Raw genomic sequence first — 144179 nt, 5'->3', positions numbered from 1 at the left:
CAAAGCGGTAACATGCTTAGCGGCATATTGTTCTGAACCTCCTTCAAGACTCAACAAGGTAGAAGTTCCAATGCATTAAATATTGTATGAATCTCTGAAGAAAGCTGGGCCAACCCTCTGTGCATTTCAGCTCTCGCTCCCCATCAGCTCTATTAGGTAATACAGGTGATACATGAGAGTCTTATTTATCTGCCAGGATGGATTTATAATGGATGATAAACACATCCTGCAAATTACAACCAAGTTGAAGAAATCAACGATTAGCCAAGAAAGCATTTATAAGCTGCATCATAAATAACTCAATGGCTTGCGACCATTATCTAATTTTCAAGAAAGTACTAGCGAGCCTCATGTCAAAGCTACGGTTATTAGATACAGGATACTACAACACAGAAACTCTGGTAGTGCACGGCCAGATTGTTAACAAAAGGAGAAATCACTGTCCATGTTAAACGCAGACACTTCCATTTATGCCTGACTCCTTCGAAGGTGCCTCCCCTCCTAATTTTCTTTGTCTTCCCCTTCCCCCACCTTTTAGATCACATCACCATTCAACAGAAGACAGATTTCTCCATCATTTATCCAATATACAGTAATAATTTATGTTTAAATATCAGTGATTGTGTTTTAGGTTTGTTGCTTTCTCTTGGGATTTACCATAATTAGTGGATCCAAGCTATTGATCAAGAGGTCTTTGAATTGGAGCGATTTTGCTGCAACCTTTCTTTAAAATAAGGGTCAAAGGAAGATTTTTCTTCACATATTGATGTAAGTTCATGTTAATAGTATAGTATGGTTCCTTTGGGCACCTAAGTATTTTAGAGCCCTTGGAATGTAATCATCCCGTAGAGCAAGGCTTCCCAAATGATTTTCCAATACAACTCCCAGGTTCGATTCCCGGCTGGGTCACTGTCTGTGCGGAGTCTGCACATCCTCCCCGTGTCTGCGTGGGTTTCCTCCGGGTGCTCCGGTTTCCTCCCACAGTCCAAAGATGTGTGGGTTAGGTGGATTGGCTTTGCTAAATTGCCCTTAATGTCCAAAATTGCCCTTAGTGTTGGGTGGGGTTACTGAGTTATGGGGATAGGGTGGAGGCGTTGACCTTGGGTAGGGGGTAGGGTGCTCTTTCCAAGAGCCGGTGCAGACTCGATGGGCCGAATGGCCTCCTCCTGCACTGTAAATTCTATGTAAAACTCCATTTTAAAACTCGAATATTAATGTGACCCAGATGCCAACAAAAACAAAATTGCAACAAGGGAAGAGGGCATTCAGTCGAGTGCATACCTTCGACATGCTTTCCCACCTCAACATTATTACAATCACGCAGCTCTTTCTTGAGGCTTTTCCCTGGCTGGTTGATGCTCTGTAGCTACAAAGCGGGAAAACATAGATATAATTCAGAGCTTCCACATCACTGAGGATGCTTCAGGCCAATCCACAGCCAACAATCTGCTCTGAAAACCCTGCACACATTTTGATAACTGTGACAAATTTCCCCACAGCAGTTGAGACAATCCACGATGTCCAGACAGATATTCAATTCATTCTCTTCCTCAATATTAACAGACCCTTTCATAAAAATTCCAGGATTTGGATCCGCACCCTCACCAAAATTAAGCAGTTCTTCCTGGAGCTGGCGAGCCCAGTCTACCAGCAGGAAATCTCTCGAAATATGGCCACGGCGGGGAGAAACTCCCCAAGGACAAAACAAACTGGCAAAGTGCTACTGAATATTGGGATGATTCTTGGAGCTGCCAAACATGCCCAAAAGTGGACTTAAACCTTTGTGCACTGCATTGTTTACAAGAAGACTAACAAACAGCAGTGAAAACATTACTCCACCCACCTTCAGCAACAGAGGTAATAAAAAAGCAGAACAGTAACATTCTGTACATAATTATTAAAATTTGACTATTTAAGGTCAACTTATAATACATTATATGAATAACAAAATCTGGGCTTTTAAAATACTTCATGTGCTCACCAGTCCGCAGACACTTATCTCAGCTGCTCCAGCTGATGGACATTGGGCAACAGGCAGCAGAAGAGCAGGTTGAAGGTCTTGATGTCGCTAATGTTGGAGCCTCGGCCATTCCACAGCACTATAGTGATGGGCCGTGGCCCAGAGAGTCCAAAACACAGCAGGAGAGGCATTACCACCGGGTCCATGGTCGAGGGTCAGGCTCTGTGAAATAGACATAGGCAAGAAACAGTGGCTCGGTGAGACCAGGAAAGGAGCATGGGCAAGGGCAGGGCTGGGTCTTGTTTGGGGCTCAGTGCTGGTGAGGGGCACTATCTCAGAGATGGGCGAGCTCACGACCTTTGTTTTCTGGGGTTACAACCCAGAATTTGAGAACCGCTGCAGCAGAAGGATTCTTATTGTTACTTAAGAATATAAAGTTTATTTGAGAAAAAGCCATCAAGACCATTAATCCCATTCCATCCAGTGCCAACAAATAATTATTGTATTATGGACTCCACAGACATCACCTATTCAGTTCCTTAACATTTCTGAGGAGGAAAATTACAGCGTCCACATTTCTAAATCCTTAAATTCTCCTCTCATCAGTCATCAATCCTTGTCCCTTTCGAAGATATTGACTAACCCCAAACAAGTTACCTTTCCTCCGAATCAGGACCACATTTCCACAATCCCGAGGAGGAACTTTTTTGTGACCTTACTTGTAAAATGTAGACCTGTGCCCACTAGACCCGTGTTCATTGCATATGTGGGGGACTAAGACCTCACACTGAATATTTTTAATAAAATATATATAGATATCCTCATGGATATTTCTTAAGTTTTAAAAACTGAACAGAGATCCTTAAAATGGCTGAAACTATGTCTGCCTGTGACCCCAGAACAATATTGTAGTTTCAGGAATCTTACATCTCGCTACCTCGGAGGAGCGTCTAATGTTCACCTGGGACTGTACAGCCCAACTTCAAAGGGAGTTACATCAAAGGCCTGTTATATTGATAACCTTGGCCAGCAAAGATGGAATGTCTATTAAGACAATGACCTCTCAGTCATTCCTTATAATAGCATTTCTGAAGACCAAGCCAAATTCCAGACCTCGGATAACTATCGTTTGTTGAAGGCCTTGTGGTGAGGTAATGTCATGTGATGTAATCCTCGGGCTTGTTGAACAACGTAATGCCTTGCTGAGCTGCATACCTTAGTCTGCTGTTTCCCATCTAAATAGCAGCCACACAGAAAAGGAGTTCTGCCCAGGTTAAACAGGCGGCTTCGGGTGGAAATTCTCTACCATGGCTTACAAGACCGATTCATCAATTCATGCCTATCTCTTAAGTCAACACAACTGGAAAAGGAAACTATACAGCATTAATTATCAACCCGCCGACATCCGTGAAGTAAAACCTCAACGGTCTTTGATTCTGGACACAGGAACCCATGTGAAACAATATTTATTTTCTCAGTGCTCTCTGCACTGTAAATCTCTCCATCCCTCTTCCCTAATTTTTGAGTGCTGTGGCGATGCCGTGACTCTCCTTTCGCATTTTGAATGTGTGCAAATAAACTAACCCTCAAAGTTCATCCCATCGCGACTTTGCTGTGGGACTTTCTGTAGAAAATTGGATCACATCAAAACAGAGGTTGGGAAATATTCCATCGCTTATGAAGAGAGAAACAAATCAAAAATACGGACTGGTGGTGAAATGAGAAATTATCCCTCCTATCCACATCACAATATTTAACACTTGCGAACTTGTACCTTTTATTATTGTACACATCTGTATGTTGTCCGCAAGCAGAGTTCATTTTTCCAATAAAAAGTAAGTACAGCCTTTTCCCTTTTGTGCACAAGTTTCCACATTCCCTAGCACTTTGACTATGTTCCGCCTGGTCACACTTCTGTCTACTCTTTTCAACACATTTAGCAATGCTGCCAAGCTCTCTGACCATAGCTCTAGCATCAGCTTAAATATCGCCATTATTCACCATCTCTCCCCCTCTGGACTAATTTAATGAAGTACAACACAAGTAGGCGACTGCCCCGCACAAATGTTATATTTATGAATTCCTGGCAATAATGGCCTATTCACGCGGGCTGCAATTTTAGAATCGTTGAGCTGTCACGCACTTTCACTGATGCTCTCAAAGGGTTTTATGGATCGGAACTGCTGCAGTGGATTGCAGTAAAGCCCAGGGCATTGTGTTATTCATACAGGCGAATGTTATATTCCTGATTTACTCGAATTAAATGAAAATATTTCAGCAATTCACTCAAAACCATTGCGGTTGACTCCTCTGGGACCTCAGCAAATTCCTAACCAAACGGTTACCAGAATGAAAACAGACATAGTTCTCTCTGTAATCAAGCACCAGAGCCTCAGCCCAGTAGACTAATGCCTGAAACGTGGAAGAAAACGTCAAGAAAATCCTTTTGACTCCCCAAGAGGAAGTCAAAAAGCTGGCAACTACAGACCAGTTAGTATAATGTCAGTGGTGGGGAAGCTTTTAGGGAAGAGAAAATTAACAGCCAACTCGACCAGCATAGACTAACAAAGGGGAGTCCCGCATGGATTTTTCCAGAATAAATCATGTGACTAACTTGATTAATGTTTTGTTGAGGTAACAGTGGATGAGTGTTGATTTATTCTTTCGTGGGATGTGGGTGTCCAGCATTTGTTGCCCATTCCTAATTGCGCTCGAACTTAACTGGCGTGCCAGACCATTGGAGGGGGTGGTCAAGGATCAACCACATTGCTGTGGGTCTGGAGTCGCATGTAGGCCAGACCAGGTATGAATGGCAGACTTCCCTCCCTAAAGGACATGAGTGAGCCAAATGCATTATTAATAGTTGTAAATATTACTGAGCCTAGTTTTTAAACGCCAATTGAACATAATCTCCACCAGCTGCTGTGGCAGGATTTGAACCCGTGACTTCAGAGCATTAGTCTGGTCCTCTGGGTTATCACTACAGCGCCATTGCCCTTGCAGTGTTTTAGAACGTCTCACATGTTAGGCTTGTTCGCAAAACTGGGATTATTGTGGGATAAAAGGTACAGTAGCCGCGGGGTACACAAAATTGGCCAAGGGATAGAAAACAGGGAGTTGTGCTGAATTGATGGTCTGGATTCTCCAGTTCCTCAGCCGCTTGTTTCACAGCCGCTCGCTGTTCACTGGCAGTGATCTTTCCGCCTCTTGTCAATGGGATTTACCGTTGAAACCATCCCATGCTGCCGGGAATCCCACTGGTGGAGCTGTGCTGCTGGGGGGAAACTGAATCCCAACGGCTGGACAATTCCGGCCGATGTTTATTAGACTGGAGGTACTCCTGTAGAACTCCTCTTGTTCAGGAATATCTGTTTTTGATATATGTTAATGATTTAAATTTGAGGGTACAAGGGCATCATTTCATCCTTTGCAAATGACATGAATCATGGAATTATCATCAATAGTGAGGAAGGTAGTAATGGACTTCAAAACGTATCGGGCGAGGGATAGAATGGGTGGCAACAAGTTGGCAGATCAAATTTAATGCAGAGAGGTGTGAGAGGGTGCATTTTGGTTGGTAGAGAGGAGAGACTATCAATACATTTAAAAATGTAGACAGGATCCTGGACTTCATAAATAGAGACAATAGACAGGACCTTTTACCATACCTTTTCAAAGTGTCAGGTTCAGACTGAAATCTGGCGTGCAGCTCTCCAGGAGCACAGAGCAACTTTCTCTCCAGATCTGGAACTTCTCTGCGTTTACGACATCACTCTGGCAGGGAGGTTCCTGATAGAGCTGACACCACAGAGATCCTGGCGCCATCTTAAGAGGATGCCTCGATCCGCACTGGAGTGGAGTGGGCAATGGCATTTAAATTCATTCCAATGCATTAAAATGAGGTACTCGCTTTTTGTGGGCATGAATCTCACAATGTCATCGCCAAGGACCACAAGAAACTTCAGAGAGTCCTGAATACCGTCCAGTCCATCACACAAACCTGCCTCCCATCCACTGTCTCCATTTACACCTCCCGTTGCCTGGGGAAAGCGGGCAGCATAATCAAAGACCCCTCCCACCCGGCTTACTCACTCTTCCAACTTCTTCCATCGGGCAGGAGATACAAAAGTCTGAGTGTGGTGAATGTGATTCACACCGGATTATAATCTGTATATACATGTGTCTGTATTGTAAGTGCAGTTGCACTACCTGTCCTCCAGGAGGAGTAGCTCTGGGAATGCTCGAGTTGTACGGGGCTTCTCCCTTGGCTCTGCCCAGGACTCCTCCCCCGGAAGCTGCTGTATAAAAGATCAGTGCCACATGGTCAGCCGGCCAGTTCACCGAAAGTTCAATGGCTAACCGGCTGGCTCTGTTGTGAGTATATTAAAACCGCTATTCTAATCCTACAAGCGCGTGTCCGTAGAATTGTTGGTTCCAACACTGAGAACACGCACGAACAGACTCAAAGACAGCTTCTTTCCCGCTGTTACCAGACTCCTAAATGACCCTGTTATGGACTGACCTCATTAACACTGCACCCTGTATGCTTCATCCGATGCCAGTGCTTATATAGTTACACTGTATACGTTGTGTTGCCCTATTGTGTATTTTCTTTTATTTCCTGAAAAAATCAAGAAATTTAATCTCTCTGGACAGAATCGCATTTTCCAATTCTCTCTGGATATTCCGCTTTCGTTGCCATTCTGATGACGAACGTGGGCTGAAAATCCCCCCCCCCCCCCCCCCCCCCTCCATAGAATACAAAAGCCAGGAAGTTATGTTAAACCTTTACAAAATGCTGGTTTGAATATTGCGTCCAACTCTGGTCATCTTGTTTGAGGAAGGATGTGAAGGCAAACCATATTTGCTAGGATTATTCCAGTGGATAGACTGGATATGCTAGGATTGATCTCCTTCGAGCCAAGAAAGCCAAGACGAGTTTTGAAAGAGATGTTTAAAACCATGAAGGATTTAGGTGGTGCAAATAAAGTAAACTGTTCCCAATAAATGAAGGGTCGATAACGAGGGGACATGGGTTTAAGGTGATTGACGAAACCGAACACAATATTTAAAAAAACCTTTTTACACAACTAATGATTATGGTTTATGATGTAGTTCCTGATAGGGTGGCGGAGACCCAGATTTACCCATAATCTTCAAAAGAGAATTGGATAAATACCTGAAGAGGGGAAAATTGCAGAGATATGAGGGGTAGGAATTGGGGAGTAGGCCGAACTATTTGAAAGGGTTGGTGCAGTCTCACTGGGTTAATGGTCTCCTCTTCCTCCTGTATTGTACTAAGCTATGATTTCATGATGAGAGTAGCAGAAACACACTACAAAACAAGGAACTCCCAAATAGCCTTTCCCGGAATTAGCGAGTTGCCATGTGCGTGGTGATATCCCATGAAAGCTGGTGGGTTACCAGTAAACCTCATGGGAAAGATGGCCAACATAGTGCCATGAGGCATGATGGTAAAAGAGGCCAACCGTTTTGTGTGTATGCAGAAACTTCAGCTTAAACAGAATGACTTTCAGGGAAACATCTTGCAACTGGACATTTCATAGAACATAGAACAGTACAGCACAGAACAGGCCCTTCGGCCCTCGATGTTGTGCCGAGCAATGATCACCCTACTTAAACCCACGTAACCCGTATACCCGTAACCCAACAATCCCCCAATTAACCTTACACTACGGGCAATTTAGCATGGCCAATCCACCTAACCCGCACATCTTTGGACTGTGGGAGGAAACCGGAGCACCCGGAGGAAACCCACGCACACACGGGGAGGACGTGCAGACTCCACACAGACAGTGACCCAGCCGGGAATCGAACCTGGGACCCTGGAGCTGTGAAGCATTGATGCTAACCACCATGCTACCGTGAGGCCCCGAATTCACTGATAACACTTTGTATTGGAACAGCAAGAACAAGGTACTCTCAAGGATGAATGATGCCAATATATATACTACAGGATTGTTCAACTTAAACCTTATAAAAAGCAGCAGCGATAATCCTGAGATCAACATTCGCAAGACAGGACCCTGAGTTTGAGAACTCACTGCATCCATCCTCCAGAGTAAGCCTGGCTACGTCCTTTCTAGTGGATAGTATTTTTGATAATATAGAACCTCCTACAGTGCAGAAGGAGGTCATTCAGCCCATTGAGTCTGTCCCGACTCTCTGAAAGAGCACCCTACCTCTGTCCACTCCCCTGCAATCCCGTAACCCCACCTAACGTTTTGGACACTAAGAGGCAATTTAGCATGATCAATCCACCTAACCTGTGTGGGAGGAAAGCAGAGCACCCGAAGGAAACCCCACAGACATGGGGAGAAAGTGCAAACTCCACACAGGCAGTCAACTAAGGCTAGAATTGAACCCGGGCCCCTGGCGCTGTGAGGCAGCAGTGCTAGCCATGCTTCATTGTGAAATAGTCAGTCCTTACTTTGGATGCCCCCATTTTAAAGGGACAACATATTGCAAGGAGTCAATTACAGTCAAATGCTTCACTGCTGAATCAACATCGATGTGTATCTCCATGAACTGATTGTCCTTCTGGATATATTGATGCTCACTTGGGGTTCCAAGATCATCCACAATAAGCTGGAATGAACTTCTCTTCAATTAATGCTTGCCATTGTGTTTGATTATCATCATAGATTCGTGGAATCCCTACAGAGCAGAAGGAGGCCATTTGGCCCATCAAGTCGGCACCCATCCTCTGAAAGAGTCCGCTATCCAGGCCGAATCCCCCACAACCCCACCTAGGGGCAATTTAACAGAGCCAATCCACTTAACTTATACATCGCTGGACTGCGGAAGCAAACCGGAACACCCGAAGGAAACCCACGCAGGCTCGGGGACAAAGTGCAAACTTCACGCAGACAGTCACCCGAGGTCAGAATCAAACCCAGGTCCTTGGCGCTGTGAGGCAGCAGTGCTAAGCACTGTGTCACCATGCTGCCCATTATAAATTCATGAAGCATTAGTGTGATCTGAAAATATCATAGCAATCAAATCAAACGATTCTCAGCGGTACTGGCCACTTAAACCGAGTTGAACTTGTTTCCTATAAAGAAGAATTATTTATCGTTTCAAAGGAGTTTTCTGTCTCGAAGATGCAACATACCTATTAAACTTCAGATTGTAGCTCAACCATTGAATGAGATGGCAGGTAGACATTCTGTGGTGATATGATTTGCATAGCTGTCTGCCATTGGTGCAGAACACCGGCTTACCATTGGCCCTGGTCGGTCATGTGCCTCTCAACCGATTGGTTGAGACCAGTCATGTGACAGCTCTCCAATTGGTCGAGTGGCTGAGTTAACCACGCCTCCATACCGAGGTATAAATAGTCGGAATGCCAGGCGGTCGTCCATTTTATTGTAGACAACCGCAGGGCTAAGTTCTAGCTTATTAAAGCCTAACTTTTGTATAGCAATTCGTCTCTCGTGCAATTGATGGCTCATCACATTCAAAATACAGAGTGATCATCGCCAACCTGGCAGCTAAAAAAGCTTCAAATGTAACATCAAAAGGAAGAATTCTTCCCTAAGTGCGATGACTGTGTTCTCAATCCTCTTGTTTACACGTCAATTATCATTTTCCACAAATTTAGGCTAAGTTTTCATTGGACTCTAGACTCTCACTTTATAAGACAAATCAAATACTCTCTCAGATCAACGGAAAATCGTGTTTTGAATGTGTTCAGTCAAACTGGTATGTAGGACATACACCCATCCAAACCAAAATTGGGCGAGTACATCCTGAGGTGCAATCAGGTGACAATTGAACCTCAAAAAAGCAAGATGAATGGATGTTTGACAAAAAGAGAAAGGTCGCATGAGTTGCGTTTAAACATGTTGAGCTTCAGAACACTTGGAAGGTATTGTACAGAGTTGCATTCATATTTTTATGACTGTGTAAAAACTGTGACAACACTGTCTTATCTTCAGCAAGAATCCCTTTGAGCACTGACAACTTGTCAAAATGTCCCCTCCCCCCTTCCCAAAGAGGTGCGAACATGAATTTAAAGCTTATTGAAAAGACTGAACAGAAGGATCAAGGAAGCTTGTTCAATACAAGTATTAGAATGTCATTTTTCAAATACAGTTTTTTGCCCAACCTCCTCCTCCATCTATAGGCCTGTAGATTTGCGTAACAGAGATTCTAATAAAGGGTTCAAAGCATTAAATGGGATATCCCTTGCACCAGGAGGGTAAGGATATTTTCAAGCATTTTTCTGTTTGATAATAGTATCGTTTGGGTGAAAAAGAAGGGATAGAAATCACCTTGAAGACAAAGATGTCCAAGTTCTTCATGGCTTCTCACATCTGGATTTAATGCTCGTTGGAATTATTTATATAAGATATATGGAAAATCACCAATTGATAAATAGTCTTGGCCCTGAGTTAAGAAGCTACATGTTTCATCTACTACATCACACTAAACTGAGGATTAGCCACAATAAAACTGATTAAAAGTTGATCTCCCTGGATATCTACCTTTCAAAGCATCCAGCCACACAGGTTAGACAGAGGCAATTGTACAGAAAATTAGACTTTTATAGAAGAAAAATGAATGGTGTCTTCAGCTGCAATAAAACTAAATTAATGATTTCTTCTGTATTCACTTTATTGAATCTCTTTCTGTGGCATTTACATAGTTATTGAAGTAAGTGCACCATGTTCCATGACCTAAAACAATTACTTTTTACTTTGCTGTCTTTCATATCTTATTTTCAACTTGTTTTCAATCTTGGTATTCCATCAGAGCCGGCTCGTGTCATATTCGACCTTTCCAATCATAACCTGGTAAAATCCAGTGTCCCCCAGTTTTTCATTTGTAAAATATCGGCAACATTGTCAAAATATCAGCAGTTCGATCCTTTAACTACCATTCATCCTGGTGTCCTGTTGTAGTCAAATCATTTGATCAGTTTTATGAACTCAAACCAAAGGACTTACAGAGCTGACTATGATGTGGAGATGCCCGCGTTGGACTGTGGTGGGCACAGTAAGAAGTCTTATTTGGAATTATTAGTATTTGGAATCACTAGCTTTTGGAGTGTAGCTTCTTCATCGGGTGAGTGATGAAGGAGCTGTGCTCCGAAAGCTAATGATTGCAAACAAACCTGTTGGACTTTAACCTGGTATTGTAAGACTTCTTACAGTGCTAACTACAACATTCGTCTGTAGTCTCTCCACCTCGGCGGTCATATTATATTTTAACCATCGGCCAAATAAAAGTCACAAGCATAGAACAGTACAGCACAGAACAGGCCCTTCGGCCCTCAATGTTGTGCCGAGCCATGATCACCCTACTCAAACCCACGCATGCATCCTATACCCTTAACCCAACAACCCCCCCCCTTAACCTTACTTTTTAGGACACTACGGGCAATTTAGCATGGCCAATCGACCTAACCTGCACATCTTTGGACTGTGGGAGGAAACCGGAGCACCCGGAGGAAACCCACGCACACACGGGGAGAACGTGCAGACTCCGCACAGACAGTGACCCAGCCGGGAATCGAACCTGGGACCCTGGAGCTGTGAAGCATTTATGCTAACCACCATGCTACTGTGCTGCCCCTACAGAGAAATCTTCATCTACAGAGAAATCTACCTTAAAAGGCATCACTGTAGAGAAAGTTTCTGCCTGAACTCATTCCAGTTCCAAAAATAAATGAAAAGTTGCAGACTACCTTAAATCGGTCGCGTGACACAGAGTGGAGTAAGGGGAAGAAACAAACGGTTGTAGAGTGGCGGAAGCTGAGAAGCTGTAAAGATGAATTAAAATGAATAGTTTTGAATAGTAAGTAGGTTTCAGCGAGAGACTAAAGCAAAGAGAATGAGAGAATATCTCCACAAGTACATTGTTGCAACATTGATCTTACACATTTGGACAAGCATCAAAACTTCGGGATAAAACAATATATTTTGGATGTCACAATGCAGTGCAGCACATGGATAACAAAAATTTCATACACTTGGATCCAAGCCAAAAGTAATTATCTTGCTCCTAAAAGCTTTTGAAGTCTGACTGGTACAGTCATGCCTGATCCAAAACATAATCGCGGTAGCTATTGGATGTGACCTAGAGGGGCAAGTGTTTCCAGAGTATGCCTGCCTCATGCACCTGCTTTGGTGCATATCGTTTGAGAAGATCAAGAACAAAACTGATATACCCAGACCAATTTTAAGATGAAACAAGCGGAGCTCTCCAGATAATGTCTCCAGCCTTCCATTGTAACCCTAAATATTTAACACAATACAGGAATTCTCCAATTTATGCATAGTGTTCAATCCTAGGTGTTTCACTAAACCTTTCTTGCCTCCATTGGTCTTGCTTAATTTACAGAAGAGCATAGTCATTCTTACTGACCGAACCTTGCAGCCTGGGACCAACATTTACCTGGGTTCAGCACATTGTCCAATGCCATATCGTTCAGCCTTTCAATACATTATCGTTGTAGTGCTTGATCTTAAGCACAGTAAGAAGTCTTACAACACCAGGTTAAAGTCCAACATGTTTGTTTCAAACACGAGCTTTCGGAGCGCAGCTCCTTCCTCGGGTGCTCTGAAAGCTAGTGTTTGAAACAAACATGTTGGACTTTAACCTGGTGTTGTAAGACTTCTTACTGTGCTCACCCCAGTCCAACGCCGGCATCTCCACATCATGATCTTAAGCAATAAGTGATTTTACTTATCCATACAATAATTTATACTTGCATTTTGTTAATCTTTACGTCATTGCATCAGAGTGATGCTAGTACATCTAATCGTAGGAACATATAACTTAAGAGTAGGCCATTTGGCCTTTCGAGTCGGTTCCGCGATTCAATATGATCATGGTTGAGCTAGTTGTGGTCTCAACTTCGCTTCCTGTCTGGCCCCATAACCCTGGACTCTCTTGTCCATCAAAAATCTGCCTAACTGAATGAAAACATTGAATGACCCAATCTCCGCTGCTTTCCTCTCCCTCAACTATTCACTCATGTCTTTATTCATTCATGTAAACCCCTAAAAACCTTGGTCTTTACCTAGAGTCATCTCAGATTGAGCAGCTTCCCGATTTCGTATATCTGATTAGCAGCACTTGTTCAGCAGCGTTCAGTACAGTAACCTACAGGGGCCTCACGGTAGCATGGTGGTTAGCATCAATGCTTCACAGCTCCAGGGTCCCAGGTTCGATTCCCGGCTGGGTCACTGTCTGTGTGGAGTCTGCACGTCCTCCCCGTGTGTGCGTGGGTTTCCTCCGGGTGCTCCGGTTTCCTCCCACAGTCCAAAGATGTGCGGGTTAGGTGGATTGGCCATGCTAAATTGCCCGTAGTGTAAGGTTAATGGGGGGATTGTTGGGATATGGGGATATGGGTATACGGGTTACGTGGGTTTAAGTAGGGTGATCATTGTTCGGCACAACATCGAGGGCCGAAGGGCCTGTTCTGTGCTGTACTGTTCTATGTTCTATGGACAAGTGGGAAATGGCTGGCACTGTCCTTTCACTACTGACCAAAAAGTCCAGTCCAATAAGAAAAATAAAGAGAAAAACTGTGAATGATGGAAAAGTGAAATAAAAACATAGAAAGAAATGCAGAACCGGCTTATCAGCCACTGATAAAGGAAGAGTTATCTTAGGTGGAAAGTTAATGTCAGAATTTTGATTAAAAAGGTCTCTCCAGAAATGGAAACCTTTCCATTTCTTTCTTTACCCCAGACTGACGGAAATGATGTGCGTTCTGTAGAATTTCCCCACCATCCCTATTGCTCAGACAGGGGTGGTGAGCGGTGCTTTGATTTTCTTATCCATCTCAGCTCAGTTGAGCAGTGCACAGGCTTTGGAATACTTACCCATCTTGTTACAGGCAAACCAGCTTCAACTCCAGTGAGTCTGGGGAGAGGGGAATGATCAACGCCACTTAGCAAGTCTCTCCATCTACTGATCCGTGATACCAACAGCAGAAAGGATACTGGAACATGGCCGTAGTATCACTCATATTCTGCCCAATGAAGCCCATCATCAAAGTCAATGTCAACCTTGCATAATGTTTTCTCAATCAGAAGCCAGTTCAAAGTTCCTTGGTCATTGAGGGATAAAATTGTAAAGATATATTTGTAAGACACCATCTCAAACTCAGTCAGAAAGGGACAAATTATCTAAATGAATTAGGACAGATATTATGAAAAACTCCTCGACTCACAGAATAATAATTGTTCAGAACAAACAGCCAGGCATGATAAGAGAGACAAAAATGTTACAGACATTGAAAAAACAGTTAGATGCTATAACGGTAGAGTTAGACTATGAGAGAGAGTAAACTTGGAAGAGCTTAATAGCTTTTCATATTATTCACTATTAACAGCATTCAGACAGGGTAACTGTCTACCTATACTTAGTTAGACCGTCACTAAACTGTCTGAACTATGCAATTAACATGAGCTGATGAATTCTCCATGACAAACATTTTTTGGAATCATTTCATCTACTTTATACCCAAAGAATACTGGGTCACCATTGGCTAGCGATCGATCATGAATGGTATCGCCATACGGCCAGTATGTCATTGCCCAACTGTTACATGCCTTCCCAACTTTTAGTTATTCATTCATGGAATGTGGCATCATCTAGAAGAGCAGCAATAATTTCCCATCACTAATTTCCCTTGAGAAGATGGTACCTGAGCCAACTTCCTGAACCACTGCAATTTTCGTGGTGTAATTACTTGCACAGTGCTGGAAGGTAGAGGGTTCCAGGATGATGAAGGAATGGTGATATATTTCAGAATGGTCCATGACTTGGAAGGAAATTTTCAGATGGTGGTGTTCACAGAATCCCAGAATTTACAGTGCAGAAGGAGGCCATTCGGCCCATCGAGTCTGCACCGGTCCTTGTAAAAAGCATCCCACGCCTTCACCCTAACACAGTAACACCACCTAAACCTTTTGGGCACAAAGGGCAATTTATCATGGTCAATCCACCTAACCTTAATATCTTTAGACTGTGGGAGGAAACTGGAGCACCCGAAGGAAACCCACGCAGATTCTGCACAGACAGTGACCCAAGCCGGGGATCGAACCTGGGATCGAACCTGGGATCCTGGAACTGTGAAGCAGCCGTGCTAACCGTGCTACTGTGGTGTCTATGTTCACATAGACTAGCTGCCCTGTTTTCCTAGGCAGTAGAGGTCATGGATTTGGAAGATTCTGTTGTAGAAGCCTTGGTGAATTTCAGCAGTGTGTCTTTCATATGGTTACACTCTGTAGAGAAGAGGGGGTGAATGTGTAATGTGATGGAGGGCTACTGATTAAGGGGACTGCTTTATCTTGGATGATTTGAGTGTTGTTGGGGCTGTACTTATCCACCCAAGAGGAAGGAATTCCATTACGCACCTGACTTGTGCCTTGTCGACAGTAAACAGGCTTTGGGAAGGCAGGATGCAAGTTTCCTCAATGTGATATTCCAGCTTCTGACCTACTCTGGTAGCCGCATTAATTACATGGCTGGCTCAGTTACGTTTCTGGTCAATAGTGGGTTTCAAGTTAATGATGTTGGAAGATTCAATAATGGCAGTGTCAAATGCCAAGGAAATGTGGCCGGACTGTGTTTTGTTGGAGATAGTCATTGGCTAGACACACATGTGGCACAAATGTTAGTTGCCACTTCTCGAGCCCAAACCCAAATGTTGTTCAGGTCTTGCTGCATGTTGGCATGGACTGTTTCAGTATCTGAGAAGTCATAAATGTTATTGGCCACTGTGCATTCAGGGGCAAACATCCCTATTTCTGATCATATGATGGAGGGAAGGTCACTGATGAAGCAGCTAAAGGTGGTGGGGTCCAGGAAGTTACCCTGAAAAAACTCCACAACAATATTCTGCGGATGGGATGATTGGCCTCCAAAAACCATCTTCCTTTGCAATTGGTATGACCTGAAATCACCCGACATTCCCATTTTATGTTTGAAACACTGTAAGGGGATGTATGCGTGGATATCAAGTGAGAAGACAATTGTTTCAGTGAGCAGTGAATAAATGGAGATTCCCATCCATTACAGCGACTGTCACCCACGGAATAATCATGTGATCTTGTGCCACAATTTAAGGTGATTGTAGACGTTTATCCAGCACATCACCCTCCATGGGGAAACTAGGACCTGTTGAGCAGATCAAGCAATAGTCAGCAAAAGAAAAGCAAAATACTGCAGGTGCTGGAAACCTGAAATAAAAACCGAAAATGTGCAATAAACTCAGCACTTCGGGAAGCGTCTGGAGAGAGAAACAGAGTTAACATTGCGAGTCCGGAAGATTTTGACTCAAAATATTAACTCTACGTCTCTCTGCACAGATGCTGTCAGACCTGCCTCGATTTTCCATCACTTTATGCTTCTATTTCAATCAATAATCAATATGGTTGTAGGATACTTACTGAGACAACCAGGATGAAAAATCTTTTCTTCCTTTATTTTTTCATGGGATGCAAGTGTCACTGATTAAGTCAGTGTTTGTTGCTCAGCCCTTGATACTGGAGTTTGACGTTGAGATAGAGGGTCTGTCATGATCTGTATTGAATGGTGGAGCAGGCTTGAAGGGCCGAATGGCCTATTTCTGCTACTATTTTTATGCTTCTGTGAGAAGGTGGTGGTGAGCGACCTTCTTGAACTGCTGCAGCCCCTCCTGAGTGGGTACACCCACTGTGCTGTTAGGAATAGGCTCATGAATGTCTGGGCTTTGGACATTGCTAGTACCCTCAGAGCTCCAAAATGGCATCTGTGTGCACTCACACACACACATCTGGTGTGATTATCTCCCACACCAGCCAACATGTTGGGGAGAGCATTATAGCCCGTTTAGCTAAAGTCTGCCAACAGCATGTGGGGCAGGCAGAAAATGACCAACCAATGTGCAACATGCATGTGATACCTTTTAGATCTCAACACTGTTACGACCCTGGTTGATGTCTTATTGGACGGGAAGATCCCAGAATGGAACCCTGGCTCAAAATGTGGAGGAACGGAGTCACATAACCGCTAATTATTTTTACCAACAAGGAAAACAACATTTATCCAACATTTAAAAATGTGGATTCTGATACAATACGCCTTTACTCCCCACTTAGTATAACAAATACAACCAGATTTTGAGGTTAACATGGATTACAAAGTACAATTAGCACAAAGTCCTCTTCAAGCACACAAGATGTGTGCACTCTTCTCTTTGAACCCCATGTGAATGCTTGTGGATGTCTCCTCAGAATTCCACCAGATCATTGTCACATGTGACTTTCCAAACTCCACTCCCAAAAATTCACTTTAAAATCTTCTCTCATAATTATGCTTTCCCTCAGTGGTTTGCTTCCGAAATCCAGATTAGGATTTCCAAATTACACTTTTAAACAAAGCTTCCATTCCACTTTTAACAGCAAATCCAGTCCACGATTTCACACTGACCCCATTAAGATTTCTTTGACTTGACTGCTGTGCAAACTGCTCAGAATTGCTTTAATTCCCGATTCCCAGATGGTACTAAAATGACATCAGATGTTTGTTTTATCTTTGAAGGTTACTGTCCCACTTTAAATCTGATTACTGCAATTGTCTCTTTAACTCAGAACACTTTGTTCCTTGATTTCTTCTGAGCCATACCTTGGTCTCTGTTCACTTAACTCCAGACTTCTTGGCCACATCTCTTCATTTCTCTACTTTCCTTAGATTTCTGGCAAATATTTTCTTAACTATTACTTTTCTTCTAGCAAGGCTGAGAGTGATGTTCCCTCTTTAGCTTTCTAAAACCAGATGCTTCTAGCAGAGGTGTGAGAGCTGCCTTCTCTCTCACTACCTTTCTCCAATTACAATCAAGTTAGCTAAACTAAAACATAAACGTTTCTAAATAAACCGCTGCTGGTTTATTTATTCTTCACACCATAGTCCTCTCTAAGCACAACAGAAACATGGGAACTTAACCAAGCCCGACACCTTTGTCCAGCATGAATATAACTATAGGTTTTAACCATCCAGGCACCGAAACATTAAATTAAATCCAAATAAAACTATACCCTTTCTCCAATGTTTACCAATACAAATATTAACCCTTTAAAACTACCTTTATTTGCTGAACAACGCACCAACTCTTCTTTCAAAATCTCACACAACAGCGGGGTGGTTTCCCCTGCCAACAACCCCCCCCCCTTCCCATCCCCCCGCTCCTTTACCAGTATTTAGAGGAATTATCAACCACCTACAGTTTAGTTCTTAGTTGATTTTTTTCCTGCTGATGCAATGACTGTGAGAATTTGTCGCTTTCCATAGCTGTTTCACATTGCAAGCCACGACAGGGAGTGAGTTGGCAGAAGAACCTTTTAAAGAAGCTTTCAAGGCTTTTGCACAAATCTTTTGCTCTCAAATATGGGTTCATCGGTAGGCATTCCCCTTGGAATGCAGCGTGGCTTGACGAATGAACAGAGGTCATACAGAGCAGGACAAGCCACTGGAAGAGGGAGGTGGAAGAGGGGGACAAAATCTCTCAGCTGGAGGCCACTTTCAGGGAACCATTCTCCAATCTGAATGAAATGAAAATTAAATGAAATTAAATGAAAATCGCTTATGGTCACAAGGTTCAAATTAAGTTACTGTGAAAAGCCCTTAGTTGCCACATTCCGGCGCCTGTTCAGGGAGGCTGGTATGGGAATTGAACCGTGCGGCTGGCCTGCCTTGGTCTGCTTTAAAAGCCAGCGATTTAGCCCAGTGTGCTAAACCAGCCCCCGAATCTCAGTGAGGGTCAATTGTAAGATACTTGAACTTCAGTAAGGACATCCTTGCTGAAACATGCCGCCTCGGGCAACAATAGCTACAACCTCAGAGTAGAGGAAGAATTGCATTAGTGCAAAGGTGACTATAACGATGAACTTTTGTGCATCCGATTCCTTTGATACTGGAGCTGGAGATATTTGCAGCATTTGACAGTTCGTTGTGTAAGGGAGGTGAATGGGGCCTCTCTATTCAGTGAGAGCCAACTAAATTTCATTCCTTCTCGCCAGAGACAAGTTGACAGAGTGAGTAGCTTTGCTGACATTGGAGGGGGTCTCTGTGGTGCAGAATGTTATTGGCTTCACTCACAACACTTTGGAGATGCTGCATGTTAAGTCTGCCCTGTACCAGAACCAAACAATATTCTACCCCCTCTCTGTACAACTGATGCATACAGGTGAATGTGCAGTGAATGTGTGGTCTACAGCATACCGCGCAACCTCACCATCATGAGGGAACAGCTCCTGCCAGCAGCCAGCCATTGGGGAGGAGACACATGAAGAGGAAGTGCAGGAGCATGAAGAGGTAGGGAGGAGGCAATCTAGACATCCCATAAAATAGGACCAGGAGTAGGCCTAGACAGCCCATCCTGCCCTTTCTCTCCATGAATGACTAATCTGAGTATGATTCTAGCAACTGTAGCCCCAAACACTCTTTCACCAACAGTGCCACAACTTATCTTCCCTCGGTTAATGACCATCACAGCATCCACATGACCACAATGCCAAAATTAAAACCACCACAAAATAAACGTTCCAAATCAAATTTATAAATTCAATCTTGCCATATCGCCTCGACAAGTTGTCTGTTAACCTTGTGCAACCCTTAGTGCCCGTCTTCCATGTGTCTGTGTCCGGTGCTCCTCGGCAATGCTACCCAAATGGCTGCATCATGGCTGGTGGAAGTCTTCAGTGGAGGAGACTGCCAATGGCCTTGGAGCCAGCTGTCGACTGCACGATCAGGACATTGTCAATGGCAGACTGGTCTGGGTGGCTGACAGGCATGAGGAAAGGGCATGAGCAGAGGGCAGGGGAGGGAGCGTGTATACAGCCTCCCTGAAAATGGATAGCGTCCACGCTCAATGGAACCATTGTCATATTCCACTGGGATGGCACCTCAGCAACCCAAGGACTGATTGATGGACTGCTGTGATACCCTGCAGGCCCCCCTGAGCGTTATATCTCACCTGGTGCTGAGATTGCATGACAGTAACCTGACCTTTCATGATAACAGTATGAGCTGCTGCAACACCCAGACGTGTTACAGTCGAAGCTATGACAATGACCATCAGATGCAGCACCATGGCTGGAAGCACTAGTATTTAAATGGAATCGGCCATCACTACCTTGCTGGAAAGGATCGGCCTCAGGCTCTGTGCAGACCCAGTGGTGCTGGATTCCACTAGACTTTGGCTGCAGGCTTCCTGACATGTTTCCTAATGCACCAAACATTTTTGCGCATATCCATCCGGGTTCCTCTGAATTCTGCCCCACCTAAGTGCTGATCTGAGTCTCTTCAGCAAAGCTTGTGTGTGGCCAAAGTGGCTTACCCTGTATCGTTGCTGTAGTCCATTCAGGCCCAGTGTCTCACCATGTCCAAAGTTGTGCCGGTTAGGTGGATTGGCCACGCTCAATGTCCAAGAATGTATAGGTTAGATTGTGGGGATGGGGCTGGGGAGTGGGCCTGGGTGAGGTGCTCTTTCAGAGGGTCGGTGCAGACTCGATGGGCTGAATGGCCTCCTGCTGCACTGTAGGAAAGCTATGGTTCTATGTACAGATCCTGCTTCAATCTATCCACTAAGATGCACATACAACGCCAGTGTCTGAGAGGGTGACTCTGAGTGTGCAATTGAGGAACCTTGTGTCTTCATCATCATTATCTTCATGCTGTTCCTCGACTGCCTGATCAGGTTGTATCCCTTGGGCATCAGAAAGGAAGAAGGGACGAGGGTAAGATTGTAGAATGGGGGATGAGTGGAAAGTCAGCGGTGCATGTTTACATTACCTGCAGCTTGAAAATCAGAATAGAGCTTGGAAATGGGAGGTGAATGTGAGGAGGCTTAGGATGAGGATATCTCGCTGTTGGCCACAGCTTCTGCAACGGCCATTAAAATAATAGTGAGCATGATATTCTCCATGAGGGTTAGAACAGGCATTTATATAAATCTCGCTCCAGTATCTCGCGCTGCCTTCAGAGGATAAGTCAGAATTATAGGCTCCCGGTCAGTGGGTTTTTAGATGGGGGATTATGAAAGATTCACCAGCCACAGGGACCTCACAGTACTAGGGACCCGGGTTCGATTCCAGCCTTGGGTGACTGCCTGTGTGGAGTTTGCGCCTTCTACCCCTGTCTGCGTGGGTTTCCTCCAGGTGCTGGGGTTTCCTCCCGCAGTCCAAAGATGTGCAGTTATGGGGATAGAGCGGGCTAAATTAAGGTGCCCTTTTGGAGGGTCAGTGCCAATACAATGTGCCAAGTGGCCTCCTTCTGCAATGTAGGGATTCTATGGCACTATGATTTCGTGAGGGGAGTATGTCAGTGAGTGTTATACAACCTACTTAGCTGAAGTGACTGTTGCCATCAAATAGTTGCAGTGTATGCGCGCCAACATTATTAAATTTGCCTCTGCTGCCGACACAGAACTGTTGGATTAACTAGCTCAGTGCATAATGTCAGGCTCTAAAATGGTTTACTGTAGTGTTTTATCCCAGAGAGATCTAGTTTCTATAGAAACATAGAATTTCTACAGTGCAGAAGGAGGTCATTCGGCCCATCAAGCCTGCACCGACCCACTGATAAAGCACCCTACCTGAGCCCACTCTCCTGCCCTATCCTGTAAACCCATAACCCCACCTAACCGACACGACTGCGGGAGGAAACTCATGCACCCGGAGGAAACCCGCGCAGATACGGGGAGAAAGTGCAGACTCCGCACAAAGAGTCAACTGAAGCCGGAATCAAACCCGGGTCCCTGAAGCTGTGAGGCAGCAGTGCTAACCACTGTGCCACCGTGCCACCCCATTCAATTAGTTCCAAGGAACACACTAAACATTTACAACAACCCATTAAAAGTTAATATGTTACTATTATAGAACCTCATCACATCGCTCGAAATAACTCTAAACTAAAAATAACATGATGAGGGGTTATTTGGTAAGTATATGTCGCAAACAATCCCCAATCTGTTCAAAACAAAGTTCCCGGTGCAACAATTCAGTTTAATGGGGGGGGGGGGGGGGGGGGGGGGGGGGCGGGCCCACAGCATCTAACTGAAGTGTCAGTTAATAAAAACATGATGACACCAGCTTTCTTCATTTAATGTAATAATGTGCCCCCAACCCAACTTAAATTACTTCTGACTTTTTTTTCCCACCTGGAAAGCATGTTGGCTGATGAAGTCCACCCCTAATATCCAAATGGAAGAGCAAAATGCCCCTGTTCTGTTCTAAATGACAGCTCCATAGAACATAGAACATAGAACAGTACAGCACAGAACAGGCCCTTCGGCCCTCGATGTTGTGCCGAGCAATGATCACCCTACTCAAACCCACGTATCCACCCTATACCCGTAACCCAATAACCCCCCCCCTTAACCTTGCTTTTTTTTTTAGGACACTACGGGCAATTTAGCATGGCCAATCCACCTAACCCGCACATCTTTGGACTGTGGGAGGAAACCGGAGCACCCGGAAGAAACCCACGCACACACGGGGAGGACGTGCAGACTCCGCACAGACAGTGACCGAGCCGGAATCGAACCTGGGACCCTGGAGCTGTGAAGCATTTATGCTAACCACCATGCTACCGTGCTGCCCTCCAATCGAATACTTCCAATTCACTCATTCTCCACAAATGTATCCCATTCTGACAAAGGCTATGCTGTTAACTGTCATCATCAACTTGCCAATCTTATTGCTTGGGAATCTTATTGCTAGGGAATCCCTCAGGTTGATTTGGTTAACATTCTACGAAGAATTGACTCACTGGCTTGAATTATTGGTGGCCTTTTGGCTAAGATAGTATCCCTACAGTGCAGAAGGAGACCATGTGGTCCATCGAGTCTGCACCAACCCTATCTAGGGGCTTTTCACAGTAACTTCATTGAAGTGTTAATGTAAGCCTACTTGTGACAATAATAAAGATAAAGATAGGCCCAATCCCCCACCCTTTCCCCGTAACCATATAACCCCACCTAATCTTTGGACAAATGGGCAAGGTAGCAAGGCTAATTCACCTTTCCTGCACATCTTTGGATATCAAGGGTAGGATCAAGCCTGAGATCAGGCGTAATGCCTGTTCTTGGTCAGAATCTAGTATGTTTCTTTGACGGGATCATGAATTGGATTCAATTCGCATTTGAATTGGGTTTTTTTTGCAGCAAGCAAGGAGACGGATTAAGGGCTTGCCCTGTCCACTCTGCGCATTGGCCTTGTAACTCTGAGAAAAGATTTTCTTTTCAATCAGCTATACTTGGAGCATAGCGTTCCAGGAACGTGCACCATCGTGCTTTGGTTGACCAGATCTTTGTGCTCCGAATGTTCATTCCTCACTGAAGCTCTGTGATGTCCATATCGACGCCAGCATCAACTCAAATGATGGTTGTCTGCCGCACATCATTGAGAATAATGAAGCATCCCATAAACTCAAGGTAACCATACACAAATAACATGAACTCATTATACACTTAAACAGAAAAGACCGCATTGAAAGAATATTACTTTTTAACACTGTGCATTTGATCTGTGTGATCGGGTGCAGAGTGGGAATCATCTGAAAATTCAGCAGCACAAACTATTCCAATCAAGCCCCACTTGCCACATGTTTGATTGCAAGTCGCACTCCCACAACTTGTACTGTAGCTAGGGTTAGTTTTGCAATCGGGCCATCGTCAGCAAGTGAATTTGTTCCCTCAACCATTTATACCCTGGGACCTGCCCATCAATACCTTGGATCACACATTGGGGTGAGCGACAGATCGGCTTCTAGGAGTTCAGTAAAGTTGCTTTTGAGGCACATAGTTAATAACAGAACTTCATAACTGTTGTACAGTTTAATCAGACTGTTCCATACCATACATCAGGAAGGGGGGGGGGGGGAATCAAACATACTATAAGTTTAATTAAATGCAAATTACTGTGGGTGCTGGAATCTGAAACAAAAACAGAAAATGCTGGACAATCTCAGCAGGCCTGACAGCCACTGTGGAGAGAGAAGGGAGCTAATGTTTTGTCATCCAGTTTAATTATCAAGTTTCTGTTTTTTTTACAAAGGCAGATTCACCACAGTGTTTTGGGAAAGTGAGCAAAATATAAATGATCTCTGAAACGGAGCCAACTTTTTATATGGGTTGCGGATTGTGATGGGAAATATCTCTGCTCTGTAACTTCTTTGCTGCGATTGTCTCTCCTTATTTTTAAAAAAAAGAGGAAACAAACTTGGAGATCGACCTGAATGCACTTCACACAAAGTCCTTGTTCTGGGTTTAATTGCTGTTTCTCCTTCACATTTAATAAATATCTTCTGTCACTGTTGGAGCATCGTCTGGCATCTTTGACTTTGTCCATGTATATGTTTCTGGAACCCACCACTTCACTCACCTGAGGAAGGAGCTGTGCTCCAAAAGCTAGTGATTCGAAACAAACCTGTTGGACTTTAACCTGGTGTTGTCAGACTTCTTACTGTGCTCACCCCAGTCCAACGCCGGCATCTCCACATCACTGTTGGACAAGTGTGAGGGCAGAAATGGCCATCCAGCTGTGTTACCATTCAGTAACACACTGTACTTAACGTTATGAAGAATTGGTTTATCATATGGTCAATGTGACAACTGATGAAACACAGGCATTTAGCAATTTTATTACAAGCAATCAATACTGTACAGAAACAGAAGCATCAACACTGAACTGTGTGTAGGGGTAATGATAAATTAAATTATATGTGTATTCAGCTAATTGACAGAGCAATAACTTGATATCATTTTCTCAACAACAAAAAAACACCTTTCCATTCATATAGATTCTCAGGGTGTTCGAAAACACCCTGCTTCGGGGAGCGATGCCTTCAATCAGTGACATCCACAACTCACAGTGTCCATATCGTCATACTGTTTGAGAACGAAGTTCTCCTCATGGTCAAAATAGAGCAGGTTTATGGAATGCAGTGTGTCCGGGACACAGCACGGGGTGCCCGCTTCTTGGGAAAGTTTCAGTGCATGGACGATAGACTGCACCATGGCGTGATTGGTGGCTTTGAAGCCTTGTCCCAGAGGGAAAGGGCAGGAGCCTTTGCAGTGATAGATGCTGTAGCCCCTTGGGGAAATGATCCAGGTGGACCAGCCCAGCTGCTCGAAGTCCATGTAGAGAGGATGTTTCTGGCAGGGCCTCGCAAGGACAGGGGCAGCTCGGGTTTGCCTGCTCTGTGCCACCCGGCCTGGTGAAAGAATGGCATTTCCAGGGGGCAGTGCTGGAACAAGAGGCATCATCTCCAGTAATATGTCGTCTCCTAAACAAAGAGGAACCATTGGCTTTATTGCACCACTTCCAAATCACACAAAAAACATAGACAAATATACTAGCAGAGCCAGAGACTAACACATTAGGAAGGACTAGAGTCAATATACTTATTTTCCTCATAATGTTTCTCATTATGAACTGTGATTCAGTGTAATTGTGTCTATATATTGTATATGTGTGTGTATATATATATGTATATATATATATAATATATGTGTGTGTGTATATAGTATTATATAGTGAGAGAGAAAATGGTTAATGTTAAGATTTGTGTGTATATATATGTGTGTTTGTGTATGTATATATGTGTGTGTGTGTATATGTGTATGTATGCATATTATATACAGTGAGAGAGAATGTCTAGTGTTTACTTTTGTGTTATGTATATACATATATGTGTGTGTATGTATGTATATGTACAAGTGTGTACATTACATATGGTGAGAGAGAGAATGGCTAATATTAACACAATTATGCATATATGTGTGTGTTTATGTGCATATTATATTCTAGGTATATATGTGTGTATGTTATAAATAGAGAGAATGGCTAATGTTAGCAACATTATATATATATATGTGTGTATATGTATACTATATGTATATATGTGCGCTTATTTTATATCTGACAGAGATAGATATATTTCTGTTTATAAAAAATGGGTTGAAGGGACATAGGGAACAGGTAGAGAAGTAGATTTGAGACCAGTCATGATCTGATTGAATGGCGGAGTAGGCTCGAAGGGTTAAATTACCTCCTTCTGCTCCTAATTCCTATGTTCCCATCTTCTTCTTCTCGGGAAGTTCCTCAGTATCGAGGATGATTTGCTTCCACTCAGGGGAGGTGGGTTCAGGGGTGGCTGTAAATTCCGATCCTGCACCTGCAGATCCTGCCACAGGTTTGGCAGATGGTGTTTGATCAGGTGGCTGGGTGGGATCCTCTGGATTCTGTGCTCTCTTTCCGCTGTCTATGCTTGGCCACGCGTGCCCCACCCTGTGACCCTCGAGGTGATTGGCGTCTTTGCAGATGCTGCTTCTCCAGTTTGTGATTTCTGGGGGAGATGATTCTATGTGTCGGAGGGGTGTTGCATTTATTTAGGGGGCTTCAGGGTATTCTTGTGGCATTTCCTCTGCCCTCCTTGTGATCGTTTGTCATTGTGGAGCTCAGAGTAGAGCACTTGTTTTGGGAGTCTTGTGTCGGGCTTGTGGACAATGTAGCTCTCTTATCATATATATATAATATATATACAAAAATAATATTTTTTTATGCGTATGTGTGTATGTATGTGTGTGTACATATTATATATTGAGAGAGAGAATGGCTAATGTTAACAACATTATGTGTATATGTAGGGATATATTATATTATAGATATATATGTACATAAATTATATATTGTGATGGAGAGAATGGCTAATGTTGCCATTGTGTATATATGTGTATAAATGTATATTTTATATAGTGTGAGAGAGAATGGCTAATATTACCAAAAGTATGCATATATATATGTGTGCGCATGTATATCTATGTATTATATTCTAGGTATATTTATGTGTACAGTACATATGTAAAAGGTAAAGTCGCCATAGTCCCAGATGACCATAGTCTGCTTTTCCCCTGTGAGGGGGGAGAGCTGACTGCTGGTGATTTAACCTGAGAGTCACCACACCTCAGGCGAGGGACAAGGTTGAGAAGGTGGGGCCTTCATGAATGAATAACCTCAGTATATTAGTACATATAAATATATAGTGAGAGAGAATGGCTAAATATAACAACTTTAATCTATATATGTGTATATGTATTATATGTATACATTGTAGGTATAGATGTGTGCACATATTATATGTAGAGAGAGAGAATGGCTAATGTCAACAACTTACATTTATATGAATGTAATTGTATAAATGATATTTTATGTATATATGTCTGTATGTGTGTGTATGTGTGTATATAATATATACAGTCTGAGAGAGAGTATGGCTAATGTTAACAACATTATGTCTATATGTGTATATGTATATTATACGTGTTTGTATATATATGTGTGTGTGTGTATGTCTGAATATATAACATATAGTGTGAGAGAGAATATGGTTAATGTTAACAACATTATGTATATATATGTATATTATAGGTGTGTATATATATGTGTGTCTGTGTGTGTGTGTGTATTACATATAGTGTGAGAGAGAGTATGGCTATTATGTATATTATAGCACATTATGTATATTATAGATGTATATATATATATATGTATGTGTGTGTGTGGTTGTGTGTGAATTTGTTATGTATAGTCTGAGAGAGTATGGCTAATGTTAACAACATTATGTATACATGTGTATATGTATATTATAGATGTATGTATATATGTGTGCGTGCGTATATATTATATATAGTGAGTGAGAGTATGGCTAATGTTAACAACTCTCTGTATTGAATATTTATCCATGCACATTTTACCATTTTAGATGCAAATAGTTGCTTACCGTAAAATGACCACAACTGAATGTTTCTTTTAAAATTTGTACATAATCCAGCCAGCAAAAAAAAACGATCGAAGCGCTAAAAAAATGAACTACTTGTCAAACTGAGCTTTGAAAAGTGGTGTATGAATTGCCACCCGCTTTAATCAAGCCTGTGTTCACCCACAGGTTACGCCTGTAATGCTGAGCACTGCATACCGCAGTAGAATTTCCCCCCTTCACCTGTTAAAGTCGCTGCCCTGGAGCCCTCGGGAGTGCGCCGCCTCCTGTCGTCGGTGAAGAGCACCAGGAAGGGCTGCGAGATGTTCCGGTGATCGCTGCTCTTGGCAAATCTGACCGGCCTCAAACCCAGGGGGCCTCCGGCCCGGGGTGGGGGGGGGGGGGGGAGATGCTGGGGATGATGGTGAATGCATGGTTGCAGCTGCTGTTCCTAACCCACTCCCACACCTGGGTGAAAGTTAAAAACCACCAGGGCTGCTGCCAGCATAGATGCCGCCTGTGCACAATGCTACAGAAATGCAACCCCCCCGCGGAGTAAATCCTGAAAACTGCAGATAACATCATGCAAGACTATTGGATATATTGCAAAAAAAGTGTGGAGCTAACAGAGAAATATGGTCTCATAAATTTTATGCTAAACATATTAAAAATTAGATAAACAAAAGTGAGGGATGGAAGAGTAATAAAGGCTTTATTTATTTTTGCAAAACCTTATTAATGACTCAAATCGGACAATAATTGTATTTATAACGTGAATTTATTAATAGGCTCTGGATCAATTCTTACATATATATTTTATATATATAATATATATGTGGGTCCCTGGCTGTCAGGGAATAGGGTGGATTCTGGGGTGTGTGTAATTATTCTATTAATATTTCGACAACGAACAATCTCCTGCACAGTGGAGATCCCAAAGTGCAACTTACTGTCTGGGTGACTGTGAACACTTACCATCCTTCTGTGTACAGAGGGGTGGTTTTGGAGGAGATCAGACTGGCGACCTTCCAGCAACTCGCACAGATCCACCTTGTGAATGGCAAAGAAGAAGAGGAAAATTAAAAAGAGTCAGGCGTGGGGGTTTGAACAAATAAGAAACAAGGTCTGGTAATCAGAATCTAATCTATTACTTAAACTGAACCAAAAGGAAAGGCAGGGGGAAGAGGGAGGGAAGAGTGAAAATACTCACCCTGCACAAGTGGGGGCGGGGGGGGGGGGGGGGGGGGCGTGCTGGGAACCTCCCTTCATTTTAAAAAGCCTTAACTCGGCTTTGAGGAGTTGCTCGTCCCTCCCCACTGAAGTGACATTGAAATAAAAGTAGGTTTCTCTCCATGAACTGTAAGAGAGGGAAAGACAGTTTGTGTGTCAGGCAATTACTCCCACTTTCAAATGACAATATATGTGAAGCGCCTGAAGTGTCAGGTTACACGTGAAAGATGCACAGAAAGTGCTGGCAACTCCATCTTCACAATCTTAAGGGCTGCTCGTGCAGACATACCAGTGTATCAGCACCCAACCATGGCGACATCGCCCAAATGTACACTGACCACTTAACCTTACCTGCATTCCCGCTAATAGCTCAAATCAATGATTTACAGAAGAAATGCAATTTGGAAATATACCCTCACATTTTATTCCATCGTGATTTTTAAACTCCCCAAATTATTTTGAAGTTCTTTTCATAATTGCTCACTTTCGGCACAGGGAGTTGTATTCCATATTATTGAGACTGACCTGAATTTGCTGTTGTAAATTAGCAACTTCAATTTATTATTGCTTTCCAAAACAATGTGCATTTTTTTTGCATACCTTTATCCTCAAAGCTCCGGACCAGGTTTCCTTCCAGCACACGGGGGTACTTGGTCAAGCCGTCCGCGTCTGCAACCGCGCTGGAGAGGTCGAGCATGTACTGGGGGCCGGTCAGCGCTGACTGCGCTCCCTCTGCTTGCCCTGAAACACATTCACGGAGCACATCAGTTGGAGAGAGCAGTGCCTTCAACCCGTCAGCTAACACCAGCAGCCCACTCGCAGCCTGCTTCATATAAAGCGGAAAATGTGGAGGAACAACACGCTGTAAATCAAATGTTCACTATTGTGCCGACAGAGGCGAGATGAAGTAACCATAAAAGAACTCCAGCAGCTTTGTACAAACACTGTTAACAGATCATCTTATTGTCGACCACGGGACTTGGGAGACCTTTTTGCTTTATGTCGGAATTTAAAAAAAAATTCTAATCTTTAAAGTCAAGTCTTGCTAACCCAGAGCAACCCATTTCTCAAAATCTCAAGTGTCTTAAATAGTGACCGTAAACTTTATGTTACCCACCCTCGCGTTCCGTCCAAGTCTTCAACGTTAATCCATTCCAACAACACACACACACACACAGTTTGATGTGTTTGTGAATTAGACATTCGCTCTGATCTGAAGATATGCCAGCAAGTTATTAAAATTGTCTTTCTCGTCCAATTTATTTCAAATCGCAACGTCGACGTTTTTATGGGGCTGGTTTAGCTCACCAGGCTAAATCGCTGGCTTTTAAAGCAGACCAAGCAGGCCAGCAGCACGGTTCGATTCCCGTACCAGCCTCCCCGGACAGGCGCCGGAATGTGGCGACTAGGGGCTTTTCACAGTAACTTCATTGAAGCCTACTCGTGACAATAAGCGATTTTCATTTTATTTTCATTTCATTATGCCCACTGAGGGGGCAGAAGTGGTTCAAATGGATTAGTTGGAGTGAAGCCCCAGATTTTAACCTGCTTCATTCAAAGTGTTCCTTCCCCCCCCCAACATAAAACTGCCCCCAGGTTCAAAATGCAGGCGCTGTATTTAATAATATTTAGAGAATATCGAGAAACAAATGCAACCGTTTCTTCGTGGAAGGAAGTGTGTAGAATTTAATGGCCAATTAATAGATATCTGATCCCTTATTATTTTTGCAAATTGCTGCAACTACCCTGTCTACCGATGGATGGAAAATAATGCATTGGAAGATGTGCAGGTTAGGTGGATTGGCCATGCTGAAGATTGCTCCTTAGTACCCGAAGATGTGCAGGTTAGGTGGATTGGCCATGCTGAAAATTGCCCCTTAGTACCCAAAGATGTGCAGGTTATGTGGGGTTACCGGGATGAGTTGGAAGCTTCCGTCTAGGTTAAGGAGCTCTCTCAGAGGGCCAGGGCAGACTCGATGGGCCGAATGGTCTCACTCTGCACTGCCGTGGATCCTCTGATTCTATTCTGCAATCCACTTGCTCCTTGTTGCATCGTAGTGTATCTTTGACGCACCTTTAAATTACGCAAAAAAACTGGGCTCTCACATAATAATAATCGCTTATTGTCACAAGTAGGCTTCAAATGAAGTTACTGTGAAAAGCCCCTAGTCGCCACAGTCCGCCACCTGTTCGGGTAGGCCGGTGCTGGAATTGAACCTTGTTCTGCTTTACAAGCCAGCTACTTAGCCCTTAACGTTAGGGACTGAACCAGCCCCTAACGTTCGCAACGCTCAGTATTGTTGTTGTACCGGTCCTCAAGCTGGGGCTAGATATTGTATAGAAGTCTATTCTAGTGTTAGGGCAGATTGACACACCAAGGGGCTATCATGGATTGTAGACCGAGAAAGATGATGAATGTGAATGGTTGGTGTAATTGTCAGAGGCTGTTAGGGACCCCCCCCCCCCCCCAACCCCGCCACACCCACCGTGTTGGGAGACGAATATTCTGGTTCATTTCTGTTCAGCCCGTTTCCCATGGATGTAACTGAGCGAGCCCCTGCCAATATTTGCTGGCGGTCACATTTAAGGGGACTTTGCATTCTGACCAATTCATTCGCTCGCTGTTTAAACATGTCGGGGGGGGGGGGGGGGGCGGGGGCACAGGGCCTTGTCCCTTAACTTTGAAAGCGGACCAGTTACCTTTAAGCAGAGGATCCAACCCACTTTACCCCGTCTTTGTACAAGTCAATCCCAAAATCTACACACTCGAACATTGTGGATTAGTTTCTTTACTGTGAGGGCGGGGGGAGGGGGTAAATCAAGGGGTAAACATGAGAGGTTCCTGACAAATTATGTCGACACTTCCGCGAGTTTCAGCCGGTTGCTCCTCTGGAGGAACAGTAAGATCCCATCACCAGTTTTAACAGGCTCCGTATCAGCAGCATCTGAAGCGTGAAAGGACCAACTAACTCCAACATGTGTCTTTAAATGTATAACTGTACCTTCGTTTAAAACAACAAAATCTCACATTGGAGGCGAAAGGGAGATCAATACAGTACACAGAAGATAAAAAAAGACCAAAAATGTCAAACGTTGCAAAAATAACTGTCACATGAAGAACTATTTTTTAACCCCAACCCCCCACCCCACACACCTACACCCCCACCCCACACAGCCCCACCCCACACACCCCCACATCCCCACCCCACACAGCCCCACCCCACACCCCCACCCCACACACCCCCACATCCCCACCTCACACAGCCCCACCCCACACACCCCCACCCCACACACCCCCACATCCCCACCCCACACAGCCCCACCCCACACCCCCACCCCACACACCCCCACATCCCCACCTCACACAGCCCCACCCCACACACCCCTCCACCCCACACACCCCCACATCCCCACCTCACACCCCCACCCACCCCACACACCCCCACATCCCCACCTCACACAGCCCCACCCCACACACCCCTCCACCCCACACACCCCCACCCCACAGCCCCACCCCACACCCCCACCCCACACACCCCCACATCCCCACCTCACACAGCCCCACCCCACACACCCCCCCACCCCACACCCCCCCACCCCACACCCCCCCACATCCCTACCTCACACCCCCACCCACCCCACAAACCCCTACACCCCCACCCCACACACCCCTACACACATCCCTACACGCCCCTACACACATCCCTACACACCCACCCCATACACCTCCACCCCACACACCCCTACACACATCCCTACACACCCTCCCCATACACCCCCAACCCACACACCCCACACACCCCTACACCCACCCCATACGCCCCCACCCCACACACCCCTACACCCACCCCATACGCCCCCACCCCACACACCCCCACCCCACACACCCCCACACACCCCCACCCCACACAACCCTACACACCCACCCCATACGCCCCCACCCCACACCCCCCAACCCCCACAACCCCCACAACCCTACACCCCCACCCCATACACCCCCACCCCATACACCCCCACCCCACACACACACCCACACCCCACAATCAAAGGGGGTTTGTGTAGGGGGAAATGGCCCATTTTACAGACTGGCGAACAGAAGATTATCTGAAACAGACACTATGGGGGCTGGTTTAGCACAGGGCTAAATCACTGGCTTTGAAAGCAGGCCAAGGCAGGCCAGCAGCACGGTTCAATTCCCGTACCAGCCTCCCCGAACAGGCGCCGAAATGTGGCAACTAGGAGCTTTTCACAGTAACGTCATTTGAAGTCTACTTGTGACAATAAGTGATTTTCATTCATTTTCATTTCATTTCATGCATCGGTATGAAGTATAAGATGAAGCTGGATCTTATTTTGGGAGAATGAATGTGTGTTGTTGACGGTTCTGGGGATACTGGGGGGGGGGGGGGGGGCTATCTATGAGCAAATCAATTAGACAATCATTGATTGGGAAAGTGATCCAAACTCCCCTTAAAAGTACTGGTTAGAATGACCTCTTTCGATTGTCCTCAAAGAGCGAGATGAAAAACAGGGGCAATGATACAGTGGAAATTAAATCAACAGACTAGAGATTCGCCATTTAAAACAAAAACCGCATCCACTTTCTTTGAAAGGTTATTTTCACCCAGCCAATGGTTGGTTAAGGTTTGCCCCGCGGCTTGTTTCTCGGCGGCCCGCCCTCCCTCCCCTGTCTAATCCACCCCCGCACCCGCCGGGAAACCCGCGCGCCATCGGCGGGACCGGAAAATCCCGCCGGCGCGAACAGCGGGAAGATTAACGTTTACCTTCCTGCTCTGCAGACCAGTTTCAACTCAGATAGATCTCACGTTGTGCCCGCCTTACAAAAAAAATATACACATTCGATGGGCAAACTCAACAAGGCAAAGTAAAGTAAATTTAATTTTGTGTTAAACTTTTCTTTCAGAACAGATTCATTAACTAAAGGACCCATTATATGATTATAAAGCATTAGTTAATGTGTGTGTGGTGAGGGGAGAGTAATAAAGGCCCATATTTTCATTAGTACAGTCTCAGGAGGCGAGGCTGGAAGAGCCTCAAAGGCGTGTTGTTGTTGTTTTTCATTAGCACATAACGATTCCGCTGACATGCTTATCACATCCAATTCCTCCTCTATCTCCGCGCTTTCCCGAAGCAGTTAAAGGTTGCATCTTTTGGCGGTGCAATCAGTGAAATGTAATTGACAAGTAGCACGCACTTCAGCAAGATGTAATTACAGGCATTGATATTGACGCGTCCGTTCTGGCCAATGGGTTTTTTTTGGATTGTACACGGCCCGGGAGTCTGCAAATCCAGGTCAAGCTCTATTTTGTGCATTTTGTGTTGTGCTCCGGCCAGGGTGCGACTTTGCGAGCCTCCAGTTCGATTTGCCTCCCTGCTGACCCCGTCCACTGCTTTATTCCCGAGATCGATCCGGGTTGAAGTGGGAATGAGGGAAAGCAGGACGTTGCAATGTTGTGCACGTAAACTCCAGACTCCTGTGATCGGCTCCGCGTTCAGTTGCTCGGAACCCTGTCGATCAAGGTGTGTTTGTCAGTCAAGTGAGGATATTAAACATCCATCGCTCTTGTTGCACAGAGGGACGGGAATTGACCAAAAAACAAACTTCCCTCTCTACCTTCTTGCCACTCCCAATCCTGATTGCTCCCCCCCCCCCCCCCCCCCCCCCCCGGATCTGTCAGACCACTCGGTGTCCAGTTCCACTCAGCTGAACCTGAACCCCCCTCCCTGCTGGGGGCGACAGGGTAGCACAGTGGGTTGGCACTATTGCTTCACAGCGCCAGGGACCCCGGATTCGATGCCCGGTTGGGTCGCTGTCTGTGCGGAGTCTGCACGTTCTCCCCGTGTCTGCGTGGGTTTCCTCCGGGTGCTCTGCTTTCCACCCACGGTCCAAAGATGTGCTGGTTAGGTGAATTGGTCACGCTAAATTGCCCCGCTGTGTCCAAAAGTTAGGAGTTGTCGGCTTAGGTAGGGTGGTCTTTCAGGGCTGGTACGGACTCGATGGACCAAATGGCCTCCTTCTGCACTGGAAATTCTATGATCTGCTCCCTGCTCACCCTTCGCTGCCCTCCAGCTCGAATTCAGGCCTGACTCTGTGGAAAGAAAGCTTTGTCCCTGATCCTTATCGGAGTAATAGGTTTCTCCAAGGCTCTCCTGGTTTTTAATCAAAATCTTTCCAGGAAAAAGACAGAAGAAAGTCAAAGTTCTTCCCCCTGTTTCCCAAAACTACAGCATTTCCAGAACTCCAGGGCATCCTGCCCTCCTGTGAACCTCACCTCAGTTGTCCCATTTTTGAGGAGTTATAATCTGTCACCTACAGATTCCCCCATGTCTCACCCCATCAGCAGAGCATCTCACCTTTCCTGAATCCTCTCCCCTGCACCATCACTGGCCGAATGTGCAGCTAACTTGCTCTTACTTTCTCACTAAACCCCCTCTCCTCTCCCAATATGGAACACAAAAAGCGGTGGATAGATTCAGGGGCCCTGGCAGCATCTGTGGAAACATGAAGAGTTGACATTTCAAGTCCAATGATCCTTCCTCAGAACTCCTCTAATTCCTTCCGGACATGCCTGCTTCTTAACAGCAGCTTGGATTTAGACTTCTCGGATATCCTTCCATCATTCCATGTTATCTGTGGCCACTCCAACTTCACCACAAAATATCATCTCAGAACTGATCATTTCAACATATTTCAAAACAATTCTTGACAGTTATCTGTCATTCATCATCAACTGATGCATTCTCCAACCAGAGCCCATTTGTCAGTCAATAGCTTCTCTTCTCATACAGTGCAAATTGTTGTTTCCCCCCTTGTCTCTACTTCAACAATACTCAATTTTATCTTGGTAACCCTGCCCACCCCTCGCACAGTTTGTTTCCCCTCCTTGCCTACCCGGTTTACCATTTACTCACTGCACTCCCACCTCCTTAAAGTGGATTGATGCATTTTCTACGTTGAAGGTATTATACAACAACAATTTGTTTATTCCCCACGGCGCAGAGGTCTAGGTTCGATCCCGGCTCTGGGTCACTGTCTGTGTGGAGTTTGCACATTGCCCTGTGTTTGCGTGGGTTTCGCCTCCACAACCCAAAAAGGCGTGCAGGGTAGGTGGATTGGCCACACTAAATTGCCCCTTAATTGGAAAAAATGAATTGGGCAATCTAAATTTATATTATAAAAAAATTTGTTTATTCCCAATTTCTGTAGCATTCTTGAAAAGAAAACTCCATGCTCCAAATGGTTTCATTCAACAGTCACTTTAATGTCCATCGTTTGAGGCTAATTAGCAGTTACCAATCAACAAAAAATGTTTTTTAAGTGGGCATCTACCAGCTGACACGTGGCTCCAACATTTATCAGAGCCACACCCTATTGATCAAACTGCACAGGAGGGCAAAGGCAGGAGGGATTTTAAATGGTTAATTTCACTCAAAAATAGTTCAATTTCTATTTGTTACAAGTTTTGTGCAAGTAATCACATAATGAATTGTTATTCAGCCACCTGCTGCACTTTTCAATATTTAAGCCGTTATCTGATGCTGTCCTGTAATGTTAATGGAAATTGTAATTATTAAATAAGTTTCGAAAGCAATATGGCAATATTTAAAACATATATCAAGTACAAAAATAATTATATCCAATACTGGGCATCACAGTAGCACAGTGGTTAGCACGGTTGCTTCACAGCGCCAGATTCAATTCCCGGTTTGGGTCACTGTTTGTGCGGAGTCTGCATGTTCTCCCCGTGTTTGCGTGGGTTTCCCCCGAGTGCTCCGATTTCCTCCCACAAGTCCTGAAAGATGTGCTTGTTCGGTAAATTGGACATTCTGAATTCTCCCTCAGTGTACCTGAACAGGCGCCGGAGTGTGGCGACTCGGGGCTTTTTACAGTGACTTCATTGCGGTGTTAACTTAAGCCTACTTGTGATATTAAGAAAGATTATTTTAAAAATGAAACTTAGTTCAACTCACTTATTGAGGAGCGCAATGTTATGAAATTTCACTTCAGGAGAAGCGAGGAGATGCAATTCTGACCCTCTAAGAGACTAAGTTTATAAAAACAGGTTATGTATGTTACATTCTTAGAATTTCTTGACGGCACTACAGGATAATAAACCATACTGTTAAAACCAAATGAAACTGCTTAGCATTTGCTGAATCAGACTCCTTTGTGGCCACCTCCAAACCTGTCTTTTCAACTAAATGTTTGGTCAAGCCTCAGCTTCCATAGTTCAATAGCCGTTTCCTTATCTATTTCTATATGTCCCTCTTCCATCATCACCCATGCCCCCACCCCACAAAGCACCTGCATTTATTTTCAACATTAAGGCACACCATCCAACATGTTAACTCCGTAAAGGCATTGAAGGTTGGTGTTGTCATGTGAAACTCCCCTTGCCAAAAAGAGATAAGATTTTTATTCCTGTATTTTGTTTGCAATGTGCAGGAAAGCAATCTTTTCATCGACATTTGACCACATTAGCACCTACTGCAACACATTTAAGGTATCAGCTTTCTGATTTGCCTGTGATCTGCTGCCAGTGCAGCTTACCTATTACGTCAGGGAATTATTTTCATTTAGAGAGCACCGCCGCAGCACCTTTAATGCAGAAAGCGGCGAAAATCATTGTCTCGGTTACTCTTCATTTGTTACAAGCTTTCTAATTTAAAGCAAACAGGCATCGAACAAAAAGGAGCGAGACAGAGTGGTAATGAAGGATTTGAAGTGACAAGCGATGAGGTGAAAGAATATATTCAGGGAAGACATGAGTCTTAAAAATACATCACAAATAAGCGTCCAACATACACTCATTATGTACAGCGATCGAATTACAACCTCTTCTTCGATTCGAGTGCATTCTCTAATTGGGCACAAAACTGTCAGAAATGCACAACATAGCATTGCTGCCTGCGGCGCTGAGGTCCCAGGTTCGAATCCCAGCCCTGGGTCACTGTCCGTGTGGAGTTTGCACATTCCCCCCGTGTCTGCGTGGGTTTCACCCCCACAACCCAAAAGATGTGCAGGATAGGTAGATTGGCCACACTAAATTGCCCCTTAATTGGAAAATATAATTGGGTACTCTAAATTTTAAAAAAAAGAAATGCACAACAGAAATTCGTACAGATTTGTTTTGCGCAAAACTTTCTGCAATTTCAGGCAATCTTGTGGAAATTGGGTGGTGGTTATGGTACTTTTTATACAGCAATGAACAGCATTTGGAGATGCGGTCAAAGTTCATTGAGTGCGACAATGCGCAGTTGGGAGGCAACCTGGGGGAAACCCTTCCTGCTAAAATGTTTATATGAAAAAGTTCTGCAATTGCGAAATGGGAGTTTTCATTTTGGATTCTACTTCTTCACCAAAATTACTGACAGGAGAAATTTCACCCCCCTCCCTCTCTCCAGGGTAGGTCCACAGACATTTGACATATTCATGCTTTTGGAGTAGATCATGATTTGTGCTGTCTAACTTTTTATTTTAAAGTCAGGTAATACAAAAACAAATCACGGATTCTCTGTACGGAACAGAAGGTTAAGTTATCTGTACAATATCTTACACTGCAAGAGGAAAACAAATAGTTTGAAAGAATTTAAATCTACAATGAAAATTTCGACAGTGTCTAATCCTCAATATGCTGCACAAACTGCCTGTTAATTGTTTCCAGGCTTCACCTTTAGCAGGAAGAACTAAATTCGTAAACTACCTGAGACTGGAGTTCTGAATCACAAGTATAGGATGAGGTTTCATTGTTGTCAATAAATATAAGGAGCCAAACGCTTGTTCAAATCCTGATTTAATAAGTGGAGTGTTAAGTTCTGTTCAACATTGAAACAGCAATTTATAAAGACAAATGTTATTGAATACGTTTAAATAGGGAAAAATAAATGACACCTGTCGGAGGAAACTGAATGCAGTGGACACTTACTGTCAGCTTTTATTCGAAATGTAAACCAGATTTAGCATTTTGAATAAACATTGAACAAACGAAGGACAGTATACTCTGAGCTGGCTGGCTCAGTTTCTTATGCTTTTGCCTGAATCTGCAGATTGTGATTCAAGGCTCCAGGGGAACTACTGAGGAAGTGCTGCACGATCGAAGGTATTGAGACATTAACACATGTGCTCTGCCACTTAGATTGGCGCAAAAGACCCGAAACCACCGTTCAGAGAAGTGCTGGAAGTTCTTCCAGTGTCCTGGCCAACACCATCAAAAAACAAATGATTCACGTGATGTTGGTGGACTCTTTATGCTTAGCTTGGCGACTGCATGTCTACTTGAGTGACTGCACTTCAGAAATGAATTGACTGGTTGTAAAGCGCTGTCAAAAGTCCTGAGGATATGATATGGTGCTACACAAATTCGAGTTCTTCCTATTTCCCCCCCTGCCGGGAACTCAGAATAGACTAACATTGGGGGCATGAAATTTTCATACCTTTTTGTCTGAACTCTGGAAAAAAAAAAATTGAAAGCACATTCAGCAATTGCGACTTACGTGAAAAGCAGAGGCAGATGCCTATTGGCATCGCATTGAATCTTATTGCCTTAAATTGGATTTTTCTAAAGCATGTAAACAAGTGTTATTTTTGCTGCAAGGCCCAGTGCCCCATGTTAAAGTTTGTAATTTGAGCACATGTTCTGATGGCATTCACCCATTGCCCAAAAAACAATTAATAATAATAAGTCTTTATTGTCACAAGTAAGTTCACATTAACACTGCAATTAAGTTACTGTGAAAATCACCCAGTCGCCAACCTCCGGCGCCTGTTCGGGTACACAGAGGGAGAATTCAGAATGTCCAAATTGCCTAACAACAAGTCTTTCAAGACTTATGGGAGGAAACCAGAGCACCTGCAGGAAACCCACGCAGACACGGGGAGAACGTGCAAACTCCGCACAGATAGTGACCCAAGCCAGGAATCGAACATGGGACCCTGGCGCTGTGAAGCAACAGTGCTAACCACTATGCTAATATAGTGAAAGGGGGTTTAGCTCACTGGGCTAAATCGCTGGCTTTGACAGCAGACCAAGGCAGGCCAGCAGCACAGTTCAATTCCCGTACCAGCCTCCCCGGACAGGCGCCGGAATGTGGCGACGAGGGGCTTTTCACTACTGTTTGAAGCCTACTCGTGACAATAAGCGATTTTCATTTCATTTCATATAAAATGGTTGATTTAGGATTTTTATATGAATCTAGTTCTTAATTACTATTTACAACTGAATTATTTACAAATTATTAGTTATTAATTGGTGATGCTAATTACAGAACAGCTAGACTAACATGGGGGCAAATGGAAATCAGTTCTGTATCTTCAAGTTTCAGGATAATTCGACCGTTTAAATTATTACACCACATAGCAGCAATTAAACCCAGTGCTCAGTCACGCTGCTGACATGATTAGCAGCAGCCGCAGGAATGTTCACCGAAATTCCGGTTTCAGTTTCCAAATTCCGTCCCCAGACCCGTTTCTGTGGAATGTGCACAAGTTCCGGAGAAGTTCTCGGAAAATAACCGTCTGCGCAGTCGACAACTTGGACTGAAACTCGCGCAATAACTCGGTGGTCGTGGCTTGCCCGTCGCTGCTGGCCTGGAACGCAACGAAGTTCCGCATTTCCACCAACAGTTCGTCGTGCTCGGTCGGAATGGGAGGCGGCGCCGCGGCAGGCTCGGAGCTCTCGTCAATTTCAAGCCTTTGGAACAAAGTCAAGTGATTCCTCGCCCGCATTTTGGCCAGCAGCGAGGAGGAGGACGGGAGCAGGCGACTCGCCTCCTCCTCCGTCGCAACACCGCTGAAATGAGATCTGGCAACCGTGTCCTTTTCGATGACAGCAGCATCCTGTGTGGAAAAAGCACATCAAAATAGTGGATCTTGTCACGGTCCTATTGGTCATTAAAGGTATTGGGTAGTGCGAAATGTACAAGTTAAGAAAACAGCAACAAGTGAAATCTTCCTCAACCCTTTCAGCAGCTATCGCAAACATTAATGGGACGGGACAGGTGCCTGTGACTCTCTGCAAGATTTTATTCAAAAGTTAGCTGAAAAATATCCCGTCTGTAGTAGTAAATGTACAATAGGTACAGCTCACATTACTCTTATTACAAGGCCTTCAGCTTGGTAAATGTATCAGAAACGTCCAGCTGTCCAATATTTAGCGCAGTGGAAATATTACTTCGCTGCATAACACAGCAAAACATAATGTGGTCACTTTAAATAAATATCCTGCTTCTAATAACTAAATCAGAATTTAAATTTGGACCAATACCGCTTGGAGAGGTATTCTGGTTACTTCAAGCTACTAATTTGCACACATAGGACCATAGGAACACAATTAAACCATTCAGCCCATCGAGTCTGCTCCGCCATTTGATCATGGCTGATATGTTTCTCAACCTCATTCTCCTACCTTCTCCCCATAACCCCTGATCCCCTTATTAAACAAGAACCTATCTATCTCTGTCTTAAAGACACTCAGTGATTTGGCCTCCACAGCCTTCTGTGGCAAAGAGTTCCACAGATTCACCACCTTCTGGCTGAAGAAATTCCTCATCTTAGCTTTAAAGGATCGTCTCTTCAGTCTGAGGCTGTGCCCACGGCTCTAGTTTTTCCTACCTGTGGAAACTCCTCTCCACGTCTATCCATGCCTCTCGCTATGCTGTAAGTTTCAACAACATCCCCCCTCATCCTTCTAAACTCTTGAGTACAGACACAGAGTCCTCAACTGCTCCTCAAATGATAAGCTCTATATCAGCAGACTCGTCGAACTAAGGTAGGTTCAAGTATCTCTTGTTATACAAGTTCTTGAACGTGAATTACTCAAGTCCTGACAACAACCATCAATTGCAGAGTGGGACAATGATCACTGTTTAAATTGACTGTTTTAAATTACCCAAGTTTCACGTTACCTGAATCCTGAATTAATTAACCGCCCGGTAATAACGTGCAATCATTCTATTATTCTATATTGTTTAAGCAATTATTCAAAATCATATCAATTGTACCTTGCATTTTTCTGGAGTGCATTTGGAAGAAGGACTGCTCGTTGGAAGCAATGGGTTTTTCTTCTGACCGAATCGTGGCCTAGGACAGGAGAAAATGGTGTAAGATCTTGAATGAGTAATTAACGTGCAAGAAGGAAATTGGTAACAGAGAGATCAGATGGCACATAAGCAGAACTCAACCAGTTTGTAATCCAACTCTCATCACTCTTTGTTACAAAACTACATTTTTATTAATTCATTGGATGGTTTTAACGTTGATCTATTTCACCAGGTGACATCAAACAGACCCAACAGTTGCTCTGGGATGGTCTGACCTCAGAAAACTCTGCTTTTGTCTGGAGGAATATAGACTTTTCAAATATGCATTTTCTTGACCAGGTGGCTTAATAGTGCCAGGCAGGCGAGTCTGGAGTCAGGGACCTCACCGTTTATCATAGAGACGCTCCAAGACATAGAATCATAAAACAGAATACCAACAGTGCAGAAGGAGGCCATTCGGCCCATCGAGTCTGCACTGATCCTCTGAAAGAGCACCCTACCTAAGCCCACTCCCAGCCCCATCCCCGTAATCCCTCTTAACCTTTAGTTGTGTTTTGCACTATTTGTGGAAGAGTTGGCGGATAAGCAATATTTCAGCATTTAAAATCTTAAATGTGCTGTTCATTTGCATTGGTTGCAGGTTTAACATACTGTTCCAGCGGTTTTACTACTCAGAACAAAAATCAATGCACATTCTCCCTGTGTCTGCGTGTGTCTCATTCCCACAAACCCGAAGGTGTACAGGATAGGTAGATTGGCCAGGCTAAATTGCTCTTTAATTGAAAAATAAGAATAGTGTACTCTAAAATTTTAAAAAAGGAACAGAAATTAAAAAAGAAAAAGAAAATGTAGTTGAGAAGCAAGCGGAGATCAATAACAAGTGGCCACGAAGATTTCGACTTGTTAGAAAAAACCCAACAGGTTCACAAATGCCTTTTAGTCGAGGAAATCGGCGCTCCTTTTCCAACCGGGCCTGCACGTGACTCCTGTTCCACACAAACATTGTTAACTCCTTAAATTGCCTTTTGAAGTAGTCTAAAGCAGTCACTGAGTTGTATTAAAGTACTTTGAGGAACAATAGAACATTACAGCGCAGTACCGGCCCTCGATGTTGTACCGGCCCTCGATGTTGCGCCGACCTGTGAAACCAATCTAAAGCCCATTCACCATCAACTTCATGGGGTAATAAAGGGTAGGCAATAAATGCTGGACTTGCCAGTGACACAACCTCCTGCGAGCACTTATTTTTAAAATAAAAAAAAACAAGTTGAACTGAAGTAAATATTAAATAAACTTCCTGCGTGAAAAAATACTGCTCCCGCTAATATCGTACTTTATGCCAGCTGATGTTCCTGACAGCAGACTGCCGCCGATTCTCGATGACGCACCAGAGGAACCCAGGCAACGCTGTCTTGAGGCCTTCAGTGCTTTCAAAGCGTCCTGAGCAACTCGGTTAGCTTCTGCTTCGACTAATACATAATCAGGGTTGGATGATTCCATAATAACATCGTGCTTCATCACACTGTGGATTCCTGAGTGAATCAGAAAACAGAACCCAATCAACAGTGTCACTTCCACAACGACTACCAACATTACTGCATTCATGTTGTGAATTAAGCTGGACTTCTTGAGCCGGCTATTACTACCAACTTTTAATGCAAGAAATTAAAAGTTAGATTGAAAGAAATAACGATACTAGAAATGTTCCAACACCGGATCCATATTAATGCACTAATAATTTGCTCTCTCACTCATTTGTTTGTAAAGTTTTACCACAGTGCTTAGGAGCCTATTTACTTATTTAACCATGAGTATACCAAAGCTATTTGGAATATTTGACACAATACTATCATGGAATGGAAATCGTACCATCAGGCTGGGATTTGTTGAAATTGTAACACCAAAAATCATCTTACAGTCGAAACACAAAGACATGCACGTAAATGCGTGAGCAGGGTTACCTGATTTTTTGAAGAGCTTTTCCAACACATAATCGTCACTCTGCCTGCAGACTTTCTTCTCCTTTTGTTCTTCCTCACAGCCCCTCTTTTTCATTTTCTGCCTCTTTACCAAGTGGGGAATACGCTCGCCTTCAAAATATGCATCTTTGCTGCGCTTGTGTTTTCTGTGCTTGCGCTTGTCGCTCTGCCTAGGGACGGAACGAGCATCACCCTGCTCACCCTCGGCTGTTTGATGTTTCGTTTTAGACCGGTGCTTGTGGTGAAGTCTGCCACTCTTGCCAGTTTGGACCAATGCAGTGCCAGCTGTATTTTGTGACGTTTGAGAGTTCAGAGGACAGTGTTTGCTGTCCTCATCCAGTATAGTTTGTCCTCGTCTGCGGTCGTGTTCAGAGACTCCAGCTTTATTGATGGATGTAGGGTCCATTGAGGCTTTAAATTCTGATTTATGAGAATTGATGTCAGCTTCCTTATGCACAGAATCGGCAGGCCCATCACTGCCAGAGTTAATATCCAAACCGTGATCTTTTGTGTCTGAACTTGGTGGAAGTTCAGCTTCTGTTCCTTCTTGTTTTACCTGAGTTTCATCACTGCCAAAAATATTGCTCTCTTTCACTTCACTCTGTGGGTTGATGGAAAGTCTTCCTGACTGTTTTTTCGCTGAGTACCACTGGAGTGGTGCAGGTGGCAATCTGGCATGCTTGCTGGCATCCTGGTCTGATGGGGAGACATTTCTCTTCTGTAGAGAAGCAGAGATTTTCCCAGTTTTCTTTCTGTGGGTGGTGGGCATGCAAACATCTGAACCTGTGCCTAACCGAGAACAGACATATGCACCACAATTAATGAAGAGCTTCTCAAATAAAATATTAATTACAATACTTTGAGATTTGCACTAGTACAAGCCTATGTGATTATATTTCATCATTAATCATTCGCTGGAGAATGATTCCGGACATTCGGACCGCACAATTTAATTACAAGCTTGTTTTTTCCTGAGCGAACCTACGATAATCCCGCCAACAATTCCTGTCACCCAAATCTGGCTGCTGGGGTCAACCTGTTCCCTTAGTTATCAGATTGGGCGGCACGGTGGCGCAGTGGTTAGCACTGTTGTCTCACAGCGCCAGGTTCGGTTTCCACCTCGGGTGATTGTGTGGAGTTTTCACTTTCTTCCCGTGTCTGCGTAGGTTTCCTCCGGGTGCTCCAGTTTCCTCCCACAGTCCAAAGATGAATAAATAAATAAATAATCTTTATTGTCAGAAGTAGGCTTACATTAACACTGCAATGACGTTACTGTGAAAAGCCCCTAGTCGCCACATTCCGGCACCTGTTCGGGTACACGGAGGGGGAATTCAGAATTCTCAGTTGATACGGGAATTGAACCCGCGCTGCTGACCTGGTTCTACATCACAAACTAGCTGTCTAGCCCACTGAGCTAAAGATGTGCAGGTTAGGTGGATTGGACATGCTAAATTGCCTCTTAGGGTGAGGTTACAGGGTGGGAGATAGGGACGAGGTAGGGGTGGTCTTTCAAAGGGTCGGTGCAGACTCGATGGTCCGAATAGACTCTTTCTGTACTGTAGGGATTCTATGATTGTTTAGTTCAGTTCAATTGCCCGCCATTCGTCCCATCAAACATGTCAATTCGGCACATCACCCACCAGTTCCTGGGGCAAATTAACAAGTCACAACTTCAGAGAGTTAACAATATCTTTGCCAATCCCCAGTAATAGCACTCTCGCCTTTGAGCCAGAAGGTTATGGGTTTGAGCCCCACTCCAAAACACGTGAGCACAAAACGTAGGCAAGGCACTCTAATGCAGTGCTGAGAGGTGCTGCACGGTCGGAAGTGCCAGCTTTCAGGTAACAGGTTAGACCCAAAGCTCCCAAGTCAAGTGGGCATAAAAGATCCCATGCTGCTATTTGAAGAAGAGCAGGGGAGTGGTATCCAGGACAATATTTAACCCTCAATAAGCACTGAAAAGATGATGAGTGGCCATCATCACAGGAGCTTACTGTCCACAAAGAGGCTGCCATATTTCCTACATTACAACAGGGAGTACGCTTCAAAAGCACTACTTTGGTTGTTAAGTGCTTTGGGACATACTGAGATTATGAAGGGCACTATTTAAATGCAAAGTCTTTCATTCTTTATTTAACTGCGCATGCGGATTTATCAAGCACATTCTCTTCTAAAGAAATAAGATGCGAGGCAACAAGTGTGGTGAATTAAAACCCCCATACTCGACTTCATAATGCATTGGACTCTGTTCGTTAACTTTAAACGGGATAATACCTGCAAAGATTGCACTTGTTTCTGTCCCCTGAGTGCCATCTGGACTGCTTAATGTGAAAAGCTCAGTAAGATCATTAGATTTGAAAAAACGTCTTTGCTTTGGGTCTTTCAATATTCGATTAGTCAGGAACTGCTTGAAAATTTGCCTGTAATGAAGTGAAAATTACATAATTCATTTAAAGAAACCACATATGAAAAGATTTACAACTTCCTCTAATTAATTTAGCAATAAAAAGAATTAAAATCACATGCCTCCTTAGTTACCTTCGGAACCGTATAGTTCCAAAACATGCATTTTAAATGTAATCGCATAACCTTTCCACAACCCATGAACCTTACCTAATTATAAATTTATTACATTTCGAAACCGTTTCATCTCCCAATGTTAATATATTATTAGACAAAAATGGTTAAATGTGTAGAATATTACTAAACAATTACATGCAGGAAGCCTCTATTTTCCCATAGTGCTCACAGAAAGATGTCGTCCACCACCAATTTAATATGGTCTCCCATGGGCAGCATGGTGGCTCAGTGGTTAGCACCGCTGCCTCAGAGCGCCGAGGACCCGGGTTCGTTCCTGGCCCTGAGTCACTGCCCGTGTGGAGTTTGCACATTCTCCCCGCGTTTCGCCCCCGTAACCCAAAGATATGCAGGGTAGGTGAATTGGCCACGCTAAATTGCCCCTTAATTGGAAAAAATGAATTGGATATTCTAAATTTAAAAAAAAGATGGTCTCCTGTGTAAACATAATGCTTCAAATTGTGTGTTTGGGGGGAGGGTGCTCCAGCAGGGTTCATTTATGCTATTATGCAGTGCGAGAGCTCGCACCTCTACTAAGAAGCATCATGTAAATAGGACAAACTTGTTAATAGTGGACTATTCGAAAACAAATGACTGGAAGTAGCAGATCTTACTCCACAGTCCATTTCTAATTGATTTCATGCAAACAATGAAGGTTGGTTGCAGGAAACCTGAAATACTGGGCATGCACAGCTGGCACCTAAGAGAGAAAGGCAAGTTAATGTTTCGAATGGGATCCCCAATCAAAACTTTAGTGAAGGAATTATGTGGAGATGCCGGCGTTGGACTGAGGTGGGCACAGTAAGAAGTCTTACAACACCAGATTAAAGTCTAACAGGTTTGTTCTGAATCACTAGCTTTCGGAGCGCAGCTCACCTGAAGGAGCTGCGCTCCGAAAGCTAGTGATTCGAAACAAACCTATTGGACTTTAACCTGGTGTTGCAAGACTTATAAGTGAAGGAATAGTGGGTAAATACATTGCCCTCCTGTCTCTGGGGTGTGGGTTTAAATCAAACCAAGATTGACAAAGTAATATTTCTACTTCCTGTTGTTATTAATGGTGATCAATTAGGAGTGTTAAACCAGACTTAATTTAGTCACTAGTGAGCATGGACCTAGAATTCAAAACCACTCCTAATTCAGTTTCAATTGTTAACGTCACTCAGAAATGCTTTGGAAGCATGGCTGATGTTAGATATGAGAAACTATCACTGTCTTAAATCGGGGCTGTTCTTCTGAAGCTGGACTCAGGTATTCAAATAGAGGGTTTCTGAAAGGTGAAGAGTTTCAATCCCCAGGCTGTAGAATCTCTTAATTTTTTGTAGAGTTTCCAGCTGAAAGATTAGACCGCTCTTCTCTTTTGGAACTGATGTATTTGCTGAACATTTCCAGCATTTTCTCATGTCACTTGTATTTGCGTTTCTCTAACTATGTTTCACTTTCACATCTCTACATGGATAAATGCAGAAAAATAAAATTGTACTTTTAACTTAAGAGTACTCGGAGTGACGGGGGGTGGTGGAATTGAGAGTCAACGTCTTAGTGGTCACCCAGTGTGAAATTAAAATGTTCCTGCTTGCTAAAGCATTGACAATAAAACAGAAGTGGATCCTGGGCTAAAGTACAATGTCGGCAAAAAGCAACTGACAGTTTACAAAGTTTAACATGACAGGACAAGTCACAAAGCCATTCCCAGTTTTGGGCAGACCTGTGGTAGATTTTTTCTTCAATTGATCCGGCTGTCAGCAACCTGTAAACAGTAACTTGTTTCGTTTGTCCTATCCTCCAGGCACGTTCCCTGGCCTAAAAGAATGAGCATTTAGTGATTATAATCCACCAGTTTCACCGCCATGAGCACAGCACTTCAGAATCAAATGTCAAACGTGGATGTGCAAGCACAATTCATTTCTTTAAACAGCTACAGTTCCAAGTCATACATTTTTTATTGCTGAAACGATGAGCCTTTATTGCAGGGAAACATTCTACAAGTAGGGCAAAGGTTTAGTCACATTATAGTTTAGTAAAAATTTGTTATAGCCCCACCTGCACAAAGCAGTCATATTGCTAGAATTCCAGCAGTTTTTAATTAAGTTTTCTACAAGCTTTATACTCGCTCTAATTGCTGACAGCTGAACAACTATACTGCATACTCCCAACCACATGTGAATCAGCCGGACTTGTGGGCAACACTTTATTTCGGAATACCCTCAACAATGGTGCAAAGTGAGCTGTTTAGTGTCAGCATTGGGTCAGACGTTTCAAAGCAATGCAGATTATTTCAATATGTACAGTTCTTTCTCAGGCATGAATTCTCAGGCATGAAATCTATCACATTCTCTGTCCTGACCAGAACAGCTTAAAGCAGCATTGCCACCAGGGTATATGAGGTAATAAAACATACAGATTGCAGATTTTAGTCGCCCTCAATGTAACACACGCAGTTTTCACTTACGAATATACATAATTGCTAAATAACTGCTCTAAGTGCACGTGCATTTCTCGATGTGGCATTATGCGGGGTACAGAGGAGAGATGAAAGCAGTGCAACGAGTCAATGCTGTTTGCATTGACACAAAGTGAAAAGGGCCCCACCTGTATGTCAGTGCTCGGGTTCCAGTCAGGGTCGTAGATAATAACTCGATTTGCTCCCGTCAAGTTAACTCCCAAACCGCCAACTCTAGTGGTAAGGAGGAAGACAAATATGGAGGAATTCTACAACGCAAGAACAGATTTTTGTATTTAAAAAAAAGGTTTGTCCTTTCAAACAAATGGCATATTTCTTCATCAGAAAGGCAGGCTTGGCATGTACTAACAAAAAAAAATTAATTGATGCAGCACAGAAATGAGGGTGAACAGTCTTTTTTAAATACGTTTTTACCTCATTGAACCGTGAAATAAGCGTCTGTCTAGAACCAATGGCAGTTGTTCCATCCATTTTAAAATACAAATAGCCGAGATTTCGTACAAACACCTCCAAGATGTCCAACATCTAGTAAATAATGGGGGGGGAAAAAAATGTACGTTTGTCTGGTTTGTGGAGGTAGACCGTAATGCAATAATACATAGCCATCTCCTGAAAACCAATTAGAAATTAACATCGCATACACTTTTCATACAGTATCTGCTCTAAGTTTGCCATCTACATTGTAGAGCAGAATACAAGGAGGCCATTCGGTCCATCGAGTCTGCACCGGCCCTTGGAAAGAGCACCCCACCCAAGCCCACACCTCCGCTCTATCCCCTTAACCCAGTAACTCCACTTAACCTTTTTGGACACCAAGGGCAATTTAGCATGGCCAATCCACCTAACAAATCTATTATTTGTGACAGGGATACAGATCCAACAGTACATTGCAGGGACACAGAAGTATAAATATTCAACAAGATGGTCTTTAGTTTCAAACCTGCCTTTGTTCTAAACCCAAATGAAAGGACAAGAATCTGAATATTGATCTGTTAAAAATCACAGCTGAAAAGGTGCCAAAACACATTTTAAGCAACATTTCTTGGCATTCTGTCAAATTCTTGCACTGCGATGTGTGCTGGGTCTTTGGCTGCTATTTAAAATGTATCAAATCCTGACATATACAATGTGAATGTGTTATTTTGAAGAATGTATAAAAGGTACAGTTTTAACAACCCAGAACCAAAAAGTGGGGGAGAAAGGATTAACTTCAATCAGAAATAGTGGGATTAGATTTTAAAATAGAACCAAAACAACAAGTGTAACAAACACCTGAAATCTTTGTTTTTGTTTGGCTGTGACGTGGAGTTAATAATCGAGTTTGTTCCACTTTGTATAATTGTGAAACCATCTTGGCATATCTGTTGAACGTGCTAACCTGTCGGGATTGAGAGAAAAGCAGCACGCGGTGCCCTTGTTTGTGCCAGAGTTTTAGTAAGGCATCGACGACGATCATCTTCCCAGACCGCTTCCAATACCCAAAGTGCTCTTCTTCAGTCAGCTGCTCATCGGGTACCCCCTTCAGGATCTTGGGGCCACCAGAAAAGAGGTCAGGGTGATTGCAGATCTTTCGGAGAGCTATCAGGCCAGCGAATACCTATAGTTAGGTGTGTGGGAGATATGAAGGGAGGGAAAAAAAAGCGGGAGAAACTAATCAATATCTTGACTGTGTTCCAAACGCTATCCAAATATTAACACGTCTAGGACGTAGGACATAATAATTTGTGCGCAGGAGGCCTCGGTACACAACATTGAATTGTGCGTATGGTGCGTTTGGACTGCACGTGTCCAGTACTGATAATAAGCACCTTCTACGTCACACCACTGAATGGAGTTCCTTAATTATTTATCAAACACTTGAAGCTCCATTTGTTATCCTCTGTAAGCACTCACAGATTCATATCAAAGTTAAAGAAGAGCCTGTCATTGTTTCTGCAGTAGACAAAAGGGGAAGCTCACTATTCCAAACCTCTTCCCCGCCCTGAAGTCGGAGCAAGCTTCCTTATTGAATGTAGAAAGCAGCAGTGCCTGACCTGCATTTCTCTGTTGAGAATTTGATAGACTTCCTTGGAATCTATGAAGGTTTGGTAGACTTCACGTTGTTCTTCTGTTAAGCGACAAAACAGGACCTGCAATAAAAGTTTCAGAGTCAGTTTTCTTCGCATGAGGAAAATCTGGCAACTTGGGGTTTTTGTACAAAAGCCTCCGTGACTAAAAGGTTACTTTGGTTTCTTAATTCAATAAATAAAGAGCAGGCAGGAAATATGCTGCTCAGTTCAAAATTGTACAGAATATTAACATTTGCAGTAAATTGACAGAATCAAGTACAGTCAGAGGACAAGCAACACAAACACGAAATCAAGTGCAACACCCAGAGCTCCTGCATGCTCAACGAAAAATAATCCGTATGACTGGTGCCTTTCAAATCAACCCGAAAAACCCTGATCAGACAGCTTAAGGTCACATTCAGTAATGCCTCTTTGACTCTGTTCAACCAACTCAATTAATTCAGATCAGTATGTCACTAACATAACACAAGATGCGGATTTTGGTTGAGGGTTGCAGTCGATCCGTAGAATCCCGGCACATTGAGTTGACACCTACCCTCCGAAAGAGCAACCTACCGAGACCCATCCCTGTAAGCCCAATCCACCTAACCTGCACATCTTTGGACTGTGGGAGGAAACCGGAACAGCTGGAGGAAACACACGTAGACACGGGGAGAGCGTGCAAACTCCACAGTCACCAGAAGCTGGAATCGAACCAATGTCCCTGGCGATGTGAGGCAGCAGTGCTAACCACTGTGCCACCCTAATGTTTCCTCGATGTTTCTCTTTTTGTTTTGTCGTCTCGGCCACTCCTCAAGCGTAAGCAGACGGCGTACCAGCAATGGTTTTTTAAAAAAAAATTCAGAACTTTATTTTTCAATTTTCTTGGTTCGGCATGAATAAAATGCTATCATTAAATTGTGAATGGCAGGCAATAGAGGCATGATTCCAATTTAGGGGTGGTAGCTGTAATCCTAATTCCAAATCACTGGGATATGGGAATGTTTTGAACCTTAAAATCCTACAGCGCAAACGGATAGCGAAGAGGATTGTCAGAGACTATAGCAGGATACAGCTGGAGACTTGGGCGGAGAATTGGCAGATGGAGTTTAATCTGGACAAATGTGAGGTAATGCATTTTGGAAGGTCTAATACAGGTGGGAATTATACAGTAAGTGGCAGAACCCTTAAGAATATTGACAGAGAGATCTGGAAGTACAGGTCCACAGATCACTGAAAGTGGCAACTCACATGAATAAAGTGGTCAAGAAGGCATACGGCATGCTTGCCTTCACCAGTTGGGCAACTGAGTATAAAAATCAGCAAGTCATGCTGCAGTGTACAGAACCTTAGTTAGGCCACATTTGGGATATTGCATACAATTTTGGTCACCACACTACCAGGCGGCATGGTAGCACAGTGGTTAACACTGTTGCTTCACAGCGCCAGAGACCCGGGTTCGATTCCTGGCCTCGGTCACTGTCTGCGCAGAGTTGCACGTTCTTCCCATGTCTGCATAGGTTTCCTCTGGGTGCTCCGGCTTCCTCCCACAAGTCCCGAAAGACATGCTTGTTAGGTGAATTAGACATTCTGAAATCTCCCTCAGTGTATCCGAACAGGCGCCGGAATGTGGCTAATAGGGGATATTCACAGTAACTTCATTGCAGTGTTAACGTAAGCCTACTTGTGACAATAATAAAGATTATTATTATAAGGATGTGGATGCTTTGGAAAGGGTACAGAAGAGGTTTACTAGGATGTTGCCTGGCCTGGAGGGTATTAGCTATGAGGAGAGGTTGGGAAAACTCAGATTGTTTTCATTGCAACAAAGGAGGTTGAAAGGTCACCTGAAAGAGGTTCACAAAATTATGAGTGGCATGGACAGAGTGAATAGTCAGATGCTTTTTCCAGGGGGGAAAAGTCAATTACTCGGGGACGTAGGTTTAAGGTGCGAGGGGGAAAGTTTAGAGGAGATGTGCGAGGCAGGTTTTTTCACACAGAGGGTGGCGAGTGCCTGGAATGCACTGCCGAGGAGGTGGTGGAAGCAGATACGATAGCGCCGTTTAAGAGGCATCTTGACAAATACACAAATAGGATGGAAATAGAGGGATATGGATCCTGGAAGTTCAGAAGGTGTTTAGTTTAGACAGGCATCAGGATCAGCACAAGCTTGGAGGGCCGAAGGGCCTGTTCCTGTGCTGTACTGTTCTTTGTTCTTTCTTTGCAGGAGGCCATTCGGTCCATCGAGTCTGCACCAACTCTCTGAAAGGGCAACCGACCCAGGTCCACACCCCCGCCCTGGTGCTGTGAGGCAGCAGTGTTAACCAGTGGCGCCCTATCCTAAGTATCCTATTAGATGAAGAACTAACCCGATAGCAGAAGGAAAACCCAAGAACAATGCATGGAGAAAATTCATGAGATCTCCAACATTTCCACGGTCACCAATCCTCCCATAAATCCAGAATACATTAACCACACAGGTACAACAATAGCTCCTATGAAAGGTTCGAACAACGGATGGGGAAAAGGCAAGAATGGGAAGGAGTGGGATCCAAACGCCAAGGAACGTTTCTTGGCTCAATTGTGGTGTACAACCACCCTCCATGATTAAGATAGCCCAAGGCAGCACACAAGAATCAGCTGCATGTTGCAAGTGTGAGATCTAAAAGCCAATCCATGGACCAGTCGGAAGGATATTAACCTGTAGACCTGAAAATTCTGCCGATCCACTGCAAAATAACGAAGGGCAATGCTTTGTAATGGCCTTACAAAGTATGAGGGCTTCTTTACTCAGTTTATATTTTCCACACACCTGCCACCAGTCTTGTGGGATCACAGAATTTTACCCACAGAGCAAATCTGGTGGAGTTTCAACTTTAACAAACTGCAGTTTGCAACGTGAAGCAGAGCAGATGTCCTCCCATTCATTCTTTGAAATATTAATGTTCCAGCTCTGCCCCAAGCCCTCTCCCAGGGCTCGGGCTGACTTGATGGCAAAATTGACTTAAAAAGGTGGCGTCTTCCTCTGTCTCTGTAGAAGAGGAGCTAAAGAGAGAAAGTGCTGCACTGCCATCCAATGTTAAACATTCTGCAGCAAGGTTTGGGGATTCTCAATATAGTGCATTCTGTTGATGGTTTCAAAGGGCATTGACAACAACAAGGCAAAATTCCTGTTGTAGCTGATAATATTCTCGACTCTCTTCCCGCCCCTTCCCCACAACTACTTTATTTTATTCTTGGGAAATGAGCATCCCTGACGAGGCCACCATTTATTGCCTGTCCCGCGTTGTCCAGAGAAGGTGGTGATACAACTGAGTGACCTGCTCGGCCGCTTCAGAGATGAATTAAGGGTCGATCAAATTGCCTGAAGGACATTAAATGTGCCTGCTGGATTTTTAACCACAACCCCACACTTTTTACTCAAACCAGCTTTTTGAAATTATTTCTAAGATTTGAATTTATAATCTGAAATTTCCTGGATTGAATCCAGGTTCCCTGGATTGCCAGTCTAGGCCCCGGAATTATCGGCCGAACAGGAATGCACGACGCACTTTAGGAGATATTTATATCTTTTTATGAAGTGATGATGAATGTTACATACACAATATAATGCAACAGCATTACTGAATGAAGTGTTGTGCATTATTGATGAACACTCCACTTTGTGATTAGTTCGGTCTTTAGCTTCTGCTTTTATGCTAATCACTAGTTGCTCTTTGTAACAAACAACTTTGGTGGGATATAATACTACCAATTCTTAAAAATCACATTAAAAAAAAAATTAAGACCACACTAATCTTACCATTTGTTATTTGCATGCGCGGTGTGTTTGATACTGAATGACACGATAGGCTCCTAATTAAAGAATAATTTGCAATTACAAAAATGGGTCATTAAAGTTATTGGGATAAAATTAAAAACAATGCACTTGCTCTTTAATTCAACTATAACTTATCCAGGTAATTAAAAATTCACGGAGCACAATTTTAAAAGCACAGTCAGCATCTGTGCTCGCAGATGTGGAGTGCTCTTATTTTTTGTAGTAGGACTGAAATCTTTTGTTATTTTGCATTCATTTCCCCTGCTGTGCTTTATGATGGCATTTAAATATTTAATGTAGCTACTGTCACACCAAGCTCAGGGAGAGAAGGACCCAATGAAGCTCTGGAGGTCATTTCTCCCAAATATTTTGTTCAGCTGTTCTTTAAGCAAACCAGCCATCATCTGGGACTCTTGCTCCGATCTTAACAGCAAGCTCCTTCAAATTGGATTAGCTGTTCACTTTAAAATTAAGACGGTGCAGCAATTAATACTATACCCCGCTCTTCCCAAAAGTGATGCAAAAAATAATCAACTTATCAATTCTGAAATCTCAATAACTCAGTGGGTAATTGCAAACATAAATTGTGGCAGAGAGCCTGAGCATATCAGCAAGATCCCAGGTGCATTCCCTGTGCGGTGTTGTCAAATAATCTGAACCAATGCAATAACTGGCACAATAATTGGTCGGCACCCCCTGCTAAGAGCAGGAGATTTCCTTTTCCAGGCAATGGGGTAGGGCAATGCAGTGGGGTAGAAATGTAGCGTGGCCTCGTTATGCTACAATATGACAACACTTGGGTAACCGAACCAGGGTTTGCCCGGGAGAAAATTCGCTTTCAGCCATTAAACCGTGCCCCCCCCCCCCCCAACCCCACTCTGTGTTTTACTCACCTGTTCACTCTTGTCTGGCAACGCCAGATTCATTTTTACGTCAGCTTTTATTCGTCGCAGCAGATACGGATTTATGGTGTCCCGTAAAACGCAAGCACACTTGTAGGCAGTTTGCACCTGAGAACATTTTAGAACAACTTTTAGGAGGGTACACATGTAGGTCGCAATAATAATAAACCAGCGGGGACACATTGACAAAGGGATAGTTAAAAGCAAAAATGTGCTTTGAGGAACGCTAACTCGCCACTTAACGGAGTCCTTAGAAATGACATACAAGTAAATTCATTAAGACGACAAATTATGAAGATATTTTATTGGGCACAGTAACAAATTTAGCATCAATCCGGTCTTTTTCTATGTTTATTTTGCCAAATTAAATCGAGAAATAATGCAGGTCAGGTAATTAATACTGCAAAGTTACTATTAACTATAATAATCTTCCAACAGTACTGATTCTTCTAGTGGCAAATGTGGCTTTTATGTTCAATTCTTAATGATACCAATGCTCCGTTATACTAATGTTTGGTTCTATGTGTAATGGCTTAGACTCAACAATATAGTTCAGAGCTCTCAGGAGGACACGAAATGGAAGTTTTATTAGCTGTGCAAGTCTTACCCTGAGGGAAATGGCCCTTTCATCACGGTGCGTTATCTTTGTGTCTAATCCTATATCAGCCCAAATGCCATTTATCACTAATCTGAGTGGTCTCAAGATCAAACAGAACCCAGCAGGAGGCCAGCACCATGCCACACAATACAAAACGATTAGTGCCTTCTTGCCACGACATAAGCAGGCTTAAGGAAGAGGAAAGATCATCACACAAGCTGAAGGCTGTTTTTAGTTTAGAGAACATATGGCAAAGTAACAGATCAGTTGTACGAAAAGGGCAGGAATTAACATACACGATTGAAACACCTACTCAATTAACGCAGGGGTATCAACATGAACAAGACTTCCGTTACTCAAACAAAATCTAATTTAGTAACACGACACCAAAAAAAAACCCGACATCAATGGAGGTAAATTAATTAAAATACTGCCGCGATTAAAAGAAAAAGCTGCAGATTCTGAACAGCATTTAAACATCTTCTGTAATGGAAAGGAAACATGTATAGTCAGTATTTCAGAAAGAAGACTCTTTAGGGGCCATGAACCACCACATTGCTATGGGGCAGTAAAGGCAATCTATTTCCCATTCTTGCCATCTCTCCTCTTATTTCCAATTTGATTGTGGTATTTTAAACCTTTGTTTCTATCTTTTCCCGTTTCTTTTTCAAGGCTCAACTTCCTCTTTTATGGGTATTTTTCCAATTCTATAACCTTCCTCTTTCCATTAAAATTGTAAAAATTAAAAAGTGTGAATGATGGAAATAATAATAATGTTTATTATTGCCACAAGTAGGCTTACATTAGCACTACAATGAAGTTACTGTGAAAATCCCCCAGTCGCCACATTCCGGCGCCTGTTCGGGTACACTGAGGGAGAATTCAGAATGTCCAAATTACCTAACAGCACGTCTTTCGGGACTTGTGGGAGGAAACCGGAGCACCCGGAGGAAACCCACGCAGACACAGGGAGAACGTGTAGACTCCGCAGACAGTGGCCTAAGCTGGGAATCGAACCTGCGACCCTGGAGCTGAGAAGCAAGTGCTAACCACTCATCGAAAGCAAAAGAGTTTGCAACAACATCACTGAACTCGTCCTGTTCACTTGATTCATTATTTTGTACAGAAAGCAACGTTTTCCCTGTCTCATACCTGAACAGGTGAGGCGTTTTGATAGCCTCCCATTGTGATAGGGACAGAAAACTGTTCCATAAAGACTTGCAACGTTCCTAGCTTTCCTGGAAAAACAAAGTCAAATAAGGACCACAGCTCCTTCAGGTTATTCTGCATCGGTGAGCCAGACAGGATAATGCGGTGTGGAGTACGGAACTGCAGAGGATCAAAAATGAAATTTATAAAATCACGGCGTTTCTGCAAAATGTCCTCGTGTCTTGTAAAGTATTATCATTAAGTAATCCCAACATACCTTTTTCAAAATATTCGCAGTTTGGTAGCCCAGAACTATTTCTGAAAAAGGGCATTTTGTTGAAACTTTCTATCTTGCACACATCAGGACAATCGCAAGAATACCGATGTCAGGGGAAACAACAACTTTATACTGGATGAGAAGAGAGTGCCGATTGGTTGGCAAATTCACTCTGGTCGAGGCTTTGCCATGGAGAATGCACCAGCTAATCATGACGGACAGTCCACTGCCAAGCATTGTTTGGAAATTTAACTGGGCAGCTTGATTCTGATTGATGGAGGCATTATCCTGAGGTATGAACCAGTGAATGGATATCACTTATTTTGTTTAGCTGAAACAGGTGCAATGTGTGTACATGTTCGTTCCGTCTCCCTGTGTGTTAATATGTAGCTTCCAGTGCGCCACACTGAGGTCGACTGATAATCTTAAATTAATAGTCAGTGTAAATTTTGGCAGACTTAGATACTTCATCTAATCTCTTACCCTTTTTTTTCGATATGTGGATGATACGTTTGCCATATTTAAACCTGTAGCAGCATGCAATAATCTCCTTGCATGTCTTAATGGGCTCCATCCAGTGTTCAATTCACCTTTGAAATGGAGCAGTCACATTAACTCCCTTTCCTTGATATGCTTGTTGAGAAATCTGCCAGAAATTAACCATGGTCTACAGCAAGTCTACCTTCACTGGCCAATTTACTCATTGAGATTCTTACAGTTCCACACACTGTAAGATTGGTCTCGTCAGCAACCTTATAAATAGGACCCAAGCCATTTGTTCACCATGCAAGCTTAATGCTGAAATAGGGTTGCTTAAAAGACGTCCTGCAGGATGACTACCCTGATCAAATAACTTCGCCATATATAATCGCATAAACCCATGACCGAGCCTAAAGCCGTCGCTTACAGCCCTAAAAAGTTCCAGTCTAACTCTCATGGCATCTCAAAACTCTGAGCAACAGGTGAACATAACTGTTTCATGCTGCTACAGTACAGGAGTGGTATCTGTCACTAACAGGTTGCTGCTGTCAAACCAAAAAGACATTCTGCCTATCACACAAAACAGCAATGAGGCATCTGAATTTCAGTCTCAGGGCGACGTAAGCCGTATGTACCAAACACTGACGGATCGTAACAAACAGCATGTCCCTTTCATGTTTGCAATGGGCAAAGTTCAAACCGTACCCAACCAGCCTGTGCTTGCAAAACACAAAACAGTGTTGAATATTAGATGTGATTCCTCGATTGGACATTTCCTGAACAATCCTCAGCGTACTAAAAATTTGCTGATAAGCAATTTAAAATTATTAGTCGGGCTTACTCTGTGGCGCATTTTCATGTACTGGAAGCTACATATATTAATACACAGGGCCTGTTCTTTGCAGACAGAAAGAACATGTACACACATTGCACCTATTTCAGCTAAACAAAATAGCCAATAGCCATTCGTTGGTTCATTCCTCAGAACAATGCCTTGACTAATCAGAGTCAAGCTGCCTGGTTTCAATTCTCAAACAATGCTAGGCAGTTAACTATAAGACACCACATTCTCAATGGCAATGCCTCTGCCAATCAGAGTCCACTTGCCAGCCAATCAGCACTCTCTTCTCATACAGTACACTGACATTGGTATTCTTGTGATTTTCCTTTTGTTTTAAATGCATTTTATTCCAAACATTCTTGCAATTTTCCTGATGAATGCAAGACAAAAATGTTCGACGAAATATATTTTTTCAGTAATACTCAGTTTCCTGCATTACACTACATTTTTGGATTTTACCAGATTTGCTGCACAGACTGGAATGAGTATCCCTAATAACCCCATCTAAACAAAGGAAAATACACACACACACCTGCCTCCCCTCCCCACTATCTCTGAATACTGGAAGCACAGTGATTTTGTACGCAAGGTTATCAAATGGGACAGTTTTTATACTGAAATTAAATCAATACATTTCTGTTATGGCCTCAATTGAGCAGCATCTCTGCACCCAATTGGGTGAGAGCTGATTTGCAGGTTGAATTCTGGAACTCTCTCTATCCGAGAGTTGTGGATGTCCAATCGCTGAGCATATTCAAGACTGAAATAGTTAGATTCTTGGGAACTACGGGATATGGGGAAATGGTGGGGAAGTGACGTTGATGGGAGAAATTCTGCCATGATCTCAACGAAAGACAGAGTGCTTGTTCCAGGGGCTGTATGGTTTATTCTTGCTCCGATTCTTTATGTTCTTAATCATACACTCAAAGCTAGTCCCGAAAGATGAGTGCCAATCCAATGATGGAATTGCAGGTGATTTTTTTTCAAAAGAAACTGGTTATTGGTTTGCTTTGCTGCTTAAAACCCTCCATCAAATAATAAAATTGCTAACACTGTGGTATAGATACCGTGAAGGTACATCTTAATTTTTGCTACGCTTAGTGCTGTTAATGCACACTGCTTACTTAAGTGCAAGATCATTCTAAAACTTACATTAAATAAATCTCTTTAAATATTTATCTACATTAAAAGCATTTATGATTCAATAAAGCTGTGCCAAAATTAAGTTCACAATGATACATTTAAGACAGAAATATCTGAGATAGTTCACATAATGGTTTGTAATAAGATTTATCCATTTGCAAACAATGATTCAGAGTGGATCTCACCATCTTTAAAATATCAAACTATTCTGAAAACTTGTGATTACCTTTAACATGAATTAATTTTCTTTCCTATCAGTTTAATTTGTCTCTTTGTAAATGTTTCTTTCTGTAGGTAATTAGCACACAGGAAGAGTCAAGGGACTACCGGCTAGAAAGGCAATAAATGTTTCTGAAATTAATAAAAACAAAATATTGCAGATGCTGGAAATCTGACAAAACCAGTTGTGAAGTATTATCAAGCAGAAACGTTAACTCTTGTTTCTCCCTCTCCAGATGCTGCCTGACCTGCTGAGCATTTCTCTCATTCCCTGTTTTTGTTTCTGAAATAAAGTTTGGTTTGTGACCAGTGGCTGATTCCTTTAAACCCTCTCCCTGCGATTACTGGATATTAGCAGCAGTGATTTAAAGCTAAAAGCTCTCTGGAACAGGACCCAAGAAGAACAGGTTCCTTAAAGCAAGTACTATTTTGCTTGAGTACACAAATAGTTCATAACTACTATCAACTGTTACATGATAATCGTCTACTTGAAACGTCAATGTGTCAGTAGAAATGTAAAAATCAATTACCAAGAGCTAAACATTGGATTTTACTACATATTCATATAAATCTTTAGATGTTACTTTGTGCACCATGTGATTCTGGAAAGTGGGAAAAATACTTCAGAAGTTAAAAAAATGCAGGAGGTCCCAAAATGATTCTTTAATTGAGTACAAACTCACAAAATTAATAGCAAAACTCAACTGTGCAAAATAGATGCATGAACCTTTTAATGAAAGATTTGAAAACACAAAAAAGGAGTGCTACGTGTAAAGATCTCCATTTATGAAAATTGTTTCGACCTAGGTTGTTGTTGGTTTAAAATTGAATGAAGCTTTTAGTTCCTCCTCAAGCAGCCAAGTTAGGCAGCAATCCAGCCCCATGTTTATTTCATGCTCATTCGGCAGCTGGCCAGTAGGTGGCATACACTTTTAAACAGACAACAACATTTTGCCGCCCGACGAGTTGACATTCAAGAACCCTCTTGGCGTCATGTTGAAGTAGCGGCCAAAGTCCACCTGGTTTTCTGACCAACATGACGCGGCGGACTCTTAAAGAGCACCTGAAGTGGCCTGGCGAGAAGTTTGGTTATAAGCGCCATCACTTAGGGATGGGCAGCAAATCTGGTCTCAGCTGTGCTGAAACCCCCCCCCCCCCCCCAAGGGACAAATAGAAAGATATTTACTACTGTACCTGTTTGCACGCAACAGTAACTGCAGCATTTGGGTTTCGGATTTTGTGCCCTTCGTCTAAAATTACATAATGCCAGTTGTAGTGCGCAATGGACTCCTGCATAATTCGGATGTAGGAGTAAGAGGTGATCAGAATGCCATCACATGCTGCAATCTCTCGAATGAGCCTCTCCTGCAAGATCAAAATACATTGTGTTGCGATTGCAAGGAGAGATACATGCACGGAGTTCTCACTGTTTTGTATGCACAGAGTGATCACAAAAATCATTATAAAGTGTACCAAGACCTCCATCAGCAGATGTAATACTCAAATCATCTCTCGCGATTTCAAATTAAGTGCTTGTAAAATATGTAACCTCTCCCAGTTTTTGCAATTAATAAGGGACGTCTGCAATTAGCCTAACTCGATGAACACAGTTCTGCTATCATTAAAAGACATTTTGTGAAAGTGCTGCTGTTGTTATTGATGCTCTGGAGACCAATCCCTCCTAGAGGGCAAATAGTGGACTGTTAGAAAACAACAGCCATAAATCACACTGTCAGGTACCAACAAAACAGGACTTAAATGCAGGCACATGAAGGCCATTCACAGCAAACAGAGCATAGGAGATTCACAGTCATGAATTGCTGAACCTGTAATTAATTTAAAATTCCTTCAAGCAAAATTTTAAATAAACAACGTCTTGTGCTGACAAGGGGGAAAAAAAAGACACAAGCAAGGAAGCTCCGAGTCAAAGTGAAAAGGAAACTGGTCTTTGTCAAACCTTTTAATAAATGCATGCAAAAATAAAGCAATCCTTTTGTTTCTTTTTCCATGCTAGTGAACCCTCCAAAGCCGGAGACAAGTCTTTTCCATTGCAATGGAAAATGTAAAAAGAATTTTATATTAAGGATTACTTAAAAAGGTAAGAGAAGCGGACTAGTCCCTGCATTACCGTGTTCTAGTTATTTATCATTAAAATCAATCGTATTGGCAAATGATAGCTGATCCATCGGTACACATGTACATGGGCACAATTATATCAGAAAACTAGTGAACATTTCACGGAAGAAGCAACTGTTTTCCAAGAACCATTGCTCACGGAACTTGTATTGTTTCAGCCAAGCTTATGCGATGATAAACTGGTTGAATCGTACGTGTGCACTGCATTTTAGCTGGCTTCTATACTTAAGCCTTTGTTAACACCAACACTAAATAGAAACAATTCCAAAGAAACAAAATGTTCGCTCAGTCTTCCTGCAGCAAAGGTTTTGTTGGCTTTTCCGCCAGGTCAAACACGACTTAAAAATGTAAAATAATGCACAGCTGGGAATGAACGCCAGGCAGTAATCTGATCGATGTGGTTCAGAAGACATATTGAGTGAGCCATCATCTGAATATAGAAATATTAAAAAGGAATTGGAAAATAGTGACCGGGTCAATTCCAGGTCTTAGGGGACAAAGATATGACGCAAGCCTCTAATGACCACGCCGTTTTTCTGTGGGAAGGTGTGTCGCAGCCTTTCAAAAGAACGCTCACGATGGATGGAGGGGAAGAAAAATTACCTTGAATAACGAGCGTAGGACTACACGTTCGGAGGTGCAGAACTCACAGGCTTTTGACAAACGGTCATCAGCCCGAAACATCAACTCGGTTCCTTTCTTCTCCAATGCAGCCTGACCTGCTGAGTGTTTGCAGCATTTTACGTTTTATCGGAATGCCAACATCTGCCGTATCCCGCTTTTGTAGATACATTAATAACCCACCTAATATCTGTGTGTCTGGGGCCAGGATAAGACTATGTGTTGCATCAATATTAATCACTCTCCTTCAGTTTGTGCTAAATGGCTACAGTTAACTTTCTTATCATAATTGGGCAATGACTTTTCTGCATTCTTGAACATCGCGGATCATTTTATTGTCTGGAAAGAAGTGCAACGGTGATCCCAGCCTCCCAAACTACCAACCTTCCTGCTGGTGAAGGACCCTGTCTCATGCAGGACCGCCACTCTGAACGGGGGCCACCACGTGTGGAATTCTTTCACCCACTGATGCATCACCGTTGCTGGGCAAACAATAACCACAGGTCCCAAGCCCTCGTATCTTAAAATTTGAAAAGGGAAAAAACAAAAGCACGTCACCAACTTTTACGTTCGTATCTCAAGGGTACAACAAGACAACTTTTCAATCAAAATTCAAGTGACGCAGGTTTTGTTTGTTTGATGGTCCCATGCAACTGTATCATTAGGCTCTGAGGCAGGCAAAGGTCGCTGCTCAGCAAACACCATGGCGTTCTCCAGGGCACAGCTATGCAAAACCAACAGCTTGCAGAAGAAAAACAATGAGGTGCAAGTCTGCAGGGGCAGTAAAGTACATCTGCATAATGCAGCCTTTTTTAAGCATTGACTGACAGCATCCAAAGATATTCATTACTGTGTAAAAGCTGTGGACATTGCATGCTGCCAAAGGAGATTTTAATGCAAGATTTAATAAACTAAACTAACAATTTATACAGGCGATTTAAAATTCTGTTTACACAAACTATCGATATTGCGGCGTAAGTGAGTTTGCAAACAAACCCCTACTGTGAAGGGTAACCTTACGCAACTTATCGACCGATGGTATCACATGATTCTCTTCTGTAAAGTGAGGTTTAAATGTTTTGCCTTTCATTAAATGTGTTACATGTTTAATTTCTCTTGCCCTTCAGCTCCTACATCTCGTAAAAATTCCCTTTGATGGGCCTACTAAAAGAATTAAAGGAATATTGTAATTGAAATGTCATTAAAAATTCACGAGTCCCTCCTACAACAGCAATACAACTGATGAAATATTAATTGAGCTACACAGACTGACAGTCTGCAGAGGGGCACTTGCCTGTAATTTGAGCCTCGTGTCCTTATCTTGCTGTAGCTCAGGCCTGCCAAGAAGGCAATTATCTCGATGGTCTTGCCCAGTCCCATTTCGTCCCCCAAAATTCCCCCGGCCTGTTGACAGTGCAATTCCCACAGCCACCTCACACCTGTCTGCTGATACCTGGGAGCAGCAAAGTGAGATTTGTCTTTTAACAAATCGTAATGGAAAGCATTCATAAATGAATCATGAATTGAATTAGAGATTGTACAACGGTTAAAAACCAGAAGCAACAAACATGTTTCAGCTATCGTAGCGATATTTAAATCATACTGCAATTTTGGTTCCGTGAGACAAAGCAATGTTTAAGTGCGATTAATTTGACAAAACACATTATAGAGCACTTTTTGTTATGCATATTATCGATTTAATAGTTTGTTTTTTGTCAATATCTCAAAGCAAGAAATGAATCCCATAATGTTCTATGAATACTTATTCCTTCAAACTCTACCTTGCTTAATAGATTTTAAAAGCCAGCACTGAATTTTTCAACCAAATTGCTGAAGGCTGCGTGATCCATTTCAATTCCACTTAGAAATGGTTATTAATTGTTTTAGTGGTCAATAAAAAGGACAAGGAAAATAAAGAAGTGTGCACTCCTCTTTCCCACAGTGACACAAAGTGATAGCATTGAAAACTGTCCAACCTGAAACTGAAATTATGCATCTGTATTTCTCGCTACTTGGCAAAAGCCAGTAAGTAGCGAATGAATATTCCAACTAATTAACTCAAATAGAAGTCAGCCAATAACGTCCACAATGCAAACATGTATCCGCCATGTTCTAACCATTTGTTGGTTTTTCAGCAGCCGATATGTTTCCAAAGAAGTCTTTCTACAGTGGGTAGCGTTCCCCATCTCTGGGCCAGAATCTCCAGGTTCAAGTCCTATTCCAGGACTCAATGGCCACGGAATGTATTTTGATAATGTGACCAATCAGGATGATTATCGGCTTGTAAATCCTTCCAATATGTCCAACGTCAGGCAGTAAGGGGGAGAGTTTCCTGGCCAGTCTGGATTTGTTTATTGCCACGTGTACAGAGATACAGTGAAAAGTATTGTTCTGCGTGCAGTTCAGACAGATCATTCCATACATGAAAAGAAAATACATAATAGGGCAAACATAAAATACACAACGTAAAGACAATGGCATCGGGTGAAGCATATGGAGTGCAGTACTACTCGGCAGGGAAGATGTGTGAAGAGATCAGATCAGTCCATAAGAGGGTCATTTAGGGAGTCTGCTAACAGCAGGAAAGATGCTGTTTTGAGTGTGTTACTGTGTGTTCTCAGACTTGTGTATCTCCTGCCCAATGGAAGAAATTGGACGAGTGAATAAACCGGGTGGGAGGGGTCTTTGATTATGCTGCCCCCTTTCCCAAGGCTGCGGGAGGTGAAGACAGAGTGAATGGATGTGAGGTGGGTTTGTGTGATGGACTGGGTTGTGTTCAGGACTCTCTCAAGTTTCTTACGGTCTTGGGCCGAGCAGCTGCCATACCAGGCTGTGATGCAGCCAGAAAGGACGCTTTCTATGTTTTCTTCACACCGCAGAAGGCAACGGCAAACCATTGCAGCACTTTGTCAACCATAATCATGGACCAATCAAACGTTCATGATCACCAAAACTCTCTTAAGGCCTGGTACCTAGGAGGAGGAGGAATATATTCCCGTGTTAACCGAGAGCTGAGCCTCGTGGCACTAGTTACTTATACACCTGCTGGTGCTTCTCAGAGGTAGAGAAAAAACCCACAACGTGAGGAAGCATTTCTAGTTCTGGAAAGATGCACCACCAGCTCCCACAGACCCCCACATGTTCTCACCCCCACCCCCCACCTCCCCCGGCAACTCGATTTATTATATGCGAGAGACATCCCTTTTATATCTTTACATACTTGAATAGCTTTCTCCAGAAGAAGCCTGGCACCTTGAACCCCTCATCAAACTCTGCATCGCTTTCATCAGATAAAGCACCATCGCCATTGGCCCGCCGTTCTTCTTTTTCCAGGAGTCGCTTCCTTTTCCATTTTCTATGTGGTGACCAGTTAGGTTACGTTAATACAGAAATAATGCAGAATTCAACAGTATATCAATGTCACTTTCAGTTCATGGCATGTCAGTCGCTGCCGACAAGGTCACATTCCAAGCAAAAGCAACGGTACCAGCCTCCATGCTCATTAGACTGGGGGAAACCAGCTAACCATGTCTCCCCCTGCGTTCTACGAACAGCTTTGTTGCACTGACCAATACTGATCCTTGAACCAACATTACAAACAAATGATTTGACCATTATCACATTGTTGTCCGTGGGAGATTGCTGGGTATAAATTGGCTGCCAGGTTCCTCCAACAGCGATTACAGTTCCCTTGCACTTCACTGTTCCTAAGGGGCTTTGAGACATCCTGAGAGGAATTACACAAATACAAATTTTTCTTTTTTCTATCTAACTCACATCCAGATCAGTGTCAATTCGATCCTTTCATAAACTTTACACAACTATAAACTGCATCCACTATCAAAAACTGGATCACTGTTGAGCAGTTCTACACATTTTCAACTGAGGTTTACAAGACACTTCCATTGCACGCTGCAGACCTCATTTGAAAGCTCGCAGTGCCCTGGCATTCAAGATAATCGATTCTAGGCTTAATGCCTCATAAATAGGCAACATAAAAGATCAACAGCAGTATTTTAACAAGTCTGAAATATTTACTCAATGACTTCGGACTTACCGTTGCGCCAGGAACTGTTCTAAACAGCTACAAACAGGAAATGATGAAAGACAAAACACGACACATGCCAGCATTTAAAACAGGATGGCACAACGGTTAGCACTGCTGCCTCACAGAAGCCAGGGACCCGGATTCGATTCCGGCTGTCCGTGCAGACTTTGCACATTCTCCCCATGTCTGCGTAGGCTTTACTCCGGATGCACCGGTTTCTTCCCACAGCCCAAAGATGTGTAGGTTAGGTGGGGTTACGGGGCTATGGGGGGGGGGGGGGGGGGGGCGCGGGGGGGGGGGGGGGGGTCGGCGAGAGTGGGCCTCAGATAGGGTGCTCTTTCAGAGGGTTGGTTCTGACTCGATGGGCTGAATGGACTCCTTCTGCAGTGTAGAGATTCTATGAAACCACAGCAATGCAACAGGTTGGGCTTCTATAATCTTGCAAAGGCTGCAACAACAATTTACAGATAGTGCTCAACAAAGTGTTCCGACCCTTGCCATCCCAAAATCTGGATGATTTGCCTGGAGCAGATTCTCCATGCTGTGGCTGGTGACCGGAAATGATTTCTCATGATTGGAGCGGAAAGTTGCACTCCTACCAAAAGCATGCTCATTTTAACTTCACCGACATTGTGCTTTGCTGGCTGTGAGGGAAGGCAAACAGCTGGATTGCACTAGAACAAACCTACCTCCATCCTCCTGCTTTATTTCCTACCTTTTATCAAAAATTACTGTGCGAGGGAGAGACTGTTAGGATTGTGGAGGAACTCTTGCATTTCCCGATGACCATAAATTATGCACTTTTTAATTGTTTTAACAAGGTAATACACCATGATCAAAACTTAGGAAAATTCAATAGTACAGAAATCAATTATAATAGATGAGAAATGGCAGAGGAGAGACATGGTGGTAACTTGGGGACACAATGATCGCAGAGGTAAATACACCAGGATGAGAAAACTGACAGTAAGGCAGAGAGAGATTGACAGGTAATAGGCACAGCTAAGCAGAAAAGGAACATGCTACTGTGTAGAAACATACAGCTCCTGGCATATTCAAACTCATTTGGGGCACCACTAATAAAAATAAGAAGCAATTGAGCACAGTGGCAACCGTGCAGACTAACTTTCTAAATCGGCGCCCACCACAAACAGCACAAGGAGAGCTGAATTCAGACTTATAGGATGCAAAGAGTTAGAAGAAAAACCAGTGTGAAAGGCCAAGAACGGCAACCTCAAGCCACCCAACCTGTGGAATGACTGCTTTGTAAATTTATTAAGGGATACCAAGAGCTGGCACCTCAAGATAAGTTGCGAAATCAAATTCGAAGGCTTCAGAAATTTCATGGAAAGGTTGAATAGAATCCTGACAGTGCAGAAGGAGGCCTTTCAGCCCATCGAGTCTGCACTGGCCCTTGGAAAGGGCACCCTGTTTAATCCCACGCCTCCACTCTACCCCGTAACCTCACCTCTCCTTTTGGATGCTAAGGGGCAATTTATCATGATCAATCCACCTGCAATTCTTTGGACTGTGGAAGGAAGCCACAGCACCCGGAGGAAACCCATGTAGTGACGGGGAGAAGGTGCAAACTCCACACAGTCACCCGAGGCCGGAATTGAACCCTGGAGCTGTGAGGCAGCAGTGCCGTCCATATTTTTTAGACCTGATTAGATAAAATAGATAAACTGATGAACGACGGATGTAGAGATTTGTTATGATTCTACTGAACTTGACCCGAGCCTGTTTTCCTGTCTAGGACCTGGCCAGTCTGGCTACTCTTAACCCATGGAAATGTATTTCTAAACACTCAATTTAACTGGCCTCCAGCTAATCTCTCTCAGCCAAGGTAGGCTGTTCCAATCAAAGACGATACTTTAAGTTAACACAGACTTGCGACAAAGGCTAAACCATGTTTAGTTGCAGGTCGTGGTAGCTCGTAACAGCAGGGAGCTTGATTTCCCCTCGTATCAAGTTACGTTTGTACATGGAAAGGTGGGATTGGGTTTCTGTCACCTTTCCATCTATGATTTGTATCAGGTGGGCACCAGGGAAAAGTGGCAGTACATAGAACATAGAACAGTACAGCACAGAACAGGCCCTTCGGCCCTCGATGTTGTGCCGAGCCATGATCACCCTACTCAAACCCACGTATCCACCCTATACCCGTAACCCAACAACCCCCCCCTTAACCTTACTTTTATTAGGACACTACGGGCAATTTAGCATGGCCAATCCACCTAACCCGCACATCTTTGGACTGTGGGAGGAAACCGGAGCACCCGGAGGAAACCCACGCACACAGGGGGAGGACGTGCAGACTCCACACAGACAGTGACCCAGCCGGGAATCGAACCTGGGACCCTGGAGCTGTGAAGCATTTATGCTAACCACTATGCTACCCTGCTGTCTTCTCACTGTGTCAATCAACTAGTTATGGTTGATGCTGCGAATTCAATTTATAAACAAAAATAAGTCAAAGAAAAATTATGGAAACCTGCATTTAAAACAGAATATGTAAAAACAGGAGGCAAGCCTGTCAGCAGCTACGGGTGCTTTGAGAATAAAATGGATAAGATCTTTATCAAACTGTTGAAAGTAATGAGAGAAGGCGGCAGGTGGAGGTCACAGGCACAGTGACACTAATAGTCTGTAAGCTCGTAAGGAGCAAGAAAGAGATGGAAAATGATGGGCGGTGGACCAAATTCCCTCGGTCAGGCTTTAAAAAGAAAACAAAGGAATAAAACAGTCCGAAAACGAGATGGGGGCCTAGTGAAGGGAGAGTGGGAGAAAATAGCAGGACAATCACAGAGGTTTAGAGCTGCTAGTAGAAGAAAATGCTGCAAAAAGACAGCCTGAGAGACAAACAAATCTGAAACGAGTCTCTATTGACACAATGGAAGCCATGGGTGAAAGAGCACTTCCGTGAGAGGGTGGCAAGGACATATTTAAAAGTGAGTAACAGTGGGGTTATTGTTTGGAAATAGATATAGTTTTAACTAATTTAACTTTATTATAATTAAGGTATAGCTTTAAGTAAGTTTAATTTACATTTCTGGTATTTGTGTGTTAAGGGTGAGGAGCAGAAGTAACTAATTCAGCCCATTGAGCCAGTTCTGCCATTCAATCTCTTCCTGGTCTCAAATCTACTGCCCTATCTGTTCCCCATATCCTTTTAATCCGTTTTTTAAAAAATCAGAAATATATCTATCTCCTTGAAACCATTTAATGATTCAGACTCCACCGCACTATGGGGCAGCGAGTTCCACACATTCACCACCCTCTGCGAGAAGTAGTTCCTCCTCATCTCAGTTAGCTGGTTTAGCTCTGGTTTGTGATGCAGAACAAGGCCAGCAGTTCAATTCCCGTACCAGCTACTTGAACAGGCACCGGAATGTGGCGACTTGGGGCTTTTCACAGTAATCTCATACTTGTAACAATAAAAGGTTATTATTGTTATTTTAAATCTAAAGCCTCTCAACCTATATCTGTGACCTCTCGTTCCAGATTGCCCCACAAGGGGGAACATTTGGTCTACGTTTACCTTATCGATCCCTCTTAGTATTTTATATACCTCGATCAGATCCCCTTCTCATTCTTCTAAACTCCAATGAGTATACGCCCAAACTGTTCAATCTCTCCTCATCCCTGGAATCAATCTGGTGAACCTCTTGTGAACTACCTCCAATGCCACCAAATCCTTCCTCAAATAAGGCGACCAAAAAGGGATGTGAGAAGGTAGAGATCCAAGGTGATCAGAAGGTTGGTGACAACAGGCCTGTGAAGCAGTTCTGTTGACGACTGGGTATCTCAGAGATTGTGGGTCAGCTTGAATACACATGGTGAGCCATGGGAGAAACATCAAAACGAGAGGTTGAAACATAGAACATACAGGTCATTCGGCCCATCATGTCTGCACTGACCCACTTAAGCCCTCACTTTAACCCTATCCCCGTAACCCAATAACCCCATCTAACCTTTTTGGACACTAAGGGCAATTTAGCATGACCAATCCACCTAACCTGCACGCCTTTGAACTGTGGGAGGAAACCGGAGCACCCGGAGGAAACACACGCAGACACGGGGAGAGCATGCAGACTCCGCACAGTGTCCCAGCGGGGAATCGAACCTGGGACCCTGGCACTGTGAAGCCACTGTGCTAGCCACTTGTTCTACCGTGCTGCCCGGTCTTTTGAGAGGGGAAGAGGAGAAACCCTTGTATGGATGACAGAGTTCCAGTGAGATCAGTTGGCTCATTGTGTGACAAGAGTTGGGGGTTTGGGGAGGGGAGGAATTAATGAGAAGTTGTTTAGGTGCCATCTGTCACTTGGTTTCAGAATGTGGGGTGTCTGACCAGTGTGGGGTGTCTGACCAGTTTGCCGATTGGTTTACATGGACTGTGTACTTACTGTGAACATCAGAGTATAAGATAGATTTTGTATAATAATAAGGAATAAGGAGGAACACTCTCCACTGGCTGGAGGTCATACACAGTACAAAGGAAGATGGTTGTAGTTGTTGGAGGTCAATTATCCCAGCCCCAGGACCATCACTGCAGGCTATTCCTCAGGGAAGAGTTCTAGGCACAACCATCTTCTGCTGTTTCATTCATTACTTTTCTTCCATCATAAGGACTGAAGTGGGGATGCTCACTGATCATTGTAGAGATCAGTTCATTCATAACTCCTCAGATAATGAAACAGTCTAAGCCTGCATGCAGCAAGACCTGAAGGAGAATCTAACCATCTTCTTTTGGCCTTCAACATCATTAGCATCACTTCCTCACCATTAACATGGAGTTACCACTTTCCCTATCTTAACTGGACCAGCTATATAAATGCCACGGCTACAAGATAGCTGGGAATTCTGCAGCAAGTGAATCAACTCCTGTCTCCACAAAGCCTATCCACCATGTATAAGGAACAAATCAGGAGCATACTGGAATACTCTCCAACTGCTTGGATGAGTGCCGCTCCAACAATAATAAAGACACCATCCAGGACAAAGCAGCCCAGTTCATAGGCACACCTCCCAATACTCTGAACATTTATTCCCCCCACTAATGGCACACCATGGCTGTGGTGTGTAACGTCTACAAGATGGCACTGCAACAAGGTGCCAGGGGTTCTTTGACAGCACCTCTCAAGCCTGTGACCTGTACCACCGAGATTAGCAGCAGGCACCGAGAATAGCAACAGGTAAACACCTGCAAATATTTCTCCAAGTCACACACATCTTGACTCGGGAATAAATTGTGGTTCCCTCATTGGGTACAGGGTCAAAATCCTGAAATTCCCCACCGCACAACACTCTGGGAAGCCTCTCAGCACCTGTACTGCAGCGGTTCACGAAGGCAGCTCATCACCGCTTCCTCCAGAGCAATTAAGCATAGGTAATAACTACAGGCCACGTCAAGGAGACCCGCATCACACAAATGTATAAATAACTACCTATTATGAACAACAGACAATTAGATGCTCGCCTGGAAAGTTGCATCAATTGAGAGTATTGAGAAAAAGAATATATGGGGCTGATCCATCAAAAACATGAAAATGAAAAATGAAATGAAAATCGCTTATTGTCACAAGTAGGCTTCAAATGAAGTTACTGTGAAAAGCCCCCAGTCGCCACATTCCAGCGCCTGTTCGTGATACATGATACATTTGTTGAGTCTAATGGCGTCTTTCAGTTCTTAAGTGTCCTATCTCTGTACAGTGAAAACCTCACCCAGCCTCAGGGTTGTAGGCCTGCTGTATTGGGAAGGAGGAGCAAAGTTGGCAAGGAGCAACCCTCAAGGTATAACATCCACAGTCTGCAGTGAAACTGTTCACAATTGGACTCTGCTACACCATTAGTTGAAGAAAGTAATAGAGCTGCAAGCAACACCGATGAGAAGTGAAAGAAACATCAATCGTAGGAAATAAATTTGCCACATTTATTTCTAAATATAATTGCGCTCTACAATATTTTCTTACTGATCGTAATGAAGAAGCAAACAGAGCTTATATTCTTTTTACACAAACACTTTGATAGTCCTGGAAGACCCATAAGGTTAGACTTCAGAGTAGTGAAGGCACTTTCATTTGCATTTTCTGTTCCTTTTAGAGTATAATATTCTAACATTCATAAGTAGAAACTGCTCCGCTATAAAAGGATAATAAGAAGTGGAATTTGATTTCTTAAGTGTTATATTTGATGGCGCCATACTGTGTTTTTAATATTGCGAGTGTGTTTAAGCAATATCTCATCCATTTAAAACAACACAGCATCCTCAGCTGACTTCACTAATTCAGTACATCAGGACATGCAATGCAATTGGTGCGCCATCTTACTTTTATGGCTTAACTGAGTGGGTTTAATTGATGTGTCTCAACTGTCATAAGACATGCGTGTATTGGCTGTGGTACCATCTAGCAAATTAAGATTGATAAAGCTGATTGCACACTTGAGTAAGAAATTAAAGGTGCGCACAGAGGGTTTAAGAGATAGCTTCCCTCAACCAATTCCCAGTTCAGACATTTTAACAAGCGTGCACCCTCACTAGTTTTAAGCTTTCGTAAACACCTGCTGCATAATTAGATTGCGAGATGAAAAATAAATTTCAAATTGAAGGAATATAGATTACCGGGAAAAAAATCCGAATGCTGAAAACGTGAACTGAATTAATCACTTGGAGGAAGTGCAGAAGCGTGAAAAACCCCAAACTCATACCTGGCATTCTACATAACTAAAGCTTTTATTGTTGGTAGAACAGTTTCTCGTGACAAAGATTCATACTCGTCTGCGTTCTAAGACTTTCACGGGTGTAGAGAATCTTTGAATGTTGTTATAACGGTTCTAACAACAAAGTAATAATCTGCTTTTTGCTTGAAACAGTTCTGCCCCATTTAGGTAGCAAAACTTCAGCCTACAAGGAGAACGCTGCAATCTGGACACATATTAGTGGAACGTATACAATATGCCACGTAGGTAGAGCAGCATATATGTATACATCAAACCACATGATGTATATTAACTCTTTGGCTTCTGTTAGTATATGGGAAACATTTTGTGACAGAGAAATCAAGGCAAGAACAGCAAATGTGACTAGGGGATTTCAAACAGTATAACCAGACCACATTCACCACGTTAAAACTGGCCCTCAGATTTTCTTGTATATCTTGTCCACAAAACATAGGACAAAATCAAGCCAGCCAATTATCGCCCCATCAGTCTACTCTCGATCATCAGCAAAATGATGGAAGGGCTGGCTATTTACAGTGCTATAAAGCAGCCCTCACTCAGTAACAACGTGCCCATTGACGCTCAGTTTGGTTTCCGCCAGGTCATTGCAGCTTCTGACCTCAATGCAGCCTTGGTCCAAACATAGACAAAAGAGCAGATTGGGTTAAGAGCTGAGACAGGCCTCAAGGCTGAATTTAACCGAGCGTGGCATCAAGGAGCCCGAGCAAAACTGGAGTCAAAGGGAGTCATACCCAGCACAAAGGAAGATGGTTGCGGTTATTGGAGGTCAATCAGCTCAGTTCCAGGACATCACTGCAGTAATTCCTCTGGATAGTGGCCAAGGACCAACTATCTTCAGCTGCTTCATCAATGACCTTCCTTCCATCATGAAGTCAGAAGTTGGCATGCTTGCTGATGATTTCACAATGTTCAGCACCATTCCTAACTCCTCAGATTACTGAAGCAGTCCTTGCCCATATGGAGCAAGACCTGGACAACATTCAGGCTTGGACTGATAAATGGCAAGGAACATTTGCACCATACAAAAGCCAGACAATGACCATCTTCAATAAGAGAAAACCAGCCATCTCCACTTAACATTAAGTGGCATTGTCATTGCTGAATCCCCCACTAAACTGAACTGGACCAACCATATAGACACTGCAGCTATAAGGGCAGGTTAAGAGACTGGCAAAACTACAGAGCAACTCACCTCCTGACTCCCTAAAGTCTCTCCATCATTTGCAAAGCACAAGACAGGACTGTCATGGAATAGAATTTCCACTTACCTGGATGAGCACAGCTCCAACACTCAAGATGATCAACACCACCCAGGTCAAAGCAGCCTGCTTGATTGGCATCCTACCCACCATCTTCAACATACACCCCTTCCACCACTGACAGTGGCAGCTGTGAGTACCATTCACAAGATGCACTGCAGTAACTCAACAAGGTTTCTTCGACAACCTCGATCATCCAGAATGACAAGGGCAGCAGACACACCACCACCTGCAAGCTCCCCGCTGAGCCACTCACCATCCTGACTTGGAAATATACCGTTATTTATTCATTGTCGCTGGGCCAAAGTCCTGGAACCCTTTCTAACAGCGTTCCTGTGCTGTACTTTTCTTTGTTCTTTGTGCACTGTGGGTGTACCTGCACCACATAGACAGCAGTGATCCAAGAGGATGGCTAACCGCCACCTTCTCAAGGGCAATTAGGGATGGGCAATTAAATATGCTAGCTGAGCCAATGAAACCCATGTCCCGAGAAAAGAATATTAAAAAAATGCATTTGATGACAAAATGTATCTCTATATCAAATATCAAAAGGCAAGAATAACCTTGAATTTAATAATTCATGGAAATTGGAAAAACAATACAGGGCTAAATTAAACTTTCTTATGTGCTCTTAATTCAAGATATGTTGCTGTCTATTGCTAAGCTATTACTTAAAAGAAACTGTCTATATGTTTGTCTATACGCTTGCCTAACTTCATTCAGTCGAGCCTGTTTCTGTGCTAGTCCAGCTGCAATCAGCAGTATGAGGGGTTCATATCTAGCTGCAGACAATGCTCTGGGAAATCAGACACAAACTTAATGACATGTTTGCTACTTAAAAGGCAAAATTTCTCTTTTATGTTAAACAATATGTAAGAAGAGAAAGCCGCTTTAACTACAAAGTTTCAGAAGAAACGAGAATGCACCTTCCACAACAATGCTGCTTTCAGCGAGAAGGCCAATAATTGCACAAAACCATAATCTTTAGACTTTTGCAGCTACTTTTACATAAACAGAAGTCATTCTAATAATATAATAATCTTTATTGTCACAAGGCTTACGTTAACACTGCAATGAAGTTACTGTGAAAAGCCCTTAGTCGCCACATTCCGGCGCCTGTTCGGTTACACAGAGGGAGAATTCAGAATGTCCAAATTACCTAATAGTACGTCTTTCGGGACTTGTGGGAAGAAACCGGAGCCCCCGGAGGAAACCCACGCAGACACGGGGAGAACGTGCAGACTCCGCACAGAGAGTGACACAAGCCGGGAATCAAACCTGGGACCCTGGCGCAGTGAAGCAACAGTGCTTACTGCTATGAGCTATCATTTATTCGTAACAGGCAGAGAGCTGGGCGCGCTGTGTGCACTTTGCCACTAGAAGCCACTGCTGCAGAAGATCGGACTCCTTTTTCAAATTGCAGACAGCCTCCAACAGATGTCGCCCAGATTTGAATTTTTTTCTTGTTTAACAAAAAAAAGCACAATCCCTATAGCCGTCATGCCACTCGTAATGTAAAGAGGCAGCTGAACTGGGCAGAAGTCCAAATGGCATGTCACCGAACATCAGAAATGTGATGTTGCATATTGTAATTACGCAACCATTCATACACTTTAGCTTTCAAAAGAAAAGCCACTTTGAACAATTGATCGAAATCATCAATCACGTTGCAGGACCTTCGGTTCTTGGACTTGTCAGATTTCCCACGTAGCGAGCATAATCTCTTAAGAATTTTGATTCCTGCTTGCTTATTTAACACCTCTGAGTGCCCAACAGACTTTTGCAATGTGGCTGATACTTGCATGCGACCTTCCACACAGAAAAGTTCGCAAACCATTTATTTTGGGCACAAGTCACAACCCCCGAGTTAATTTATACATAATTAGCTACTCGGAAGATAAAAAAAATCCCACTATCACTGAAGACAGCATCTTTTATTCAAAGTGGATACAATCTTTTTCTTTAAGTTTCATACTTAGTACGAGGTTGATTTAAAATTTGAAATGTAATCTGACAAATGATAATCAGGATTCTGTCTCCAGCGCTAAGATTAAAAAGAACAGTAGAAGTATCTGGAATTAATAGAATAGTTATCATAGCAGAAAATAGATTTAATTCAACGTTGCCTGTTTCAAATTGTCAATTAAATTGAAATTCTGCCAAAAAATTAATCCTGTGCTGGTTCATTCGAATCATTTAATTTGAACAACTGGGTAATGTGGGTTTTGTTCAGCAAGAGTATCTCTGAATTAACAAGGGAAGGCTGTAGTTGCTCCATTATCAAATTTGCAAAATTAATTGAAAAGTTAAAACTGAAACCCATTTCTAATATATTACATTCCCTGCCTTTGCGTGCTTTTAGCAGGATAAACAGCGTCGTAATTAGACTGCAGGAAAGATAAAGCAAAGTGACGGTTAAAAGAATGCATTTTTACTCATGTACCGGCAGACTTCCAATCTAGCTCCACTTTCTAAATTATATTAGGTTCCATTTAGTTTGGTTTCGCCTACTTGCAGAGCTGTGAAAGCTACTTTATATCAGGGGACCTGATGAGCCTGCCTCACCCTTTCGCATTGCTATAGCTCAGCACTGGTAAAATGTGTCATCTTTTGCAGCTCTTATTTCAACATACTGTCAGGGAGACTGGACATCATAATTTTGCCAAGTGTTGCAAAAACCAAGTACTTGTATCGCAGCAGTCATTGGCTTATTAAAATCACGGGCAGTTGCGCCCGTTTTTGTTTACAGCCTTGCCATCAGCTTCGAATCGGAATGTGTTGCTGCTCAGGTTCTGGTGCCTGCTGCCGACTGGTTGGGCTTTTAACTGAGCTTCTGTTTCACCATAAAACTCCAAATCCAACTCCAAAAGTATCTCAAAAAATTCGAGCACGAGGAAGCTAGCAGTTGCTACTGCTTCTTTGCAGTGGCAACACGATTGGTGCTTTCCACAAACAGGCTGCTACCGTCAAGCCAAAAGGCATTCGCCCCGCCAGTCAAACGAAGAATGTGGTATGTGAATTTCAGTTGTGCATATAGGCCGTACGTTCCAACAACTGACGGGCTGTATCAAACGCATTGTCCCTTCAGATGTTTGCAATAGTCGGAGTACTGGTTGCACTCAATCAACCCACGGTTGCCGAACTCAGATCATAAAGCCTCATGTTAAATATGATTCCACAATTGGACAGCACTTCTTGTAGAATCCTGAGTGTGCTACGAATAACACTAACAACTAATTTAAGATTATCAGTCAGGCTCACATTGTAACTCACTTACGCTTGCCAGAAGCTACATATATTCATATGCATGGCCCTATCCTCTGCAGCCAAAACGAATATGTCTACAGATTGCATCTTCTTTGAATAAACAAAAACATGGGGGGGCGGAGAACAGCTCCCTGGTGTAGTCCATGGCAACACCTCAACCAATCAGAGCTGCCTTGCCAACCAATCAGCACTCTTTTTCTCATGTAGTAAAAATTATTGTTCCCATTGAAATTTGATATTCTTGTGTCTTCTGACGAATGCAAGAGGAAACGCTTTGGCTCTTTTTTCAGCAATACCAGCAACCAAATCTATATTACTAATATGTTAACCCATATTCATAAATTCTTAGTACCTGTTGTCATTTTATTTGTCACACTTGTGTTAACTTTTATTATAAATTCCTGTGTCTACAATTATAATGGAAACTGCCACTGCAAACTGGTCACACTGTAATTACACCCTCCCACCAATAGGTATGCTGCAGCACCACAGTGTTGCATCTCCCAACATGTCAGTCTGTACTCCAGGGCTATTCTACATTTTCCTTCCCAATCACCATGTGCTATCCAGAACTACTCTTATAAAATCTAAAACGGAGGTAGAATGTATCAAAACCAGAACCCTTGGGACAGAGTCAGTGCTGGATATTGGATCTTGCTGGTTTTCAAGGAAAAAGCCATAACTTTAATTCAATGTAAACGGGATACACCAAATCAAGGGAATAAGTCAGTTTAGAATACATATTGAAACGTTTTCTATCCATCTAAGTATTCTATCCGAACATCTTCTTGCCAAGGAACTTCAGCTATCTTTTCTATAGATGCCAACAAAGCCAGATAGGACATTTTGGAGCTATCTGCTGGGGTTTTTTTAAACATGATAGGCTACTTGATCTCAAAATTGAAAGATGATTGTGCGAGCTCGAAATCCTTACCGGAAGACATTGCAACTTTATAGCACATTTCACATACAAGGTTGTCATGTGAAATGCTTAAAGGGACACTGCAGAGAACGGCTTGGTGAATAGGAAGTCAGAGCTGATCAACGGCTTCTAATTGCAAGTCAAAACTGTTTGTGCCATTCAATCAACCAATTCCATTACTTTTCTTAGACGCATGGTGGCACAGGGGTTAGCACTGCTGCATCACAGTGCCATGGACCCAGGTTCAATTCCGGCCTTGGGTGACTGTCCGTGTGGAGTCTGCACGTTCTCCCAGTGTCTGTGTGGATTTTCTCCGGGTGCTCCTGTTTCCTCCCATAGTCCAAAGATGTGCAGGTTGGGTGGATTGGCCATGATAAATTAATTGCTTCTTAAGTGTCCAACGGTTAGCTGGGGTTGTGGGGAGTGGGACGAGATGGGGTGCTCTCTCGGAGGCTTGGTACAGATGTGGCCATTAATAAAACCGAGTCTATGTCAAGTGCCGTGTCAAGACTCCATTCCCAATTTAAGCAACTTGGTGCATCTATAAAAATATCTGTGCATCAGATTGCCGACCCGGAAAGGAATTAGTGAACCAGATGGGGTTTTACGACAAACGACAATTTTTTCTGGTCACCATTAGACTTTTAGTTCCAGATACGTATGGAATTCAAACTTCACCATCTGCCGTGGTGGGATTCGAATCCTAGTCCCCAGTGCATTTCCCAGGATTCCTCGTCTAGTGACAATACCATTACACCACCACCTCACCCTGTGTCTCTGATTACTAGAGGGACAGAAGCTATACGTGCTGAGTGATAAAAGATATGCATTTAATATAATAGCACTGACCTGAAAATGAGAACATTTATTTTTATAATAGACTAATAATAATTTCTACCATGCTTTAAAAAGAGGCAGAGGGTGTGAGAAAATATATTTGTTCTGGGGTTAAAATAAACGAACCCATCAAACATTTGAGGAGAAATTTCACATACCGTGAGTAGACTCACAGCAAGCAAATGATCTTTAGTGTTTTTGGAAATGTCAGCATAAATATTCGGGATCAGGAAGGATTCTGATACCTGTTCAACTCAATCATGGTTACCATCACATAAAACGTTTGCAAAGTGATTCCATTCTGGCTGGCAGGTTGCCTGCCTCACAGAACTCAAAGGAATGGAATCTGCGAGAAATAATAAGCCATTTGCTTCTGCAATGGTGATGTTTCTGCCTACTGGCCACCATTTGGGTCAAGTTATACCATCAACTGAATGAGTTCAAGTTATTTGGGCCCCAGGAAATTGGCGGTGCTACGCAGTCGATCAACTCAATTTTTATTGCAATGTACGTCAACGGGGAATGAGATATTGGCAGCGGGAGTCACACAGAAATGTGATAAATGTAGTGGGTGGCACGGCGTCACAGTGGTTAGCACTGCTGCCGCACAGAGACCCGGGTTCCATTACGGTCTCAGGTGCCTCGGGACTTTGCATGTCTGCATGGGTTTTCTCCAGGTGCTCCGGTTTCCTCCCACAGTCCAAAGATATGCAGGTTAGGTGAAATTGCAATGCTAAATTGCTCTTTCGTGTCCTGGGATGCGCAGGCTAGGTTACAGGGATAGGGTAGGGTGGACGGGGGTGTGGACCTCGGTAGAGTACTCTTTTGGACAGTCGGTGCAGAAACGAAGGAATGAATGGCCTCCTTCTGCACTGTAGGAGCTTCGATGAACTCTAGCATCTTACATTTACCAAGGAAATGACTAAAAGTTAATAGATACCTTAAGCCGTTATCAGGTTGAGGTCACTCCCCCCGATTTGCTTCTCCTTAATATATTAACATATTTCTCGTGTTCTCAATGACTTCAGCCATTAAAGAAAAGAAAAGACTTGCATCCATAAAGGGTTTATCAGGATCACCGGACGTCTTAAAGCACCTTACAGCCAATGAAGTGCTTTCCTTTGAACTGTGGTCACTGTTGTAATGTACAAAATGCAGCAATCAATATAGGCGCAGCAAACCTCCACAAATAGCAATGTGATAATGACCAGATAGTCTGTTTTTCTGATGTTGATGGAGGGATAAATATTGGCCAAGCATCAGGGAGAGTTCCCCTGCGCTTCTTCGAGACAGTGCCATGGGATCCTTTGCATCCACCCAAGCAGGAAGGCGGATGGTTTAACGCCTGTTCTGAAATACGGCACCTCTGACAGTACAGCATTCCCACGGTACTGCACCGGAATGCCAGCTTTGATTTTGGTGCTCAAGTCTTGGGAGTGGGACTTGAACTTTGTGACTCAAGAGGCCAGAATGTGACCAACTGAGCCACGGCTGGCAGAACTAGCATTGCAATCATTCTGACATTAATTTGCAGAATTGACCCTTCATTGTAAAATTAAATCCATTTACCTTAATCTTTTCCTGTACAGATCTTCATTTCCATCATCCTTGTGCGCTTTTATCTTGCGTCTTGACTCATCCTCTCCTGAGCTTGGTGAGAAAGCTTCATCCGAGTGGTTCGGGCGTCGCTGCTTCTTTCGTGCTTTCTTAAACCTGCTGTTATCCAATAGTTCATCGTCACTGTCACTGATTTCATCTGGGTAAAGCAACTCCTCGTCAGGTACAAAGAGGGACTCCTCACTGTCTGAGCCTCTCGCCCCTCGCCCTCTCGCTGATCCTTGCAGTGAGGTCTTCTCTCCCGGTGGGACACTCGCTTTAAACTTAATCTCAAGAGTTTTGTGCTGCAGTTTCTGCAAATGTTTTTTCAGTTTTCGGTCCGTTCTTGACGCACTGCCATTTATCTTGCGGCCGCCTTTTGGAGGCTGAGCTTTGTCCTCTGAAGTCTCAGCTTTGGCCTGAGCTGTGCCTGCCCCTTTTCTCTTCTTGGTCCCTCTGGTAAAGGATTTTCTCCGTATTGCAGACATCTTTGCCTGATCAGCCAGATACTTCTCAAAGTCCGACGCATCATTGAGCATGATCTTCCGAGGTTCCTTCTTTGTTTCTTTCTGAGGTATTTTGGTGCCAAAAGGTGTCATCAGTCCGGTCCGGATTAAATGCTCCCATTCTGTTTCCTGCACTGGCATCAACATGCTTCCCAACGATGAAGGACCTGGTTCTGGCAAGAAGATCAACAAGATGCCATCAAATTGCCTTATTCCAATGTGACATTTAATTAGAAATTACATTTTGGCTACTTGCTTTATAATGCAACTCTTGGGTTAAGTGAAAGGTCTGATGCCAAATTGTTGCTACTGAAAACGCAATGCGATTTGTGTCTCAGTTGCTTTTACAGAAATGGCAATCTTAAACTATTTAAACACCGTATAGATAGATAGATACAGGAAGCAGGAGAGCACAATTAGGCTGTCTTACTTTCTCTGAAGTCACTTGGCTCTAGGGATATGGATATTTACCCAGTATACATTTGCTTTCCCATGTCCTGCCCATACCGTGCACTTAAGTGGGTTAGAGACCAGGAAATTATGTTGCTTCAGTTAATCAAGAATGAAAATCAAAACATATTTGGCAAGCAAAGCAGCCTACAAGCAGCAGAAGCCAGATAGCATTTTAAACAGATGGTATATTATAGAAAGGGGAGCAGGCAGGCCATAATCTTGTAAAGCTCAGTAAAAAAAGGGAACCTGTAGATCAAGAACCTGAAAGCTTAGCACTAGCTAGAGAGACAGGGTGACATTTGCTCTTATACTCGAGTCATTTTACATACAATTACGTATGGTATATGCTGGAGTGATCTGATCTTTTAACCAATCGTAAGTAAGATTTGACTAAAGACGATAACAGAACTGCACCAGAGGATGAGCATAAAAAGAATATTAATACAAATATTAATACAGTTCGGGTAGAAATTTCTTGAATTTTCAAAAGATCTTCAATAAAGTATTATATGGTACGCCCAGGGCATGTGGAGTCACAGAACAAATAACTGAACGGATAACAAATTGGTTAAAGATCAGAAACAGAGAGTAGGGTCATTCAGACTGGAGAAAGGTAGAAACCGGTGTCCCACAAGATCAGTGGCGGGATCATAATTTACATGAATGACAATGACAAATGAGTAACTTGATATCAAAATTTGCTGAAGCTAACACGGAGGAAGATTCGAACATAATTCAAGAAGATATTTGAAAACTTGCAGACTGTACAGTCAATTGGCAAATGAACCTTAACATTAGCAAAGTGAGGTGATGCACATTGGTAGAGAAACAGAATCATCACCTGCACCTCAGAGAATGGGAAGTCTGGATGGAATAGAGGAGCAAAGGGAACACAGATTGTAGGTGAACTAATTATTAAAAGCAGCTTTGCAGCACCGTAATCCGAGTCCACTTGCCAACCAATCAGTCCTCTCTTCTCATGCAGCATAAATTGTTGTTTCCTTTATAATTTGATACTCTTGTGAATTGCCCTGATGAGGGCTAGATGAAAAGCTTCAACAAAATGTGTCCTTTTACAGCAATACTCAAGTTCTATCCCACCAAATGACTATTTGCATTTAATGATATTAACAAGGTGCTGGGCTTTATTTCCAGAGGTTCCGAATTCAACAGAAGTGAAGTTATATTACACTTGTGTGTCGTTTCCTGGTCAGCTCATACTTACCAGTGCAATGCACAGTTCTGGTTGTCATACTTTAAAACTGACATTGAAACACTGGTAAAAGCACAAAATAATTTTACACGGATTCTACCAGAACTGAGAGATTACAGCTAATTGAACAGGTTGTGATTTTTCCTCTTTAGAAAATGGAAGACTTGGCGGAAACCTAAAGAGGTCTTTAAAATAATTAACAGTTTGGATAGGGTAGACATGAAATGTTTACACTTATAGCACAGTCTAAAAGTAGGGCCCATAAATACAAATAACGCTGAATAAGTCCAAGAGGGAAATAAGGGGAAATGTCTTTGCTTAGAAAGTGGTCCGAGTGAGAAACTCGCTACCGCAGGAAGTGGTGCAAGCAATTAGCTTAGATGCTGTCAAAGGGAAACTAGACGCTGACGTGAGAGTAACAGGGAGGAAAAGATTTGCCGAAAGATCGAGGCAGGGCAAATGAAATGGGAGGAGACTTGAGTGAAGCACAGACTAGGTGGGTCAAATGGCCCGTTGCTGTATTGTAAACTCTGTGTATAACTGTACTGAGCCCATTGCCGTGACACCAGCTGTGTGTGGTGTAGCTGTTTTTAGCAAGCGTTTTAGCCTGATTGCTGGAGCGTTTCAATATCTGCTTCATCAATTTTGTATCTTTGAGATTAATGGTTGACGGTAGGAGGACAAAACCAAATTCCAAAACAAACACACAAGTTCAAAACATCTCCGCCCCCGATGGGTCTGAAAGACCCTGGCCTCATGTCACATAACATGAGATTTCCATGTTGATTTAATTATAGATGTTCCAAGAAGTTTCGACAATACCAACCAGGACGCTTATTAAGTATAAGGTGGTAATCAATCATGAAGATAAATTTAAAATCACAATGAGATGCTGTCAGCTACAGGGCAACCCCCGGCCAATTGTGAAGGGCCAATTAAATGTCATATCTGCATTGGGTTTAAACATCAGCTACACAACTCATTGATCTATTTTAAAAGAAAACCACCAGACCTGATCAAAAATTGACAGGGGCAAAACTCTTGTTAACAGGATGAATAATAATAATGACCAAACCAGTCTTCACTTTACCTTCATCGCAAGATTCAAATTCAGCTTCAAGCTTCTCAATGTCGGCACCGCTGAGCACGGCCTGGAGCCGTTTCTGTTTGGCCTTTATCTTTTTCAGCTGCCTCTCCTTATGGACAGGAACAAAATAAAAGTAAGCCACCAAGGAGAATAATATTCAAACTCCTCACCCACAAAACAAGGTTTCTCTCGGGCTGTTGACGCCGCCATACTAAACATACTGTGATCGGGCAAACCCTGTATCAATATATTGCTTTAGATGTTCTGATCACATGCAGGGTTTAAGCTGTTTTCTCTCTAGACGGTTATGTTCATTGATTGTGACCTGATAGCCATCAAGATGGTTGTAAAAAGCCCATCTGGTTCCCCCTTCGGGGAGGAAATCTGCCCTCCTTACGTGCCTCCAGATTTGCATCAAATGCCCTCCGAAATGGCCTAGCAAGCCACGTAGCTGCGTTCAAGAGCGTGGCTCTTCACCGCTCAAGGGCAATTAAGGCTGGGCACCGAATGCTGTTTTTCCAGATAGCCCATGAATGAAAAAGGAAGTTGGTGGGTGTGGCAGTGGGGAAAGACTTTTGAATAAAAATATTGAAATAAGTAATATTCACTCCCAATCGCAGGGAAATACTGCAATCCGCGAAGAATCATGACGTCAAGTGTTTTGGGGAGGAAGAGCAGGGCAGTACCTTGTTTTCCTTCTGCCTTTTCACAGACTCCAGCTTCCTGTTCACTTCTTTATTTGTATCGGCATGAGGAGCCAGCTGCTCAATGATCTTATTTGTGTGCTTCAGACATGTGGTAGCGGATCTAAAGCAAAAGGTAAACACACAAATAACTCATCTCACAAAACAGAAATGGTTTGCGTCAGATGGCCCATGATCTATCTACTTTGATTGACTGCAAAAGCAATCCTTGGAGATCAATGCGCAACCAATAAAGAGTTGATGACTCAAACAAGTGAGGCTGAATGGACTGCAATTTATAGCTGCAGTAAAATTGGTTTATGCAATCTAACCCATAATGCGATCATGGAATTCTAACACACTGAACCAAACCTCACTGTGTTCCATATAACTTTATGTTTCAATTGTATAAGTGGTAGGATCTGCTTCTATGGCTGTTTATAAGTGGCAATAAATCAGACAGCAATCATCGACCAGAAGCCCTTGGGGATCCCTGTTTACTCTCCAGGGAGTGTAGAGGGAAGGGGGTTGGTATCCATGCCCACCTGCTCCAGTCCCACCCTGAATCCTGGTGTCAGTGTCACTTACCTGGAGGAGGCACACACCCTCTCCAAAGCTGACACGCCTGGGGTTTTGCGCCAATTGTGGGGAGGGTAAAGATTTCCCAGCAATTCTCTGGCTCTCGACTTGAAGGGCGCACTACTCTAACTAAAGGTTCTGAAATTTAAAAGCAAGGTTTCCACTGGTCCCAGTTGGAAGCTGACCTGCAGCTTCAGGTCTCATTTCCATTAGCATACGAGTCCTTAGCGCATGTAGGGATGCAGGACTGGCGGGACAATCCCGTCAGTACTTCTGCTACTTCAGGTCCGCTTTCTTGGAGGGGGGGTGCGCGTCAGCAGCAATACTGCGGCACAATTTTCTGCGGCAAAAAAAAGGTCTCAGCCCAACCCGCAAAACAGCAACACCAGTGACCTCTAGGCACAGAAATATTGGGGCCCATTATGTCCAATGCAATGTCAAAACGTGTACAGATATATAATCTAACCTGTGTCCAATGTGTGTCATATGAATTAATCCACTACTTTAATTTAAATTTTGCATAAAAGCAATAGTATATTTTGTATGACTTGATCAGAAACTTGAAATTCTTTATTCCAGTATCAGTGAAAATCTTCAGTACCTCAGATCATCGAGAACGGAATGGTACTCTTTCTCTGCCTCAACTCGTTTGGCTGCCTGGCTGGCTTCATTGATGGCTCTGTCCACTTGCTGGAGCACTCCTTGCTCCAGCACATCTTGGTCGTATACATCTACTCCCAGACCTCGCAGCTCCAAAGCCTGAGCACTCTGTTCCACCGCCTGGATCTGCTGCCGATCAATCTGGAGGACTTTCTGAGAACCCCTTACGTCGGCAGCGTGGACGTCGCCGGACGTGGATGGTCGGCTGTCCGAGGCATCGGAGCTGGCAGAGACATCCCGACAATCAGCACGGATTCCGTTTTCTTGCAGAGTGTCCGGAGCCATTGCGATGGCCGAACCTGCCCCATTCGGTCTGTCGCAATCTGAAATGTCAACTGGAGGAACTTCTTCGATAGGCATTTTGTGCAATCTATTAACAGGAAACACAAAGTGAATTGAGTAAAAGGTACATGGTTTACAACAAGCTCACATTGCACAAAACCATGGGAATGTACAGGGAGGGAATAGGACTGTGCTTCATCTGGCCTACCTCTTGTGTCTGGAAAATATTGTACCCCACCTCTCATACAATATTCCAATTTTTCCCCAGCTATCTAATCTCCTCTTCAATCTGCTGGTACAATTGGCTTTCACTTCCTGCCTGAGAACCTGCACCAATAATTTACCACCTTGTGCAAAGTCATTAAATCTAAACCGCTGTTTCCAAGTTTAATTTTGTGTGTAGAGTCTGTAATTATGATAAACACATTTGCAATTATTTTCCTCCGTGCTCGTTAGTATTAATAGTTCAGTAAGATCGCCCCAAGTCTTGTTTGCCTGTGTAAACATTCCCAGCCCTTCCCAGGTGCCTGGTCCCAGCTGTCAACTTCTGATGAAAGCTCATCGACCTGAAACGCCAGTCAACTCTGTTTCTCTCCACAGATGCTGCCTGACATGCTGGGTATTTGCAGAATTTTCTATTTATAATATTAGGTTAGCTGTTGTACTCGAGGAGGGCCACTTGCTAAAATCCATACCCACAAAATAAAATACTTTTCCAAGCTATTTTGAATTTTATAATCCCGCATTCAAACTTTTAGAAAATTAAGCCTTTGATTAAACACTAAGTGTAACTGATTTAAGGCTTTACAACAATGATAAAAGAGTTTTGTAATAATCTTTTAGTGTTACAAATAGGCTTACATTAACATTGCAATGATGTTACTGTGCCTGTTCGGGTACACTGAGGGAGAATTCAGAATGTCCAATTCACCTAACAAGCACGTCCTTCGGGACTTGTGGGAGGAAACCGGAGCACCCAAAGGAAACCCAACGCAGATACGGGGAGAATGTGCAGACTCCGCACAGGCAACGACCCAAGCTGGGAATTGAACCTGGGACCCTGGCTCTGTGAAGCAAGTGTTAACCACTGTATTTAATAATCTTTATTGTCACAAGTAGACTTACATTAACACTGCAATTAAGTTACTGTGAAAAGCTCCTAGTCGCCACATTCTGGCGCCTGTTTGGGTACAGTGAGGGAGAATTCAGAATGTCCAAATTACCTAACAGCATGTCTTTCGGGACTTGTGGGAGGAAACTGGAGGACTTGGAGGAAACCCACACAGTCACGGGAGAACGTGCAGACACCACACAGACAGTGACCCAAGCTGGGTCCATTTTTGCATAAACCAGTGGACTTGTATCCAAATCTACTGCATATCACAACTCACAAGCAAGGACCGCACTTAAAAGGTGAACATATTTCTGTTGCATCTGCATTTCTGTTTATATTATCTTAAACATTTTATTTGGGCATCACAATGCATAGAGGTCAATGCAATATTGTTGTACATTTGTATATATTTTATCTCCATTTAATTTAAAAGTTTTGAAATCATTATGTTTACCAGTTCATTCACTAAATATGTTCACCAAAATAGTTTTGAGAGTCTCAAAGATATTATTCTCAAAGTTTGTAAAGCTTCAATCAAAGGGAAACATCGCTTCCACATCCACTCGCAATACATAAAACAGCTTACAGACGAGCAGAAAGGAAGGAATCTGCAACGGTTAGAGCGCTGAGCTGGAAACAATCACAGTACCTGGTCCATGACTGTCCCAGACTGGTCCATGCATGACGCTGTTTAACCCAGACTGGTCCATGCCTGACCCAGTTTAACACTGAATCCAGACTGGTCCATTCCTGACCCTGTTTAACCCAGACTGGTCAATGCCTTACCCAGTTTAACACTGCACCCAGACTGGTCCATGCAGCATGGGCAGCATATTTAATCCAGTTTATCACTGAATCTAGGCTGGTCCCTGTTTAATCCAGTCATCACTGAATCTAGACTGATCCATATTGAATCCAGTTTATCACTGAATCTGGACTGATCCATATTTAATCCAGTTTATCACAGAATCTAGACAGGTCCATGTTTGATCCAGTATAAGTCCAGCCTTATTTCAGTTCATTACTGAATTTAGGCTGGTCAATGTCTGATCCAGTTTATTACTGAACCCAGACAGGCCATATTTGATCCAGTATCAGTCCAGCCTTATTTCAGCTTGTTACTGAATTTAGGCTGGTCAATGTCTGATCCAGTTTATTACTGAACCTAGACGGGTCCATGTTTGATCCAGTATCAGTCCAGCCTTATTTCAGTTCATTACTGAATTTAGGCTGGTCAATGTCTGATCCAGTTTATTACTGAACCTAGATTGGTCCATGTTTATTTCAGATCATTACTGAATCTTGGCTGGGGCTGGTCCAGTCGTGCTTAATACTGGGACCGGGCTGGTCCGGATCCGACCTGGTTTAACAGTGAACCCCATGTCTGACCCGGTTTAACAGTGAGCACGGACCGGTCCGTGTCTGACCCGGTTTAACAGTGAGCACGGACCGGTCCGTGTCTGACCCGGTTTAACACTGAACCCGGACCGGTCTGTGTCTGACCCGGTTTAACAGTGAACCCGGACTGGTCCTGTTCCGACCCGGTTTAACAATGAACCCGGACCGGTCCGTGTCTGACCCGGTTTAACACTGAACCCGGACAGGTCTGTGTCTGACCCGGTTTAACACTGAACCCGGACTGATCCAGGTCTGACCCGGTTTAACAGTGAGCACGGACCGGTCCGTGTCTGACCCGGTTTAACACTGAACCCGGACCGGTCCGGGTCTGACCCGGTTTAACACTGAACCCGGACCGGTCCGTGTCTGACCCGGTTTAACACTGAACCCGGACCGGGTCTGACCCGGTTTAACACTGAACCCGGACTGATCGGGTCTGGACCTGACCGCCCAGAGCCGGGGCTCGCGGCGGCTTCGCCCATTCATCGCTCGGACTCTCGGGTACCTCCGGCACCGGCCCTGCGCCCGGTTCCCCGCTGTCCTCACCCGGTACAGGCGCAGGTTCCCGGACAGGCCCCGCTCCGCTTCACCCAGGCCGGTCGCAGCGATCGACAACAGCGCGAGCCCTCCCCACACAGCGCCACACGCAGGAGGGGAGGTCAGCCCGCAGGCAAGGCACCACTCGCTGGGAGAATGGAGTCTTCCCAAAGCAGCGCCACCTACAGCAGCGGAGACCTATTGCGGATATAACACCTATCGGAGGTTAGGACAATGTTCACCCACAGTGACACCTACAGGAGGGGAGGACAAGTGTACACACAGTGACACCTCCAGGAAGGGAGGACAACCTGCATGCACAGTGACACCTACAGGAGGGAAGGACAATCTGCACTCACAATGACAGCTACATGAGGGGAGGACAATCTGCACACACAGTGACACCTACAGGAGGAATGGACAATCTGTACACACAGTCACACCTCCAGGAAGGGAGGACAACCTGCATGCACAGTGACACCTACAGGAGGAAAGGACAATCTGCACTCACAATGACAGCTACAGGAGGAAAGGACAATCTGCACTCACAATGACAGCTACAGGAGGGGAAGGACAATCTGCACACACAGTGATACCTACAGGAGGGGAGTACAATTTGCACACACAGTCACACCTCCAGGAGGGCAGGACAATCTGTATGCAAAGTGACACCTACAGCAGGGGAGGGCAGGTCCAAAGACGTGCAGGTTATGGCCATGCTAAATTGCCCTTAGTGTCCAAAAAGGTTAAACGGGGTTATTGGGTTACGGGGATCAGGTGGAAGTGAGGGCTTAATGTGGGTCAGTGCAGACTCAATGGGCTGAATGGCACTGTATGTTCTTTGTTCTATGTGCAGGAAGGGAAGTCAATCTGTACACGCAGTGACACCTACAGGAAGGTAGGACAATCTGCACATACAGTCACACCTACAGGAGGAGTGGACAATCTGTACACACAGTGACACCTACAGGAGGAGTGGGCAATCTGCACATACAGTCACACCTACAGGAGGAGTGGGCAATCTGCACATACAGTCACACCTACAGGAGGAGTGGACAATCTGTACACACAGTGACACCTACAGGAGGAGTGGACAATCTGCACATACAGTCACACCTACAGGAGGAGTGGACAATCTGTACACACAGTGACACCTACAGGAGGAGTGGGCAATCTGCACATACAGTCACACCTACAGGAGGAGTGGACAATCTGTACACACAGTGACACCTACAGGAGGAGTGGACAATCTGCACACACAGTCACGCTGATAAGAGGGGAGGAGAATCTGCACACTGAGTAACACCTACAGGAGGGGAGGACAATCTTCACTCACAATGACACCTACAGTAGGGAGGACAACCTGCACACACCGTGACACCTACAGGAGGAGAGGACAATCTGTATGCAAAGTGACACCTACAACAGGGGAGGGCAGGTCCAAAGACGTGCAGGTTAGGTGGATTGGCCATGCTAAATTGCCCTTAGAGTCCAAAAAGGTTAAATGGAGTTATTGGGTTTCGGGGATAGGGTGGAAGTGAGGGCTTAATGTGGGTCAGTGCAGACTCAATGGGCTGAATGGTCTCCTTCTGCACTGTATGTTCTTTGTTCTATGTACAGGAAGGAAGGACAATCTGTGCACACAGTGACACCTACAGGAGGGTAGGATAATCTGCACAATGGAGACATCTACAGGAGGGGAGAACAATCTGTACACACAGCCACACCTACAGGAAGAGCGGACAATTTGTACACACAGGGACAATCTTCACTCACAATGACACCTACAGGAGGGGCGGACAATCTGCACTCACAGTGACACCTACAGGAGGGGCGGACAATCTGCACACACAATGACACCTACAGGAGGGGAGGTCAATCTGCACTCACAGTGACACCTACAGGAGGGGCGGACAATCTGCACACACAATGACACCTACAGGAGGGGCGGACAATCTGCACACACCAGCCTCGCCGGACAGGCGCCGGAATGTGGCGACTAGGGGATTTCACAGTAACTTCATTGAAGCCTACTCATGACAATAAGCGATTTTAATTTCATCCATGAGGGGAGGACATTCTGTGCACTGAGTGACACCTACAGGGAGGACAATCTGCCACATACAGTGACACCTACAGGAGGGGAGGTCAATCTGCACACACAGTGACATCGACAGGAGGAGAGGGCAATCTTCACTCACAGTGAAACCTACAGGAGGGGAGGGCAATCTTCACTCACAGTTACAGCTACAGGAGGGGAGGACAAGCTGCACCACACAGTGACACCTACAAGAGGGGAGGACAATCTTCACTCACAGTGACACCTACAGGAGGGGAGGTCAATCTGTACACACTGTGACACCTACAGAAGGGGAGGTCAATCTGCACTCACAGTGACACCTACAGGAGGGGAGGACAATCTTCAGTCACAGTGACACCTACAGGAGGGGAGGACAATCTTCAGTCACAGTGACACCTACAGGAGGGGAGGACAATCTTCAGTCACAGTGACAGCTACAGGAAGGGAGGACAATCTGTATACACAGTGACACCTACAGGAGGGGAGGTCAATATGTACACACTATGACACCGATAAGAGGTGAGGCCAACCTGCATGCACAGTGCCACCTGCAAACAGCATCACCTACAGGATGAGAGAGCAATTAGCAGTCTCAATGACACCTAGAGAAATTATTGGAAAAATTCTGAAGGACAGAATTAATCTTCATAGGGGGAGGCAAGGATTAATTAAGGGGATACTGTGTGGCTTTATTGGGGGAGATGATGTTTTGCAAATTTAATTGAGTTTTTCAAAGAGGTGACTAGGTCTGTAGATGAGGGTAGTGTCGTTGATGTAGGCCACATGGACTTCAGTAAGGCTTTTGACAAGTTTCTGTATGGGAGACTGGCCAAGAATGTCAGAGCACATGGGATCCAAGGCAATTTGTCAAATTGGGCCAAAAATTGGTTTAGTGACAGGAAGCAGCGGGTGATGGTTGAGGATTGGTTTTGTGACTGGAAGCCCGTCTCCAGTGCTGTTCTAAAGGGCAGCACGGTAGCATTGTGGATAGCACAATTGCTTCACAGCTCCAGGGTCCCAGGTTCGATTCCCGGCTTGGGTCACTGTCTGTGCGGACTCTGCACATCCTCCCCGTGTGTGCGTGGGTTTCCTCCGGGTGCTCCGGTTTCCTCCCACCGTCCAAAGATGTGCAGGTTAGGTGGATTGGCCATGCTAAATTGCCCTTGGTGTCCAAAATTGTCCTTAGTGCTGGGTGGGGATACTGGGTTATGGGGATAGGGTGGAGGTGTTGACCTCGGGTGGGGTGCTCTTTCCAAGAGCCGGTGCAGACTCGATGGGCCGAGTGGCCTCCTTCTGCATTGTAAATTCTATGATATGATAAAGAACAAAGAAAAGTACAGCACGGGAACAGGCCCTTCGGCCCTCCAAGCCCATGCTGACAATGCTGCCCGTCTAAACTACAATCTTCTACACTTCCTGGGTCCGTCTCCCTCTATTTCCATCCTATTCATGTATTTGTCAAGATGCCGCTTAAATGTCACTATCGTCCCTGCTTCCACCACCTCCTCCGGCAGCGAGTTCCAGGCACCCACTACCTTATGCGTAAAAACGTGCCTCGTACATCTACTCTATACCTTGCCCCTCGCACCTTAAACCTATGCCCCCTAGTAATTGACCCCTCTACCCTGGGGATCGGTGCTGGTTCTCTTGCTGTTTATAGTGTACATTAAAGATTGTAATTTGTCATATATAAAATATGAAAACTCAATAAAAAACATTTATAAAAAAAAAAGAAAAAAAGAAAAAGATCTGGACTTGAATTAAGAGATAGCATCAACAAGTTATCAGATGTCACAAAAATTGGTGGCATGGTAAATAGTGTGGAGGAAAGGCTTAGATTACAGGGTGATATCGATGGGCTGGTTAAATCGGCGGTTCTGAAAAATCTCGCCAGTATGAAAGGCGCAAGAGTTCTGACCTATAAGTCAAGATCATGATCAACCCCATCTTATACCCACAACAATGGTAATAGATGGTGACAGCAGATAACATCGAAAGAAGCAGCAAGGGAGGAGACCAGCGACTGGAAGAAACAGCACGAGAAATGACAGCGGGACAAGGGCAGTGCTGGAAAATCTTTAACTCTACTCCAGAAAAAGCCTTGATGTGGAGGTGCCGGCATTGGACTGGGGTGAGCACAGTAAGAAGTCTGACAACACCAGGTTGAAGTCCAACAGGTTCGTTTCAAATCGCTAGCTTTCGGGGCGCTGCTGAAGGAGCAGTGCTCCGAAAGTTAGTGATTTGAAACAAACCTGTTAGACTTTAACCTGGTGTTGCCAGACTTCTTACTGTCCAGAAAAAGCTACACTGCAGGGAAGCCATGGAGAAAATCCTACTTTCGCCAGAGTGCTTCAAGCATGTGGAAGGCTAGGATCAAGCCGAAAAAAACTGCAGAGCTGCCACAGCAGGTTCACCAGATACAAAAGATCTTCTAGAATAGCAGAGAAGGTGAGCAAGGGTCGGGGCAGCACCTTACTCTACACCATAGGCAGTAGTGCAGATGACATAATGTTCAGACAGGGCATTGACGAACATATTGCCAAAGAGGTTATCAAAGCCTCTTATATTGGGACAGCACGGTAGCCTTGTGGATAGCACAATTGCTTCACAGCTCCAGGGTCCCAGGTTCGATTCCGGCTTGGGTCACTGTCTGTGTCGAGCCTGCACATCCTCCCCGTGTGTGCGTGGGTTTCCTCCGGGTGCTCCGGTTTCCTCCCACAGTCCAAAGATGTGCAGGGTAGGTGGATTGGCCATGATAAATTGCCCTTAGTGTCCAAAATTGCCCTAAGTGTTGGGTGGGGTTCTGGGTTATGGGGATAAGGTGGAGGTGTTGACCTTGGGTAGGGTGCTCTTTCCAAGAGCCGGTGCAGACTTGATGGGCCGAATGGCCTCCTTCTGCACTGTAAATTCTATGATATCTATGATATTTATTTTACTCTTTTAAGAAACGCAATTATAGAGAGGGTGAAATTCAATAGGCACGTAATATAGATTCCTTCATTAACGATTTATATCGACTAGCTGAGAATTGCAAGTATGGAGCTAAGAAAGATGAATTAATTGAAGATTGCATGTTGTAGGAATCTTAGAAGAGACTGTATCAGATATTCTGCTGTTAAGGGAAGAGTTGATCTTATCGAAGGCTGTAAAGTTAACAAGGCGGGCTCAAGTGGGAAAGCAAAACTAGATTTTTATTTGATGCGAGAAATAAGTCTCGTCGAGAAAAAGAGTTGAGACAGTGCAGTTTATAGCACAGGGAAGTAGCAGCTAATCCAACGCGAGGAAAAGGTGAGGTGGGTGCAGTAGCCGCCATTGTTTGGTGTTCTGATTCTGGTGGGAAATGGCTGCATTTGCGTGAAGAATGCCTTGCCAAAAAAATGCAGAGTGGCATTCCCGCAAAAGGAGAGGACATTTTCAATCACTGCTCTGCGGCAACGAGCTCCTAACACAAACATCAAAGAAGGAACATCTAAAATCATCTACTATTCAAGAAGATAAAGATGAGAAAGATTATGAAGTGCCATTCTTGGGAGGAATTACAGCATCAAATGGTGACTTATGGAGTGCATTTATTATGGTTAACGGACATAAAAAAAACTCCAAATTAGACGCTGGAGCAGGGGTTTCAATTATTTCAGATGCAGTGGCTTAAAAAAGGACTTACCCCAGCCATCGACCACAGCACGCCACAGTCCAGAAACCTTTCAGCTGAAGGTCAAGGCACAGTGTAGCGCCAAACTTCAGTACAAAGGTAGAGAAATCACAGGAACTTTGTATGTGATTTACAACCGTTAAGTTGAGACGCTTGCACAGATCGACAACCGATCTGTAAAATTGATGAAATGGAAAAATTTGGGCAAACGAGGCAGAGGATTTCCCAGCAACTGGTTTTTCCCTGCTGATTTTCTCGGCAATTTGTTTTTCACCTTGAATAATAATATCGTTTTTCTCTCTCAATTGTGCCCACCTTGTCAACTGCACATGACAACAGGGCACAGAGAGAGATGGTTCTACGTAGAGCCTCATGCTAAGTCTGTATTGTATGTAGTTAGTATAATGTTCAGTAAAAGGCCAACAGACTTGCCCCCAACAGTAGCTAGAGGTAACGTTCATGAGTAACCCCCCCATCTAAAACGCACAACAATAAGTGACTACAAAATAGACAATCCGAGACAATCAGTGGGGTAAAATAACATCCCCAGTTTATGTGATTGAAACTAGACCAGGGAACCACTTTGTACCGACATTACATTACAATCGGCACAATGTGTGTCTCATGCGAGTTGAACCCAAGCTCAGTCAGAAATGGGTCCGGCTCTTGCTTGGAGGAGTTCAGTGAAGGAAGCAGTCACCACTTTTCTCCTCTACAATTAATGTACTTCACTGTTACTCAGCCCACTCAGTTTCAGGAACACACAGTGTGATATTAGGCACCACGGCGGCACAGTGGTTAGCACTGCTGCGTCACAGCGCCAGGGACCCGGGCTCAATTCCGGCCTGTGCGGAGTCTGCACGTTCTCCCCGGGTCTGCGCGGGTTTCCTCCGGGTGCTCCGGTTTCCTCCCACAGTCCAAAGATGTGCAGGTTAGGTGGATTGGCTGTGATAAATTGCGCCTTTCATGTCCAAGTGTGTGCAGGTTAGGTTACGGGGATAGGGCGGGATGGACGGGAGAGTGCGCCTGGGTTGGGTTCACTTTCGGAGGATTGGTGTCGACTCAGTAGGCCAAATGGCCTCCTTTTGCACCGTAGCGATTCTATGATTCTATAATCACAGGAAAATAATCTTTACACAGTTGCTATTATGTCAACTGCAAGGTAACAGTTTATCATAGAATTTACAGTGCCGAAGGAGGCCATTCGGCCCATCGAGTCTGCACCGGCTCCTGGAAAGAGCACCCTACCCAAGGTCAACACCTCCACCCTATCCCCGTAACCCAGTAACCCCACCCAACACTAAGGGCAATTTGGACACTAAGGGCAATTTATCATGGCCAATCCACCTAACCTGCACATCTTTGGACTGTGGGAGGAAACCAGAGCACCCGGAGGAAACCCACGCACACACGGGAGAGGATGTGCAGACTCTGCACAGACAGTGACCCAAGCCGGGAATCGAACCTGGGACCCTGGAGCTGTGAAGCGATTGTGCGATCCACAATGCTACCGTGCGGCCCTGCAGTTTGCATTCTGCTTCCCTCTCGTGTCACTTGTTGAAGTTTACACCCTTCCCAACGATCAAGTTTTAAACTCCAAGTCCCTTCTTCTGTTGATCGCAGACTAGAAATTTTGGAAAATTTGGAGGGGGCCATTCAGGAGGGGGGATATTTTATTTATTTTCTAGAAACTGCAAGTCTTGCGCTGGTTACCCATTGCTGCAACCAATAATCGGGTGCCTGTTATCTTGATGACTTATGATTCAACAGGAGTATGAGAAGAGAAGAATGACAAAGAAGTTAAACAGAAACAGCAACGAACAATTTCTACCTCAGATTCAAAATACATTCACAACCCATTAAATGAAAATGCAAAGATGTTAATTGTGGAAACTGTACCTGGGAGATCTGAGTTGATCTCTGAAGGTTTACAGGGTCTTACAGGCCCAATAACGACTCTTCTTTTTTTCCCCCTACATACCTTAATCTCTCCAGTCCGGAATGTTCTGGAACATTTCCGGATTTCTGAATTGTCCCAATTGTAGGTTGACCAGGACACTGGGGACACTTACCTGCTTTGAGTCAAAGCAATGCCATGGGATCTTTCACATCCACCTGAGAGGGCACCCAGATTCCCTGCCTCATTCAATGCTCCGATAATGCAGCGCTCTCCCCCAGTGGCAGACTAGATTTTGTGCTCAGGCCTTTGCGTTGGGACCTGAATCTACAACCTTCTGACAGATTGTGAAGAGCTACGTCCTCAGGGATGGGCAATAAATGGTGGCCCAGCCAACGGCCCACCACATCCCATGAATGAACTTTTTAAAAAAGTCACCCCAATCATCCTCGGGATATCATTAAGCACTTCAGAGACATCTAATGACTTTAGTGATGTAGCTGCTATTGTTATGGAGACAACTGCACGGTAGCGTTGTGGATAGCACAACTGCCTCACAGCTCCAGGGTCCCAGGTTCGATTCCGGCTTGGGTCACTGTGTGTGTGGAGTCTGCACATCCTCCCCGTGTGTGCGTGGGTTTCCTCCGGGTGCTCCGGTTTCCTCTCACAGTCCAAAGATGTGCAGGTTAGGTGGATTGGCCGTGATAAATTGCCCTTAGTGTCCAAAATTACCCTTAGTGTTGGGTGGGGTTACTGGGTTATGGGGATAGGGTGGAGGTGTTGACCTTGGGTAGGGTGCTCTTTCCAAGAGCCAGTGCAGACTCGATGGGCCGAATGGCCTCCTTCTGCACTGTAAATTCTATGAGAAATCCTATGAGAAACTGCAGTGGAAGGAACACTTGTGCATAGCCAGGAATCACAACCAGCGAATGAGGCGTGATCAGTAAAACTTTATTGATGCTGATTTGTAATCAACACATAAGCCAGTTTCCATAAGTATCTGAAGAGGTTGACAAGCAACTCATTCACCAGCTTAAACAGTCATTCTCCCACCACTTCAGTGGTTCAAGAAGGGGCTCCCCATTACTTGCTCATCAATGCATTATTAATCAGAGAAGGAGTAAGCCATAGGGCCCTTTGAGGCAGCTCTACCTCTTAATCAATTTATGGATGAGCTCAGGACTTAAACCCACTTGCCCGCCCAATCCCAATTTTCCTCGATTCTTTGGAGTCCAAAAATCTATCTACCTCTGATTTGAACATTCTCATCCACAGCCCGATGTGATAGAGAATTCCAAAGATCCACAACCCTTTGGATGAAGAAATTCCTCCTCGTCTCAGTCACAAATCATCACCACTTTAACGTTTTTAAATAATCTTTATTGTCACAAGTAGGCTTACTTGTGGCTGGTTTAGCACAGTGAGCCAGACAGCTGGCTTGCAATGCAGAACAATGCCAGCAGCGCGGGTTCAATTCCCGTACCGGCCTCCCCGAACAGGCGCTGGAATGTGGTGACTAGGGGCTTTTCACAGTAACTTCATTGAAGCCTACTTGTGACAATAAGTGATTGTCATTATTATTATTATTATTAATAACACTGCAATGAAGTTACTGTGAAAATCCCCCAGGCGGGTGCCTTTCGGGTGCACAGAGGGAGAATTCAGAATGTCCAATTCACCTAACCGCACGTCTTTCGGGACTTGTGGGAGGAAATCAGAGTACGCGGAGGAAACCCACGCAGATAAAATAAAATAAATAAATAATCTTTATTGTCACAATTGTCACATTAACACTGCAATGAAGTTACTGTGAAAAGCCCCCAGTCAGCGCCTGTTCGGGTACACAGAGGGAGAATTCAGAATTCTCAGCTGGTACGGGAATTGAACCCGCGCTGCTGGCCTTGTTCTGCATCACAAACCAGCTGTGTAGCCCACACTGAGCGAAACCCAGCCCCTACAGGGAGAACACGCATACTCCGCACATACAGTGACCCAAGCCGGGAATCGAACCTGGGACCCAGGCCATGTCAAGCAACAGTGCTAGCCACTGTGCTACCACGCTGCCCAGAGACTATGAGCCCTAGTTCTAGATTCTCCTGCCAGGGGAAAGCAGCCTCCCAGCATCTACCCCATCAAGCCCTTACAGGATATGATATGCTTCCATGTGTTCCTTGAGGGGATTGTGGGACAGATGGTAAATGCTGACCTTGCCATTGAGATGCCCGCGAGCCACAAATGAACAAATAAAGGGTTGGTGCACCAAAGTACTTTCACCTCACCACAAGTGAGTTTTAACTTCAGTAATTTTGGGTCATCCAGCGCGAGGAAATAATTCATATGAATGTGATGCAATCAGGAACCGACTGTGTGAGGAGTAATAAAATTGGGTTATGAAATGTATAAATCGGGCGATGGGATGTAATTAAATCAGTCATTGAAATGTTGTAAAATTAGGCTGTAAAATAAAATAAAACAGAGCTGTGTGAAGTAATGAAAACTGGGTTGTGAAATGTATTAAAATGAGGCCATAAAATAAAGTTGATCTGAGAGGATTAATGCAACTTAAGGGGAAGGAGACGAGAAAATTGGCAAACCCCCCCCCACAAAATCAGATTGCCAGCTGGTAAAGAACTGGATTTGTAATTGGCTTAAGAGTCCACATATTCGACAACACATATATCGCCACCCACGCTTTGTCATGATTGCCCTGTGGTTGAGCATTATCTACAGCAGCAATGCATTGCAGCAATCAGGTTGCCCTCATTTCACCCCACGGGTGCCAGCAGGCCACAACACGCCCGCTCGGCCATCGGTTGAAAAGAAATGGCACTCTTTGCGGTAATGGAATTCAGTTAAACCACCTTACGATATTCACCGCACAAGGGCGGCACGGTGGCACAGTGGTTAGCACTGTTGCCTCACAGCGCTGAGGACCCGGGCCACTGTCTGTGTGGAGTTTGCACATTCTCCCCGCAACTGCGTCGGTCCCACACTCACAACTCAAAGACGTGCAGGGTAGGTGGATTGGCCACGTTAAATTGCCCTTGATTGGAAAAAGAATACTCACCGCACAAACCTGTTTTTTTAAGGACAGGTTTCATGCGGTGATGGACAACCGAGTCTGGTGAGTAGGCCGCATGAGGGGTTCCTTCTTCCTCAACCGTGATTTCCCAGCAACAGTTGTTGACGGGGCCCTCAACGGTGTGCGGTCCATCTCCCGCGTCACCACCCTCACCCCCTGCCCTCCTCCCAGTTCAAGGATAGAGTCCCGCTCGTTCTCACATTTCACCCCATCAGCCTCCGTATGCAAAGCATAATCCTCCGCCATTTTCGCCACCACCAAACACATCTTCCCTTCACTCCCTCCGTCAGCATTCCGCAGAGACCGTTCCCTCTGAGATAATCTAGCCCACCATATGCAGCACCTCTCCCATCACCCATGGCACCTCCTCATGCAACCGCAGAAGGTGTAACACCTGCCCCTTTACCTCGTCCATGCTTGACATCCCAGGCCCAAAACACTCCAGGTTAAGCAGTGTTTCACTTGCACCTCTTTCAATCTGGTTTATTGCATTCGCTGCTCCCAATGTGGTCTCCTCTATATCGGAGAGACCAAACGCAGACTGGGTGATCACTTTGCTGAGCACCTTCGGTCTGTGCGCATTCAGGACCCTGACCTTCCTGTTGCTTGCCATTTTAAGACAAGACCCTGCTCCCATGCCCACATGTCTGTTCTTGGCCTGCTGCAATGTTCCAGTGAAGCTCAACTCAAACGAGGGGAACAACATCTCATCTTCCGGTTAGGCACGCTACAGCCTTCCGTTCTCAACATCGAATTCAACAACTTCAGATGATTAGCTCTACCCCACCTCGACCCATTTGTTTTCATCCCATTTCATTTTAACTGTCTTTTACCATTTCTCTAATTCTTGCCTTTCTTTATACGTATTTATCCCCCTTATCTTATCACCTTTCCTTACCATTTCTCCTCTTTGCTTCCCCCTTCCTCTCCCCCACATCTACATCTGTCACAGTTTACCTTCTGATGTTAGTTTCTCTGCAGTATGGCCTTTCACACGTTTTGTTCTCTCTGGGGACTGCCATTAGCACTCTTTCCCCTTGGTTTCTGTGACTATGACTCATCTTTCATTCTCACTCCACAGTATAAATATTTCCCACTTTCTCTGTCTTTTAGCTTTGACAAAGGGTCATCTGGACGCAAAACATTCGCTCTTTTCTCTCCCTACAGATGCTGCCAGACCTGCTGAGTTTTTCCAGCATTTTCTCTTTGGTTTCAGATTCCAGCATCCGCAGTAATTTGCTTTTATCATCAATTTCCATTCGGTATCTCTTTGTAAACAAACACGTTTAAGGCAGCACGGTAGCATTGTGGATAGCACAATCGCTTCACAGCTCCAGGGTCCCAGGTTTGATTCCGGCTTGGGTCACTGTCTGTGCAGAGTCTGCACATCCTCCCCGTGTGTGCGTGGGTTTCCTCCGGGTGCTCCGGTTTCCTCCCACAATCCAAAGATGTGCGGGTTAGGTGGATTGGCCATGATAAATTACCCTTAGTGTCCAAAATTGCCCTTAGTGTTGGGTGGGGTTACTGAGTTATGGGGATAGGGTGGAGGTGTTGACCTTGGGTAGTGGGTAGGGGGTAGGGTGCTCTTTCCAAGAGCCGGTGCAGACTCGATGGGCCGAATGGCCTCCTTCTGCACTGTAAATTCTATGTCTATGTCTATGTCTATGTGACATGGTTGCAATGAATGATGATCTCACTTGTATGACATCTTAATTACAGCTTTTGCATACACACTGCCCGCCTGTATGTTAAACCACGTGTTTAAACAAATATTACTGTAAAAGTTATATGTACCTTAACCCGGCTTCTAATAACATTACTGCAACAGATGTACAATCTGTGTAAAAATGTCCCACATTCATCACATTGGTAATAGCATAAAAGTTACTTAACACAAAACAAAATGCAAAATGAAATAAAATGTCGGAGTGTCAGGTCGGTGAAATACATTTTTTTGGGAATCAATATTTAACAGTAAGGACAAAACTGCAGCTAGAATTTCAAATAATGTTGCACCTTTCACGGCCTCAGTGGACCTCAGGTATAGCAGAGTAATTGATCATAGTCGTGGCTGAAGCTGCCCAAATTAATTTCACTTAGGATGCTTCACGATTACCAACAGCAGCAGGTTCTCATTCCATCTCTCTGGATGGGAGAAAGGACAATGCAGACACAAGCATATGCCCATATTCCAGTCGGTGATTTATCATCTCACCTTGGCCCTCCTAATGTTCTGTTACCATTTGTGTCACCATTCAATTGATAATGCACTGTTAACATACTACATCATGTTTAACCCAAGATTAGAATTTTAAGATTAAGACAAGCCGCAATCAATTGTGTTTGAATTTGGATGCGCAATTTGGCCCTGATCACTGGGTTTCCAGCAATCTGATTTTTGATTCTGATTTCAAGTTCTCTTTCACTTCAAATTTAATATTGATGGCCGCAGATTGAATTTGGATCAGCTCTGCTTTTGAATTCGATGCATTTAGATTTCAGTCTGTGACCTTTGGTGTCTTGGAGATTTTATTTTTACTGTGGGTTGAGGGCATCGTTGGCATGGCCGGCATTTATTGCCCATCCCTAATTGCCCTTGCGAAAGTGGTGGTGAACTGCCGACTTGAAAATCTGCAGGTCAGGCGGTGTAGGCACACCCACAGTGCTGTTAGGGATGGAGTTCCAAGAATTGGACCCAGCGATGGGGAAGGAACCGCAATATAGTTCCAAGTCAGGATACTGCGTGATTGGCTGTCACTTCTGTGGAGGCGCCAACGTTACTTGCCACTTAGCAGCCCAAGCCTGTCCAGGTCTCGCTGCAGATAGCCGCGGACTGCTTCAGCATCTGAGGAGTCAGGAACTGTACTGAATTTTGCGCAATTATCAGCGAACATTCCCACATCTGACCTTACTATGGAAGGGGATGGTCATTGATGAAGCAGCTGAAACTGGGTGGGCCAAGAATACTACCAAGGCAACATTTGACTGGCTATGGCATCAAGGAGCCCCAGCTAAACTGGAGTCAATGGGAATCAGGGGGAAAACCCTCTGCTGGTTGGAGTCATACCTGGTACAAAGGAAGAGGCTGGTTTAGCACAGTGGGCTAAACAGCTGGCTTGTAATACAGAACAATGCCAGCAGCGCGGGTTCAATTCCCGTATCGGCCTCCCCGAACAGGCGCCGGAATGTGGCGACGAGGGGCTTTTCACAGTAACTTCATTGAAGTTACTTGTGACAATAAGCGATTAATATTATTAGATGGTTGTGGTCATTGGAGGTCAATCATCTCAACTCCAGGACATCACAGCATGAGTTCCTCAGGGTCGTGTCTGAGGCCCAGCCATCTTCAGCTGCTTCATCAATGACCTCCCTTCCATCATAAGGTCAGAAGGGGGATGTTTGCGGATGACTGCATAATGTTCAGCACCATTGCGACTCCTCAGATAATGAAGCAGTCCATATCCAAATGCAGTAAGACCTAGACAAGTGGCAAGTTACATTCGCGCCACACAAGTGCCAGGCAATGACCATCTCCTACAAGACAGGATCTAACTATCGTCCATTGAAATTCAATGACATTACCATCACTGAATCCCCCACTTTCCTGGGGGTAACTATTGAGCAGAAACTGAACTGGATTAAGCACATTAATACCAGGGCAGGTCGAAGACTCGGAATCCTATGGCGAGTAACTCATCTCCTGAACCCCCCCCCCCCCACCATCTACAAGGTGCAAGTCAGGGGTGTAATGGAATGCTCTTCACTTGCCTGGATGGGTGCAGCTCCAACAACACTCAAGAAATTCAACACCATCTAGGACAAAGCAGCCCCGCTTGATTGTTCCCCCTTCCATAAACATTCAAACCCTCCACCACCGATGAACAGTAGCAGCCACGTGTACTATCTATAAGATGCACTGCAGGAACTCACCACTGTTCCTCAGACAGCACCTTCCAAACCCACGACCACTACCATCTAGAAGGACAAGGACAGCAGATACCTGGGAACCCCACCACCTGGAGGTTCCCCTCCAAGTCACTCACCACCCCTGACTTGGAAATGTATTGGCCGTTCCTTCACTGTCGCTGGAGCAACATCCTGGAGCGCCCTCCCTAACAGCACAGTGGGTGTACCTACACCTCAAGGACTGCAGCGGTTCAAGAAGCAGCTCAACGCCACCTTCTGAAGGGCAAGTAGGGATGGGCAATAAACGCTGGCCTAACCAGCGACGCCCATATCCCGTAAATTAATTTTTAAAAACTACCCTGAGGAACCCCTGCAACGATATCCTGGGACGGGTCTTCAAAAACCTACAACCATCTTCCATTGAGCTAGATACGGCTCAATAGAGAGATGGATTGCCTTTTGATACCCATTGACTTGTTGCCACACTCAATCAAATGCTGACTTGATGTCATGGGTCAGCACTGTTGCTTCACAGCGCCAGGGTCCCAGGTTCGATTCTCGAATTGGGTCACTGTCTGTGCGGAGTCTGCACGTTCTCCCCGTGTCTGCGTGGGTTTCCTCCGGGTGCTCCGGTTTCCTCCCACAAGTCCCGAAAGATGCGCTGTTAGGTGAATTGAACATTCGGAATTCTCCCTCTGTGTACCCGAACAGGCGCCGGAATGTGGCGACTAGGGGCTTTTTACAGCAACTTCATTGCAGTGTTAATGTAAGCCTACTTGTGACAATAAAGATTATTATAATTATTATTGAAAATCTCGATCTGGTAATTCCTCGGTCTTCTCACTTCTCAAGCATAGAGACCCCAATGTCTTTAATCTTTCCCACTCAGTATAACTTCACCATAAATCCATCGTATTAAATCCCTTTTGTGCAAGGTTCTCGTGCCTGAATTTTAGTGACCTGAATTTGGGTCTTGCCCTTTTACTTTGGTACCTCTTATTCGGTACAGGTCCACACAGTTCCAGATGTTCTGCGAATTGTTGCTGCTTATTGGGTAAAGAAGGCACCCTGTTTGCAAACTGATCTAAACCCAACCCAGTCAGGGAAAGCTGGGTTGATGGCAATTAGCAAATTCAGATGAGAAAATGTCTTCGGGGCCCTGCCCATTCTAATCAGAGCTCTTTATTGATCCAAAGAGTGGTTAATTACCATCTCCTCATGTAAGACTGACACGAGGCTCCCTGACACTTGTCTAGTGTCAAGCACATGATTTGCATTCTTGAATTGTCACAGAGAAATTAAGCCACATAGGGGCAGCAGGGTAGCATGGTGGTTAGCATAAATGCTTCACAGCTCCAGGGTCCCAGGTTCGATTCCCGGCTGGGTCACTGTCTGTGTGGAGTTTGCACGTCCTCCCCCTGTGTGCGTGGGTTTCCTCCGGGTGCTCCGGTTTCCTCCCACAGTCCAAAGATGTGCGGGTTAGGTGGATTGGCCATGCTAAATTGCCCGTAGTGTCCTAATAAATGTAAGGTTAAGGGGGGGGTTGTTGGGTTACGGGTATAGGGTGGATATGTGGGTTTGGGTAGGGTGATCATGGCTCGGCACAACATTGAGGGCCGAAGGGCCTGTTCTGTGCTGTACTGTTCTATGTTCTATCACAACCCACTCGATGGGAAAATGTGTTTTCTGTGCTGCAGTCAAACCATTGATATTCTTGACTGTGCCACTAGGGGGAGGTAGTGACTGCAGAAACAAACACTGGGCTGAAAACGTAAGATGAGCTCAGGAGACGGAACAAATAGATTGCTTGCTGTCAGTGCGCATCTTATAACGCCTCGACAGATTGGCAAACTGGAGCTTCTCGCTCAAAAGCAGAGCCTCCGAGTTGTGTTTGGCGTCCTGTTAATTAGTGCATGGTGGCACGAATGCGAGGGGTTTTAATTAAAACTAATCAACGAGCATATGGAGCATTTGCACGCCTCGAAATTAAAGACCATCAGGGCGAATGGCCCGCGCAAACGGCGGAGGCGGTTGAACCGGCTGTCTCTCCCCGTGTTGACAAGCCTGCGTCCCTTGAAATGGGTCGCTCGCATCAATTCTCACCGGTGCTGCTTCGGGCCGTGACATCTTCCTGTCGAATTGCCGGGTGACGGGGGGGGGGGGCGATGGGTTCCACCTTTGGTACCCGGCAGAAAATAAATCACCGTTCAGGTCTTGGTCAGGGAAAAGGGAGCATATTTATTTGCATTGGGGGGGGGGGGCAATCAAACATGTGACAAAAAATCAAAATTAATGGGGCACCACTCATTTGAAGAGGATAAAAGCATCTTCTTTACATCCAAAACAATGGAGCTTTAACATATGAAAATCGCTTATTGTCACGAGTAGGCTTCAATGAAGTTACTGTGAAAAGCCCCTAGTCGCCACATTCCGGCGCCTATCCGGGGAGGCTGTTACGGGAATCGAACCGTGCTGATGGCCTGCCTTGGTCTGCTTTCAAAGCCAGCGATTTAGCCTGGTGAGCATTTGAGAAAATGGAATGCTGGAGCGGGCGGGGGGAGGGGGGTTTTTAGTTACATAACATATTGCCCAAGAGACACGGGTCACAGTGCAGTTCCCAACTGAGCAGGAATTAATGTTCTTGGCAACTCTTAAAGGCAATTAAGTCACAATTAAGTGACCACGATCAGTCAGTGTATTCTGACATTTTTCCCATCTGTTATTCCTGACAGAATCGAGTGGGCCCACAGCTCAGAGTGTGGTCACGGGGAAGGAGGAAGACGTAATTGCTCAGAGGTGCCACTCATTGTGCCAACGGTGGGTACTTGGCAATTAATATCTGGTGCACTGCGCGCGTTGCACTGTGCCGGCCGTCAATATTGTCGTTCCCGACGGAATGGATCCAAAACCATCTCATTGCCGAACAGGGAGCGCGACGAAGGTTTGCTGGACTTGTTCGGGGATGGCGGGACTGTCCTATAAAGAGAAATTGGGAAAGCTGGGGCTGTATTCTCTCGAGTTCGGGAGAATGAGAGGTGGACCTCGTTAGGTGGATTGGCCATGCTAAATTGCCCGTAGTGTAAGGTTGATGGGGGGATTGTTGGGTTACGGGTATGCGGGTTACGTGGGTTTAAGTGGGGTGATCATGGCTCGGCACAGCTTTGAGGGCCGAAGGGCCTGTTCTGTGCTGTACTGTTCTATGTTCTATGAAACCAATAAAATACTGGAAGGAATAGACAGGGTGGATGCAGGTGAGATGCTTCCCCCAGTTGGGGAGTCCAGAACCAGGGGCCAACATTTCAAAATAAGGGGGAAGCCACTTAGGACTGAGATGAGGAGAAATTTATTTACACAAAGTGTTGTGAGGCTTTGGAATTCTCCACCCCAGAGAACTTGGAGGCTCAGTCATTGAGTATGTTTAAAGCAGAGATTGATAGATTTCTGGTTAACAATAATTAAAGGGTTATGGGATAGTGGGTGTAACAGGCATTGACGTGTCCAGTCAGCCACGATCGTATTGAATGGCGGAGCAGACTCGATGGGCTGAATGGCCTACCCCTGCTCCGATGTTCCTCATATAAGGCGCCATGAATTCCCCAACAAAGATTTCAATTCCGTTGACGGGAGAAAGTAAACCACCAACACCTCTGTTGGGAAGAATAATCTCAACACAGATGGCTGAATACGTCTGCACTTGACCTGTCTCGGCTGCTCAGGGTGCTTTCTCTTTGTCACACCATTTTGCGACGTCCTTTCCATTCATCATTTGTGCCCACACTTCACCAGATGAATCCTTTAAAGTGATTTCGGGACCACATCAAATTTCAAAACAATTGCCCCTCCAGAATTCCAGTGACATGGGGTGGGATCCACCAGCCGCGTTGTATCCATAACAACAGGGCGGCACAACTCGACCGGGAGATGCCGGGCGATCCCATCTCCGGGATCTACCCGGCTCACCACGCCTCGCGAGATCATTGTGGGCGGGATCACTTTCTGGTAACTTTGCATATGAGACTGAGACAGCTAGTCTCACTCTAATATGCCTTCCCGCGATCTAACCAACATGTGGGATCGACCTCCCTCGCCTTGGACACCTTGGGTGTGTGTCGTTTAGTGCTGGGCTCCACAAAAGGGGGCCAGGTGAATTGGCACTTTTGGGAGTCTCCCGTGCGTTGGAGGCCCCCAATTGCATGCCCTCTGGAAATGGTGGTACCCTGGCAGTGCCAAGGTATCCAGGTGGCACTGCCAGCTGACAGGGTGCCAGGCTGGCGGTGCTAAGCTGGCATTTTTTTGCGTGGTGGGAATTGGCCCAGCGAGTGGAGATCCTCGGCGTAGAGAATGGGACTAAGTGCGGCCTAGAACGTGCGTTCCCTGCTGAGGCCCCTGATCTACCCCGATGGGCGTTAGATAGCGTGGTGTTTCTCGGTGCCCTGAGCATTGGGAAACCCCCGACTAATGGCCCGCTACGGAACTCTGTCCCCACTGGGTTCATCGCACCCATGATGCAATTGCTTTTCTCCTCCTTGAAGAGGTAAAATACACATACTCCCCCCTCCCCCCCCCACTCCCTCGCTTCCCCAGAGAAACTCCTGAAGAGTTGGAATCTGGCCAGCGATCGGGGCCCACTGATCTGCAGGCGGGCCTGTGCCATGGGGGGCACTCTTTTCCTCCGCGCCGGCCTCTGTAAGGCTCTGTCATGGCCGGCGCGGAGCAGAAACCCCCTGCGCATTTGCAGGAAACACAGCAGCGGTTATGCGCATGCGCCAGAACACGCTGGTGGTCCTGCGCATGCGCCAACTCGCACTGGCCGACGGCGGCCCTTTGCCACCGGTTTGCTCAGCGCCAGCCCCCCCAGCGCCGGCCTAGCCCCCGGAAGTGCAGATGATTCCGCAACCTCCGGGCGGCCCGACGCCGGAGTGGTTCACGCCGCTCCTGCCGCCGGTACGGGCCGCCCCGCCGATTGCGGGAGAATCCCACCCTTGGTTGCGATCTCAGCCATCTGCTTCCTGTAATTTCGCTCTCCGCCTCTCGTTCCAGGCTGAGCGTCATTCAGTCTGCCCAGCCCTAAATTGGCCTTCTGACTAAATTGACGCGCGAACGAGGAATCGCCCCCTCTCCATGTGCGTCACTTTGAATGCTGGATGCAAGAGGCAGTCGTTTGAACCCCTGTGTTTGACATTCTAAGGTTGGCGGTCGAGGCCCAGAACATTGTTGGTCATGTGCAGGGCCTGGTGCAAGCAAGCTTTGCTGGACAGCAGCCAAACTGAGGCCATGTGGGAGCAAACCTCATCCCAATCACCTATTGAGAGGCCTGGAGACATGCTTCTAATGTGTGGATAATCCTGCGGGAGGCACACTCTCTCCTCAAGGGACTTATGTTCTTCTGTGACCTGCGATGTCCATCAGTCTCGCACCAAAATCAGAGAGCGGAGAGCTGAGAGCGGAAGATCCAACCCTTTCGGATTTTCCTCATCGATTACCTCCAGATAAATATGTTTGTGTTTGGTGGAATTAGATTCAATTATAACTTTCGAAAGGGAATTGGGGGCAATGTTTCCAAGCCTGTAGGGAAGGGGAACTGGGCTAATTGTATAACTCTTACAACAGAGCTGACGCAGGCCTGTTTAGTAAAAAATGATCTGCCTCCACGTTGTATCGTTCCATGATTCTTCAGAAATTATTCCCCTCTTCACCAGGTCTATTTGGTTTGGAGATGCCGGCGTTGGACTGGGGTGAGCACAGTAAGCAGTCTTACAACACCAGGTTAAAGTCCAACAGGTTTGATTCAAACACGAGCTTTCGGAGCGCAGGATTCACCTGAGGAAGGAGCTGCGCTCCGAAAGCTCGTGTTTGAATCAAACCTGTTGGACTTTAACCTGGTGTTGTAAGACTTCTTACTGAGGTATATTTGGAGCAGTGCTTACTGTCACCAAAAATTAAATTTGTTAATTTTTAAATTCAGCGGGCGCAGTAATCACCAAGCCTGCCAATGGGGCCCGCAGTGACTACACGGAGCTCTCGGGAGTCCTTCGCTGAATTTTGTCCAGGGTGAGTCGCTGATTGGTGTGCCCCACAACTGGGACTCATAAAAAGGAATAGATTGGTACTGGAAGTTTGGAGTATATATCTCTGTGAAAAGTACATGCTCATAAAAGTGTGTCAAGATTGGCTCCAGTTCCCTGCGAGGCCCCACTTGTGCCAATAGAACAGTCCAGCACAGAACAGGCCCTTCGGCCCTCGATGTTGTGCCGAGCATCTGGCCCTGGGGATTTATCCACTTTTAGGCCTGGTAAAACTGTGAATACCTCCTCCCTCTCAATGTTAAGTCGTTCAGGTAAACCACAATGTGCCTCCCTGATTTCTGTACCTACATCATCCTTCTCCTCACTGAACACCGATGTAAAATACTCATTGATAACCTCACCAATATCTTCCTGATCCCCACACAAATTGACATGTTCATAGATCATAGAATTTACAGTGCAGAAGGAGGCCATTCGGCCTATCGAGTCTGTACCGGCCCTTGGAAAGTGCACCCTACCTAAGCCCACACATATGCTGTTCAAAGGACTTGGCCGATGTGGAAATAGAACATAGAACATAGAACACTACAGCGCAGTACGGGCCCTTCGGCCCTCGATGTTGCGCCGACCTGTGGTTGAGGCGTGCCCCAATGATGGCGTGACAGGTTGAAGCCCAGGTGGGCAGGCTGCAGGATCTGTGATGGGGAAATGGTTTCTCGTGGTGGTGAGTTGGTCCCATTTCTGCTGCCACAGAGCCTCTGCTGTTATTCCTTGGAATTACGGTCTTAGCCATACTGACTGGCGTAGTGGGAGGCTAGAAGCTCGGTACGGTTAGATATAAAGGGCTTTTCATTAGTCCTCTCTCCCAACTTGAATAATGATAGAGTCTTTTGAGAAATTGAAAGATTTGAGGAATTGTACTAACGACGTGGGCAGGAAAAGGGATGAGGTCCTGCAGCAGGAGTTCAGGGAGCTCGGCAGAAAGTTAAAAGACAGGACCTCAGGGGTTATAATCTCGGGATTACTCCCTGTGCCACGTGCCGGCGAGGCTAGAAATAGGAAGGTAGAGCAGCTAAACACGTGGCTAAACAGCTGGTGTAGGAGGGAGGGTTTCCGTTATCTGGACCACTGGGAGCTCTTCCGGGGCATGTGTGACCTGTATAAGAAGGACGGGTTGCATGTAAACTGGAGAGGCATAAATATCCTGGCCGCGAGGTTTGCTCGTGTCACACGGGAGGGTTTAAACTAGTATGGCAGAGGGTTGGGCAGCGGAGCAATAGGTCAGAAGGTGAAAAGATTGATGGAGAACTAGGGAATAGGGCCAGTATGGCTCTGAGGCAGAGCAGACAGGGAGATGTTGCTGAACACAGCGGGTCTGGTGGCCTGAAGTGCATATGTTTTAATGCAAGAAGTATAACAGGTAAGGTAGATGAACTTAGAGCTTGGATTAGTACTTGGAACTATGATGTTGTTGCCATTACAGAGACCTGGTTGAGGGAAGGACAGGATTGGCAGCTAAACATTCTAGGATTTAGATGTTTTAGGAGGGATAGAGGGGGAGGTAAAAGGGGTGGAGGAATTGCGCTACTGGTTAGGGAGAATATCACAACTGTACTATGGGAAGACACCTCAGAGGGCAGCGAGGCTATATGGGTAGAGATCAGGAATAAGAAGGGTGCAGTCACAATGTTGGGGCTCCCAACAGCCAGCAAGAGATAGAGGAGCAGATAGGTAAACAGATTTTGGAAAGGAGTAAAAGCAACAGGGTTGTTGTGATGGGAGACTTTAACTTCCCCAATATTGACTTGGACTCAATTAATGCTAGGGGCTTAGACGGGGCAGAGTTTGTAAGGAGCATCCAGGAGGGCTTCTTACAACAATATGTAGACAGTCCAACTAGGGAAGGGGCTGTACTGGACCTGGTATTGGAGAATGAGCCCAGCCAGGTGGTAGAAGTTTCAGTAGGGGAGCATTTCAGGAACAGTGACCACAATTCAGTAAGTTTTAAAGTGCTGGTGGACAAGGATAAGAGAGGACCTAGGGTGAATGTGCTAAATTGGGGGAAGGCTAATTAGAACAATATTAGGCAGGAACTGAAGAACCTAGATTGGGGGCGGATGTTTAAGGGTAAATCAACATCTGACATGTGGGAGGCTTTCAAATGTTACTTGAAAGGAATTCATGACCGGCATAGAACATAGAACATAGAACAGTACAGCACAGAACAGGCCCTTCGGCCCTCGATGTTGTGCCGAGCAATGATCGCCCTACTCAAACCCACGTATTAACCCTATACCCGTAACCCAACAACCCCCCCCCCCCTTAACCTTACTTTTTAGGACACTACGGGCAATTTAGCATGGCCAATCCACCTAACCCAGACATCTTTGGACTGTGGGAGGAAACCGGAGCACCCGGAGGAAACCCACGCACACACGGGGAGGACGTGCAGACTCCGCACAGACAGTGACCCAGCCGGGAATCAAACCTGGGACCCTGGAGCTGTGAAGCATTTATGCTAACCACCATGCTACCGTGCTGCCCCTGTTCCTGTGAGGAAGAAGGATAAATATGGCCAATTTCGGGAATCTTTGATAACGAAAGATATTGTAGGCCTCGTCAAAAAGAAAAAGGAAGCACTTGTCAGGGCTAGAAGGCTGGGAACAGATGAAGCCTGTGTGGAATATAAGGAAAGTAGGAAAGTAGGAAGCAAGGAGTCAGGAGGGCTAAAAGGGGTCACAAAAAGTAATTGGCAAATAGGGTTAAGGAAAATCCCAAGGCGTTTTACACATACATAAAAAGCAAGAGGGTAGCCAGGGAAAGGGTTGGCCCACTGAAAGGTAGGGGAGGGAATCTATGTGTGGAGCCAGAGGAAATAGGCGAGGTACTAAATGAATACTTTGCATCGGTATTCACCAAAGAGAAGGAATTGGTGGATGTTGAGTCTGGAGAAGGGTGTGTAGATAGCCTGGGTCACATTGAGATCCAAAAAGATAAAGTGTTGGGCATCTTGAAAAATATTAAGGTGGATAAGTCCCCAGGGCCTGATGGGATCAACCCCAGAACACTAAAGAAGGCAAGAGAGAAAATTGCTGAGGCCTTGACAGAAATCTTTGGATCCTCACTGTCTTCAAGTGATGTCCTGGAGGACTGGAGAATAGCCAATGTTGTTCCTTTGTTTAAGAAGGGTAGCAAGGATAATCTAGGGAACTACAGGCCGGTGAGCCTTACGTCAGTGGTAGGGAAATTACTGTTGAGAATTCTTCGAGGCACGATCTACTCCCATTTGGAAGCAAGGGGTCGTAATAGCGAGAGGCAGCATGGTTTTGTGAAGGGGAGGTCGTGTCTCACTAACTTAATAGAGTTTTTCGAGGAGGTCACATTGATGGTTGATGCAGGTAGGGCAGTGGATGGTGTCTATATGGACTTCAGTAAGGCCTTTAACAAGGTCCCTCATGGCAGACTGGTACAAAAGGTGAAGTCACACGGAATCAGAGGTGAGCTGGCACGATGGATCCAGAACTGGCTAGGTTATAGAAGGCAGAGAGTAGCAATGGAAGGGTGCTTTTCTGATTGGAGGGCTGTGACTCATGGTGTTCCGCAGGGATCAGTGCTGGGACCTTTGCTGTTCGTAGTATATATAAATGATTTGGATGAAAATATAACTGATCTGATTAGTAAGTTTGCGGACGACACAAAGGTTGGTGGAATTGCGGATAGCGATGAACACTGTCAGAGGATACAGCAGGATTTAGATCATTTGGAGACTTGGGCGGAGAGATGGCAAATGGAGTTTAATCCAGACAAATGTGAGGTAATGCATTTTGGAAGGTCTAATACAGGTAGGGAATATACAGTGAATGGTAGAACCCTCGAGAGTATTGACAGTCAGAGAGATCTAGGTGTACAGGTCCACAGGTCACTGAAAGGAGCAACAAAGGTGGAGAAGGTTGTCAAGAAGGCATAAGGCATGCTTGCCTTCATTGGCCGGGGCATTGAGTATAAGAATTGGCAAGTCATGTTGGATCCTCACTGTCTTCAAGTGATGTCCTGGAGGTCTGGAGAATAGCCAATATTGTTCCTTTGTTTAAGAAGGATAGCAAGGATAATCTAGGGAACTACAGGCCAGTGAACCTTAGTTAGGCCACACTTGGAGTATAGTGTTCAATTCTGGTCGCCACACCAGCAGAAGGATGTAGAGGCTTTCGAGGGGGTGCAGAAGAGATTTACCAGGATGTTGCCTGGTATGGAGCGCATTATCTATGAAGAGAGGTTGAATAAACTCAGTCTGTTCTCACTGGAACGACGGAGGTTGAGGGGCGACCTGATAGAGGTCTACAAAATTATGAGGGGCATAGACAGAGTGGATAGTCAGAGGCTTTTTCCCAGAGTAGAGGGGTCAATTACTCGGGGGCATAGGTTTAAGGTGCGAGGGGCAAGGTTTAGAGGAGATGTGTGAGGCAAGTTTTTTACACAGAGGGTAGTGGGTGCCTGGAACTCGCTGCCGGAGGAGGTGGTGGAAGCAGGGACGATAGTGACGTTTAAGGGGTATCTTGACAAATACATGAATAGGATGGGAATAGAGGGATATGGACCCCAGAAGTGTAGAAGATTTTAGTTTACATGGGCAGCATGGTCGGCGCAGACTTGGAGGGCCGAAGGGCCTGTTCCTGTGCTGTACTTTTCTTCGTTCTTTGTTGACTCGGATAATATAGGTTATTTCACAAGCTCAGGACATACCAAGCACTTGACAACCAATAAAGCACGATTGAGCTAAAGCTACCATCATAATGTAGGAACAAGTTGTTGCTTTTTGTTCATAATAATGAACGGTCAATAATGAAGCGGTCAACTCCAGCCCCACATGACCCGGAGAAGTAACATAGGTGAAATTACATTTTATTTAAAAAACCCAAGTTCCTTGGTTGAGTCCAAATGAACTGCAGCCACCAGGTTTGTAACTTGAAAACACAAGTAACCTTTTATTATAATAACAGTATAATAATTAAATGGACATAAAATGTAACTGACTATCTACTACCCCTTGCCTGATCCCCCACTCTTGCTAACTCACCCTGCTCTCTATACACACAAAGGAACACACGCGCACACACACACACACACACACACACACACACAGACATGCACGTGGGGGAAAGGGAGAGAAAATATTCATCAAAATAAATGGATAAGGATCTTTGGTGCACTGGGATGATTTCTAGTCAATGTCTTTCTGAAGTTCAGGGTTTCATTTTGGTACTTCTTCCTTCTAGACTGGAGATGGTTTTCTCCGGCAAGGTTGTCTACTTTCTCTGCAGTCTCAACATCATTTCAGCTTCACAGCAAAGGACGTGCCCAGGCACTCACTGCTTTCAGAGCAATAGAACAGTTCTTTCACTTTAGCAAGCAGAAGAGAGAAAGAGAGAGAGAGTTTCTTTAACTTCCAAAATCTAAACACATTCTGCCAAGTTCCCTCGTAAAGCAACACACAGGAACCAATCACTGACTGTTGTCAGGCACAGCACTGTCCCTGGCCAACCCACTGGTTGTCAGTTAACCCATCGACTCCCTCCACAACCAGTTCCTAAGATCCACTCAGTGCCAAAGAGTCTGGTTTCTCCTCTCCCAAGCACAAAGCCTGGGAACACAATGTCCTGGCGAGCAGGCTGTTTCAACTTTGAGCCTTCTGCTTCAAGGCACATCCTGATTATGAGCCCACGGACCAAAATAATAACATAAAATAAAAGAAATGGGAACAAAGGAAAAAAACAGGAATGACCCTGACAACTGTACTTGTCAGAAATCAACACGTGTTTTTCTGAAGCACAAGGTTCTTTTTGTATTTTAGAGTGTGTGTTGCTACAGAGATGTTTATATTTAACAGTAAAAAAAATAATCAGTCGTGCTCGTTTTCAAGCTCACAACAGTATTGGTCAGAGTGGACCTTTTTAAATTATTATCAATATGAATATTATCATAAATTATATATTGTCATGGTAATTCTGGTTTCCTTCTGTCTATCTGTGTGTCTTGCAAATGTGTTCTGTGCCTATGATCAAATAAAAAAATACAATTTACACCATAACCAACATGTAAAATATTTTCGAATACATTTCCACCTTCCTGAAGCATTGCCGAGCTCCTTTCATCAGTTGCGTTCTGCCCCTGAAGCCTCAGCTCTGTCAGTAGCCTGGAGCTTGAGCTCAATGCAGCACGGTAGCATTGTGGATAGCACAATCGCTTAACAGCTCCAGGGTCCCAGGTTCGATTCCGGCTTGGGTCACTGCCTGTGCGGGAGTCTGCACATCCTCCCCGTGTGTGCGTGGGTTTCCTCCGGGTGCTCCGGTTTCCTCCCACGGTCACAAAGATGTGCAGGTTAGGTGGATTGGCCATGAAAAAATTCCCCTTAGTGTCCAAAATTGCCCTTAGTGTTGGGTGGGGTTACTGGGTTATGAGGATAGGGTGGATGTGTTGACCTTGGGTAGGGTGCTCTTTCCAGGAGCCGGTGCAAACTCGATGGGCCGAATGGCCTCCTTCTGCACTGTAAATTCTATTAAAAAAAATTCAGTGCTAAAGCTGTAAAGCTTTTGTTAATATAAAAGTGCACAATGCTCACCGACCGCTCCTGGGTTCTGAGTGCAAAAGAGACTAGCGGCTTGTTAGGAGGGAAAGTGCTTCATGCTATCCATGAACTGATTAGTGGCCAGGAATGATATGTGGCAGCGTGCAAAGAAATGTGCCTGAATGGTTAAAATCCATGGCAACTCTGCAATGTTAATTGTATCTGAATTATTTTTAATTATGGGCAGGTGGCGGGCATTCATAAAAAGGAACAGATCGGCACTGGAAGTTTGGAGTATGTATCTCTGTGAAAAGTACACGCTCATAAAAGTGTGTCAGCATTAGCTCCAGCTCTGTCCTTCACCATCTGGTTTTCTGGAATGGAGTGTGCAATGTATCAGTCAGTTTATATTCCAAGGTGACAGCAGCAGGAGAGCGGAGAACAACTCCTGAGATTTTAACACGGGGGAAAGGATTAGGCCATTCAGTCTCTTGAACCTGTTGAATGGAAAACAAGCAGGCCCAGAGTTATGATAGACCGAATGGACTGATCTGGGCTTCCTTCAAGGATTAAGCACTCTGATGGTTTTTGATTCTCACCAATAGCTCCCGCAGCCTGATTTTTCCTCAGAGTATTTGACGTTTTCTTGTCTATTGGGCTTAGGGGAAGAACTGAAACCCTTGCCATTTTGTCTGCTCGTGAAATTAGAAGACTTCAGTTGTCCTGTGCCTACCTGCTTTTCTGACCACAGTGAATATGGTACCAGGAGCACAGCATCCCATAACGTAAGAGGACACTGGTGAGATCGCATCTTGAACACTGTGAGTTTGAGTCTTCTTATTTAAGGAAGGATGTAAATGCATTGCAGGTGGTTCAGATGTGTTTAATTTGATTGATACCTGGAATAAGCAAGTTACCTTATGAGGATAGGTTGGAAAGGCTGGGCTTGTTTCCATTAGAGTTCAGAAGAGTGAGGAATGATTTGATTGGTCTACAAGATCCTGAACTGTATTGACAAGGTGGATATTGAAAGGATATTTCCCTTTTGGGTGAGTCTAGAAGTAGGGGGCACTGGTGTAAAATTAGGGGCTGCCCTTAAAGGACAGAGATTATAGGATCCCTACAGAGCAGAAGGAGGCCATTGGGCCCATCGAGTTTGCTCCGATCCTTCGAATGAGCACTGCATTAATGTCCACCTCGCCCTATCCCCGTAACCTCATAAACTAACCTGCACATCCCTGGATACTAAGGGGCAATTTAGCATGGTTAGACCACCTAACTGGCACATCTTTGGACTGTGGGAGAAATCCTCGCAGGCACAAGAACGTACAAACTCCAAACAGTTATCCAAGGCTGGAATTGAACCTGGCGCTGTGAGGCAGCAGTGCTAACCACTGTGCCGCGCTGATGAGGAGAATGTTTTTCTCTGAGGGTTGAGCCTCAGAAGGCGGTGGAGGCGGAGTCACTGAATATATTTAAGGTGGAGGTAGATAGATTCATATCAGGCAAGGCAATCAAAGGTTGGAATGTGGAACTCAACGCAACCAGCTCTGCCATGATCTTATTGAATGGCGGAGCAGGTTCGTGAGGCCAAATGGCCTACATCTGCCCTCATTTCATATGTCACTCAGACCTTTGTCATAGCTTCCAAAAAGCTATGATTCACACAGCTGTTTTTGTTGATGGTAGTTCAACTTGAGGAATGATAGGACGTGGAGTTGTCGGCATATGCGAACACTGTACTGGGACTATTCAATGTTTGAGAGGAATAGCATCTGGTTTGCCAAAGTTTGCATCAAATAAGCAGCCTACGAGGGGCATTTATCACCAATGTGTTGATATTCGTGGGTCAGCTGAGCATGTATTACGGGCTGTAAGCTTGTTAGCACTGTTATTAATGGTTATGTAGCCAGTCAAAGTAACAAAAAGACGAATTTGTATTTATCGCATCTACAGAACATCCCAATGTTGCATTTGAAAAACATCTTAAATAATTTCAGGAGCAATTCAGCGGCATTCAATTAAGTTCAACCCATCTTCATTAAGCAATGACACAAGTCAAATTGTACACAGTAAATTAGGAGATAGTTGCCTCGGTCTTCAGGTTGTGGGGGTAAGAATGTTAAAAGGATAATATATATTAATATAGCCAAATAGATTGATATTACAACAGCTGATACATGATGGAAAGAGAAGCTGTTTTTTATGTTTAGTCCAAATTGAAAAGACAGTGGTCCAAGTCCAAAGATGTGCAGGTTAGGTGGATTGACCATGATAAATTGCCCCTTAGTGTCCAGGGATGTACAGGCTAACTTTCCGGATTTGGGGTATAGGGTTGAGAGGAGCAGTGCAGACTCAATGGACCAAATAGCCTCCTTCTGCTTTGTAGGGATTCCATGATTCACACATCATTGTCGATGCCATCCCACCTCCTAAGGCCTCAGTATAGCGGGCAGGAAGGCCAGATATATTTCCGATGGAAAGTGCGTCACCCGCCATTTTGTGGAGCACTTTTAATATGTTAAAGCCATTGTCTAAATTCACGTTGTCACTTTTGACTCGGAGTGACACTGACACTCTTTCAACGCAGCAACGAAATGCCAGATGATTATGAGGAGTGTGGCGCCCTATCGGGCCTAGTTTTGACCCCGAATAAAATTGGATATCCTACATTAAAGAATTAGATTAGGGCAGCATGGTAGCATTGTGGATAGCACAATCGCTTCACAGCTCCAGGGTCCCAGGTTCGATTCCGGCTTGGATCACTGTCTGTGCGGAGTCTGCACATCCTCCCCGTGTGTGCGTGGGTTTCCTCCGGGTGCTCCGGTTTCCTCCCACAGTCCAAAGATGTGCAGGTTAGGTGGATTGGCCATGATAAATTGCCCTTAGTGTCCAAAATTGCCCTTAGTGTTGGGTGGGGTTACTGGGTTATGGGGATAGAGTGGAGGTGTTGACCTTGGGTAGGGTGCTCTTTCCAAGAGCCGGTGCAGACTCGATGGGCCGAATGGCCTCCTTCTGCACTGTAAATTCTATGAAAAAATTAAACTACAGTCTGCTCCAGCAAGTGCCCTAACCTGCAGATACCTGAACTCACTTGCTCACGGAGCTCTATCTTGGGTGGTCCTTGTCTACATATATCTGGGTTCATTTATGGGTAACTGCCTTTAATAAAGATTGTTGAACTTGTGCTTGCATTTGTCCTCTGTTCTCCTCGCTATTAAATGACATCGATGTAAAACCTTTGAGCAAGTGGTCAAAAGTACCTGAATTGGACAGGTACAACAGGAGTTATGCTTGGCACAGCAACTGAGCATGCCGACTGGTCATCTCTGGCCCCAGAGAAGAATCAAACGAAAAGTGATGGGGAAAATTTCTCAATTGGTTTGGTGCCGTCATTTTTGATCAGATTAATTTGCGGATCTTCAACCTCGTCCCAAACAGCAGAGTCCAACACAAATTGAGGACTCCGCAGAGGAGATGCGAAAGGATTACCAATGTGGGGAGTCCAAACGCATTATCATCGCTGAATCCCCCACAATCAACATCCTTGGGGTTGACCAGAAACTGAACTGGATTCACCAGATAAATACTGAGGCTACTAGAATAGGTCAGAGACTCGGAATCCTGCGGCGAGTAACTCACTTCCTGACTCCCCAAAGCCTGTCCACTATCTACAAGGTACAAGTCAGGAGTGTGATGGAATACTCCCCACTTGCCCGGATGAGTGCAGTTCCACCACTCAAGAAGCTCAGCACCATCCAGGACAAAGCAGCCCGCTTGATTGCTCCCCTTCCACAAACATTCACCCTCTCTACCACCGACACACAGTAGCAGCCAAGTGTACCATCTACAAGATGCACTACAGGAACTCACCAAGGCTCCTTCGACAGCAGCTCCCAAACCCATAACCTCTTTTGGGTTTATGAGTATCTGGGTTTATGGGCTTATGAGTATATCAATGTCAAGTTTTTCTCGTTAATAAATGGTTATACATTTTCAAACTTTTAGCAGTGTAGTAGTTCTAAGATACTGACTGGAGAATATATTCCAGTTTGACTGGTGACTTGGGTGGTTCCCGCTCCAGATGAAATAACTCCCTGAATCACTGCCAAATTGGAAAGCTCAAATTCAGATCCTTCCTTTCTGTTGTCCAGGGAGACGCTGGAAGAGAATCTCTGTACTCCAGCCTTGGCTTCTCAAGGTGTTTTTGTTTTTACACAGGCCTGTTCCATGTTTCCCGTCTGGTTTAGAACTGACTGCCTGTCAAATCGGCCAAGCCAGACTGTTGTACGTCGGCTGAGGGGTGCTGGGAAGGACAGCGGGGAAATCCACGGAGGGAATGGCCAAATTCTACTCAGTCCATCTCTCGATTCAGGCCTTGGCTTTGCTGAGTGCCTCTTTCGACCTGGGAAGACCATTCGTTTTGATTTCTGGATCATCCCCAGTGTCTTTCACCCTCCGATGAGAAGGGAAAAAGTGGAAGATCCTGACAGTGGAGTTGAATTGTACTGTTGCATGATGATCAAGGGCCTGGGAATAAAATGTTCCTTGACCAACTTGACTAACTGGTGAAAGATCTTTGAATGAACTGCCTCCAGGGACGTTAGGCGTCTTAAAAATGATAGGTTTGTGGTCCACAAATTGTCAGACATATCGTCTTCTACTTGTCTTTCCCTGTGATTGGGTTTGCAGTGAAGAATAGCGGAACTGTACTGCTCCAATCTTCAGCCCCTTGAACAAATACGTGGGACAGCACGGTAGCACAGTGGTTAGCACAGTTGCTTCACAGCTCCAGTGTCCCAGGTGCGGCAGGTCACTGTCTGTGTGGCGTCTGCACACTCTCTCCCTGTGTCTGCTTGGGTTTCCTCTGGGTGCTCCAGTTTCCTCCCACAGTCCAAAGATGTGCAGTTGGATTGGCCAGGATAAATTGCCCTTCGTGCAAAAAGATTGGGTGGAGTTACTGGGTTACGGGGATAGGGTAGAGGTGTAGGCTTGGGTAGGGTGCTCTTTCCAAGGGCCGGTACAGACTCGATGGGCAGAATGGCCTCCTTCTGCACTGTGAATTCTCTGATCTATGAATTATCGGCATTTTCATTTACTTTTGGATGTCATGACCGATGGCTATTATTTTTTTTCCCAAATGCTTCTTCCTTCCCCCCTCGAATCACAAAGTACTGCAGGCCGCAATAGAACCTTTTGCCTCATCATCAATGGGGTGGCTCGAGACAACAGTCTGAAGACTTTTCAGGGCCATGCGCTTACTTGGTCAGGGTTCAACATTGGCCCTCAGCCTGTCCTGTGGGCCAGGCCCATTCCCTTAAAAGGCCACGCTACCATAAGACACCAGGGAGAACTTTCTTCCAATAGTGCCATGGGATATATGTTTAAGAGGGATCTTACTATCCACCTGAGAGAGAAGGCGAGGATGCAGAGATTTTACACCCACCCGACCTTCAGGCTGAAACGGGGGCCAGGGGCCGGATGCTTGGGAAACAGTCTCTTATTCTGATTTTCTTTGAAGTGGGCAGTGAATCAGAGAATAGAATCATAGAAGCCCGACAGTGCAGAAGGAGGACATTCTGCCCATCGAGTCTGCCCTGACCCTCTGAAAGAAGAGTCTTCCTGGGCCCACTTGAAATGAAAAAATGAATGAAGATCGCTTATTGTCACGAGTAGGCTTCAATGAAGTTACTGTGAAAAGCCCCTAGTCGCCACATTCCGGCGCCTGTCCGGGGAGGCTGGTACGGGAATCGAACTGTGCTGCTGGCCTGCTTGTTCTGCTTTCAAAGCCAGCGATTTAGCTGAGTGAGCTAAACCAGCCCCTATCCCCATACGCCCATGTGAATGATCGATGGGCGAACTTACCATCCAGCTAAGTTGAGCGGGGTCTCGGAGCTGGAGGGTCAGAGGCCTTTAAGCTTGAGCTCACCACCAAGACAGATTGGAAGGTAAGGGAGAGCGTGCTTCAAAATGGAGGTGCTCTCTCTCTCTAGAACCTTATTAAAATATCAACAAAGAACGGCTTTTGCAATTGTGCTGCCTGGAGGCTGTCTCCGGACAGCCCACCTGGTCCCTGCCACACACATCCCTAATCCCGCTGACGGGTAAATTCCCTGGAACCAGGGAAGCCACATGCATCCTGCTGGAACTGTTATTTTAATGGCAGGGTCTAAAATTCATGCCAGAGGCCTCACACCCCTGATTGGTGGCTGCCCCTCAACACTCCGCAGATGTGTCAGCCTAGATTCTGCGTTCAATCTCTGGAATACCATTTGAAACCACAGCTTTCTGTCTCAGAGTCCAGACTGTGTGGCAGTTTCAAAGTACCAATCCCCGGTTATTATTCTGGGCTCATTCTCTCCGACACACCATCCTGGTGACCCCGAAGACCCCTCCTGTGTTGTCTACCCACTTTCGTTGGCTAACTCTGCCCCCCCCCCCCCCCCCCCCCCCCCCCATTGGCACTTTCCCTCCAACTCTGCCATTGTTAGCCACTTTTCCGACTTCACCTGCGGCACTTGTGTTGAGGTTCGCATCTGGTGCTCATTAGCGAAGAGTATTTTGAAATTCTTGGCTCCCGGAACATCCCAAGTTGTTCAAATCGAGGAGGGAGAAACAGTTATGTAACCATAATAACGTCCACGGTGGAAACTCCCCAGTAATAATAATTGTGTTTGATCCGTGATTAATTATGACACAAGGGGGGGGAGAGGGAATATCTGGGGAAGAGGTATTAAAAACAAGACTCAGTGTAATATGATTTAGCCAATTGGCTATTTTTTAAGCCAGTGTGAAATGTTTGACAACCTTTCACAGTCCGCCTGTGGAAAATGTAACTTTTGCTTGTGGGTAAGGACCGTGATCTTGTTTGCTGTACATTGCAAGAATCAGGGGGAAAATGCATACGATATTGCGATTCCCAAGAGCACCAATGGGAAAAACACAATTTGCATTTATATAAAGCCTTGCTTGGCCCTCAGGAGCTCGCAACGGGCTGTTCAACCAATGAGGCACTGTTGAAGCATGGTCGCTATTGCAATGCAGAAAGTGTACCTCGACCTGAAATGTTTCCTTGTTACCTCTGATCTACCAAAATATAGCAGCAACAGTGCTGGCCATCGCTACTTCATATACACAATTAACTAAACGATACTCAACACCTGATTACCTCAAACTACCAGGTATTTAACATCCATTAACAGAGTCGTAGAACTTACAGTGCAGAAGGTCGGGTCTGCACCGGCCCTTGGAAAGAGCACCCTCCTTAAGCCCGTACCTCCACCCCCATCCCCATAACCCAGTAACCGCATCTGACCTTTTTGGACACCAAGGGCAATTGATCATGACCAATCCAACTAACAGCAAATCTTTGGACTGTGGGAGGAAACCGGAGCACCCGAAGCAAACACACGCCAAGACAGGGAGAATATGCGAACTCCACATAGACAGTGACCCAAGCCGGGAATCGAACCTGGGACCCTGGAGCTGTGAAGCAACAGTGCTGACCACTGTGCTACCGTGCCGCCACTATTAGATACCGACACTAAATCCACAAGATTGTGACTGAGAGGTAAGAGTGTTACGCCATTGACAATGGCATGGCCTTATTTCTGAATGAGAAAGAGACCATCTCGTATCAAAGCTGGATATCCTGTAATATATATCAGAAGCAGGGATCTCCTGGACAAGTTTTGAGTGCCTGAGATTTCTTCTTATTTTAAGATTGGCCTGGATTTTTATCTGCTTTTCACCCCTCCTAGGAGATTAGTTGAGCAGGTAAGTGATGCAAAGGCATCATGACCAGAAGTGTAGGCTTGATGGACCTCTTTATCTATCGTCACTTTTGATATGTTCATACAACATCACATGCGGGTATGATTTTGCCCAGTTGTGTAAAGATTGAGTGCTTACATTTCTGGTTAGTGCCCGTGAATCAAACTATTGTAATACTATTTTAATTCGCGCCCGTGAATCAAAAACACCAGGAGCTCCAACATTTCTGATGAGTAATTAAATGTGACAAAAGTTTGCCAATGGCCTGAGTCAGAAACCAATTCAGCAGGCATGAACCTGGAATGATATTTTTCCCCGGATCCACTTTTGCCAGCCGGCCAACCTACACCACCACGCCACGTTCACTTACCTTTAATGGGAAAGGGGAGCCTACTTGATCCTCACAATCTCACTTGAATCAGGTTCGCTGGAGGAGTGGGCAATGCGCATATCAGGTGCAGACTTCAGCCAGTTCCTTTGTGCTGTCTTCATCTTTATGAAAATGGAAAATCCAACCTTGCACGTATCGATAGTCGCGAAGGGCGATAGCAACAAAATGCTTGTTTTACTCAGCACTGGATACTCCTCGAAGATGCTACTCCAGAATGCTGACAGCCATGGGATTTTGGTATAGTTTTTAACGTGGTATCACAGGTCAGGTACAGCAGCGTAGTCTTTTCATTTGGAGTCAGCTCTAAGTTAATAACTTACTCTGAGGTCTCACCCTAAAAAGGGATTTTTTACCCGCCACTTCTATTTCAAGATATGAAACTTCTCCTTTAATTTTCCAGTACTTCCCTGCACATGACACACAGGGGTTTTGCATCCTAATTTGCATTGGCACAATTTCATCCCTCAAGAAATTGTTTTTATACTGTTCTGTTGACGGGTTAAGATACTTCTTTGTAGGCTGTTAACCAGAGGACCTGGAGCTCTGTACAGAGCTAACATTAGCACTGCTCTGGACACTCCTGAGCAGCTCTCTCCAGCAGATTCTATTGTGAGGTCCTGTCCAGGAGTTACACTGCCTGTTTGAGTCTCTGGCCATCGCTTACTTTTAAGAAAGCCATTCATCTTCACAGTTCACTTGCCTTGCTTGCCAGCAGCTAGAAAATAGAAGCAACACTGCCCCATGTTTTGACACCAGAAGCACATATTTGGAGGGCACTTGATAACAAGTGTGAGTACAGGGCACATGACCTACCCTTTTCTGCCACTTCTGGCTTGGAGACTCAATACAGCCTCATTTACTTCCATTTAAAAATGGCAGCAGCCACCATTCTCAATGTAAATGCTGGTCGCGGCCTGTGCGTGCTTCTTACGTGATCAGGACCACCGTGGGAATGGTGCAACCAATCGTGCCACGACCCGACCTGACACCTGCCCGCCCTTTGAAAAACCCTGAACTAGTAGCATATCCACATATTATTTTCTTAAATTTAGAGTACCCAATTATCTTTTTCCAATTAAGGGCCAATTTAGCATGGCCAATCCACCTAGCCTGCAGATCGTTTTGGATTGTGGGCGTGAGACCCACACAAACACAGGGAGAATGTGAAAACTCCACACGGACAGTCACCCGGAGCCGGGATTGAACCCATGTCCCCAGCGCGTGAGGCAACAGTGCTGACCACTGCGCCACCGTGCGGCCGCAGCACATTCACTTGTGTCGTCTGTGACTTTGGTTGTTTTGTCAATGGCTTTCTGAAATGCTCTGAAACACAGGTTGCTCTTAAATCTGACCTAACACTGCTCCCGCACACTCGATCCTCACTCCCACTGTCAAACACAGTCCCAACTGGGAGACCTGACCTCTGCTGTGTTCCATGCCCCTCTATTCTGAGAGGTGACCCCCCACTCCAGCTGTTGTCGCTGCCCTGCCTGACCCAATGACTGCCAGGAATGAACTGCAGAAGCTCCTTATCATATTGCAGTTCCCAATTATCCACATCTGTCAAATCTCAGCGAGGGTGGCAAGTGTTGAAAAACAATTAGGTGCCATTTCCTGCTTTCACGATCCGCAGCACACCAAACTTGGTACTGCAAAAAAATAAGATACGCCCGCTTTGATCATTAAACTGGTTTAGCTCAGTGGGCTAGACAGCTGGTCTGTGATGCAGAACAAGGCCAGCAGCGCAAGTTCAATTCCCGTACCGGCTGAAAATTCTGAATTCTCCCTCTGCGTACCCAAACAGGCGCCGGAATGTGACGACTAGGGGCTTTTCACAGTAACTTCATTGTAGTGTTAAGTTAAGCCTACTTGTGACAATAAAAGGTTATTATCACTGCCTTCGCCATCCATTTCTGAGGAGCCACTGCCTTCATGAGAATTGTTCAAAGCTGTGTAAAGCTTGTCAATCTGTGTCAAATGTCGAAGTTAGGAGGTTAAAACCTCAACTCCTCCGAGTGATGTTGATTAAGTCATGTTGCGAATGAAGTAACCACTTTTGGCTATAGGTTAATTCACAGCGTTAAGCAAATGACATCTCTGGGTTTAATGCCGCTGTAAACTCTATGAACCTAACCGGGCTGATCCGTCAGTTGCGCATTCTTGATATGGAACCTTGAGTAGCAAAAGCAGCTATCGGGAAATTGCATCCATGCTTCCCGTGGCTGTGGGATGATTCAGGAGACTGGTTTCTTGTGTTGCTTTGAGCAAAAGTGCTGGAACCTTTCGACCTTTCTACCTCTCTCTCACTTTCAAACATTCCTTAAAACCTATTACCTCCGACCAATCTTTTGCCCACCTGCCCCAATATCCCCTTATGGGGCTTGATGTCAGAGTTTGTTTGCCAATGCTTCCATGAAGTGCCTTTTGCTACATTTGATGCAAGCTGTTGCACTGTTCTAAGGTACAGAATCTTCCTGAACATAATGGCCCAGATCTTTTGGTCCCCAGATTGTTGGAGATTGGACGTCCGACTCTAGATGTGCATAGGGACTCTGTAGATGTCCCGACATGCTGACTCTGTGGGAATTGCTCGGGAAGTTTGAACTTCTGATGGGCAATCCTGTTCTCCCTGGGGCCCTCCGAATCTGTCTCTGACCCTTAGCTGGAGCTGGAGAATAAAGACATTCCAATGCACTTGCAGAATAGTTATCCTGGAAATGTTAGATGGAAAATTGTAGTCTAACTCCTGGATTGCTTTTACTCGCACTTACCCCATCGCCCGATATCTCCTGACCACCGCCCCCCAACTCAAACCACCCCCTCATTATCACCACCTGACTACCCTCCCCAACCCGACTCGCTCCCTACCCGACCACCCCTCAACTCACCTCACCCACATCACTGGCCTAGCACCCTACCCACCTGCTGCTCTGCCCACCCGCCATGCTACCCACCTAAACTTCACCCACCTGCCACCCTGTCACTACCTATCTGCCACCTTGCCACCTATCTATCTGCCACCCTACACATCTGCCATCATACCACCCTCCCCCACCTACCACCTCACCCCTTTGCCACCTTCCCTATTTACCTCACCCACTTAATCACCCTACCACCCTCAGTCACTCGCATTCACCCATCACTGCGATAATGATGTAACTGGCCAGTATTTCTCTTGAATTTAGAAGTATGAGAGCTGATCTCAGTGAAACCTACAAAATACATCAAAGGAATTGACAGGGTCGATGAAGATAAGACGTCTTCCATGATTGCGGGGGTCTGATAGCAGGGGACACAATTTAAAAACAAGGGTTGAAAACACTTAGGACAAAGATGAGGAGGAATTTCTTTACTCGAGGGTGGCGAATCTTTGGAATTCTCTACCCCTGGGAGCTGTGGAAGCTCAGTCATGCAGTGTGTTTGAAGCAGAGATTGATAGAATTCTAAATACCAATAACATAAAAGGATATGGGCGCAGTGAGAGAAAAGGTCATTGAAGTGGATGATCAGCCATGAATGGCAGAGCAGGCTCAATGGGCCGAATGGCCTCCTTCTGCACTATAGGGGTTCTGTGATTCTATGATTGGGATTAAATGACAATGTGACCAGTCTGTGCCTGTTATGAGATGTTGACACCAGTTTACTTAATCACATTGCAGGGAGGTACATGGTCCTTGTAATGATATGCATATTGACTGAATTACATAGAACATACAGTGCAGAAGGAGGCCATTCGGCCCATCGAGTCTCCACCGACCCACTTAAGCCCTCATTTCCACCCTATCCCCATAACCCAATAACCCCTCCTTAACGTTTTAGATACTAAGGACAATTTAGCATGGCCAAACCACCTAACCTGCACGTCTTTGGACTGTGGGAGGAAACCAGAGCACCCGGAGGAAACCCACGCACACATGGGGAGAACGTGTAGACTCCACACAGACAGTGAACCAGCGGGGAATCGAACCTGGGACCCTGGCACTGTGAAGCCACAATGCTATCCACTGTGCTACCGTGCTGCCCTATAAACTGGGATAGACTGGGATGTAAAGAGTTAGCAAGTTAATGATGCTTACCACTAGAGGGAACCACAGAACAGTCAGATAAATATGGGAGTCTGGGATTAGATTAGATTAGATTATTAGGAGATAAGGGTTAGGAGAGAGTTTAAGAGTGTCAGGCATAGAGAGTAGTTGTGTACTTGAGAGTTCTGTAAGTTAGAGATACTTTAGGAATGTGATCGAACCTCAGTTAGTAGTATAATAAATTTATGATTTTGTTTGTTAACAAAGCTTTGTGTTCTTTATTTGACACTATGCATCCGAGCCATCCAGGTAAAGAAGAATAGAGAACATAACAAACCTCACAGCTTTGAAGCTAGGTGGCTGCTGTGTTCTTAACAAACATTTCAGCTCCGAATCCTTCTTCCTTTTTGATTAATCTTGGCAATTATTGAGATTAATTAACAAGGAAAGAGGGTATCGACTGACTGAGAAAGTGGGAAACATTGTATCTTCACAAAATGGCAACATCGCCAGTAGCTGTTGTCTGGTCCAATGGGAGAAGGTGTTTCTGTGCAAACAGTTTGAAATATTAGAGGTGCTTCTGTCCTCCTGTCATACTCAGGGACCATGCTGGAAACCAGCAATTTCACATCAATTAAAATGATCAAATCATGGGCTGGGTAATCCTTATTCTTCCAATCTTCCCCTCCCGGCAACACGGAGGGGAAATTTTCCCAATTACATACAGATAGGATCCATCAATTGGTACCATTGTCAGTCAAACTCTAAAGAGACACTTGCTGAGCACCTGTTACCTAGGGAGTCTATTCCCCAGATCTGGGAGTCAACGTTCTGGCTGTCCAGTTCACAGCCGCTCAGCAGGATAGAACCACAGAAGGAGGCCATTCGGCCCATCGAGTCTGCACCAACCCTCTGAAAGAGCACTTTACCTTATCCCACTCCCCCTCTCTATCCCCGTAATTCACATAAACGACACACCTCTGGGCACTAAGGGCAAATTTTATCACGGCCAATCCACCGAGCATGCAAATCTTTGGACTGCAGGAGGAAACCGGAGCACCCGGAGGAAACCCACTCAGACACGGGGAGAAAAAGAAAACTCCACACAGACTGTGACCCAAGGCTGGAATTGAACCTTGATGCCTGGCACTACTAACCACTGTGCCACCATGATGGATGACCGTTTGCCAATTTGTACAGGCAGCAGTCTAGATGCCCCGATAAGATGCACTCGGACAATCAGGCCTATCTTACTTCCATTAGGTTGCTAACCCAAAGGAAAGCACCTGTTTAGCAGGTGTATCTGGTGGTGTATCAGAAGAGCCATCACCGATCACACCAGAATTTAAAAGCCTTCCAGTTATGTGTATAGTTCTATGGGGGGGGGGGGGGGGGGGAGGGGGGAGGGGGGGGGGAATGGTGGGGGGGGGGCTGATGTTATATCACAACGTAAGCCACTTATTAGATTTTTTCCTGTCATCGCTCAGCTCAACAAAGATTTTCGTGCCATAACTTTCTGGAAATGCAGTGGCAAAGAAGCATCCAGAACCTGCGTTTTTCTCGCTAACCGATGAGATTTAAGGATTGAGAAAGAAACAGAGGGAGGGTGGAGAAGGGAATGAAGTAGAGTCAAATCAGATAGAGAGAGAGTAATAAAGAGAAAGAGATATTGCATTGAGGGGAAAGTAAGACTGAAAAGCAACATAAAACATTTAAAAAAAAATTAAACTTTCAAAATCTCTAATGTTTAAGCCTCTGGGTTGCTGTACAGTAAAGGAGAAAAGAGTTCTGCTTCATAAAACATACACCTTTATTACTTTGATCCATCGCCACCAACAAAAAGTGCCACCTGTAATCCCCCTTATACATCATTGGCTTCTATTGGATAATTGACATCAAATTAACATTTAATTGGAAGGTCTGTTAACCCATTCCTAACATCTAACAACAATTGACATGTAAGAATGGGATTAGACACTAACTTGTTCCCTTTCTGGGTGGGGAGGTTGATTGGCACTGCATGGACAGACATCAATGTCGGCAAAAGGCCATTTATGTTTTTATGAGCCTTAACCTTCTGCATCGAGCTTAATGGGCAACTACTGCACAAATCCAGCAATTCGTTCAAAATAACAGCAGGCCAAGAACAAATTGCTGTTTGTGCATGGTAAATGGCAGGCAAAGGCAGTGACCCTGGTCGCATTTAAACAGTCCAACAATGTGCACTCGAAGTGCTGTAACCTACAAGATGAAGAGCTCAAAATTGGGATTTTTCGGCTGGCATGGACTCGATGGGCTGAATGGCCTGTTTTTGTGCTGCAAATGCCTATGATTCTATAATAAACAGTATACATTGCCATTTAATACAACTTCCCTGTCAGCTGCTGTTTGCGTGTATGTCCTGTCGGAATGGTTTTAAAGATCATTTCTCTATAGGTGGCATAGTCGCCCTGCCTACTAAGTCCCGACAGGCTTCATTCGGGCGGGTGACTTGCAATATGCCTTCCTCCAATAATTTGCTGCTGCTGACAGTGGGCCAGGAACATCTGCCTTCATTTCAAAAAACACACTAACCAGCCAAACAATCAGAAATCATATCGGCGCACTGACAAGGGAACAGGACGAGGAATTAGGCCAACATGGGAGGTAACCTCAGAACTGCGCACGTGCTGTCACAAGATGCAGGTGCTACAATGAATCGGAAACAGGCAATCATCCGATCTAAAATGTTTCAATTTGCAGTCATTTGTAAGTCACTCGTTAAAGGTCAAATTGTGTTTCTCCCAATCCCTACCAGGAGGAGATTGAAGTAACTTTATGATGGAGAATGTTGTTTTTGGCAAGCAACCACAGAATCACTTGGAGAGATTTGATGACCTTGAGAATATAGAGGAAGGATAAATAAATTGGAGCGAGGAAAATATTTTTGTACTTGCAGTTGGAGAAAGTTCGACAGGGATAAATGAAGGGGTCGCAAGTGACGAAATGGATACCAAGAAAACTTTTGTGAAAAGGAACACAAATCAAATGACACTTTGCTCTTGACTGCATTTGCTTTCTGCGTCATGGAAGTGATTGCAGGAGCTCCTTCAATTTGCGTGTGAGCTGCTGTAACAATGGGGAAACTGCCAAGCTTAGGCTGTTGTAATGAACTCCAATTGGCTTTATTGGTTGGCCAATTGGAGTATGAGCTCCCTCAATGATAGCTCATTGAGGGGGCCCATATAATCACCTGTGTAGGCTTTGTGAGCCAGTCTTAAGTTGACTGGACTGCTAGCAGCACTGTTGGTAGCTGCTCCTGTAATATCGTTATTGTAAATAAATATTGGTGTGGTGACGGAACTCCTGCCTCCCATGGATTGCTACAGCTGTGTTCAAATGAGGCAAGCAATAGAAAGTCAACAACTGGCTGCAGTATCCAGTCCAAAAGATGTGCAGGTTAGGTGGATTGGCCATGTTGAAATTATCCCTTAATGTCCAAAGATGTGCAGGTTAGGTGGATTGGCCATGCTAAAATTATCCCTTAATGTCCAAAGATGTGCAGGTTAGGTGGATTGGCCATGTTAAAATTATCCCTTAATGTCCAAAGATGTGCAGGTTAGGTGGAATGGCCGTGCTAAAATTATCCCTTAATGTCCAAAAGTGTGCAGGTTAGGTGGAATGGCCGTGCTAAAATTATCCCTTAATGTCCAAAAGTGTGCAGGTTAGGTGGAATGGCTGTGCTAAAATTATCCCTTAATGTCCAAAGATGTGCAGGTTAGGTGGATTGGCCATGCTAAAATTATCCCTTAATGTCCAAAGGTGTGCAGGTTAGGTGGGGTTACGGGGATAGGGCGGGGGAGTGGGATGACGTGGGGTGCTCTTTCGGCGGGTGGGTGTAGACGCGATGGGCTGCACTGTATGTATTCTATAGTTCTATTCTATAGTTCCATCCCTGGGGAAGGACTGGATTAAAATAAGTCAGGCTTTCTGACCTTGATCGCTCCAGGGAGATGTGTTGAAATGTCATTAGCCAATTGTACACCAACACTGACTTTCATTTGCCTTGAAGTCAATGGTGGTGAAAAACAGACAGGACACATGATGCCCAGCCAGTTTAACATTGCCTCTTTAGTACCATCGCCCACGCTTAAAATGACCCCCAACACCCTCAGTGTGGTAGGTCAGAAAGAAAGAGATTTGTTAATCATCACGGACCAAAATGCCATCTTAAACTACCCTAATGTACGACTAGGCATCAGTGCAAGAAGAACAGTAACTTGAAGAATTGGTGGCAGAGAAAATACCAGGATTGTCAAAATGAAGACATAACAATTGATAGCAATGTACAGTCCTGTAGCTCTGCAGCAGGACCTGCTAGCATTATTATACACTAGAGTAAAGTTCAGCAATTTATAAATGTCAGCAGTATTCTCCAATGAGCAATAACTTCAAGAACTCACAACCAAATATCTGTTATTTTGCATGATGCTACGTAATAAAGTATGTCTTAAATAGATTACTAACTTTTCCCATCTTATTTCGTGGTAGGCTTCAGAGGATGTCATGTGGCTCCATTGATGATTGTGATCTTTGACTGCAAAAGTATATCACACAGCGGGATGGGGTTTAGAGGAGCAGCAGGTTACTAACTGATCAATTAGTCAATATATATTACTATTACCATGTGTTGCGACAGCATTACAGCGTGAAACATGACTGCTAAGAATGTGTTTAACACTGTTGCATGCTGGGCCTCACGGTAGCATGGTGGTTAGCATCAATGCTTCACAGCTCCAGGGTCCCAGGTTCGATTCCCGGCTGGGTCACTGTCTGTGTGGAGTCTGCACGTCCTCCCCGTGTGTGCGTGGGTTTCCTCCGGGTGCTCCGGTTTCCTCCCACAGTCCAAAGATGTGCGGGTTAGGTGGATTGGCCATGCTAAATTGCCCGTAGTGCAAGGTTAATGGGGGGGATTGTTGGGTTACGGGTATACGGGTTACGTGGGTTTAAGTAGGGTGATCATTGCTCGGCACAACATCGAGGGCCGAAGGGCCTGTTCTGTGCTGTACTGTTCTATATCTATATCTAATACATTTCAGATGTATCATTAGCAAAACCGAAGTGCTAGAGAAAGCAAGGCAGAGGCTTTTTGGCGAATGTGTGTATCCCAATTATTACTTACACAAAAGTGGGATAATTGGATCCGTTCTGATCCAAGATTCCAGACTGGTGAAAGTTCAATATGTGTCACTCGTATTGACTGAAGTTTCATCAAATCTTTTTATACAAGTAGCTGGCTACAAATATCCTCTATCATAAGACTACTTTGGGGAGAGGGAAAAGTTGCAACATAAAGTTGAGATAAAATAGTTACTTTGTCACTCAACGAGCCAAGACAAAATAAAAATCAGCGTTGCCCTTGCACATAAAACTTCATAGTAATATGCATCAATGCTTTGCGCTCTAAAACAGACAGACTATGTAACGCACAAACTACCCCTGGGAAAGGCCGGCTCGAAGTGACCAATTATTAAGTTTCAATAGGTTACATTCCTGGCGCACCAGCCTGCTTTGAGAAAGGTTTACACCTCATGAGATTTGTTACTGTTTTTAATGGCACAAGAAGCATGGGTCCGATAACAGACTGCGTGCTAAAGGTTTCCAGGTGGCCTTGCCTCCCTGCACAACTGAACTGATCTCACTTAAGCTGTTATCACACTATAAATGTAGTGACTGGCTCACACTGGTAACATGCTCATGGCTTGAAAATGCCAAAAAGTGTCAGTGTTGGTGTCTCAGCAGTGGAGCCAGAGAGAGCGGCTATCTGGCTCCAAATTTAGCCTGTGTATAACTGGAGCTGATACAATACTTCAATACCTAATGGGGTTTCATTAAAAATACAAGCCAGCTTCGCATTGCGTTCAATTTGTTGGACTTCTTTTAGGTGAATGACATGCCATTAACAACAGTCGTGCAACACTCTTACAGATGGTAATTTGTCATTCGAATGGCCTCCAAGGTTTGATAGAATTAGTCACTGACATATTCGTGGGTTGTGGCTGGATCTGAGGATGTTCACAGGTCCCTGAGCGCCACTCCCGCACACCGTATACTAAAACGTTTGCACAGCATGGGCCACACATTCTGGGTGCTCTAATTTCACAGACCCACCCACCGCTACCCCGACCCCAGACACAAAGGAAATCGCAGAAATGGCACGCAGGATTGGTCACTGTTCACATGCTTGTGGGTTCCTGCGTCTTTTTTTTTCAGCACCATATCGGCACTCCCGAATATTGAGCTGGAGCCCTGACCTTTAGTTTCTATATTCGGGGTATCGGACCCTCCGGAGCCGCGGATGGGTGTGGGGGCGGGTGCTCTGGCATTCGCCTCATTGGCTTCTGGGAGGCAAATCCTCCTGGGTTGGATTCTGGTGATGCCACCTCATGCCTTGGTCACTACAGGGAGTTTTTTGATTTGATTTGATTTGATTTATTATTGTCACATGTATTTGTATACAGTGAAAAGTATTGTTTCTTGCATACTATACAGACAACGCATACCGTACATAGGGAAGGAAGGAGAGACTACAGAATATAATGTTACAGTTATAGCAAGGTGTAGAGAAAAGATCAACTTAATACGAGGTAGGTCCAGTCAAAAGTCTGATGGCAGCAGGGAAGAAGCTGTTCTTGAGTCGGTTGGCACGTGACCTCAAACCTTTGTGTCCTTTTTGCTGACGGAAGAAGGTGGAAGAGAGCATGTCCGGGGTGCGTGGGGTCCTTAATTATGCTGGCTGCCTTTCCGAGGCAGCAGGAATTATAGACAGAGACAATGGATGGGAGGCTGGTTTGCGTGATGGACTGGGCTACATTCACAACCTTTTGTAGTTTTCTGCAGTCTTGGGCAGAGCAGGAACTGTGATACAACCAGAAAGAATGCTTTCCATGGTGCATCTGTAGAAGTTGGTGAGAGTTGTAGCTGACATGCCAAATTTCCTTAGTCTTCTGAGGAAGTAGAGTCGATGGTGTACTTTCTTAATTATCGTGTTGGCATGGGTGGACCAGGACAGGTTTTTGGTAGTCTGGACATCTAAAAGCTTGATGCTCTCGACCCTTTCTACTTCAGTCCCATTGATGTAGACAGGGGCATGTTCTCCACTACGCTTCCTGAAGTCGATGACAATCTCCTTCATTTTGTTGACATTGAGGGAGAGATTATTGTCGTTGCTTCTCGAGAAGGTCAAATATACCTTGAGGGAGGCAATCATTCCTATTGTACTTTAAGGAATTGGTCACTGTTAGCTGTTAGAGGTGGTGGGGTTGGGGGGGGGGGGAGTAAATGGGGTGGGTTTATTTGACTATTGCTCTTAATGTTTGGTTTACTGTTTATGTCTGTAATTATTGCACTTTTTTGTATTCTTTGGGTATAAAATGATAAAAGTTTAATACAAAGGATCAGGCACTGTTGATTTCGTTGAACACCGTTGAACTCCAACTCCACTCCCTGCTGGTGTAAGTGAGACAATGTTGTTTATTGCATCTCACTTGACCTAGTGTTCAGGAATGCCTGTTGAAATCAACACAAATCAGTTTGAGTTCTTGACTCAGTCCATGCTAAGCGTGACTGTGATACATTGGGGCAAAGTCACACTACACAGTAAGGTGCATCAAGGCTGCACTGTGAGCTGACAGGTTGCAAGATCAGCAGTCTACTTTTAGTTTAAAAATAAATGAAGTTTATTGGAACATTTCTGATGTTTCGAACAACTGGTATTCACACAGGGATTTAAAAAAACACAGAAAATGTCTCATAGCATGTTGATTAGTAATTATTTTGGGATGTTATCACACGGCAAACGTCTGCACCTAATACAGTCTTGATTGTTTTCTTTTATATAACCGAGGAAATCAGCTGTAAAATTTATTGCAATTATACAGGGCATGGGTGAGACCACACCTAGAGTATTGTGTGCAGTTTTAGTGTCCTTATCTGAGGAAAGATCATAGAATTCATAGAATCATAGAATTTACAGTGCAGAAGAAGGCAATTTGGCCCATCGTGTCTCTACCAGCCCTTGGAAATAGCACCCCATTTAAGCCCACACCCATAACCCAGTAGCCCCACCTAACCTTTTTCTAACCTGATTGGCTGGGACTAGTCATGTGACTGCTCACCAATTGGTGAGAGGCAAGTAGACCCCACCTCCGAGGTGGGGTATAAGTACCCAGAGTTCCCGGCGGTCGGCCTTTCTCTGTAGTCGACCACCGGGCTAACAACTAGCTGATTAAAGCCAAAGTTTGGATCTTCATCGTGCCTCGCGTCCAATTGATGGTACATCAAGGATCAAGGGATATGGGTGGATGACAGGATCAGGTTATTGAACTTGATGATCAGCCACGATCATAATGAAGGGAAATTTAGCATGGCCTATCCACCTATCCTGCACATCTTTAGAATGTGGGAGGAAACCAGAGCACCCGGTGGAAACCCACGCAGACAGGGGGAGAACATGCGGACTCTGCACAGACAGTGACCCAAGCCGGAAATCGAACCTGGAACCCTGAAGCTGGTTCTAAATCGGTTCGGATTCTATTCATTGGAGTTCAGAAGAATGAGAGGGGCTCGCATAGAAACTTTGAAAATTCTAACAGGATTAGATTCAGAAAGACTGTTCCCAATGGTGGGGGAGTCCATAACTAGGGGTCATAGTTTGAGGATAGGGGGTACACCTTTTAGGATTGAGGTGAGCAGAAATGTATTCATCCAGAGAGCGGTGAAACTGGAATTCACTACCACAGAAAGTAGTTGAGGCCAAAACGTCGTGTAATTTCAAGAGGCAGTTCGATATAGTTCTTGGGGCTAAGGGAATTGTGGTGGTATGAATGGGAGCACTGCCATTGGTGCAGAGCATTGGTCTCCCATTGACTCTGGCTGGCCATGTGCCTCTCGTCTGATTGGCTGGGACTAGTCATGTGACTGCTCACCAATTGGTCGAGAGGCAAGTAGACCCCACCTCTGAGGCAGGGTATAAGTACCCAGAGTTCCCGGCGGCTGGCCTTTCTCTGTAGTCAACCACCGGGCTAACAACTAGCTGATTAAAGCCAAAGTTTGGATCTTCATCGTGCCTCGCGTCCAATTGATGGTACATCAGGGATCAAGGGATATAGGGGGATGGCAGGCTCAGGTTATTGAACTTGATGATCAGCCATGATCATAATGAATGGCAGAGCAGGCTCGAAGGGCCGAATGGCCTCCTCCTGTTTCAATATATGTTTCTACGTAAAAGGATCTTAAAATAAACGAATTGAATTCCTGTGGGCAACTGCTTGGCCATTGTAGGATATGTAATAATATATTTAAAAAAAATAAAAGATAAAGATGTGTTTTTCTACCCTTGACAAGGTTCTGCGTTTGTTTTTTTGCCAATTGCCTGTCAAAAAAAGATGAAAATTTCAAACAGTAAGCATTTGATATTCAAACAATGTGCTTGCCAACAGTATCAGTCCTGGAAAATATACAGATTGCCGCTGGAGATTTATTTCCTACAATTTGCCTAATGTTTGAACTACCAATTGGAGAAGCAGAGTCAAACCAGAAAAAAAACAACAAAAAAAAACCCCTGTCCCGTGAAAACAGCCTGGGGAATTTCAAGAACGCAGAATCGAAAACAGACCTTCGTACAGAATGGCTGAGAATATTAATCGCTGAGGATTCCATTATTCTAGTTTGTTGTTGGACCACCTCATCCATCGCAATCAGTCGCCCTCATGATATAGGGACCCATTCCAGGACAAGGCTCTACCGGTTTTGGATACTTTGCTCGAACGCCCATTGTTTAACGTAACAGGGAAATCTGTGAGGACCCTGAATGTGCTGCTCTAGGATAATATTACCACACATGGACTTGTAAGCAGCGCTGTCTAACTTTGCCCCTTAGATCCAGACAACATATTAAAGATTTAAAATTCCTGCTCCGCACGGCACTTTGCATTGACCTTGGCCACTGAGAAAGAGCATAAACCATTCAGTAATTACTTCATAAAAGGAATTTATTAAAGCCGGGTTTCTGAATTATAGTCAAACCTTCGCATAGCACGTCCTGACGCAAGTTAAATAACCTTTTTCAAAATTTCATTCGGTTAACAATTAATTGTCATTGATTCAGGTATTCCAGTTTTAGGAGATCTGGCGTGGGATTCTTTGTTCCCGCTGGCAGAGCAACCCCCCCTCCACTCCCCTGTCCACGGGTATCCCGGTGGCATGGAGTGGCTTCAATGGGAAATCCCATTGATAAGCGACGAGGGTGGAGTGAATTGTGAATAGTGCGTTAAAATTCTCCGTCATCACTAGCGGGGCAGAATTGCAACGGAGTCTCCCAAACAGAGAATCCTGCCCACGATCTTTGCTCCACACAACGTTCTCCGGCCGATCGTGATTCTCACTGCTGCCTTCAGATAGTGAAGAATCCAGTCCCTGGTTGCCAGGAACGGTAGCACGGTAGCATGGTGGTTAGCATAAATACTTCACAGCTCCAGGGTCGCAGGTTCGATTCCCGGCTGGGTCACTGTCTGTGTGGAGTCTGCACGTCCTCCCCGTGTGTGCGTGGGTTTCCTCCGGGTGCTCCGGTTTCCTCCCACAGTCCAAAGATGTGCGGGTTAGGTGGATTGGCCATGCTAAATTGCCCGTAGTGTCCTAATAAAAGTAAGGTTAAGGGGGGGTTGTTGGGTTACCGGTATAGAGTGGATACATGGGTTTGAGTAGGGTGATCATTGCTCGGCACAACATCGAGGGCCGAAGGGCCTGTTCTGTGCTGTACTATTCTATGTTCTATCACTGTGATCTGCACCAGTGGGATTCTGTGTAATCCAGTGTTAACTTGAAGTTGCTAACACGCAAATCATCTGTTCATTCAAATTGAAATCGTGCAAAACAAAGAGTTCTCATTGTTAAATTATCTGCTTGGATCATACACCTGGAGAACATTTGTCGAACAAAATAGAACTTTGGAAAATGTTGACACAGTAACGCTTCAAGAGAGGCAGTGAAATAAGAGGCCTGATTTTAACCTTGGCTGTTTGGAAAAAATGGGGAGGACAGATAGTTAAAATGAGTGTCGAGCGCTTCCATCTGGAGCTCAAAAACATTTGACCCCATTTCTTTTTTAACCCTGGAATTTGTTTCCAAGAAGCTACCTGTCACAGGCTGGGACGAACTTCCTAATATTTAAATGCTGTGGAGATGCTGGCGTTGGACTGGGGTGAGCACAGTAAGAAGTCTGACAACACCAGGTTGAAGTCCAACAGGTTTGCTTCAAATCACTAGCTTTTGGAGCACCTCCTTCCTCAGGTGAATGGAGAGATAGGTTCCAGCAACATTTATATAGACAAAGTCAAAGATGGAAGACAACACTTTGAATGCGAGCATTTGCAGCTAATTAAGTCTTTACAGATCCAGAGAGAGGGGTAACCCCAGGTTAAAGAGGTGTGAATTGTCTCAAGCCAGGACAGTTGGTAGGGTTTCACAAGCCCAGGCCAGATGGTGGGGGGTGAATGTAATGAAACATGAATCCAAGGTCCCGGTTGAGGCTGTACTCATGTGTGTGGAAGTGACTATAAGTTTCTGTTCGGCGATTCTGTGTTGTCACGTTCCTGAAGGCCGCCTTGGAGAACGCTTACCCGGAGATCAGAGGCTGAATGCCATTGACTGCTGAAGTGTTCCCCGAATTTAATTTAAGGGGCAGCACGGTAGCATTGTGGTTAGCACAATTGCTTCACAGCTCCAGGGTCCCAGGTTCGATTCTGGCTTGGGTCACTGTCTGTGAGGAGTCTGCACATCCTTCCTGTGCGTGCGTGGGTTTCCTCCGGGTGCTCCGGTTTCCTCCCACAGTCCAAAGATGTGCAGGTTAGGTGGATTGGCCATGATAAATTGCCCTTAGTGTCTAAAATTTCCCTTAGTGTTGGGTGGGGTTACTGGGTTATGGGGATAGGGTGGAGGTGTTGACCTTGGGTAGGGTGCTCTTTCTGAGAGCCGGTACAGACTCGATGGGCCGAATGGCCTCCTTCTGTACTGTAAATTCTATGATTAATCGTTGAGATTTAAAAAAATTATTTCATGCCAGTTATGTGGGCCTTGTTAGCTGAGTCAGCATTTATTGCCCATCTCTAGTTGCCCTTGAGAAGGTGGAGGTGAGCTGCCTTCTTGAACCTCTGGAAGTCCATGTGGTGTAGGTACACGCACAGTGCTGTTCGAGGGGGGGAGTTTTGGATTTTGACCCAGCATCAATTAAGGAAGGGTGATGTATTTTGAAGTCAGGATTGTGAGTGGCTTGGAGGGGAACCTGAAGGTGATGGTCTTCCCATGGGTCTGCTGCTCTTGTCCTGGTAAGCCCCAGGGTGTTGATAGTGGGGGAATCAATTGTAATGCCATTGAATGTCAAGAGGCGATGGTTAGACTCTCTCTTGTTGGAGGTGGTCATTGCCTGGCACTTATGTGGCACAAATATAACTTGCCACTTGTCAGCCCAAGCCTGGATATTGTCCAGGTCTTGCTGCATTTGGACATGGACTGCTTCAGTATCTGAGGAATCGTGAATGGTGCTGAACATTGTGCAAGCATCAGCGGACATCCCCACTTCTGACCTGACGATGGAAGGGAGGTCATCGATAAAGTTGCTGAAAATGGTCGGGCAGATGCCAATGTTGTAGCTGCAGCGGAGCAGCTGGGCTGAGGGAGCAGCTCGTTCTGGAGCATAAGTCTTCAGTACTATTCCCGGAATTCCTATCGGGGCCAATGACCTTTGCTGTATCCAATGCCTTCTTGCTCTCACGGGGAGTGACTGGAATTGGCTGAAGACAGGCATCTGTGATATTGGGGACTCCAGGAGCCCGTTGAGATGGATTAGTAGTTCTTGCTAAAGTTGGCTGTGAATGCTTCAGCCTTGTCTTTTTCACTAAAGGGCTGGCTCCTCCATTATTGAAGATGGTTGTTTAATTGTCCCCCTCTATTCATGACTGGATGGGACAGGATTGCAGAACTTATCCATTGGTTACAGATTGTTAAACTCTGTGGACTGAATGCTGCTTACACTGTTTGCCAGGCAAGAAGCTTCACCGGCTTGGCACTTCATTTTTAAATATGTCTGGTGCTGCTGCTGTCATACCCTCCTGCGCTCCTCCTTGAACCAGGCTTGATCCCCCTGCTTGGTAGAGTTGAGGTCGTGAGGTTACACATTCTGGTTGTATGCAATTCTGCTGCTGCTGATGGCCCACAGCACCTCATGGATGCCCAGTCTTGGGTTGCTAGATCTGTTTGAAGTCTATATCCTATTTAGCATGGTGGTAGTGCCACACAACACGATGGAGGGTATCCTCAATGCGAAGATGGGACTTTGTTTCCATAAGGACTGTCACAGGGTGGTCACTCCTACCAATGCTGTCATGGACAGATGCACCTGTGATAGGTAGCTTCGTGAGGACGAGGTCAAGTATGTTTTCCCTTCTTGTTGGTTCCCTCACCGTCTGCTGGATTGGATTGGATTTGTTTATTGTCACGTGTACCGAGGTAACGTGAAAAGTATTTTTCTGCGAGCAGCTCAACAGACCATTAAGTACATGGGAAGAAAAGGGAATAAAAGAAAATACATAATAGGGCAACACAAGGTATACAATGTAACTACATAAGCACTGGCATTGGATGAAGCATACAGGGTGTAGTGTTAATGAGGTCAGTCCATAAGAGGGTCATTTAGGAGTCTGGTGACAGTGGGGAAGAAGCTGCTTTTGAGTCTGTTCGTGCGTGTTCTCAGACTTCTGTATCTCCTGCCTGATGGAAGAAGTTGGAAGAGTGAGTAAGCCGGGTGGGAGGGATCTTTGATTATGCTGCCCGCTTTCCCCCGGCAGCGGGAGGTGTAGATGGAGTCCATGGATGGGAGGCAGGTTTGTGTGATGGACTGGGCGGTATTCACGACTCTCTGAAGTTCCTTGCGGTCCTGGGCCGAGCAGTTGCCATACCCAGGCTGTGATGCAGCCCGATAGGATGCTTTCTATGGTGCATCTGTAAAAGTTGGTAAGGGTTAACTGCTGCAGTCCCAGTCTAGCAGCGATGTCCTTTAGGACCCGGCCATCTCGGTCTGTGGTGGTGCTTCCGAGCCACTCTTGGTGATGGACATTGAAGCCCCCCCCCCCACCCAGAGACCCAGAGTACATTCTGTGCCTTTGCCACCCTCGGTGGTTTCTTCCAAGCTGTGTTCAATATGGAAGAGTACTGATTAATCAGCTGAGAGGGGTGGGGGGGGGGGGGGGGGGGGGGGTAGATGGTAACGAGCAGGAGGTTTCCTTGCC

At 44.8% G+C, this 144179-nt stretch overlaps 2 protein-coding genes across 3 annotated transcripts; both read right to left on the bottom strand.

The window, feature by feature from the left end:
- Positions 1-24712: 24712 nt before the first annotated feature.
- LOC119956233 (bone morphogenetic protein 7-like) lies at positions 24713-28756 on the bottom strand. The gene is made up of 2 exons (XM_038783268.1): positions 28690-28756; positions 24713-25267 (listed from the first exon to the last, which is right to left on the bottom strand). The coding sequence occupies exons 1-2, from the start codon at positions 28715-28717 to the stop codon at positions 24831-24833; spliced, it is 465 nt and encodes a 154-aa protein (XP_038639196.1). The 5' UTR covers positions 28718-28756; the 3' UTR covers positions 24713-24830.
- Positions 28757-40029: 11273 nt separating this feature from the next.
- On the bottom strand, positions 40030-90579 carry ercc6 (excision repair cross-complementation group 6). 2 transcript variants are annotated; one of them, XM_038782860.1, is made up of 21 exons: positions 90474-90579; positions 87075-87503; positions 85898-86018; positions 85215-85320; positions 81926-82631; positions 66503-66637; positions 64577-64735; positions 63667-63802; positions 61720-61890; positions 57569-57745; positions 55810-55926; positions 51082-51177; positions 50427-50645; positions 49463-49573; positions 49177-49296; positions 48293-48387; positions 46282-46427; positions 43990-44796; positions 43362-43560; positions 41990-42068; positions 40030-40826 (listed from the first exon to the last, which is right to left on the bottom strand). In XM_038782860.1, the coding sequence occupies exons 2-21, from the start codon at positions 87491-87493 to the stop codon at positions 40410-40412; spliced, it is 4536 nt and encodes a 1511-aa protein (XP_038638788.1). In that variant the 5' UTR covers positions 87494-87503; positions 90474-90579; the 3' UTR covers positions 40030-40409. The 2 variants fall into 2 exon arrangements, with proteins under 2 accessions (XP_038638788.1, XP_038638789.1); XM_038782861.1 differs by having other exon boundaries at positions 90433-90564.
- Between the last annotated feature and the right edge of the window lie 53600 nt (positions 90580-144179).

This window comes from Scyliorhinus canicula, chromosome 22 (genome assembly GCF_902713615.1).
Source record: "Scyliorhinus canicula chromosome 22, sScyCan1.1, whole genome shotgun sequence".
Lineage (NCBI taxonomy): Eukaryota > Metazoa > Chordata > Chondrichthyes > Carcharhiniformes > Scyliorhinidae > Scyliorhinus > Scyliorhinus canicula.
This window is presented reverse-complemented; position numbering and strand designations above follow the sequence as displayed.

What these genes read in the sequence shown, in the direction of transcription:
- LOC119956233 (XM_038783268.1), bottom strand. Translation starts at nt 28,717, where the DNA reads ATGGTAAGTGTTCACAGTCACCCAGACA. An exon ending in TGTTCACAGTCACCCAGACA is followed by an intron (nt 25,268 to 28,689) that starts GTAAGTTGCACT and finishes CTCTTTGTTTAG; the next exon opens with GAGACGACATATTACTGGAG.
- ercc6 (XM_038782860.1), bottom strand. Translation starts at nt 87,493, where the DNA reads ATGCCTATCGAAGAAGTTCCTCCAGTTGACATTTCAGATTGCGACAGA. An exon ending in CTGTACAGGAAAAGATTAAG is followed by an intron (nt 66,638 to 81,925) that starts GTAAATGGATTT and finishes GTCACCACATAG; the next exon opens with AAAATGGAAAAGGAAGCGAC. An exon ending in AAAACGCCTCACCTGTTCAG is followed by an intron (nt 55,927 to 57,568) that starts GTATGAGACAGG and finishes AAATGTTCTCAG; the next exon opens with GTGCAAACTGCCTACAAGTG.